The 141,742-nt window shown below is 38.4% G+C and overlaps 8 protein-coding genes across 11 annotated transcripts in view; 3 read left to right on the forward strand and 5 right to left on the reverse strand.

The window, feature by feature from the left end:
- Positions 1-1,000: 1,000 nt before the first annotated feature.
- On the forward strand, positions 1,001-16,205 carry ldb3b (LIM domain binding 3b). Of its 2 annotated transcripts, XM_041973054.1 has the most exons (9): positions 1,001-1,337; positions 4,538-4,689; positions 4,993-5,068; positions 8,495-8,517; positions 10,503-10,700; positions 12,194-12,217; positions 13,479-13,648; positions 13,772-13,808; positions 15,570-16,205. In XM_041973054.1, the coding sequence occupies exons 1-9, from the start codon at positions 1,242-1,244 to the stop codon at positions 15,664-15,666; spliced, it is 873 nt and encodes a 290-aa protein (XP_041828988.1). In that variant the 5' UTR covers positions 1,001-1,241; the 3' UTR covers positions 15,667-16,205. The 2 variants fall into 2 exon arrangements, with proteins under 2 accessions (XP_041828988.1, XP_041828990.1); XM_041973056.1 differs by lacking the exon at positions 12,194-12,217.
- A 1,469-nt stretch (positions 16,206-17,674) lies between these two features.
- On the forward strand, positions 17,675-27,941 carry sncgb (synuclein, gamma b (breast cancer-specific protein 1)). Of its 2 annotated transcripts, XM_041974885.1 has the most exons (6): positions 17,675-18,011; positions 21,230-21,271; positions 22,098-22,225; positions 23,362-23,379; positions 24,213-24,251; positions 25,880-27,941. In XM_041974885.1, the coding sequence occupies exons 1-6, from the start codon at positions 17,891-17,893 to the stop codon at positions 25,886-25,888; spliced, it is 357 nt and encodes a 118-aa protein (XP_041830819.1). In that variant the 5' UTR covers positions 17,675-17,890; the 3' UTR covers positions 25,889-27,941. The 2 variants fall into 2 exon arrangements, with proteins under 2 accessions (XP_041830819.1, XP_041830820.1); XM_041974886.1 differs by lacking the exon at positions 23,362-23,379 and having other exon boundaries at positions 17,680-18,011.
- Positions 27,942-30,043: 2,102 nt separating this feature from the next.
- Positions 30,044-47,836, reverse strand: glud1b (glutamate dehydrogenase 1b). Its single transcript, XM_041973314.1, has 13 exons — positions 47,284-47,836; positions 43,121-43,201; positions 42,847-42,902; positions 42,221-42,284; positions 41,034-41,128; positions 39,995-40,174; positions 37,669-37,806; positions 37,348-37,485; positions 37,147-37,227; positions 35,484-35,607; positions 32,835-32,926; positions 32,277-32,339; positions 30,044-31,060 (listed from the first exon to the last, which is right to left on the reverse strand). The coding sequence occupies exons 1-13, from the start codon at positions 47,678-47,680 to the stop codon at positions 30,941-30,943; spliced, it is 1,629 nt and encodes a 542-aa protein (XP_041829248.1). The 5' UTR covers positions 47,681-47,836; the 3' UTR covers positions 30,044-30,940.
- On the forward strand, positions 33,276-36,722 carry LOC121632125 (enolase-phosphatase E1-like). The gene is made up of 2 exons (XM_041973315.1): positions 33,276-33,649; positions 34,673-36,722. The coding sequence occupies exons 1-2, from the start codon at positions 33,428-33,430 to the stop codon at positions 35,231-35,233; spliced, it is 783 nt and encodes a 260-aa protein (XP_041829249.1). The 5' UTR covers positions 33,276-33,427; the 3' UTR covers positions 35,234-36,722.
- Positions 47,837-58,471: 10,635 nt separating the features above from the next.
- On the reverse strand, positions 58,472-65,540 carry LOC121632695 (endothelial PAS domain-containing protein 1-like). Its single transcript, XM_041974370.1, has 10 exons — positions 65,494-65,540; positions 65,236-65,377; positions 64,407-64,573; positions 63,452-63,693; positions 63,289-63,373; positions 63,070-63,170; positions 62,826-62,989; positions 60,402-60,508; positions 60,159-60,327; positions 58,472-58,576 (listed from the first exon to the last, which is right to left on the reverse strand). Exons 2-10 carry the CDS (start codon positions 65,262-65,264, stop codon positions 58,513-58,515), a joined length of 1,128 nt encoding a protein of 375 aa, XP_041830304.1. The 5' UTR covers positions 65,265-65,377; positions 65,494-65,540; the 3' UTR covers positions 58,472-58,512.
- A 98-nt stretch (positions 65,541-65,638) lies between these two features.
- On the reverse strand, positions 65,639-109,851 carry prkcea (protein kinase C, epsilon a). The gene is made up of 15 exons (XM_041974369.1): positions 108,664-109,851; positions 87,120-87,183; positions 80,444-80,609; positions 80,317-80,351; positions 77,168-77,256; positions 76,823-76,952; positions 74,720-74,862; positions 74,245-74,347; positions 73,494-73,693; positions 72,043-72,216; positions 71,799-71,953; positions 71,565-71,703; positions 69,920-70,108; positions 69,037-69,183; positions 65,639-67,402 (listed from the first exon to the last, which is right to left on the reverse strand). The coding sequence occupies exons 1-15, from the start codon at positions 109,006-109,008 to the stop codon at positions 67,253-67,255; spliced, it is 2,229 nt and encodes a 742-aa protein (XP_041830303.1). The 5' UTR covers positions 109,009-109,851; the 3' UTR covers positions 65,639-67,252.
- Positions 109,852-112,916: 3,065 nt separating this feature from the next.
- Positions 112,917-115,055, reverse strand: six3b (SIX homeobox 3b). Its single transcript, XM_041974252.1, has 2 exons — positions 114,332-115,055; positions 112,917-113,750 (listed from the first exon to the last, which is right to left on the reverse strand). Exons 1-2 carry the CDS (start codon positions 115,024-115,026, stop codon positions 113,612-113,614), a joined length of 834 nt encoding a protein of 277 aa, XP_041830186.1. The 5' UTR covers positions 115,027-115,055; the 3' UTR covers positions 112,917-113,611.
- Positions 115,056-127,786: 12,731 nt separating this feature from the next.
- Positions 127,787-141,742, reverse strand: part of ppm1bb (protein phosphatase, Mg2+/Mn2+ dependent, 1Bb) — a 22,474-nt gene continuing 8,518 nt past the window's right edge. Inside the window, exons 2-6 of one of the 2 annotated variants that reach the window (XM_041973785.1) lie at positions 138,383-139,225; positions 135,703-135,820; positions 135,128-135,239; positions 134,360-134,417; positions 127,787-129,071 (exon numbers count right to left, since the gene is read on the reverse strand). In XM_041973785.1, the coding sequence (XP_041829719.1) occupies positions 129,042-129,071; positions 134,360-134,417; positions 135,128-135,239; positions 135,703-135,820; positions 138,383-139,213 (1,149 nt within the window). In that variant the 5' untranslated portion in view covers positions 139,214-139,225 and the 3' untranslated portion in view covers positions 127,787-129,041. Of the gene's footprint in view, positions 129,072-129,743; positions 132,572-134,359; positions 134,418-135,127; positions 135,240-135,702; positions 135,821-138,382; positions 139,226-141,742 lie in introns of those variants that run through there. The other variant, XM_041973786.1, reaches the window with a different exon arrangement.

Genomic DNA, 141,742 nt, shown 5'->3' on the forward strand with positions numbered 1-141,742 from the left:
AGTCCATGGAGCTGAACGTGTGACTGACAAATGAGCAGAAATGATGTGATATCATGCGACTATCCAGTCATAGAGTAGAATCGGAAAGATACGCTTAAAAAAACCTATTGGCGTGTATGTGATGAAGAAGTGAGAAGAGGGAAGTACACAGTTTTAATGAAGTATAGTGTGAGTGTGTGTAGTTTTGTATTCACTTAAATGATTGCAATCACACCTGTGCACAGCTTTTTAGTTTGTATGTGTGTGGGACTGATAACCAAAAATATCAGTATGAGTTTTTTTTTTTTTTTTTTTTTTTTTTAATGCCATCTGCAACCACCCATTAAACAATCTCTGTTGTTTGCATTCATTTAACCTTAACAGCTGTGGCTGACTGCTAATTAAATTGCTCCATATGACATGCACAGAAGACTGGCAGTGTTATCAGCTTAGTAGTTGTGTTTCCAGGGAATCGGCACTGGGTAATTTGTTGTTTCCTTTCTTGAGCAGAACGAAACACTGGACGACAGAGAAGCAAACCACATCAACACACAAAGACTGATTACAGATAACAGGGTGCTGGCAGCATGCACTGATAATGCTAAGAGAGGGACTGAGAGAGAAAGAATGTGTTGCAGTAAGAGAGGTCTATATTGGCGATGTGAATCGGCAGTGAAGCATTCTGGGGCTTCGTGTTACAGGCCTTATACGGGGCCAGGGCCCCTGTATCTCTGCTAGTCTCTGCTATTCTTAGCCTGTCTGTCCCTCAACCTCAGCAACCCTACAGGCAAGAAATTCTTCTCCACCTTGATTTTAAGATAAATGTTGACTTGTGAGATTTTGCACTCTCAGAGACCTGAGGTTTCTTGATAGTTTTTTATTTCAGGGTCAGACTCTGAGAGAGTTTGCTGTTTTTCTGAAGTAGCTCATCCTTGCTCTGCACTCTCTTTCTGTGTGTGTATTTGCACATGTGTATTTGTGTGCACGAATGCATGCCTGTGTGTTCATTTGTGTGTCTCAGAGGTTCCACAGCACCTGACCCACCCACTCACCAGCACCACCACCGCCCCAGGGTGTTTGTCCTGAGAGCTGGGAGCAGACAAGGAGACACGGTTGTGAAGCCAGGACTGACGGAGGAGGAGCGACCGCCGAGGCACTGTGTGGGACAAAAGGATAGCAGAACAAAGGCAAACCGAACAGGAGGAGGAAACGCACAGCCAGAAGGAGCTGTTAGCAGGTGGAGTGCTGACATTTAACTGAAGATGAGTACGTACACAGTGACTCTGAATGGTCCTGCTCCATGGGGCTTCAGACTACAGGGAGGAAAGGACTTCAATATGCCGCTCACTATCTCCAGGGTAAGGACAGAGACACCCTCACAGGCTCAGATTTGTTGTGACAAAGCCCAAAAACAGAGAGAAAGCCACAAGCAGTGTTGTTAATATAAAGTGTTTCAATGAATGACAAACTGATCATCCGTCATGAAACTAAATACGTTCTCTCAAGCTCTTTGGCAGAATTAGCAATTCAAATATTGCAGTCCACAATATTGTAAACACAGAGATCTGTTCCCCTGGTAGCCATCTTAACTGAAAAAATGTGAACTTTATCAAATTTTCCTGTTTGAATATCTTGTTAAGTATCACTTTAGTTATATTATTTTAAGTATATCTAAAAATAAATGTCATCTTTCTGATGAGTTATATTCAACAGTGGTTTTAAGTGACAGCAGGTATGCCAGGTTTTTTCAAAGGCTCAAATTATACTGTACTGTTGAGTCTTTAATAGTTAAATATATCATGGATGTCTTTAAAAGCACAAACTAAATCAGATCCTTTTTATCTCTTTCTTTACATTTGCATACTGTAAATGCATGTGATACTTGTGTGCACAGGTGTGATTTGTGTATTTGTGAGCAGTGGCAAAGCAACAGTTATGTAATGTTGCTGTACGTGATGATGACAGGGAGGCTCTGCTGTAATCTCCACGGAGGTCTCTAGAATGGACTGAAATAGTTTTACTGGAGCAGAAGTGCCGCTTGCAGTTGCTAACTTTTACAGTTGGTTTTCTTTGACATTGCAAATTAAAAAACAATTTAAAAAACAACACAGTAAGATTAATATGTGATTAATAAAGCAAATATCGTGATTTAATGATATCAATATGAGCTGTTTAGTGAAATATTCAAACCAAATTCACAAGTCCTTACAACACATAATACAAATAACTTCTGTTTTGTCATTTTTACATTTAAAAGTTTCTCAGCTATCAGTTCACATGACAAGAAGTACTGTCACTGTACAAATGAAGACAACAAATCACTGCTCAGTACAGACTGGGTCTCTCTTTGGCAGGACTGCTGGTGTATTCACAGCCTCAGCTTTAAATAGCGCTGGAAGAGAGCTGGATGGATGTAGACGGGTGGGAATGGGATGGGAAAGCGATGAGGACACTGAGGAAGCTAATGACAGCTTGTGTTACCTTTAGTAAGCTTAATTCCTCGCTGTTGGTCAGTTTCATTTTCAGTGTCTGGAGCTGCGCCTATAGCAGGAACAGATGGATGAAGGCTTGGTCCAGAAAATGAGAGAACGAAGGTGTGGCTTACCTGAGTGGAATGTTAACTCTGCTTCCTCTCTGATTGATGTTGTTGTGTTGACTGCCAGCTCCTGACATTTGCTGGTTTATTGTCTTCTGATCCCAGTTTAAGACTGCAAAAGAAGAGTCGAGGGGTCTTTGATCTGTGGCCATAAAACATTGTATCATTAGATTTACTCTCATCCCCTGGTTGTGATGGATCCTGGCAGGTTAAAATAAAACACTGCAGCTTGACGTGACGGCTCAGGATGGCATTACAGTTTGACGTAACACTGCTGCGGTTTGGATTTCAGCTTACTTTTAACAAGAACTAAGAAAAGAACGAGGAATGAAGACAGTAGATTCCTTACATGCTGCAGTCCGAAGCACAGGACACTGTACTCTGATTTTAAGTTATCATCAGTGGGCTCATCATATTATAGGAGATTTCATATAAGGCAGTACTGCACCAAATCTTGACCTTCTGACCAAACGCCATGTATAGAACTATGTTTATGCTGTGCTGAGGCCAAGATATTTCTAAATGAAGGAAAAGAGCTCTCTAGTTTCTGATTGGCTGCTGATTTGAGTGACTGCATGATGAAACTAAATGACTACAACATAATATATCATAAATAATCTGTGTCCAGCTGATTGTTTGCAGCCATTTCCCCTTTAAAACAAGCATGGATTGGTTTATTCCATACAAATGTTGCTTTTAACATTCATATCTAATTTTCTAAGAATCATGGTTCCCATCTCCTGTTTGTCGTCTGATAAGCTTTGATGCAAATAGAAAATATGCATGAAATGATCAGACAGGCTACGAGTGTGTGAATACACAGAGATGCAGCTGTGCAGAAATCATTTCCCAATACCAACCACCATTTACTGTAGCTCCACTTCCTATCATGTGCATACCCATGTAAATATGAGTTTAACGCAAAACACAAAAGGATGAAAGAGGAGTTTGGAAAACATATAAAAGGCGTGAGGGGAGGGTGAGAGGTCAAACAAAGGCATCAGTAATAGTATGTATGGAATAACAAGGTTTATGAAGTGTGGATTATAGTGAGGAAGACAATAATTAATGCAAATACTGATAAAGAAACAGGGATGTTTTAAATGAATGTCACTAGCAGGTGTGTTTATGTGTATGAGTCTGTGTATGAGTGTGTGTGTGTGTGTCAGGCAATCGAGGGGGGCTCAGTAGGGTCAATCACAGTGAAGTCGCAGGCATCAACAGTGTTGCTTATTTTTAACTCTTTAACGAGTTGACTGTAAGTCTAGACCGAACACTGTATTCCTCAGAGCTCACTTTAACCTTCTTTTTGTGTCATTTAGCTGCTAAAATCAAGCTTGTAGCACAACCAGGGAGTGCTGATGAAAGAATAACAGAAAATAAAAATTAGGAACTGTTTTGTGAAGAATTAAAACATTTAGTTTAACTAACAGGAAGTCCCTTTTCTAAGCCTCTAATACAGGAATCATACAGAAATCATGTCTGCTCCAGTAGCAAACATGAAAATATGAATCATTCTCTACATCTAATGACTCTAAAACTCTTTCTGCTTAGAGATTAAACGCTTTGTTTTTCACATAGCAAACACATTTTTATGCATCCCTTATCAGCAGAGAGGAAGGATTAGTTTATTTTTGCTCATTTAAATCTTATTTATGGGGCCACAAAACATATTGTAAATATCTACACAGTGTGGGGCTATTCCTCACATTACAGCTCAACTGCAATGACCTGGCTGGCAATGAATGAACAAATCATTTTAATCTAATTTTACATCATAGAAACGTCTTTACAGGCATCAGGGCTCTTGGTTTCTAATTTCACGCCCATCCTTGCAAGTCAATTTTACATTCATAGATATTGCCAAAATTTCCATATGAGCAGATTTTTTCATTTGTCGAAGAATACTTTCCCAGTGTTCCCAGTCTGATGTCTTCTGTCAACCCTCCCCGCCTCCCACAGATAACTCCGGGCAGTAAGGCAGCAGGCGGCAGCCTGGCCCAGGGTGACATCATCTCAGCCATCGATGGAGCCAACACCGATGGGATGACACACCTGGAGGCCCAGAACAAGATTAAGTCTGCCATCCACAAACTGTCACTCACAATGCAGAAGTAATCAACCACCACACTCATACACCCCAGCAAACTTATGCCAATGAGTTGCAGAAGCAACTTTTAAAGCACCAGAGTCATAAACTTGTAAACAGCATAGAAATGAATCAGTGTAAATATTTAAGAAGGAAGTCAAAGTGATAAAAATAGCTGTGAGCATTTTTGTTGAAGGTGAGCGGAGAAGCATTCGTCCTTTAACATTCATCCTTTAACAGATGAATGCCAAAACATGCAGCTTCAGCATCTAAAATTCTAAACAAAGTTAGCATATTTTAAAGATTTATTTTATTTTTCAATCTATAGATCAAGGCGTCCTGCTCCAGTTCCCACAGCAACTCCAAGAATGGACTCACCCATGCCAGTTATCCCACACCAGAAGGTATAATCAAACCCGCTATGTCTTCAATGAAAGAAATAGATTATCAGCACACACAACAAAAATGCTTTTACATCTCTTAAAATTTGTGTTTGTGTATGTTTGTGATGTATTATTGTTTAGTTCATGTGTGTAAATATATCAGAGTATTGTTTTGTGCCATCAGACAGAGTCCTGCTGCCCTCTAGTGTAAAACATTCACAGTGCAGGGAGTTCTGCAGGGAGGTCAGAGGTCAGACCTAGAAATTCATCTATCATGACATTTTCCTATTGTTTTAGGGAGGCTAAGGAGGAGCATTTTGCAGGAAAAGCTCAAAAGGAGGACCAGTCTTTTGTTAAATCCCCTAGAATAAAAGATGCTGCAAAAGAACACCCCTCCCCAAAGCATAAAAAACAAGCCTCCAGCAACCCTGCAGGGGCAGTATAGTTCTTCAGCTCTAGAAATATAGAAATTATTTCAGGGCAATTTAGGCTAGGAATCACCAGCAACTGAGAGTGTTGCATCACTTGGGAAGGTTAGCACATTTTAACCCCCCATTATGCATTACAGAGAAGATTGAACTCTTTTGGGTGATCATCAAAAACAGGCACCAAGTTGGTACCAAAGAAAATATCAGGAAAATATTGCTTTTCACTTAACAAGCAATGAAGTCACGTCACCCTTGTTTGACCACACATTAACCAGGCTCTGAGTAGAAAGTGTACTTTGAACTTTCCAATCGTGTCCCACAGCTTCTACGTCTCCTGTGTGGCACTATTTTAGGATCGTATACACAAACGTGTCTGGCCTGTATCCAAGTAACAGAATAGCAGCGGATCGGAGTACAGCGTCATTTTATGGTCTTTATACCAGCATATCTCAAACTCCTTGCTAAAGGTCAAGTGGTCTCAGAATCACATTCCGTTGTTTCTGGAGAGGTTATGAAGATGATATGGATGAGTTTTTGTGTTCTGTTTGAGCTTTTTTTTTTTATCTTCAAGCAAATGTACCCACTTCTCTCTTTCGTCATTTTGTTCATCTTTTAAGATACTTGCAAACCCACAGTCAGAAGTTGTAGTGTGGTAATTTGAAAAAGTTTTTCTTTTCTTTTTTTACTTTGTGAAAGCTCCAATTTTTATCCCCTTTCTAACTAATGAATCATGGATTTCTGTAACGTTGGCATTATTTAATTGAGCATTCAGCATTTTTCTTTATGCTAATCCTTGGAGAAGTGGAGTGACATACTCGGCGCTCCACATGGTAATTCCACTAGCATGGAGCTCAGACATGAGGGCATTGCTGGTGTGAAGGGACACTTAGAAAACAATGGCCGTTTTTGATGCGCTTTGCAGTTAACATAATCTTAAGAGCAAATTCATAGTCCCAGCATAGTTTGCTTCCCCCCCCCCCCCCCCCCCCCCTTTTTTTATCTTTGGTGAACAAAACAAAAACAAGGTGATGTTAAGAAGATTTTTTTTTTAAATAAACTGTCATGTTTTTCTCCTGGTACTTTACCAGAATACTTAAGAATACTTCACTGGTTTACTGTTTATGGGCTTTTCTTAAATTAAATTTATTCATATTAAGAAATAACTAATTAGCACCAAATTCCTTAAAACTGTCAACAAACACCAGAGTGAGCAACATTTTACACAAAATATTGGGACGGCATATTCATAGGTGAAACCTCGGCTTCAGAATAGATTTAGAGGTTAATTACAGTGTGACCTGTTAGACCTCTGACATATCTCATCCAGGTATCAGTCTCCGCTAATGTGTTTCCCCTCTGGAGCCAAGCTGCTTTACTTTAACAGCCAGCAGTAAGTCAGGTGTACGAAAACGTGCTCCAGGCAGAGCACAGCACGATGATGCCAGCATCATGCCACAGGCCCCACCTCACAGAGAACATGGAGACACACACATGGGAGAGAGCAGCTGTTGCACATGGCCATGGAATGTTCCGCTCTGGTTACACACCATCATCCCGAATCCCCTGAATGCCAGACCTGAGATAGGATACCCCCATCTATAGGGAAATGTCCCATGTGTGGGATGCTTCACTTAAAATATCATATCCAGAACACATTTGTGTGTTTCACTGACCATAGTCGAGTGAAATGAAGCAAATTAATATAGACGGTGAATTCAGGGATGTTAGTTTTCTTCATACCTCATAGTTATCACTGCCATGTCAATAGTGGTATCAATTATAGCTTCTGTAATCTAACAGGAATTACCTGTGAGGATAAGATTTTGACAGTGTGAACAGCACAAATCCGAATTTTTCAAATCCAGCTCAGGCCACGTTCATATGTGGTACTAAATGGGATACATATCCAATGTTTTTCAAAGCAGCCTCTGTCTGAATGTTTATGTTGCATTTCATTTTACTTCAAAGTCACTGAAGATATATTGCAATTATATGCCGGAGGAGGCAGGATTTAGGAATGTAAACGCTGCCTCAAAATATTTTATATCATAATTATTTAACTTCTGATTGCACAACTTCTAAATTGATTCACACACAATGACATGTGTAGCATCCATGTTTACATCCATTTTTTTACTCCTTTTCCTTTTTCCATCTCTTTCCGGCTCCACCAGAATTTTCCATTTTTAACTGAATAAAACAAAACTTGAGAGATCCTTTTATGGCCTCACCCTTCTAGCACACAACATGGCTGGATGTACCTTTATGGGCTCTGTCATGGGTGTGTTCTTTAAATGAGATCACATGAATGGTCATCACTATATTTTACAGGACAAAACCTTTAAAACCTTGGACATGACTTCTAAGTTGTATCAGTGATGAAGACAGAACCTCCCACAATCCAATTTCTACAGCAGCTATCTTTTGTTGAAAGTAACATGGATGTTTGAACACCCTCAAATGTGACTGAAACATAAAGATTTTATATAATGCAGGAACAATTGAAAAGTTTATTGTTGGACCAACAGTCAACTCCAAAATCCAAAAACTATCAAACTGTTAAACTTTCACTCAGAAAATAACCAGTAATTACAGGATATCATGTTGGTTTAAAAAAACCAAACTTTTCTTCTGTTACATTCCTTTGTGAAAGTAAGAGGAATTGGTTGTTGTTGTAATATAGCTCCAGTTCTCACACAGGTGCATCTGGTGGTTTGTGCTGTGTTTGTGTATATTTCTGTCTGTTCTGTGCTAAATGCGTCTTTGCAACCCTCCTGTCATGTGACTAAAACACTCCTGCTCTTGTCAGTCATTCCTAGGGATGAAGAGGAAGCAGGGAACTATCCCAGTGATGATAAACTACTGCTATTCTAATGTGTACATTAGGGATTACACTGTAGTTGGATTGTTTCCTACAACAAATGCAGGGCTATTGTTGTCACCCAATACCTCTAGTGATTAAATACATTCTCCCCTTCTTTGTCTCCATTTGTCTGTCCATTCCTCTCGTGTGTTTTAGGTCATCGCAAACACAGCTGCAAAGTCAGTACTATCACATTTCTCAGCATTTACTGTGCATGAAGTAAATCTCAGTGGATCATAGTATTAAGTGTGTAGAGATTTGCCACTGTTTTGCTCTAACTCTAACCTTAGAAGTGTGTGTCATCTGGGGTGTGTCTGTTTGGTCTGTTGCGTTACTTTAACATTAGCATGTTGGGTTTTCTTTGGACTTGCATGTTAGCTTTAATCATGTTTGTGTTTTGTCATTATATTGTACGTAAGCTTCTAAATTTCAGGGGTTCTGCTGTGTCCCAATTCCATATAAAAAAAAACAAACCTGTAGATTAAGAAAATGTACATGCTTTGAACAAGGGACATTTTTGTAAATGACGTGAATCCAGCATTGAACAATTTATCTGTTCATGCCTCTTTTCAATGCAATGTCTTTTAGCGACAGAACATGCTTTATCAGCTTAGGAAAGTGTCAAACTTTGTTCCTTTCTGAAAAGCATGTCATGCACTAACAAACAGTACAAATAATATATATGAAATATGACAAAGTGATCAAAGGACCATTACGTTACTATATCTTCACGTACCAGTCACCTTTAGCTGTATTAAGGTTCATTGTATTGTATATTCCAGCAATAAGTAGGAAACTGGAAAAGGCAGCCGGCTTTAATAGTAGCCTATCCTCAGCTGCTATGGAAAATGTACAGAATCTAATTTGAGGCTGATGCAATGAAGTTTGTTCCATCTTGCAAAGTTTTAAAACACTGTTTCATAAATTGCTGCATTAGTTATACAGCTATCTTTTTAATAAGAGTATCATCTGTTTTATGAGTTGCTAGGCAGTGATGGTCATTCTTGCTAACGCTGACATGCTACAGACAGCCAATCAGCCTTCCCAGAAGGCTTGAAACTGTTATAGCTGCAAATGTGGGCCAACAACATATTAACACATTTGAATAATAATGGGATGTCTATTAAATTCATACGACAATCAAGGCAGGTGAGCCAATACGTTTGGCAATATATCCATTCATTAGCTGTACCACTTCGTCCAATGAAGTTCATGGGGCAGTTGGAGCCTAACCCAGCATTTAGCAGGTGAGAGACAGGGTACACCCTGGACAGGTCATCAGTCTGTGGACTGGGGCCAACATAGAGGCCAGTCATTCACGCTCACACTCACTCCTAGGGAGAATTTAGAGTGACCAGTTGACCTAATGCATGTCTTTGGATGGTGGGAGGAAGCCGGAGCGCTCGGAGAGAAGCCAAGCATACATGGGGAGAACATGCAAACTCGAAAGGCCACTGTTCAAACCTCCCCCCAAGGCTCAAACCAGTGACCTTCTTGCTGTGAGGCTGCGGTGCTAACCACCACACCACCGTGTAGCCAGGATAAACAAGTGTCATTGTGAATTCATTTTTTTTTTTTTTTTTTTCCATTATCACCTAATCAGTGAAATTGGTCTTAATGTCCACACATTGTCCCTATTTTAAGAAAAAAATAAAGTAAGGTTATATATTGTTCATTTACATTTGGCTTTATCGAAGGACAGGACTACATTATTTATGTTTTTATTTTAGTTTTTGTATAAAGGGGTCCCCAATGAAAATAGGTTGGGAATAACTGTAGTAGATGATGATAAACTTTAGTCCGCATACTGAAATATTTGAGTGATTTTGACTCTTCCACATTTGCTTAAAATTAGTATGTTGCACTGAGTTGGGACACAGCAATGGTATAGTGTGTGTGTTTACTTGGCTCTGTGTGGCTGAAGATCCATACTGTGCATGGTGGGTACATTATGGATCTCTATGACCTAAGAATGATAAATACAGCTCACCCAATTTGTTATTTACATTACCACAATATGACCTGGTTTCCTTTTTTTCACTGTGATGCTTTTTCTGTTGTTTCCTCTTTCCTCTGTAAACGTCTCATGTTCAAACTCTTCACCCCTGAAACCCCTCTCTCTGACCGACTGACCTCTGACTCATCCCCACGCTGGCTCTGACAGTGTGGAGTATACTCCCAGCTTTAACCCCATAGCTTTGAAGGACTCAGCCCTGTCCACCCACAAGCCCATAGAGGTGAGGGGTCCAGGAGGAAAGGCCACTATCGTTCACGCTCAGTACAACACACCAATCAGCATGTACTCACAGGACGCCATCATGGACGCCATTGCAGGACAGTCACAGGCCAAGGGACACGACAGGTGAGATCACACAACTAAACTAATCCCGTCTATAGACTTTTATTCTCCCCTCTTCAGGTGTGCACCTGATATCATATTTGGTCAGTTCACCCAGATTACAAAGTAGGCTGACTTGTTTCAAGTTTGGAGATCCTAACCTGCATTTCTACCTTTAAAAGAATGGGCCTGGAATATAATGTTTTAAATTATGTAATATGTGTTTGTGATGGCTACCTCACACACCCCTTGTTCATTTGAAGCATCATATTTGCATATAATCTGATTAATGCACAATTAAGAAAAAAGCCAAATGCACGCGACCAGCAGAGGTGTTGTAGAGATAAATATTATCAGATATCTAAACAGGCTTTAAATTTATCATTGCTGAATCTGTTATTTTTCTGCCTTAACTTACCTTCAACCAAATGCCTACTTAATTTATTGTCTTCATTTTTAGTCTGTTCTTCCAATTAAGAAGTTCTGTCTGAGCTTACTGGTGCGCTTCCTTGTGGTTTCCTCTGAGAGCAAGTACATCCACCCAAATACAACAGTGAATAATGTCACTGTTAATAGAGCCTGTAGCCTGTGTGAGCATATGGTTAAAACAAACGTATTCTTGGCTTTAGTGTACATTTCAATTAACACACGGGGTTAATTTGTTATGTGTGTGTGATCTAAGTCAAACTCCAATCTTTTCCTAAGCCTAACCATGTAGTTCTGGTTCCAAAACCTAACTATTATTATTATTATTATTATTATTATTGTTATTGTTATATTTTATCATTAGTTTTTTTTTTTGTTTTTGTTTTTGTTTTTTTTGCTCTAACCAAACCCACAAAACGTAAGAGAAATGAAAAGTAAACTGATTTCCTTTCCAGAATTTGGGTGAACTGGCCCTTTAAGATTCAAAACGCAAATAAAGCAGAGCTTTTGAGCATATGTCAAAGAGCCCATATTATGCTCATGTTGATGGAGTTTATGAGAATAGGTTTCTTGTTTTCAACTGTGAAAAAGAAATGATTTCCTCAGGTATTACAGCAGCATTCTCTTTTTTCTGAAAAAGATGCATTTTTAACTGCAGTCTCTTGAAGGCTGTTGTCCCTAAAGGCTGAGTTAGCTCTGATGGGCCAGATGATTGGTCAAAAATGAAGAAGTGGGAGAGAGCTTCCCATTCTTGTATAAGGTGAATTAAATTACCAGACAGGTAATATGCAAATTTGTTACAGAGTGACATCAGTAATTAACTAAAGCAAAGCCTAGACTGCAAACATGGTGTTTAGGCATTTTCTGTGAAAAAGACATGTTAGATATCAAAGGAGAGGAAAACATAGAAGTATAATATGGCCTCTTAAAGCCTCTGCTTCTAGAATAGGATGTCTATAGTAGTGTATGGCTTTTCTTTGTTGTGCGTGTGTGTGCTTTTCACCCACTTTCCTATGCTCATTCCATCCAACCAACCACACTTGTGCTGTGCTCCATCCCTCCCCATCTTTCCTTCCTGATTGTGACCTCAGTGAGGAGGCGGGCTCTCCCTTGGCGTAAGTACAGCAGTGTGGCTTTTCCATCCCGACTCTTAAAATGCTCTTTTGTCCCATTACTTAATAACAACTTGTGCATTGCTCCATCCATCTCATTAACTAATCTCCCAATGAAAATGATTGAAAGTCTCTCTGCATCTCTATGTTCACTTTATTTATTTTTTTTATTATTATGTTTGTGTGTTGATTTATGTTTCTGAAGTGTACCACAGAGTTTTGTTTGGTAAAACTTGCTAACAATCCATGGACTGGTTTTCATATATGGAAGTACCTACTTCCAGGTACTTCGGCCAAAGTGTGAGAATGCAAATCATGTCCAGGGATTTAAGTATCACAGCACTGTAAATCTGATGGAATTTTATCTAACAGGATTTAATGGCATGAAAATTTTCTGGCAATCTATTTGCAGGTTTTCAAACAACTACTGACGGTCACATTGACTCATTTTCTAACACTCATTAAATATTGTTGGAGGAGCACTTTGCTACATTGCTTTTAAGTTACTTCAGTATATAATATCAAAAAACATGTGAGAAAATCATTGCATTAATAATGTGCTCCAACCCAAATCTAAAACAATCATCCAGACCTGTCCCTAATAAAGAATGTGTTTCGAAAAGAAAAATGTAACAACAAACTTATTCTGTTATAAGACTGGAAAGATTGTCATTGTTAAGGTGTTGTGAGAAATGACACACACACACACACACACACACACACATATATATATATATATATATATATAATGACAAATTAACGCTGACAAAGCTAAACACAGCATATCTTGGTTTTATAAAATAATATCTGGACTTTTGCAATAAAAAAGTCAAACTAATTATTACTGCATTTCTAATGTTGCCACAATGTTCTCTGATTTGGTTTGTATCAGAGTACAGCTGTGCCACCTCTGGTGAGAGCCACAAGTCTTGATGGGTTAAGCAGGACTAGTTTAAGATTTTAAAGTGTCTCATTGGTGTCCTCTGGTGGTAGTACCAAAAGCGTACCATAAACAAGCACTGCACAACAAATAGGTTGCAACCGTTCTTCCAAAGAGCACACCTTGATACCAGGGGAAATTATTAACATGGATAAAAAGATTTAGGCTTCTTATGATGTTTGCTGTCAGGTGTTGAATTACTAAAAGTACTTCCAAAATTGTGCATCATGGAAATTTAAGACTTAAAGAAGATTCATTTTGCATCAAGTTTTCATAAAGTTATAATACCAAGTGTAAGATCTGTGGATATCGTTTACCTTGCAGTGGAGCTCTGCCCATTAAGGAGCCTGTGGTAGACTGTGCGTCTCCGGTGTACCAAGCCGTGATCAGGCCAGGAGAGACAACCCAGGACATGTCCGAGTGGGCTCGCCGTGCTGCTAATTTACAGTCTAAAAGCTTCAGGATCCTGGCCCACATCACTGGCACTGAATACCGTAAGTATTCTGACCCCCATTTCCTTCCTCTATGATTGTATCCACTTCTTTTTCACTCATAAATCAGTCATCTCATTCTCATATGTCAGTACTGAATCCTTTTGTGTATTTCTACCTTTGCAGTGCAAGATCCAGATGAGGAAGCGTTGCAGAAAGCAAGGTAAGAGTCTTTTTCCTCTTCTACTTAAATTTTGTTATCATATTCAGTCAGGAACAATCACAAGGTGCAGCTTTAAAAATCAGTCCCAGAGAGTATCCACGTATCTCAAAAGAATAGTTTGACATTTTGGAAAATAAACCTACTTGCGTTAGATATAGTTTCATATGAGGACTGGTTTCTCCTACCACTGCTATGCAGATGACACTCAGCTTTTCCTTTCTTTCCCACCTGATGACACAACCGTCTCAATGCGAATATCAGTATGCCTTGCTGATATCTCTGCATGGATGAAGGATCGCCACCTTCAGCTAAATCTGTCCAAGACTGAGCTTATTGTCTTTGCAGCCAGTCCTTCTTTACCGCTACAGATAAGTGTGCAGCTTGACTCAATCACACTAGTGCCTACATCTTCTACCAGGAATCTTGGTGTCATGGTAAACAACCAGCTGACCTTTAAGGACCATGTTGCCTCGGTTTCCCGGTCTTGCCGATTTGCTCTCTACAACATAAGGAGGATCAGACTCTACCTGACTGAACACACGACCCAGCTTCTGGTCCAGGCTCTGGTCATTTCACGCATTGACTACTGCAACTCCTTACTGGCTGGCCTGCCTGCATGCTCAGCTAAACCTCTGCAAATGATCCAGAAAGCAGCAGCACGTCTGGTCTTCAACCAGCCTAAAAGAGCTCATGTCACTCCGCTGCTAATTGCTCTTCACTGGCTTCCAGTTGCAGCACTCATCAAATTCAAAGCTCTGCTTCTGGCTTACAAAACAATAACCCAAACGGCTCCGGTCTACCTTCACTCCTTAATCCAGCAGAGTCCGTATCCACTTTTAAGACCAAGCTAAAGACTCAGTTGTTTAAGGAGCATTTCCACATTTAGCTTAACTAAATGAGTTAGAAAGATTTGTCCAGCTTTTTGGATCAACCAAGTACTGAAGAAGCTGTGTGCACTTATGCCCAAGATGATATTGTGTTATGAAATCGCGATCTTGTATTTAAATAAAATGACAAAAAAAAAAAAAAAAAAAATAATAATTATATGCACTGCACTAGCACTACATGACAGCACCTGGGTCCAACTGGACTCAAAAGCAGTCTGACTATCACTTAATTATGACGTCCCATCTTGTTTGAATTCATGCTTGTGTTGTTCTTACTCTCAAATGTAAGTCGCTTTGGATAAAAGCGTCTGCTAAATGAGTGTAGAATAGAATAGAATAGGACTGATACCTCTTGTGTCTGTATGTCAGCTGGTTATAAATAGGACACAGAAGGTTTAGTTAAGCATAAAGATGTGAAGCAAGAGGTTAGTCTCTGAGAAGAACAAAACTGGCTTGATCAGCTCCTCTGAAGCTTATTAAAGCCATCCGTCTTTGAAAGTGATGGTGCGTGCAAGTTACTGTGTATTTGCCACAAGCACAAGACTGAACATAACAGCTACCCCAAAGAGCTTATTTTTTGTACAAAGGGGTAACAGTTCCTTGATCTCTATCTTAGACCAGTTTTTAGACTTTTTCTGCATTTTCCTTAGTTTAAAAGTACACCATAAACTAGCACAATCACAGTTTCTGAGGCCTTTACAAGCAGAGTTACAGAGCTAGGTTAGCTGTTTCTCCCTGTTTCCAAACTTTAGGATAACCTAGTCTTCATTATAGGCATAAGTGTGGTATAAATCCTATCATTTAACTCAAGTAAAATTTTGTATAAAAACCAGATGTATGCACTAAGATCTAACAGTTATTGTTTTTATCGCAGAGAGAAGTTCGAGTCAGAGGTAAAAGGTCCCCGCTTTGCCAAGCTGAAGAACTGGCACCACGGATTGTCTGCGCAGATCCTCAATGTCCAGGAATAAAGAGGCAAAGAAAATACAAAGAGAGCAAGAGTGGAGGAGGACATATAAACATGGTCAAAAACATATGAGTTAACAGGAAGAGGGAATAAATTATGGAGAGAAAAATGAGCAGGAGGAGGACGACACTCCTCAGGAATGTGAGATAGTTGTAGCCTACAATAGTAGAATGTGAGATACAAGTTAGTGTGAGAATGCTATGTGTTTATAAGCTCAAATGTTAAATATATCTGTCCGCTGCTAAAACCTGATCTCACATTTGGGTTCTTTTGTTTTTGTTTTTTTTTCTGATTATGTGTTCAGTGTCTCTTAAATGAAAGGGAAGTTGTACAAAAAATAAGTATACAAGTGAAATTATGTTTCTTTTATGCCCCAGAACATGACCTGCATACACAAATATATGGATTTCAACACAATGCGCATGTTTGTCAGATGCAAAAGTGTTAGAAATACACACAAAGATACATGAATAAGAGCAGTATGTAAAGAATGCACTCAAAAATGTACTGATATCAATGTGAATAAATGTTTTCTTAAATCTCTATGGCTGGGTGACCTCTTATGAACTTAACATGTTTATTGAGTGTGTGATGTCCCTGTGTGGTGTTAGGATTGATAAAGACATCTCTCGGTCAAAGTGTAACACTTCCTGTCATTTTGATTGCTGATGGAAAGGCAAAAAGAAGTGGTCTGACTTTGCAAAGCTAGACTTTGATCAGAAAATGTAGCTAATAGCTTATGACAGATTGATATGATAGTTTAATGGCTGGTGGCAACATGGATGGTGACAGAGCTGATTTCACAGGTTGTTAAAGCCTCAAATACCCTGCACGGGGGAAAAATTAAATTTTGGTTTATCTAAGTTTCCAGGTGAAAGATTAAGTTAATTTGACATGAGAGCAACACTAATGGCTTTAAACAATTTAAGATAAACTATTGACCTTAGCAGAACTAACTATAGTTGAGGGATACTTGTGTGAAACAATGCGAAAAAGCTTTTTCAGATCCTCTGATTTACAGTTCTGTTTGCATCGTTTGCTCCCTCTGAAGAACTGAGTCTTGACCTCAAGGTTAAAGTGGCATGTGGAAACTTGAAAGACTTGCTTTTTGACTTTTATGTGCAAAGGGAGGACTGACATTTGACTTCACAAAATTCCAAAGTCTGAAGAAATTCCTCCACTTTAGCCACAGTGTTGTGTCTTATTGCCATATGACCACCAGAAGGCAGTGCAATTTTCTTTGTTTTATCGAACTTATAAGCCAGTGCAGAGAGGAGAATGACTCAGCAACAGAATTCCCTTTGGTTCCTGTTTTTTTCTATTTTCCTTGTCAACATTCTAAATCAAATATTGATTAAATTTTACAAAATGGGCCAATAACAAATCAATATCATCAGACAATCGCTGTGCTGCTGAGTTGACACATCAGGGAAAAACAGATGGATCCGGAGGAAAGTGTGACTCATTCAGGTGGAGATGACGAAGCATTTTCTCTCCTCTCACAATAGCAAAAATGCTGCAGATGCTTGTTTGTCTTTCCTAATTTGATGCAAATCAACACAGTGAGTTTGATATCACATGACATCTCAGTCAAAAGATATAATTTAGTAAGACTTAATCTGCCTTATATAGAGAATATATATTATTATGAAGTTTAAAAATACTCCAAAATAGAAGTATTTCAGCAGAGCAGAGGAAACTGCATCACTGGGGCAAGCTAACTGATGAATTATAGATTGTAACGGAAAATGTCACCAGTTGTTTGATGTGAAAAAAATCTCTTGCCTCTTGCTGTGCTGATTACGTAACAACATCAAAACAGGTGTGCTCAGAGCTGTCAAAATATGCAAACGGAACAACAGGCTGAGCTGAGTGAGTGAAAAATGATGGATGACAGTAGAGGGATGGTTGAGGGGCGGGGTTGCTGCATGGCTTGAAAAATGCTGCAGCATCCGGCCATTGCTTCTCCTCCTCCTCCTTTTCTCTCCATCTCGTGGAAAAAGGCTGTTACCTCCCCCCTCTGCGTGCAGTCTGTGTGCTGTAGCCCTGCTGTGCATTGCTCTCAGCCCTCTGTTGGAGCATCAAAAGGAGGAGGAGCCAAAACAGCAGACACACATACTCAGGCACTCACACTCTGACATCTAGCATCATCTCTTCTGCACACTCACTGTAAGCACCAGCAAGCCAGGCCCGTTTGGAACAGGGGATCCCAGCCGTCTTGTCCCGCAATGGATGTACTGATGAAGGGGTTCTCCATGGCCAAGGAGGGGGTGGTGGCCGCTGCAGAGAAGACCAAAGCAGGCATGGAAGAGGCAGCAGCTAAGACTAAAGAAGGGGTGATGTATGTAGGTAAGTAATACTTACTGTGAACTGCAGCGGGGAAAAAAACAAAAAAAAAACAAAGATTTTTTGTGCAACATGGATTTGCCTAATTTGTGCATTGTTTGAGGTTGTGTCCTATGGTTGTCCATGTTCAGAACACCAGAGAGAAATAGAGGGAGGGGAAAGATGAAGGAGTGCGGAGCACTGGCAGGACACTGCTGCAGGACTGCTGCAGGGCAGAGGGTGTGGGTTCTGTTAGAGTGATGGATGGATGGATGGATGGATGGATAAGTGAGAGGGTAGATGGGAAAAGTTGTATCTCAATAATAATAGGTAGCAGACTGGTTTAAATTGGGAACAAAAAAAATGAGAGAATGTAGGATATAAAGAAAGAGGGACACTGCAAAATCCTGCGATGGCGTCACTTGGGGGTTTTATTACCTGTCCAGCATTATTTACAATCAGTGCTTTATGAAGCAGATTACAGGGACATCCAGAGATTGATTCAATGCAGCAAAGTCCCCAGAGTGTCAGCTACTTGCCTGACCTACTTTAACATGTGTGGATCATGCATAATTGCACAGGCTGCCTATTTTTATAACACATCAAAGTGCAAAAAGACGCAGAAATCTACTGCTTGATGCCTTTTGAAGAGGCTTCAGGTGCTGTTTTGTTCATCTGCGTTCATGTCCTATGATTTTATTTTAGCTCAAGCAGCAACTGCGTCACATCTCAAGGTTACCTCGAGTATCAAGATGCTAGTCCACCAGAAAGGGAGAGAGGGGAGGGGGTATAAGAGGAAGTCCTGGTCATCGCCTTCAGTCGATCCCTTCAGTGTTGTCTCTGATGTCACACCGTGGCTTCAAAATCTTCATCACGACGGCGGGGAAAAGGAAAAAAATGTGCTTGCAGGAGTCAATGCCAAAAGCTGAAAAAATAAGGATAGGGTGGGGGGTGTACAGTAAACATGTTAAGCACTGCAGCAACTTGCTTTCCTACCCTACCCTCTCCCATTCTTCTGCTAGTGCAAGAATATGTGTAATTAGTGTTAGGCACTTTTCTGATGTTGCAGCAGCTGGATTTTATTTTTATTTATTTATTTTTACCAGTGAGTGTTACTTGATGACAAACCACCATCCTCCATCCACTGCTCCTACAACAAACCCCCACCACAAGGAAAGATGGAGAGATGCAGTAAAAATTAACCGTAAAGAGAGGGAAGGGGTGTTATGTCACAAAAAGCTTTGAGCCGATTGTCTCGTGGCTCCTGGATGATCACATGCAGGAACAGGAAGAGGAAAAGCGGTGACATATCGGGATAATGGAGGTGGAAATGACACCTAGAGAGTAGAGATGGGTGGCAAGCTCTGGTGAGACCGAAAAGAGGTTTGATGAGCTAAAAGTGAATTGAGAAACAAAAAAAAAAAAGGAAAAAGAAGCAAAGAAAAGAACAAAGTAGATCTCAGGAGCAGGAAGAGAGGAGACGTGGTCGGTGAGGCATTGAGAGTCGATGGCTCTGATAAAACCACTGTATCTGCCTGCAAGTGCGCAAACAGTAACAAAGTTTACACACCTGTTTTCAATTAATGAGTTCCTAGGCATGCAGCCATGAACATTTTTCAATGATGATTTTATTTTCATTTTATAATATTAATATGGGATGAATATTATCTACACCTTTATTTCATGAATTTTTATTTCTTGTGTTTTCACTAATCAGCGATGGCCTGTTAGGGCTGTGTATTTTTATGGATTGATAAATTATAAGCTTAAAAGGTATAAATTAATTTAGAAAACACAGAGAAAATGGCTTGTTTTCTTCTGCAATGATATAAAATCAATGTAAATCTCTTTATAACAGTAACTGGATGTTATGAAGAAGGTGTGACCTCTGTTGGGCATGTGTGTGAGTGTATAGGTAGCATGTGTCCATATGTTGTGTCAGAGCTTTCATCTCATCAGCACTGCTAAAGAAGAAATCTTATCCAACAAAAGAACGAATAGAGCCATATTTTAGCATGTTAATATCAATACTTCATAACAGGAAAAAGCATTCAAACCTGTTACACCATGCAATCTTCATTCATTCAGGCATGCTTTCTATTGGGATTATCATTTATGTTGAGGATTATTTCAGCAGGAGCTTTTTTTGTAATGGTCAGCATTGTCCTCTGTGTCACCAGCTGCTAGAATCTCTATTTTTAGTGTGATTTTTCCAATAAAAGGGATCTAAAAGTTCCCTTCACAGGTGAAATGTTACTTTTTAAAGATTTAGTTTGGTTGAAGGGTGAAATATAGAAATGTACGGTGTGCCGTGATCATCATGGGGCTTCCTCTGTGGATTAAAGAAAAGAAGCTGTGTCACTGCAGTGTGTGGATATGTGTGTGGCTGGGTGGGTGGTTGCGTGTGCTGTCCTGCAGTACTGCTCAGTACTCAGGCACGTGGCTTATGTACCACAGAGAGCGTGCAGAGGGACAGAGGGGAGCAGGAGGCAGCGATGACGGGTGGGTGCAGGAAACTGTAAATGGCAGAATCTGCATCTGTGTGATGGTCCAAAACGAGCACGCTCAGTTTGCTCCAACCAGCGCTGTTCTGCAGACATGTCTCCCTTCCTCCCACTGCTTCTCATTTTTTAGAGCAGAGATTTCCCTCCTTCGACCCCTCACTGTGGTACTTTATATAACCAACAGTTTAATCTGCTCAGGATCAGGCTGTAACGGGCAAAGAGATGGAGAGCAGACATAGAGAGGTGCTGATATAGTTCAATACAAAATGTTGTCAGGTTATTAAGTGCTATTAAAACCTTCAAATTCAGAGATCTCATGGTTAAAAAGAAAGATAACAGAAAATGAACACATCTAAGACAGATGGGAACTGCTGACACTTTGTTGTGTTATGTCAGGGTCTTAAGGGCGTTTGCAGATGAGAAATGTCCAAAATTACAGATTGAATACATCCTGTGGTGCAGCTTCTACTGTTATTGTGTTTCTCTGACGCTGGCATTATAACATTAGATGGTTAAAACTCTGAAGCAGAGATGCATCTCAAATTATGTGGTAGTTATGTTGCTCAGGACTTCACATCATGAGGTTGTTAAAACATCTTACATTAGGTGAGAGTCATGATTTCATTCACTGATAAATGATGTTCTTTAAAAAAAGAGAGAGGGGCACATCCCTCATGAATCATTCTCTCAGAGTACATGAGTCACTGGATGAATGTAATCTTTTACTTTGGTCTGCAGGCAGCAAGACAAAGGAGGGAGTTGTGTCATCAGTAAACACAGGTAAGAAAATTTTTGGAAGGTATGAAAGCTATTTGTAATCACAAATTGACAGTCTCTGCAACATCTGCACAAAGGCATGTGATCTTCAGATAAACATAGAAAACGCTGTGATTTAATCAAAATGTTACACTAAACTACACTATTAGAAAATAATATTTTCATTAACTATGAAACAATGTTAGATGTAAGTTTATTATTTGGTTGGTCTTGTCCAAATATTCACAGAGAACACAGAGAAATATAGATTAAATATAAAACAGTTTCCCCGTCTCCTCATCCTTAGAGATTTTCCTTTCATCAAAATAAAAAAAATATATTTGAAAACATTTCTGATGCAGAAAAAATAAAATAAAAAAAAACATTAAGTATTGAGGTTTATTAGAATAAGTACCTCTTTTGGTAGAGACAAAACTTATAAGTATACCTGAAATGATTATTCATTCAGCAGGTTGGAATTTGTACATTTATGTACATGAACGCCTCATCAGTGATGTAGCAGGAGGGGTTTCAGGTCTATCAACATCAAAGATAATAATACAAAAATTCCAAGTAAATTTAATAGCTTAGGTAATGTTTTCAAATTTGCTGCCTTTAACAATTAAATCTAGCATGTAGAAGCAATAATATGTTTATATTAAAAATATATTGGCTGCAAGATATATATATATATATATATATATATATATATATATATATATATATATATATATATATATATATATATATATATATTGCACAGATTCTCCAACAAGAGGTTTTAATGCAGTTGACACAGACCATCAAAGTGTGTTTAACCACCATCCTTCCTCCTCTCTCACCATGTCAGTGGCCAACAGGACTGTGGATCAGGCCAACATCGTTGGAGACACAGCGGTTGCCGGGGCCAACGAGGTATCACAGGCGTCCGTGGAGGGCGTGGAGAACATCGCTGCCTCAACCGGAATGGTCAGCCAGGTCAGTTAAATGTTGAGTAATGTGACCTGCTTCAGCAGCTTTTAGTTTCTGAACTAGAGCATGTACTAGAGACAAAAATAAATAAATAAATAAATAAAAATAATAATAATAATAACCAAAAAATAAAAACTAAATTTAGATAAAAACGTGATCAAGAGGTCTATTCTGCCTGAGTGAGATATTTTTACACCAGCCACTAGATAGAGCCATTCCATCCTAAAGAATATGCCTGGAAAGCCACAGTCTGCAGAATAAACCAGATTTCCAACTGCAGGGAACAATGAGCATGCTGGTATAATCAGATTATTTACCAACTAATTTATAGGCATTTTGTTGGATATCTAAATCTCTACTCCATGTAAACTAGCTTGATTTAGGCTGCAACTAATGATTGGTATGTACATTATAATACCAATCTATGAATATCCATGGGTCATGAGTATCCTTGAATACTGCATAATTTGTGGCATTCAGGTCCTTTTTTCTTTTAGAAAGAAAACATCTTTAAATAAAATTAAAATAAAATATATAATTTTATTATAAAATCTCTGGATACATATTTGTTAAGTTTGAACCATAGATTTCTTGTTATTTTTAACATCAATAATAATTAAATTTAAAGATGTATTATCATAATAGTTTCGAATGATTAAAGCTAACACTTTGCTGCATCATTAAATCTACATGGGCACTTGCAGAAGGCAGCGCTCCTTCAGTTCCTCAACAATTTTAAACAAAGTTTATTCACTCTGGACCAAAAATCAAATGGTTCTTCTGCTAATGCACCATAACTTCACCAAGTTTAATGAATCCCAGCTCTTTACATTGTACTATTTCTTTCAAACACAAACTTCCATCTTTGGCAAATATATTTGCACTTTGTTTGACATTAATTGCACCAAAAAGTATAACAAAAAGTTGATCTGATCTTTCCTCTTTTGTTCTTATTAAGTTGACTTCTCTGTCAAATGTTAAATGTCCCAACATTTAGCATTTTCCTCTTGCATGTCTGTGAGATTTTTTTTTCTTGTGTTGTTTCTCGTGGCTTCTGTCTTGTGTATCTTTGCTGTGTTGTGCTGCTCTTCTCACCTTTTGTTGTTTATGTTGTTTGTATCTTGTTTGTGTTTTCCTGATAGGAGGAGCCTGTATACGAGGTGCCTATTGGACAGAACAGTGTGTGTGGGGGTCATAGGTCATCCTGGGGTGGGATAGGGTGAAGGAGATACAGGGAGGGGACACTCTGCATGCTGATAGAGAGTTTGGTAGCTGCACATGTGCAATATAATTCAGTACACCTGCAATACACCTGCAGAATCATCGTGTTTAAAGGTAGGTAGGGCGTATTGCAGTTGTATTGCATTGCATTGGTGTGCATTTGCTACAGTAATAGTGCACATAAAGTGAGCATCGGGAGGGAAAATGAGAAACAAGCAGCTGTGATGCTCTGAAATTAAAGCAGTTAAACTTCAGATAGACTTAAAAGGAACACTTACATCAGGACACCATATTGACTTTTGGAAACATTTTCCTACTTGATGCTCACTAACTTGTGTGGTTTGAGCAAAAATGATACTAAAATTCTCATTTCTAACCATGTAGCTCCTCTGTGGTTATAAAACCACATCTCCAGTTCATCAGATAAGGCGGTGACTATATTACAAATGTGTTTTGTAAGCTCAGGCTAAATGATGCCAGTGCGTCTTAAGCCTTTTTAGGATTTTACTCAAACAAGCTCAAAAGTTATAACCAACTAACTGACTTCCTGTGTAGTCTTAAGCATGTAAATAAGAGTTGATTAACTCATAGAGCATGTTTAGTTAACTCTTTCGTCAAAACTATTATATTATAAGGCACATGGACAAAAAAAGAGGCATTGGTGTTTAAATCGTCCACCCTACCATCACCTCATTCTTTCACCCTGGCAGAACTTTCCACTCCACCTCTCTGATATGTCATTTATTCTGCTTCCTGTCTTCTCGTCCTTCAGGGAGAGTATGGAATGGAACAGGGTGGGGAAGGAGGAGAGGTAAGAAAACAAATTTGACAACATTTTTTATTAGCAGCGGATCGATCTTAGTTATACAGTAAAGGTTCCCAGAGGTGATTAAAGTAATTCTGATCCTTCCATCCTGACGTGTAAAGGTTCACTGTTTGGAATTTGGTGATATCTCAGGGGAAGAACTGCATCAAGTGGATATCCACAAGATAAGAGTATATTCTCCCAAAAATGACTTTCCTCCCTTTTAAATCTGACAGTTTTAGGGTCTAAATCTAATTAACTGCAACTGAAAAATGAATATAAGATTGATATAAAATAATAAGCTTAAAAGTAACAAGCTGACATTGACTTTTGGTTTCATGTTGAATAAACACCACCCTCTGAAGGGTGAAAGCCTGTGGTTGATGAAAGACATTTAGAACCCTCAAGTTCAACATTTGCCATCACATTGGCATGTAAATGTTTATGTTATTGGTCAAACCATTAATTATGTAGTGGAAGTTAAATATTTAAAAGTGATTTTGGATCCAACCCTTGAGTTTAAAAACATATTTTAAAAAAAAGATTAATAATACAATAAAATATAATTAGCTATTTTTCAAAATATCAGAAATTTATTTATGGTGGAGCATCAAGAGTGTTTTTAAATGCAATTATACACATTAACTTCTGTTTCACTTACTGGTCTCAAGCAAGTCAGACAACCTTGAAAGCAACTAGATCACTCAATAACCACCTTAAAAGTATTGGACAGGAAACCAGGTCGACTGCTCAAGGAGAGTGCAGAATTCCCAAAAGAAGCTCTACTTTTGTTCACTCTGCTTTTTCATAAAGAAGTGGAATAAACTTCCTGGTACCTTAAAATCGTGATGACTTTCAGAATTTTTCGCTTGGTACTAAAGAAAGAATTTTGATGAACATGGGTATTCTATGTGTTGTAATTTTTACATGGCTGTTTTTGTAGTTATGAGTTTTATTGTAATGGGATGTTGTTTGTTAAATGGCATTACTATTGTTTTAATTTGGCTGTATTTATTTGTTTACGAGCCCTGGGCCCTGCCCAGATGGAAATTAGCTAGTGGCTAAATCAAGTACAATATCATCTGATACCCAAAGGACAGAGATCAAAATTAAATTACACTCACATTTTTGAGCTTGTAAACTGATGTTCACAAATGGTTCCCCAAAGAAATACACTCTCTAGATAATCTCATAAACTCCACAAATATAAACAGATGAGGTGGACGTGTGACTAAAAAGACCATTGTCAGCATGAATGCAGCAGAGAAAGTTTCTAAATCACATACTTGCCCATAAGAGCTTCTCCTCCTTTAACAAATGACAGAAAATAGCCCTGCAAAATTAAACTGCACATACAGCGTATTTGTATTCACTCTATAGATCAAGCATCCAAGTATACAAGTTGCAGTGGAGACATAAAGGAGGGTCAACTCTTTTTGATCCAATAGAGAACCAGCATATTTCCAAGAAAATGTTTAAATGTGACTAATTTCAGGGGCATAAAAGGGAATATTGAAAAACCTCAAAACTATTTAAAACTTTATCTGTAGAGAGCCACTTTAACCACTGGATCCACTGTATCTCCTTCCCTTAATGATGGGCTTCTTTCTTTTCTATTCCTTCTTCTCTTCCAGGGATATTAGTCATTTTCAGGACCCTCCAGCAGCCCCTCGCCTTCCTCGCCTCGCTGTACCAGACTCCAGATGTCCAACATATTTTTTTGTGACTTTATGGAACCAAAATCAACTAAAACAGACTCTTCCGGATGCTGCACCTCAGCCCCTTCTCCCTGATGCCTCCCCCCCTACTCCCAGTTACATCCAGCCTGCCACCTGCCTCAGCTTCTTTCCTCTAATTTTCTGCAGCTTGCAGCTTTCCCTCCACTGCCGCTGTTCCCGCTCCTCACCTGTGTGTTATTGTCTTCCCTGCTATGAACCCCGGTGTTGTTGCCACCCCACGCCTGCCAACTCATAGAGAAATCTCACACACAAACAAACACGCTCACACAAATAAAAAGACAAACCTTACTTAACCGCAGGCATGAAACACCCACATACAGTACATACTATAAATGCCAGCACCGACCACACAATGGGCAACTGAGTGACAACTTGCGATTTAAGTCTTGAGGTGTACAGAGAACCTGCTCTTCATGAAAAACAAGAAGTCATTGTATGCTTGAGGAGGGCTTGACAAGGTGTGTCCATGTTAGCTTGTGTGCATGTGTAGCTGCTGGCGTTCAGAATAAACCTCCAGGAGCTCGTGCAGGGAATCGTGAACGGGGACAGATATCAATCTGTTAAATGTGCAGTAGTTAGTTACAGTAGACTGCATGAGCAGATGTTCTGTGTTGTTAACCATAGAGTAGCAGCTGTTCTGTGTCGCTTTGTATGGCTTAGTGTGTTCTGTGCCTCAGCATTTAGAAACAGTAGAAGTGATACACGCTGCTCATTTATTTTAGCTGTCAGATGGAAAACGTGATGTGATGCATGAAAAAGTAAAGGGACACTTTTAAATCTTCATAATGTTAAACATTTGTGGCTGGAAAGTTTGGCAGAAGCGTTTAACAATCAATGGTTTAATGAGATTTAGGTGAGAGGGGAGCTTTCCTGAAAACACCCAGATTCTGATCATTAAATAAGTAGATTTGGAGTTTCTGATAATGAATTTCTGATTTGCACCAACCAGCCATCTTTTGTTCTGTTTTTGCTAAATATAATGGTTAAAGGTTAAAGTTGACCTTTTAAATATTAAATATCACCTCACTGAATTATCTTACACTCACGTGAGGAATTTTGTCACCCAAAAACTTTTATTGCTTTGCTTTTTTTTTTATTATTGTAATGTCAAGGTTACTTGTAAGCACCAACCTTGACTCACTTTGACTTAAAGTCCAAGTTACTGTTGAGTCAAAGGATGAAGAAGTTACCCCAAAGTCACCCTGAATGCAATGTTGCCAGATAAAAATTAGCTGGCATATTTGATAGGCACCTTTGTCTCCAAACACAGATAACTTTATTTTAGTCTCTACTGGAGATCACAAAGTTTAAATATTCTATGCAAACTATTAAGTGGAGCTTTCACAAAAAGAGAGAACATGATCAGCATTTATGGTTTGCATGTCAAGCAGAGACACAATCAGAAGAGACATTTTTCTGTTAATCAGAATTATTTGATTAAATAGTCATTTACTCCTCAGTGTGATGAGTTTAAGGGAATGTGAAAGCAGCATATGTGGGTGTTTTAAGGATACATGAAGTCTGTCTTAGCCAATCAGACGCCTCCTTTCTCTTGTCACTCAGTGTCATGCCACTTTTCAGTGCTATTCTGCCCAGCACCAGGGTGTGTGTCCGTATGTGCCGTGTATGTGCGTGCTTGTGTGTGTTATCGTAAAACAGGTTCAGCCAGCAAAGTGTGCGTGTGTGTTTGTCTTGAACAAGTTTGTGTGTTTTTATTTTTTGAGGCCAATGGAAACTGATGACTGCATGTTGCCTTATCAAGCAATGTCACATTCGCTCACACAGACAACACACTACACCAAACACACATACTTAACATAAACGCAGCGCTCGCTCTAAACACACAAACACAAATGCACCAACACAAATCACGCACCGTGTTTAAGTTGGCATCAAATCAGACTCGCTGATTTTATAAACTGTACTAGTGAAAATAAAGAGGTTTTGTTGAAATCCAGCAGCTGTGTTGAGAGTTTGTTTGACAAAGTACAATGGAGCTCCACCCAGTATTAAAGCCAGTAAATGTTCTCTCTCAAAAATTCCTTTGCAGCAGCTCTTTTAATTCCTGTAAGGTGGAAAGGTTGGGCCTCATAGATCTGACTGGTTTTTCAGGCAGAATCAGGTTGCACATAGCAAAGAATACTTTGCACATTACTGAGATAAATAATGAGATTACTCGATACTTGAATTACTCTTGAGTACTCAAGGTTTTCCAACAGAACATTGTACAGAGCATCACATCACATGGATCCTCTACCAGATAACCTATTTACCCAACTAGACATTTAACTAGACATAATATGTAAAAGAAAATGTGATTCATCAGGCAAGATCAGCCTGTTTACAAAAGTTTAAAAAGGTTTACCAAATTGTTTTAAGTACTTTTGGTGAGTAAAAAGGCTTGGCATGGCCATTCTTAAAGCCTGACACCTAGCAGGCTCTGACACAGTGTTGTGATGTTTTTTCTGTCGCAGAAAGCATTACGAGTGAAATTGAAGTTTATAGCTTTCTTGTGGTGTCAGACCACACACATCAGGCCAAACACATGCCAGACTTCACTGTAATAATTATCAGTGATCTTTGGAAGCCTTGATCCTGTCATCAGCTCACTGTTTGTCCGTAGAGAAGTTTGTCAGATATAAATCATCTCAATAAGCTTTGTTTTTTTATGTTCTGCCCCAGTACTTCAAACATCACACTTTGTCTCACCAATCACCTTTCCCTCAACTTCAGATACTGTTTACTTCCTGCCTCGTTTATCTTACTACTGGAAGGTATAAATGGAATTGATTAAATTTTGTTATCTCTTCAGTAAACAAGTAAATGTTGTGGCTGATCAGTGGATCCTTACAGGGAGCCTAAATTTCCATCCAGTTTTGCACCTGTACAGGATCAAAGACAAGACCACACACTGACTCATAGAATCAATATAGAATCAATGATCAAATTGACCTGCATGTTTTTAGACTGTGTATCCAATGAGAATACACACATGAATGTGGGGAACATGCTAACTCCACAGAGAAAGGCCCCAGCTATGATCCGAACCAGGAACTTCCTTACTGAGAGAACGGCCGAAACAACCACAACATCATGTGTTAAAGCTTTAAAGACCACTGTGTTTTTAACACACACAAATAGGGGCGCCGTGGCTCAGTGGTAGAGTGGTCATCTTGTAGCCTGAGGGTTGCCAGTTTGATCCTCGGCCTGTCAAGCTCATGTCGAGGTGTCCCCGAGCAAGACTCCGAATCCCAGATTGCTCTTAATGGGTTGTTGTTGAGCGCCTTGCATGGCAGCTTCCGCCATCATTGAATGTGTGTGTGAATGGATGAATGTGATGTATAATGTAAAACACTTTGGGTATCATTCCAGGTACAGTAAAGCGCTATATAAATACAAACCATTTACCATAAAAGATACAAAGATGAAAATCAGTGTTTTCCAGGTGGGTAGATGCATGTTATAGCAATGAAAACTTGATATTCTGTTTCTCTGATGGTTGCATGACAACTTCACCCTAACGACTGATTTCAACACTAGCAGGTCTGTATCTCAGTCAGAAGTTCTAATCTCCAGCGCTTTCACATTTCAAACAGTTACTCCTAGTACACTTACTATACTTACTACTATATTACTTCCACTATCACATTTAGTGTGTGATAGTGAAAAAAAAAATCCTGTATATTTATAGAGAAAACATCCATAATAAGACACTGTGGGGGAATGGCAAAACAAGGTCAAAAGGTGCTAAATATGAGCAAAGATCACGTACAATATAGACCCTTAGGCATTAGGTAAAGATTCAAGAGATTCTTCCAGTCCCCAGTGTCCAAAGTGTGTCTTCTAGTGGGCTTCACCACTCAAACGGGCAATAAAACATACAAAATGCTGCCCCCCGACCAAAAGAGTATAATGTCCTATTAAAAACCAATAACTGTGTCTATACATAGACTTTTCCACAAATTAGTGAGACAATATATTCTTCTTAGGGGGTAACCTGGTGAAGCTGCAGAGCATGGAAATCAGGATCAGTATGAAAAGAAACAAACAAGTGTCTGCGTTTTTCTGAACATTTTATTGGTTTCCAAAACAAGGAATAAAATAAAAATAAAAAGTAATTTCCTCCAAAATCTTTTCAATGCTGAAGAACAGGACGGTTTAAACTGAGGAAACTGCAAACAGGGACTGGCTGGTCACAGTGACAAATCGCACCATCCCTGCTCCCCCTTTATTTTTTTGGCCATCAGCAGAGGAGTCAGAGGGAAGCTGCGTTGAAGATTAAGCAACCAATGAAAAAGGCAGATATGAAGATGACGAGGGGGGAAGAGAGCATCTACTGAGTGATGACAGATATAACACCTGCTATGAAACAATAAGTCCTAAAACTTCAGGGATAACGTTTACACAGTAAGAGAGAGGATGAACTCATATTATAATTCTCTTTTATTCACAAGAAGTTAAATCTAAATTCCTTTTTAAAAGCATTACACTGAAGTGGCCATGTCTCTTTAAGAGCACACCTCTTCCTGAAATAAGGCATCTGTAGTGCTGTCAGCTGAAACAGCTGCAACAGGAGGGTCACACATGCAGTCAGCGACACCGTAAGAGCGCTGTGAACATGGCTGCCATACAACAATATCAAATATTTATATAATGGCTGAGGGAAGGAGAGGGTCCTTCATTCTCTCTGTGGATTTAGCTCTGTTTTATCTCAGACAGGCGAAAATAAGAACAGGGCGGCATTTAAACAGTCGCAAAAATCTAACAGCGGCACAGATTACAGGATAAATACCGGGCTAGCCAACGTATCGCTGCATGTGTATGAAAGAGCCAACGAGCAGTGAAAAACAGTGATATGTTCTGAAGGCTGTTTGAGGAGGTAGAGGGAAGCGAGAGAGAGGGATGAATAGCTGGAAGATGGAGGAAGGGAGAGTAGTGCAGGTCCTGATGGGTCATTTATGTGAAGGTGAGCCCGGCCTCATTGTAGACCTTGAAGACCTTCTCGATGGCGTTGACGTAGGCAGCCGTTCGCAGGTCCAGACCAAGGTTGTATTTGCTGGCTGTGCGCATGATTTGCTGCAACGGCAGAAGATGTTACATGTTGGATTAAAGCTGGAGGATTAACCTTCTAAGACCCAACAGGTCTATAAAAACAGACCCTGTTTTTGTTGAAAAGACCTTTTACATTCACTTACTGGCTGTAATGTGATACTCTTTTCATGGGAATGAGGGTCAAACAAGGACAGAAACTGAATGAAGCAAATGTTCTTGAATAAAGTCATTTTTAACAGTTTTTAAGTAATGGCCTGCTTTATACAACAATCTCCCTGGCTAAATAACTGACCATTAAAAAAGGACATGGAAATGGATGACCTGTGCAGATGTTTTTGCTAAACGTGAAAGTCTTTTTTTCCTTTTGTATTCTAATTAATAGGTCAAGGTTCTTGTTTTTTACTGCAGCTGGAAGGTGACAGTGTTTGCAGCAGATATAAAGGCTCTAAATAAAACTGAATTAAAAACATATTTAATAATCTCCTGCAGCACAAACCGTTGGTGATCCTCACGAAGTTTTAGCATTTAGATATACGGGCTGATTTAGTCCATTAGCCAGCAGCCACATAGACAAAGTTAAATGTCAAATGTACAGCCCAGGGTCCAAAACAGCCCCACCAGAGGGTCCAATCTACTGTTAAAACTTAACATTTTTCTCAAGAAATTCAGGTTGTACAAAAAGGATAATTCATTAAATGTAAACATCTTGATAATGTATTTCTTTACACTAAAGCATAAAGAAAAATGCAGAGTGTCCATTATGTATAGGTTAGTATGCTGTTATTTTGCTGTTCCAGCCTCCTGGAGATCAAACTGCACTGTATGTGGCTTCTGAACTAAAATGAGTTTTTTGTCATAGTTTCCACTATAATGAAAACTATATTCACTAAGGGCTGATGATGCCATTTTATTTTACTTCCAGACCCTTAATTAAGTCATCCAACACTTTCAGTGTGGATGATTTAATCTGTGGTTTTCTTTAATAGTCAACACAAAGCAAAACATTCAGGTAAACATTTTAGTTAAATAAATAATAGTTTATTTTCTTAGCACCTTTCCAGCCATTTATAAAACGTTATTCCTCTACACTAAGAATGAAGTCTTGAGAGAAAATAAATTGGGTATTTCAAATTTTCCTCAGTACAAGCTGTACACCTAATTTGTGTTTATTTTAACTTATAATGTTTTAAGTTTTTACTGTAACAGGTTGGACTGTGTTGATTCATGTAGGGTTACTTACACGGGCAGATCTCTCCATAGTGTAGGCCAACCCAGAGTGAACGATGTCCTTCTCAGAAGCACCCTGAAAAGAAGGATTCACATCAATCTCTGACAGAGACTTCCAACTTGTGTCACCTGTGACAACTTTTTCTAAACACTAAACCAACTAAATCAATATTAATTCTGTCAGAAGTGTTTTTAGTTGCCACTGGAAATCCAAGAAGAGAAAAAAAAGTCCCAACACAGCTTTATAACAGCAAGGACCTGCATTATGAACATCTGGATTAATAGGTAAGATACACAGGAGGATTTAGAAACGCAGTAACTTCCATTGTCATGATCCTTTTTACTGCTGAGTAATCAAAATGAGTGAATAATAGAGTAAACGACATCCTAATGTTACTAAACCTTTTTAAAAATCTCCAGCAGAAACAAATTTAAGGAAAGAGGCATGAAGCAGAAACAAAGTGGATGAGATTTTTGTCTGTGTGGATATTAAACTGGGAACGTGGTGACATGGAGGCTGTGCTTACTGGTGTTTGGTGCCTGAGGTGTTTGATTTTTTTATGTTACTCACAGCAACTCTGGCCTGGAAGTCAGCAGTAGGTACGATGGGGATGGGTCCTCCCTGCTTGCCAAACTTCCTCTCTAAGCTCTCCTGCACAGACACTGGACAGAAAAACAGGGGAAAGGAAAGGGGGAGACATTGGGATGATAAAAAAAAAAATACTGGAAATAATTTATGATGGCTGATACACCTGTCCACATACTGATGTTCCATCCAGGATGCGTCCAGGGCAGAATTTTTTCCCAAGGACACATCCACAGAAAAAAAAGGTGAAAACTTTACGATAGAAACTAGGTTCCACTGACACCTGATTGTTAAACCTGCTTAACTAGCTTTCCCGGATAACCGAGAATCTAGACAAAAGAATACTGTACATACCGTAAAGGATTCTGCTGTTTTCTTACTGGCTGCATGTGAACATGAGAAAAAGTATAAAAACAGAGACTGTGAAGAGGTATAAACACTGCTCTATAAAACTTCATTGAAACTACCTGGCTGCATAAAAACTGATCTCCGGCGCTATCCTTGTATTTCCCCAGACTCGAGTTTCGTATTTCGAAATTTTTAAAAGGCAATCGTTACGTCATAACCCGGACCGTGAAATGGAAGAAGTCCTGGCTAACGAATCACCATCTGCGCAACATTGCGACCACATGGAAAGCGTGGACTTGATCTGCAAAGCTGTGGCCAAGATCATAAAGGGCGAGATGGCAAAGTTAGAAGATGAATTTATTAGTGCCTTGTGGCAATTTTGCTCTGGATTTGAAGATAAAAAGAGACAGACGGACGAATTCACTAAAGAAGTCGAAGACGATAACAAACAGGTAGAAACGTTGCTTAGATTTTCTCGGGTTAGATATTCATACAAGCAATGACTATGTAGCCCTGTCCTAATTCATATTCTATTAAGGGGCTAGTGCCTATAGACATGAAAGAGGGTCACCAAATATTTTTCAGACGTGCTTCTATTCTACTTTTTCTTTTTTTTTGTTTTTTTCTTATCTCCCGATGCTCGTCTTGGCGAGGGGCCCCACCTTGTGGCCAGTCCCCTCCCTACTGAAGGACAATTTTGTATCCTTCCTTGTGGAAGCCTTGTTTAGTGTTGTGTGGTTTAGGAGTTCATGTTCTGATGTTATTGTTTTGAGGTCTGGGATGGTATATTATGCTCACATGTTAAGTTATGTCCTATAAATTCTATAATATACTGTCACTAAACGTTAATGGGTTAAATAACCCTATAAAAAGGAGTAAAGTTGTCATAAAAATGAAGAAAGAGAAGGTAGATATAGCCTATTGGCAGGAAACTCATCTCTCTAACCCACAACACGTGAAACTGAGAAGGATGGGCTTTAAGAACACCTATTTTTCATCTCACCAAAGTGGTAAAAAACGAGGAGTGGCTATCCTAATTTCTAATAAAATCAAATTTGAATTCATATCTGAAATAAGTGATAAGGAAGGCAGATTCATTTTAGTAAAGGGTAAAATAGACCAAAAGGATGTAAAATTGTTAAATGTCTATGCACCCCCTGGGAGTAGTATAAGTTTTTTCAAGAAGGTGTTTGAGCTGATTACTACAGTTACTTACAGTTCTCTTATTTGTGCAGGAGACTTCAATCTACTCTTAAATATTAAATTGGACACAACTAACACCAGCAGAAAGCGCACTTCTACAGAGAAACTGCAGTTTTTCATGTCACATTGATAAATACACTACGTACATCCTCGCTAGGATCTAACGTATATTACAAGAGAACAAAAACAGAAAACTTTAGAAATCTAACCCTAATGTGATATACTACCTCAAAGTACAATTATAATGTATATTTCTTTTTGTTTCCTTCTAGGAACCTCAAAAATTTGAATGCAACAGCAAATCAAAGCGGGACCAGAAAAAGACAAGAAAAGAAACTAGAAAGAAGAATCCTAAGACTGTCTTTGTCACAAAATGCAAAAAATACTCGTTTCATACTGAATCAGTACAAGAATGGATGAAGAAAATAGAGGCTACTTATGGTCCCCAGAAAATCGAAGTAGTCAGTTATAAATCCAAAGAAGATCCAAATTCTGGCACCATTAGGGTGTATCTCACTACTGGAACGGTTATGATAAGTGGTTCAGACATTGCAAATATTATAAAGTGGTTTGAAGCTCAGACCAATAAAGCTCAGACCAATGAAGCTCAGACCGATGAAGCTCAGACCGATGAAGCTCAGACCGATGAAGCTCAGACCGATGAAGCTCAGACCAATGAATCTCAGACCAATGAATCTCAGACCAATGAAGCTCAGTCCGATGAAGCTCAGACCGATGAAGCTCAGACCAATGAAGCTCAGACCAATGAAGCTCAGACCAATGAAGCTCAGACCGATGAATCTCAGACCAATGATGCAGCAAATCAGGAATGAAACATTAGTTAACCCACAACCTCAAGTTCTGCCACGCACTACTTTTAAAAGGCAAACTGAAATTTAATCTTTACTGGCATTAATATCACACTTTAAGTACAACTTCAATAATCAATTTTTGTTGTTTTCTCAAGTTTTCTTTTTCTTCTGTGTGTTTGGTGGAATTCTTTAATAAAACGGTGGCATTTCTTAATGATTAAATGATGAGCTTTATGATCCTAAATATCTATGGGGTGTTTTGTGCACTCACTGAGCAGGTGGTAGTTTGAGTCCCTCTCATATTTGAAGGTCAGTCTTCCATAGCTGACATGGTTGAGATTCTTCAGCCACTCAAAATAAGATACAGTCACGCCACCAGCATTCAGGTACATGTCCTGCAAGAGAAGACCTCATGTAGTCAGACATCTGCCCCTCAGGAACATTTATTCCTCTGTATTTGGATTTATATGAATAAATTACGGTGTTTTGCAACAATATGTCTAAGATTTGATTGTCAAGGAAAAATGATTTGATGTGAAATAAAGATACTGGAATGAACTTGTTAAATTAATATTGTGACAAGGATAATCCATAACAATAAAAGAGCAAAAAGAAAGAAAACTTCTGCTTTTTATTGATGATTTTAGCAACTTTTCAGTAACAAATAACTACATAACTAGGTAAAAAAGCTAGAAAACATTACTGCACTTACAACGTTAATCAGCACAAGATTTCTGAATGTGAATGAAAAGAAAGCTGAAACTGTGATATTTAGTAAATCTGACCAACTAAAAGATGCAGACAGTGTTCTTGGTCTACTGCCTCATGCTAAAAGTCTTTAAATGATCATTGATAATTCTTTTGAATCGATCAGCAGATCAGCTCAGTGGTAAGAAGTGTTTTTTCATTTGAGGATGCTTAGAAAAGGTCAAGCCCTACCTGCCAAAAAATAAAAAAAAAGATCCTTAAAAATGATTGATTTACTCATTCTGTCTCGGTTAGACTACTGCAGCTACCTTTATAATGGCTTAGATCGGTCATCGCTTCACTACCTGCTGCTCGCTCAGAGTACAGCTGCTCATACGCTTGCTGGGAGGAAACCACGTGATCATATGACTCCTGTGCTTGCTGCTCTTCACTGGCTTCCCATTATGTTTAGGATACAGCTAAACCAGCATGCTCCAGTCAGAGTTCTGTGGTCTTCTACCCAGTTCGTCCTGGAGGATCCATTTTTCAAGCTTAAATCCAGGGGTGACAGATGTTTTGGTCTCCCTCCTTCACATCAGAACTGCTTGGAAACTTTCTGGTTTTAAGTCTTTGCTTATGACCCATTCTTGCACTGACTTTTAAACACAGTTGAGCTTACACTTATTTAACTTTTTATTCTTGCTTTATTGTGTTCATTGTTTTATTTGTTTTTTATTGTTTTATAGTTTTATTTTTATTGTACAGCACTTTGGGTGACTGGGGGTGTAAATGTGCTAAATATATAAACTTGAACATAACACAACTTCACAAACTTCAACTGCTTTTACTGGTGCTCAGAAATACAAGCTGTCACTTTTGGTCGATGGTACACACCAACATTAAACTAGCAAAAACGATTTGAAATAAAAAAAAAAAAAAAAAAAAAAACTAAACTAAAAGGAAAACCAAACAAGAAAAATAAACTAAATTAAATTAAATGTGTTAATGCAGAAAAGCTCAATAAAAGAAGATGTAACCAGTCACTGAAATGCTGCAAAGTGTTGCATACAAGGTTGAACAATTTTTATTGATATACTTTGTCATTGACAAAATCAAGCTAAAATAATAAAAACTAAACTTGAGAAATTACTTTTATTCAAATTTAATTTACTATTTCAATACAATTTTCTTTTTCTTCACTTAAATAAAAAAAGTGATTTCCCATGTGTGTGTACATGTGTACTTACAGGAATAACCATGACATTGTTCTCCAGGAAGATCTTGTCAGCGTCTGGGGTGGTGGGACCATTGGCACCCTCAGCAATGATCTGTCAGAAAATCAATACAAACAGCCTCATAGTTGATGACTGCCACCACCTTAACTGTTCCTTATTCATGTAAATCCTAGCAGAGACTTAGAAATTACAGAAGCTTTTGGAACTGTTTACCTTGGCCTTGATCTTGGGGGCGTTTTGGCGTGTGAGCTGCTTTTCTCCAGCAGCTGGAATCAGGATGTTGCAGTCAGCCTCCAAAATGTTGCCCTCATAAGGTTTGGCTCCCGGGAAGCCCACAATGGTGCCGTGTTGCTGCGGAAAATCACAAACACACAACAGGAGACAAATGTCATACACTTTTAGAATAATAATAAAAAAAAAAAGATCTGAGGAATTTTGGTAAAAAGTAAAACAAAGTAATAGAAAAGAAAAAGCATTTGCTTTAACAATAAAAAAAGAAAACTTAAAAAGACAAAAGCAAGCTTTTGCTGGTACCAGTTTGTAGTCCTCCAGCTGTTTAGGGTCAATACCATCTGGGTTGTAGATGGCTCCATCAATCTCACCGACACCCACACATTTGGCACCAAACCTGTGCAGGTACCTCATGGAGTGGAGACCCACATTACCAAAGCCCTGTGAAAAGATAGAAAGGTAAAAACCACCAAAGTCAAATAAATGATGATCTTTTTAAATCTTTTATTACAATGTAGCATCGAGAGTGAACATTTAAAAAATGTCCCATCCCACTTTCCTTCAGCACAAATTAATTCCATTTCATGCAACTACAGCAAGTACTTTGGTGCCACCATGTGGCCACAGTTAGTTACTACATTAATCATTAACTAAACACTGATCACTTTGTTAAACCCATGGACCCACTGTCCATGCTGACACCAAAGAACAACCCAGAAGTATCACATCCATCAACTGACAAACCAAAGCCAGTTTGGAAAAAAAAGAATGGTACTTAATGTATATAACGTTAAGTAGCTCATATTAGTGTCGCGGTTGATTGGCATATGCTTTACTCTGAATAAAATTAAGTACACGACACAAAAGCAATTCTAACAAGCCTAAAAAAATCGGTCAAAATGTGTTATGACCACTTTTATTCTTCATCACAGTCTGGACATTCTTGGACGAGTTTCTTGTAAGTTCATGAAGTAATCTTCAGTAATAGTTCTTTAGGGTTCTTGTAGCACAACTGAACAGTATTGTGTATATACAAAGTCTAATCATATCACACTTCTTTAGGTTAGGATTTTACATGAATGCAAAGGGATCCAATTCCTTACCAATCAACACAAGAAAACTACAGTGTGTTACCAAAGTAAAAACTTGCCCTTGAGGTGCAGTGTGAAACGAAATCAAAGGTCAATGACAGAAATTTTAATATCATTAAAAACTGTGTTTCTTTAATATCTAATAATTTGACTAAAATAACATGTTTTTATTCTCTTAGAAGGAGCCATTTCTATCTACTTGCTCTGGGTCCACATGCATGGCAGCTGTGCCACCATTTTTACTACGGTGTCTCTGAATAGACAAGCAACTCTGTGTGAAGTGAGAACCCTCTGAGCTTTAGATCTGCAGCACTGGCTTTGATTGATACAGTTTGTGATAAATAATACCTTTAAAAACGTACATAGAAGAAGACATTACACATGTACACAATGTTGAATTAGTTACTTGGTATGTCTTTACCACCAGATGTCAGTAATTCTTACTGTACCTTTAAGACTAAACAAGAGAGCTCTCTATTCTCACTAATGAATCTAGGGAAATCTAATCTCAGAGCAAAGTAATCCTCAAACACAAATACAGGGATTAACTTTTTGAAAATCCATGTCACGATTGAGCTGTTGTCACCACTGTTTGACCTCCTGAGTCATATTCTTAACCCATCATTGAGCACGCAAATACCCGCACCACAAATACCTTCTTAGCTCAAAATATCCAATAGCTTCTTTTATTTTCTGCTGGAAAAAGAATCTGTCTTTGCAACTCTACGAACTAAGGACATTATATTTCAACATATGATATACCACCCTGTAGGCAAACAAGTACAAAGCACATCGTATTTCACTTGTATGAATGCTACAGAACCACACCCACAGACATTTTACTGACTGAACTGCATCCAAACGTACAGTAAAGGGTCAGTCAAGATATCAGATTGCAACGTTGTCAAGAAAAGCAGTAATTATAGAAAGTATTCTGGGAAAATGAGGAGGCCCCTGCTGAGGGTTGTCCTACCCATCCATGTGTTAATATTTAAAGAGTGTGTGTGTGTGAGTGTGTCTGTGGCATGTGACTAATGGAAGTGAAACTCTTAGAGAGAACGCTGCTCTTTTACTTTTTGTTTCCACAGAAGCACTTCTCCTTTCACATGATCACTGTGCTGCCTGAGAGATGGCTGGTTTTAATGTTCAGTGTTAATAATTCTATCAAATTTATCATTTTCCACATTTCATAGATATTTAACCATGAGCACTAACCCAGAAAAAAATGTAGAAATTTCTTTTGACACTCCAATTCAGAAAGCTGCAGAAATTAGAGCAGAACAGCCAAGTTTTCCAGTTTAGTGGTTTCTCTCTCAATGAATCATCATTTTCCATGAACAAAGACAGGAAACTTCAGGCCACTTCTTTCTGCGTGGTAAGACGGGATCAGGGCCAGGCGAAACAGATGGCCCAGCTCTGATTGAGACACAGCTCTAAAACCCCTCATCATGACTGAATGAAACTAAACCCTGTGGGTATCAGTGAGAAACTAATTGCAGTGCCAATGGACCAAACCAAGAAAGGGCATGTTTGTGTACCTGGATGATAAAGGTCTTGTCCTGGAAGCCAGGAGTAAAACCCAGCATGCTCATGTAAGAAGCCTCATTTATGAAGTTCTCAATGCCGTGGAAAAGTCCGCGGCCGGTGGCTGAGATACGCCCATGGATTCCTCCCTGACTGATGGGCTTTCCTGTCACACAAGCATGGGCGTTGATGTCCTGCAACACATGCAAAGAAGCTCAGATCAAGAAGACAATAAAATACACACTTTTATGCATAAAGCACACTTGTAGTTCACATATCACTGAGGCCTCAATTAAAATTTACCCCTTGAAGACAGCCAATCACACTCAGCCACTATTTCTCATTTAAACAAAACAAACTGCTCAAACTGCTACTGATCTTTTAGGATCAGCATCAAGTGGCTATCTGTGGTGTTGTGCTTTGCCCTAAATGCCAATTTCAGCAAGGTTACTGACTGACTGGCATACTGTGCACGCAGTAAAATGTATGTAGTAACAGCTGACTGCTCTCTGATACCCAGTGTAGGAATGTGTCACCTAGCCCAAAGGAACCACAGTAGATAAGGTGAACTGAGACAACAGAGAAAAGTGGGTTTTAGGTTGTTTTTATCTACCCTAGTTTCACAGTTTTACCCCACAGAGTTGTCGCAAGATGATCATTTTATTTTTTTCATGAGCAGCAAATGCCACAACAATTTCTCTCCAGTTAGAAAATAAAAATGAAAGTCTAGCGAGAAGTTTGGTCCTCTAATTTTTAGCCACTTTGATGAAACATTTGTGCACAGAACACACTCAAACATTTTCCACGTTTAGTTAAATAAGCCTTGTTTAACATGGGCAATAATTAACTGATGGTATAACGAAAGTCAGGCTTGGTCTGAAAAGCTGCTTTGAAAGAAGAAGAATGCTGCCATGGTCGGCTGGGAAGGGAGAGGCAGGAAACCGTTGCTCATGGTTTACATATGACTCATTCCCTGTTTTTAATTTGGCCTATTTTAAAATTTATACCAAAATCCCAGCAAAGTCAGCCAGATTGTTTATACAGTGAACTCACAGTGTGTGCAATAGTGTTGGCATATGTGTCGGCAATCCAGGACATCTCCCTCTCTCCTGTGCTCATGTCTGGTGCAGGGACATCGATGCCAGGCCCTGGTGAGTAAAAGTGGAACGGAAAGGAAGGGAGAAAGAGGTGGGAGAGTTTAAGCAAACTGTGCAAGTCTGTGCAGTAAAAGTACATTCTTCACACAAGTGTTTTGATTATCATAAATCAGGCTTCATTCTTGACAACCAGGTATCCCTGGCTCTAAACGTTTGAATTAACAGAGCTGTGTTAAAAACACACACACAGAGGTGAATGGAAGAGGAAACGTGAGCACAAGGCTCGGTGTCCTTGTGTCATATATATGTGCTGTGAGGGGCCTCTGATCTAAAAACAGAAGCAGGCATGCAAAGAAGCCGGTGACATAGACAAGGGGGAAGGCCCTTGTAAACTACAAACTTTAAAGTAAAACCTAATTAAATGGCACAGTTGTTGCTGAATGCTACAAAGTAAAGCGTGTAATATCCCTCTTATGTGTTTGAACACATTACAAATATTTACATGCATCCAGGTACAGGTGAATGAACAAGCTGCATGCAGGTGGTTAACTTGCTGAACCAACGTAGAGTATATATGTGTCACTGCTAAACATACTTACCAGTATAAATATAAATATAGACCAGTATCTAATCAAATCTCTGCGTAACATCAAGCTAACCAGACAAATGAGTAATTATTTACTTTGAAGGCAAATTAATAGTAAACACTGCACATGTGCATGTTGCCTTTACTGACCTTTTCACCTCTTCATGTATTCCTTGAATTTGAGTAGGTGTCACGCAGCTGTGTGACTGCATACCAACTACGTGGCCAAGTTTTGAACTATACATGAGTACAACTTCTCCCACCAAGTTTTACTTTTAATTCACTATAATTTAAAGTCCCTTCACTTTGTACATGTATTTAATTCCCTTAAAACTAAAGAAACTGCTTGTTAATACAGATTAATAAAAGACGGCAGTTTGATTTTAAAATACAAACATTTATTTCTGGCAGAGCTACATCACACTAATACTTCTATTTTCTGAATAAATAGTGCTGGTAAAAGTAAATGTCTGCTTCTCCGACTAGCACTTTTGAGTAATGAGTTTGAAAGTCAGCCATTTAAGCAAGCGGTCACACAAACACTCACTGAAACTTACCAATGAAACCCTTCTTGGCAAGCTCAATAGTAAATCTCCTGGTAATCTTCTCCAGCTCATTGTCCTGCAACAACATGCATGTTTTAGGGAAAAGTTGTTGACAGCATGGTTACATTGTCTCCAGGAAACCATAACAGTGTATCCTACAACTAAAGCCACATCAGATATCAAAAGAGACAAGTCAGGCACTTGATAAAACTGAGACTTTCTTCTGTGATTTCTCCCAAACCAAACCTGAGCTTTGAAGCAGGAGCCATAGACCTTTAAATAATTTGTTTCAATGTAGCCTGTATAAACTGCCTAGAGATTATAGACTGGTTCCCAAAGCAGGACCTTTAAAGAATCAACGTAAACTAGAAAATAAGTGCAGCTTAAGGAACGAACATTTACTTAATGAAACATCCTGCTTTCTGCATTCTGGTGAAACTGAATCATTCTCTGTTTATAAGATAAAAGCAGAGGAACATTAGGAAACTTGAACTATTTCCAGCCTTGTGAATCTTTGCTACTCTTGTTGAATCTGCTGCTTCTTGATATGTATTACAGCACACATTTCAACACATCTGTGTATTTCTACACGTGTTTGTGAGTGTGGGGGATTGGAGGATTGATAGTGGACAGCTTACAGAGTAATTCCTGGGGTTGATCTTGACTCCAGCTTTGGCTCCTCCAAATGGCACATCTGGAAGAGGATAATACAGCTTAAAAACCACAGAAACATATAACCTACACAACTGGCATGTGTATACATTCACAATTATTATCAGTGGGGAATAAAACGGAAGAAAAGGAGCTCACTATTTAGTGGTTTTATCACATTTGGACAAAAGCAGTAATAAAACATACATGTGGTAATAATCTGTATGAGGTTTTTTGAAAGAACAAAACGTTCATACTAACCAACAACGGCACACTTGTAGGTCATCAAAGAGGCCAAAGCTTTCACCTCATCCACAGACACATCTGTACTGTAACGGATACCTGAGGGAAACACACAGCAGGGAGAAAAATTACACAAAGCAGCCACCATAAAAAATAAACCTCGAAGCAAGCTAGGACGTTAAGACATTATCAATCAGCTAGTTTAGTTCAAGTGATAATGAGTGCCAATCATGTGTTCTGATTCTGCAGAAAACCTTGTCTTATTCTGAAACTGCCTCCACTACATAAGTTGCACACAGAAAGAGAAAATCATAGATGGTGCTGTAAAAACTCACAATTTACTTTACACAACTCAACACCACATGCACTGTGGAGTTAAGCTACAGGCATTTGTTTTGGATCATTATATTAGGATGTAAGAAAACAATAACAGGAACAAATCAAACTATAAAGAACCCAACATGATAAGTTTTAAGAGTCTAGAAATGCAAGTCAATCCTGCAGGTATAAAGTTTCGTCCTGGATTTTACATGCCTAAATTCATACACAATGGAGATATTCACTTAGAGCAACCAATAAGAAAGAGTTGGTTACAAACTAATTACTACCTGACCTGTGTAATTGTCCACATGGTATAAAGTTTTGCTCCAGATGCAGAAGGCCCACAATGCTACACCTCTCAGCAATTAGTCAATAACTATAGAAATCTGACTGATGAGTTAAATGTATGAGGAGAAACAAAACATATATTTGCAAAACTGATTCTGTTTTCTTACTTGTACTTTCAGAATTACAGATTTGATCTGTACTTTTAAGTCACAAAATACATGGTGCAGGTTGTAAAACTTGCACCATATGCACGAGGCAGGAATCACCAACAGTGTCTGGCAGTTAATCTAAAAGTAATTGGCGGGTGGAGACTGAGTGAACCAATCCCAGCGCTCCACTCTAGCCCCAGCCCACCATCTGCAGCCATACCTTCCTGTTGTCTGGCGTTTATTACTGTTACCGTAGTAACATGTGCGCTGTAACATGAGATCATAAAAACTGGACTGGACTCACGTGTCAAACTGCTCCCATTGCATTGGCACAGTGCTTGTGTGAGTGAGATTGAACAGCAATACCAAAAATAGTCCATACAGTTAGCTTAAAGAGAAACTCAAGGGCATACAGCACAACGATTTCAGGTTGCTTATAGGGACAAAGTGCTGTGGGAGACTATTTATACATGTTTAATGACAAGAAAAGAAAAAAAAGAAAAACAGGAAACTGACTCCAACAAAGATGGAGTCATCTCCAAGTGCCTTGTAATGGCATAATTTTGCAAAGCCACTTGGCTAACTGCAGTCAGTGCTTTCCACCCCAGTGTATAATTAATGCAACACTAAATTACTGAACAAGATGGCCATGTGCAAGGAAAAGATCAAACATCCCAAGACAAAGCCCTGTCTTTCAGAGTTCTGCTGAGACTCTTTCGTCACTGCTATTCATCCAGAGATCAGCTGAGTTGACTCAGGCTCACAGAGCATAATTTCACTGATCAAATTAAAGAAGGGGAGGGAAAAGAGCCTGGTTGCGGTTGCTTTACCATCCCCCATCCAACTATCCATTCATCCACTCAACAAGCTTCCAACCACAGCAACAAGAACCAAAACAGATCTGTAAACACATTCCTCTAAAATGGAGGGCAAAATTTGTGGAAATAAAGTGAGGACCTGCATACGGAGCTGTTTAAATTCAAAGCAGGCCCAAAAGCCTGATCTGAAAAAGCCTCTTGGGACTAAAGCAAGCAGGCAATTATTCTACCCATAATCATTTTACAACACATTTAGGGGGGCTTACTTGAGTAAGTGAGTTAGACTTAAATAAAAAAGTGGATTACTGTGTTTATAATGCTTCTAATAAGCACTAAGTTTTTCCTCAGATTGCCTATAACTAAGTCTATTCAAAGTGTGGTCCTTAAATGATGTTATCAACTATTTCTAGTATGAATAACAACACTAATGTTTTAGTATTTCTTTCCCTCTAGAAGTGTAAAATTATGTTAAAATGTGTTAAAGGTTATCAAACAAAAGGATGAAATTGTTGAAATTTGATGGCTGTGACATGGTAATGAGATTAATAGTGTTCTATATGTGTAATAAATCAGAAATTGTATTTAGTGTTTTACATTAAAATCTATAATTTGATTTTACATTTGTCCAGAAAGGAGAAAAATATTAACCATTTAAAGGATCAGACTAAATTTGAGTGGGATTGTGCAAAAAAATAATTAGACCCATCTAGCATTTACAAGTCCAGTAAAAAGCAGTTTCGTCCACTCTGACAGCTGTCAGTCTGCATGGGCCTTAAAGGGAGGTGGATGAACCAATTCGCGCAAACATGCAAGCATAAAAACAGCCTTTGCACTTTGTAGTTTGATCTGAACACAGTCAAGGGTCTGCACACAATATTAATGATTAAAGAAACAAAGATAACAGCTCATATTCCTATCTCTACTATCCAGGATTTGGTAAAAGACCCTTCAAGCTTTATCATTTGGTAAATAAAAATGATAAATTGTCTACATCTGCTGTAACAACAGCCTGTTTTTCTATTTCTTGCTTGATTTTAAACCCGACACATCTCTTGGGTTACATGTAGGGTTAGTTCTAGTTTCTGCTTTAGGAAACCACTGCTATTCTGTAAAGCAAGAGACAGAATAATGACTCAGTGATCAGCTTGATCCTAGTTATATCTTTCAAACATCTTTGTAAATGAGAGGGTAACATATAATAACTTTCTTGACTTAACAAAAGTAATTATTATATATGAAAGAGGAAATTTTATGTTTGTTGCATCACAAAAAAATTACATTTAATGCATATTACTTTTAGTTTTAAATTAAGGAAATGCCAAGTTCACCTCAGACTTTTATCACACAAATAGATACAAAAGGCTGCTTCTTAATTGATTTTCCCTCTACGACTGAGAGGTCTAGATGGACAATCAGCATGCTATAAATTCAATAATGGGTGCCATTATTGCTGAGTGGTTTTGGGGTGAGCAGCATGTGTGGCATAAAGAATTTGACTGATAATTTGCTAGTCTATTGAAAAAACTTCTCTAAGGCACAAACTGTCTATGCACTATGTGCATTAAGAGTTTCACCTTGTCTATACCTATCTGTGTCTACTTCCTAAAACTACAAAGATATGGAACTGCCTAGTCAGCTAACCACAAGGCATATCTCTTCCTCTTGTGAAGGGTTCTTCTCCACAGAACACTCCCACACCTGCCACACTGCCGACAAATAGGAGTGCCTATAAACACACCCACCCCTCCCCATTTTTCCTGTCTCCTTGTACTACATCATATTCTCCCTTTCACAATTCATGCAGAGTGCACTGCAAACCTAGCCATAATACCTCTGCTTTGAACCTTGAACTTCAAGTAAGGAATCATTAGTTACAGTCGTCTCCATACATCTATAAGGCTGACATACATAGAAACCACACTGTGCATATTTGCCCTGCTCTTTAAGCTCGTCAGTATTTATCTTTATATGGCTCAATTGAAAAAGCAGTGCACATACAATAAGTACTTCATTTTCAGCCATGCGTTGTGTGTTACATCTGTGGGGATGCCCAGGCCTGAAATGCTCACTGACATGACACCTGATACCTTCTGCTATAGGCTACAGCTGACACAACTTCTAGAGTCATTATTTCTAAATGGTGCTGACAAGAAATATACCACTACATCATTTCAATTATGACTGATAAAAAACACCGAATCCAGTTAGTTACAACGTTAACATCGATTATTATTATTTTTTATTTTTTGCATTCGAAACAGACCACATGTGTACAACCTAACCTTTAACAGTACATTACTGTACCGCGCTGTTGCAGCTACAGGCGAGCAGGAAGGTCACTGTACATATACAAATAAACAAAACAAACAGGGTGCTAATATATATATAAAAAAATAATAAGAAGAAGAAGAATAAAAATAAAAAGGACTAGGTCCCTTGTTGTGGTGGTCAATGGTTAAATATGTGAAGTGAAGTAAAGTGGCATCTGTTGACAGCAACTGTCATGTACTTTTAACTAGCTAACGTCACTGCTAACTAATGCTAAATAGCCGGCTAAAGCTAGCTGTTTAATGGGCCAAAGGAGGTGGACTAACTCGATTCTTACCCCCTTTACATGGCGTTCTGTGCTGGCTGTGTTGGGCGCGGTACCCTTCCACCACCTCCCACTCCCCGTTATCCCTCTTGATCGGGAAAGAGACGCTCAGAACATGATTGCAGGGCTTGATGATGCGCAGGATGCCCCGCACACGGTGTCTCTTCTGTTCGGGGCTCTCTCTGGTCTTCAGATCCTCTACCAGCTTGTCCTCGACGATGGTAGCACCGCGATCGAAGAAGCCCTCGACCATCCGGAAGAAGTTGGGGTCATCGGGCTGATCTGCTGCATCGGCGTAGCGACGGACCCGCATCAGGGACGAGGACGCTGGCAGAGCGGAGTCCACGCATCCCGAGGCCAGGGCACTACCCGCAGAGCGACTCAACAGCTCCCCGAAATACCGATACATGACTGAAATAAGCTAACTGAGTAAACGAACTAATAAAAAGGCAACTAAACAACAAGGACAATGGGGATGACGATAGGAGAGGGGATAGAATGAGAGACACAGTAGCTCTTCACCGTGTCCCGTCCTCTGGCCGAGTGGGAAATGGCATGCTGTGTCAGTTTGCTTTAAAAGGCAGCACGAGCCAAGGAAAGCCTCAGGGGGCTTGTCGAAAGAGAAGCACGCGGAAGAGGAGGAAAAAGCTAAGGTACGCGCCGATTGGCAGTGCGCGCTCCCGAGCTTGCAAACGTACGAAACAAATTGTGTGTTCATATTAATGTCAAAAGCATGGATATTTCATTTATTAATTTATTTTAAAAAATTGAACATAGAAACCACAAATATTTTAATTTGACGGCAGCAACTTGTCTAAAAAAGTTGGGACAGGAACAATTAAGGATGGGAAAGTAAATGGTACTGAAATCAGACACCGGCAGTTAGCTCTGCTTAACATAAAGTCTTGGGGGGATATATACAAATATATATATATATATATATATATATATACATTTTTTTAAGGCAGATTTTCTCCAATTTTCTCATATGCTCTCATTAATCTTTCTTTTCATAGTGGGTCAAGCAAACAATTAACTGTGAAATGTTTTTATTGCCCAGAAGACAAGAATGTGGTGTTATTTTAAGATCAAATTACTAATCATTGATCCAATAAAATAAAAATATTTAGATTGATCATGTTACAAATATACAAAATATGAAGAGAAATTCTTCACATTATTGCAAGATTAAATATGTCAGTAGGGTATTATCCTTTTATCTATCCGAAACAACAGAGTGTGTTCAGTGGGAGGCTTGTTCAAGTCCGATGCAAGACAGAGAGATACAGAAGATCCTTCCTTCCAGCAGCTATCAGGCTGAAGAACAAAGCCCTTAATTAATGAATGTGATTGTTTAAAAAAAAAAAAAAAAAAAAAAAAAAAAAAAAAAAAAAAAATTACTACTACTACAATATTGAATTTCCCTTTGGGATTAATAAAGTATTTTTCATTTCATTTCATTTCATTTCATTTCATTTCATTTTCAGGAGCACACGTTTGCAGCAAGATGATGACTCCTTAGCTTTCTATAGCAACCAAAGCAAAACAGTTTTGTACTTTGTGGTTTGATCAAAGGGTTTCTCCAAGGCCTGCTGACATCAGTGACATTAGTTCCTGGTCCATTAGGTGAGGGACACAATTATAAGTGAGGAAAATGGGTAAGTCAGGTGGGAGGTGGTGAAAAGGCTCATTACTCTATTATCAGTCATTAACTTTCTTCATGCACACCAATGAGTAATGATTGAGCTTTGATGGCGCTTGTGTTGGCATACAGCAAGCTACCATTTTTTTTAATGTTAAGTATTTGTTACTTTGGTAATATTCACCCTGAAAGGATCATGAGTTCAATGGAGACATATAATGTCAATGTCAAATTTATTTATATAGCACATTTAAAAACAAAAGTTAGCCAATGTGCTCAACAATTGCCCCAGCGGTCATAAAATAGCAAACAGAATAAAAATGATAAATAAATAAAACAAAAATAAAAGTTAAGATGACTAAAAACTATTTAACATCTCACATTCAGTCAACGGAAGACCAGAGAGAATATATCAGTTCTTAACTATGCTTGTATGTTCTGAGCAGAGCGGATAAGAAGGTATTCCACAGTCTTGGGGCTGCCACAGCAAACGCTTGATTAGCTCTACGTTTTAACTTTAATCTCAGAACATTGAGGAGAAACTGTCTGGTTGACCTGAATGCTCTCATAGGTGTGTGTGGATGTTGAGGAGGTCACGTAGATAGGAAGAGGCAAAACCATTTAAAGCTTTAAAAGTAAGCAACAAAATTTTTAAATCAATGCAATGACAGACAGAGGGCCACTGGGGAGATTGTAAGACTGGAGTTATGTGCTCATGCTTCCTTTCGCCAGTCAAAAAACAAGCCGCAAAAGCTGATAAAACATACTTAACCGCTGATAAGACATTTGATTTTAAAAGACAGCCGTCAACAGAAAATCCAGACAATCTACAGAGATAGACTGTCTAGAAAATGTTGTAGCAAGTCCAATTGGTAAGTGATGAGTTATGCCACTAAGTGCAGTAGGTAGATCTGTTAGATGATCATCCATGTTTGTTTGAAATTGTACAAAACTAAGTTTTATTTATTTGTCCATTACATACTTAGATGTTTCAGCCTGAACCAAAAGGATATACTGCCACAGCTAAAAAAAAAACAAGCAAAAAAAACATTTACAACTAGAGGTTTGAGTGTAAAGAAAGTGGTTGTAGCTGCTATGAACTCATTACTTTTAACTGCATCCAATTTTTCCAGTTTTTCCTTTTGGTAACTTCCATCTTGTTCCTTAGAAACAAGATGTTGTAAGCTGAGGTAGATCTGACTGAGAACTAATTAATATGCCTGTCCTGACTTCTTAACAAAAGACAGTGATGCAGCCTGTATCACTGACAACAGGAGAAATCATGTAGATGTGTAAATGTGTCATGTAAATTGGACACCAATCCAATCTTAATGACTTCATGGATGCTTTCTTATTTCTTTTATTCTTGTCTGACTGTTTCCTTATGTTTAGGCACCTCAACTACACCGTTAAGATTAACACATATTCTTCTTTAGGTTGAGGAAATAATACTTGATAAGATTGAGGATTCAAAACTAATTATTTGAGTTTAGTAATCAATACCACTTGGCTATGTTAAGGAATAAAGGAATCACTACTTATTTAGGTACAGCAATAAAACCAGTCTGTTTGGGTTTAAGGAGTCAATATCACTTGTTTAGGTTTGTATTCTTCAAACTGAATGAAGCACATATTTGCTTAAATGCAAATTTATGTTGTTCTTTCATCAGATGACAGTCTATGTTCCTTCATATGGGAATATTGTTTATAAAATGAACATCACACTGTATTAAAAAAAGCTTGAATCCTGACTTTTGCACCATAATTTATGAGAAAAAAACCAAAGTCACAAACAGAGTAAATTAGGTAATTTCCAATTAAAATAATTTCTTCTTTTTAAACCAAAAGAGTCACAACCCCAGAGTCACTATTAGACAGAATGTAGATTTAAAAAAGATGTCTATTATTTTGGAGGTATTGCTTTTTTGTTTGTTTTTTTTTAAGACGGAATGACCACAAACATCTTTTACACACATGATATGGACTGTTGTCTGTTTTCTGTATGTGCACTGACCATTAAAAGTCATGCTGCATATTGGCAGCTGGAGTTTAATTATAAAACAGCCAAGGTCAGTGGAGATACAGCTAATGTCATTGAGCAGATAAAAAAGCCTACTTTTTATCTGTGTTCTGTCTTGATTAACTGAATGTGTAGTTTAATGAATGTGCATGAAATTTGTCTTACTGAGACAGCTGCAGGCAGAAACCATACTGCCATGCAATCACACTAGCAAACAGACAGGAATTCTCAGCCTTCATTTAGATGCCAAGTGCACATCTGTTAAGTTCAGTAACTGTTGACAGTGTTCCTTTAGGTTGACTTCTTCAGTAGCTTTTACACGTCTTCTTTTGAAAACACTAAAGCTTTGATGTTGCAGCTGGTATGAAGGCAGCAGGTGTGTGGTCTTTTAAGTAAAGCATGGCTTGTGTGTTTCACTGAGTTGTGATGACTACTGGCTTATTCAAGATTATTTTAATCACTGACTTCCTGACTCAGCACAAGGGCAAAATATCATGGGTACAGATATCAGAAGAGATTTCAGCATACGCGGCATAAGTGCAGCGATGTTGATCATTAAATTTTGATTTCACACACACTGGGATTTTAGACATTAGCGGTAAATCTCTGTCACTTAACAGCCACTAACATCTGGGTAATGATTTATATTTAAAAATGGTCTTCAGGATGAAACTGAACATGCAGCAAGGTTACATATTTATCTTTTCGCACTTCAAAGAACAGCAAAGATAGCAGGGCAGTGCGTAAATGTTGCTTAACTGTTATCATAATTTCACACATACACAAACATGCATGTGTATGTGTGCCTTTGTGCGCATATTTTCTAATGCTCAAGCCAACAGAGAGCCGAGCTCGTCTAAAACAGGCCATGACCTGGGCCTGCACCTGTGGACTCTGCACATGAGATAAGATTACATCTTTTTCCTGGGATGCAGGTACAAATATACATTCAAATAGGTAAAGGGTACAAATCACGATTGCACAAGACACAATGAAAAGCAAGTGGATCAATGGCTCAGGTGGGTGTGATTTAACAAACAGCACATGCAGTATTGGTGTGGCTTCGCATCTAAATGTTTTCAATATCCTGCATGATTAATACAATGTCAGTTGGACAAAATAATCAAGAGTAAGCATGTTAATCATCACAGCTCGCATACAATCAAAGCTTTAAATATACTAATGCAATAATGGCAGCGCATATCTCCCAATTGTTATGTTGTGTACTTCAGGGTCATATAGTACATTTATTGACTATTAAAGCTGATATCTGAACAGCAAGTGAAGAAACAACTGTACAATTTAGTTTTCTTATGACAGATAGAAACAGAAAGAAAGTATATGCTGCTTGAACATTCATATGGCTGTTTGTTCCCTGTTTTCTTTCATTTAGATAAGCAAATAACAGTAAAGATAAAGTCTCATACAGATGCTAGACAAAATCAGAATGCATAAGAAAAGGAAAGGTGGTCTATATTATGAGTTTCAAGCTGCAAAAATGTGAGAAGGTAACACAAATTATAGTACAGGAAAATGCCACAATATCAAGTCTGCAGCTGAAATGTGACAAACATGTGAAGCATTTTTGCAATGCACATTTCTTTACTTTACTTTTTGTCTTCACGAAAAATAAAAAAATATAATTTTGTATCAGTTAAGTTTATTATAAGAAACAAATTTGTATAAACTCATGTCTCCGTTAGATCACATACTATCTCAAATAGATACATTTTTAATCAACTATAGCTTGTTTTATGCCTTATTATGGTTGTTTTGTTCATCCCCTTTTATCATATCTGACATTTTGTGCCTCAGTGAACCATCCCGTCTCTGTGGTCACTTTATGTTTTACCATGGTCCTTTAATATTAAATCACTGATTTTCTCTAACCTATTTTCTGCCATTGTGTCTCACTTTAATAGTTTTACATCTCTTTTTTGCATGTCATTTTTAGTGTTTTTTTACAATATTTTGTATACTTTTTCAAGAGTGAAACAAAAATGTCTACATGCAAAAGTAGTATCAACAAAAATGTACTTGTAGAGTTATCTTTTAGCAATATTTATGTGTTGTTTGTCTTTGGTTTCCTATCTATGGTATTTAAAGAGTTCAGGAAACAAGAAACAAACATGTCTTTTTACATTATGTTAATCAGGTGAAGAACTTTGAACATTGATTTTTGAACATTGATTGGTTACAGCCATATCAGTGGTTTCTTGACAATATCAGAGTAAAGAAAAAGACCAATAAAACCTTTAAGAACTTCTTAGAAAGCTAGTACTTTTAAATTCCTTTCTTCTTTTTGGGATTATTAGAAAACAGCTGTTTTTAATCACAGCACCAGTTTCCTGCTCATTTACTATGGTTTATCTTTTATCACATCATTTCCCGCCCCCTCTGTTTTCCACATTGCACCGACACACTTTGATTTATCATCTTTATGTCAAAGGGTGAACGCTCTCATGTCATTGGCTGAAAGCCTGACAACTCCCACCCAACCAGAGGGGTGTGATGCAGGGAGGGTGAGGAGACGGTATGTGAGTTGGAGTAAACAGGGATCTGTTCAGCTGAGTCACGTGATGCTATGAGTGGAACACAAAGTCTCTGATGCGCGGTTAAAACTCTGTCTGAATTGGTTAATTTTCTTTCTCCTCCATTTAAATCCACTTTACAGTATGTTGCGCAGACTTGGTTGTGCTGAAATAATCAGGCCTCTAAAACAAAACACAAACTTCAATTTCCAGGGTCAACCTGGAAACCAGCTGAACTACTGTACAGTGCACAGTGAACTGGTGTGATTTATTATATTTCAAAGGGGTTTACATTTGCAAATAGAATTTCTGGTTAAGTTTTTAGTTTTTATTGTTTTGCAGAACATGTATAAAGCTGTTATTTAGAGTTTGGTAAAGAATGAATATTTTTTTTCTTTCATAATGTTTCCTCAACTAGAGGGTGAAAAATAAGTTTATTTTTCAACACTATGTCTACCGGACATTTCCATAAATAACTTTATATTTGCTTAGTCTTTTTTTTTTTTTTTTTTTTTTTTGTTAAAGATAAAAAACAAAAACTGTAAGAACAAGTGTAAATCAAGGATCAGTCAATAATATATAATTTTATAGTGGAAACAAGCGGTTGAGAAAGTTTCATGGTGATTTAATTTTGCAATTTTCTATTAGTAACTTATACAGTAGTTACAAGCAAACAAATGCATCAGAACAAAAGGAGTTTGTGACTTTATACCTCCAGATTTTGTAAAGGATTTTGTCCATTAAAACATATTGGATAAGAAAGAAAGAAAGAAAGAAAGAAAGAAAGAAAGACAGAAAGAAAGAAAGAAAGAAACCCTAAAGTTCACTAAACAACACAGATATGAGCTGCTGAATATTACTCAAAAACTAGGATTGGTACAGTAAATCATACATTTACAGATTGCCCTAAAATAACAATATTTTGTAAGACAGATAGGCAGGAAATATATTTTTACACTATAATTCTTAAAACAATAAACAATGTGCTGCAGCCACTAATATTGGACTTGCATTATATCTGAGCCATTAATATTCTCATGAAGTCCCTGTTGGCAGGTTTTTCTGACCACAAGCATGCAGTAAAGAGTCGTATACAATTTGCCTTATGTTCACTCCATCTATGCAGCCACTAAATCTGCTCTGAGGCTCATTTGCATGTGCATAAATGATGCAACATTGCATGTAAATATCTCCCTCATGGAGTCAAATGTTAAAAATATTATCATTTATTACAAACTTATATAAAAATAAGAAAATTCTTTTATAAATTTTTCTTTTCTTTGGTTCTGAAAATCAAGACAAAACTCTTGTTGGCAATATATTTGAGTTCACGTCCCCACTCCAAACATGGAGTGTAGGGTAAAAAGCAGAGTTACACAGACGAAAGACCATAACATAATCTACATAAATAATCTTATTCAATAAATAAAAGCTGAAAACTCTCAGCTTAGACACTAAGGGGATATGTTAAAAAATAGTCCAATTTTAGGTTCTATTTTATTTTATTTACCAAAAGGTTAATGATGGCACAGTGATATTTATTATGCACATTTTTTATAGCCATCGCTGCCCAGCGTTGTCTGCTATGAAAACGCACTTTACAACTTTGTCTTCTGGGACAGGAAGAGATAAGAGTCAAGATAAGAATGTCTTACTGGCTGGAGAGAGTTCACAGTACTGGTGTACATCCAAGATCTGAATTATTCTTATTAAACACTTTGTTCTTTACAGTTGAATGTGCTGAGAACAAAATCACACAAAAATTATCAATGGAAATCAAATTTATTAACCCATGGAGGTCTGGATTTGGACTCACACTCAAAATTAAAGTGGAAAAACACACGACAGGCTGATCCAACATTGATGTATTGCCCTTAAAACAAGTCAAAATGAGGCTCAGTAGTGTGTGTGGCCTCCACGTACCTGTATGACCTCCCTACACCGCCTGGGTATGCTCTTGACACACAGCTCTGGCATATGGTCTCCTGAGGGATCTCCTCCCAGACCTGGACTAAAGCATCCGCCGACTCCTGGACAATCTGTGGTGCAACGTGGTGTTGGTGGATGGAGCGAGACATGATGTCCCAAATGTGCTGGTGCAGGTCTGGGGCACGAGCGGTCCGGTCCATAGCATCAATGCCTTTGTCTTGCAGGAACTGCTGACACACTCCAGCCACATGAGGTCTAGCATTGTCTTGCATTAGGAGGAACCCAGGGCCAACCACACCAGTATATGGTCTCACAAGGGGTCTGAGGATCTCGTCACGGTACCTAATGGCAGTCAGGCTACCTCTGATGAGCACATGGAGGGCTGTGCACCCTCCCAAAGAAATGCTGGAGGATGCTGCAGGCAGCAGAACGGTCTCCACGGCGTCTCCAGACTCTGTCATGTCTGTCACATGTGCTCAGTGTAAACCTGTTTTCATCTGTGAAGAGCACAGGGCACCAGTGGCAAATTTGCCAATCTTGGTGTCCTCTGACAAATACTAAACGTCGTGCACGGTGTTGGGCTATAAGCACAACCCCCACCTGTGGACATCAGGCCCCCATACCACCCTCATGGAGTCTGTTTCTGACCATTTGAGCAGACACATTCAGTTTTATTTGTTTTTATTCTCTCTGTATTACTGTTATTTAGTGTTTTGTCTTATTGTTAAGCACTTTGTTATTTTTATCTTGAAAGGTGCTTTTTAAATAAACATTTACTTACTTACTCACATTCACATTTGTGGCCTGCTGGAGATAATTTTGCAGGGCTCTGGCAGTGCTCCTCCTGTTCCTCCTTGCACAAAGGCAGAGGTAGCGGTCCTACTGCTGGGTTGTTGCCCTCCTACGGCCTCCTCCACATCTCCAGATGTACTGGCCTCGCACTGATGTGCCGTCCTGGACGAGTTGCACTACCTGAGCCACTTGAGTCGGTTGTAGACTCCATCTCATGCTACCACTAGAGTGAAATGACCGCCAGCATTCGAAAGTGATCAAAACATCAGCCAGAAAGCATAGGAACTAAGAAGTGGTCTGTGGTCACCAAGTGTGATTGACTTGGAGTTACATTGTTTTCTTTAAGTGTTCCCTTTATTTTACAGAGCACTATATATATATATAAATGTACCAGAGTTGCTAAATTCTTCTCTCTAGACTCCCTCCATGCTTCTTCTCCGTGCTTCTTGGATGAGGTTGTGCTTAAAATTCCCACCTTACTTGAACATGTGGAGGAAGCTGCTTTTAATGACTGAAGTTAAACACTAGATGGTGCAACTAGCTCATTCCGACATTGGTTGACTGCATAGGCGTGAGGATCAGAATACAAATCCACAAATCCGCCAAGGCCATTGGCTTTCATGCCACATGAGCTACTTTAAATTCAAACAAAATATGACAACAAAGGAATGTGATTGAGCGTGACATTTCTTATAGAACCCATTATGGATTCAGTTCTACACACGAGAGTAAGAACTCTGAAAGCTGTTATTAAAAGTGCTCAGTAAATACATTTAACTCAGAGATGCACAAATATTTAGTTTGTTGACTGCAACTGGCCTATCGGCAAATGGAAAGCATCAGCTGATGGCAGGGGCTGATATTTATCTGATTTTCCACTGAAGCTGAAAAGATTTCACAAATGACCCTTCTCTGAGTAAGGCAATCAGTATCTGGTTTATCTCTAATTTGGTTTATTTTTATACATTTATATGGAAGAATTTGTACTCATTCACAGTGTTATGAGTGACTGAAATACTTTGAAATGGTTTAAAATGCATATTTAACTGAATCCCTGGTATTAAAGAAAAACTAAATAACACAAAGTAGTTGGTATTAAATTATCTTCATTACAAGTATTGGCCCTGCCAATGCTTGACAAATATTGCATTCATAATCTTTTTTTTCTCTATCAGCCTATTATCGTCAGAACTACATCTTCAAAAGAAAATGGATCTTTCTTTCATCCCTGTGGTGCTGGAAACCATGAGAGATTAATTAATGAACATGCAGAATCCAAGAGATGGAGACGCATCGAAAACAATTTCAGCAATTATTCCACCATTCAGCTCTCATCCCACTGGTTAACATTAGAAGTTCAAAACATTTAGAATAAATAAAAATGGTTAATGCTGTCATGTTTTCATTTACATGCATTATCGTTTTATCAATTAAAAGGTGGATGCTCCCGTTACGAAATGAAAATAGGAAGAAATTTAAGTATGAAGTGTAATAAATTTGGTGCTCAGTGCATTGCACTTCCCACTTTGTATAGTTATAGAAACCATGTGGAAATATTTATTTACATCATTTATAATCTAGTCGAGTGAAAGTGCTTTGACTTTTTATGAGGCTTGAACTTGTTACAGGCCGACTGCTTCAACAGTCAGATTTTTTTTTTCTTATTGTTTTTGTCATTAATATAAATTTTCAGTTGAACTGAAACTTGAAACGCTGCATGTGCGTCTGTGTGCATTTAGAGGCCGAAAGGTAAAAAGTTGACAAAGTTCCCACGAGAACTTTCCTATTGACTGTCTGTATTCAGGAAGCTGTGGCTTTGACTTGCGTCGACTCACATCTCCTCATCAGCACAGTGCACATCTCTCAGTACGCTCCCTTTATATACCCCACATGTCAGGTGGCCCGAGAAGGAAAACCCAGAGAGGTCATGAAAAAGTCATACAGCTTGCTTTTGTCAACATATTTCATCTGTCACTGCACCCCATCAACTGTCTGGCAACCACAGTTGATAGACAGTTGAAAAAGCTTCCAGTTTTCTCTTTGGAAGACAGAAGTCACGCTGCAATGCAACTGTGTGACAAAACTGAAAAGAGGAAAGCTGCTGTATCAACCTGAAATCTCACTAAACTAATATTACAACAGGTCTCTGATCTGTTGTCCAAGCATTCACAGGTGGGTCAAAACACTCAACACCAAGCCAGTTTTACAGAGAAAGTTCAGATTTAATAAAAGTATAATTGAGCAAAATTACAAGAATTCAAAGTGAGAGGAAGAGCAGATGGCTGTTCTTTGGTCGGGTTCTGTAGATTCCTCCTCAAACTCCGCTTTCAGTTCAAGTATCTGTGGATAGTCTGGTCCAAAGAGAGCTGGAGAGATGCCTCCTCCACTCCACTGCACATACACACATGCAGACAACATTAAATATTCACTATATTAACCATCTTTAAACAAGAATGCACTAAAAACAGCTAAAATCTGCTTCCTTTACAGGCTTTGTATTGTTCATTTCTAGCAGTTTTAAAAGAACCTTATCGCTGCTTTTGCATGCTCTTGTATATCAAGTGCATAAATACTTCCAACAATTATTAAAGCAGAGCCTCAACCAATTTCTAAATTCAGTTGTGTTTACAATAATTTCTGATGGGTATTCTCATACTCTCGGACAGCGCTAAACACCGTCTTTTCAAAGAGAATTTATGGATAATTTAAATCTGGAAGAGCAGAAATGCAAAGATCTTTATGGGCTGGAGGAAATCTGGCACTTTTGGTGTGTTAAGAGGGTTACGTGTTTTCCTCCCCACCGAACAAAACCTGTTTACAACTATGATTAAATAAAAAGTGTAGAAGCTGCAAACTAGCCTTTATTAGATTTAGCTAATGTCATTATGAAATATACTAATTTATCAAATTTAATCTTGTAGTAATTGTGATATTTCACTGAAAACCACAAATGTCAACATAATGGTGGTAGAGGGAAAGTAAAAGAATTTACAAATAAATAATTATTCCTTTCAGGGAATATTGAATGATAGTTATTTTTTCTATACTTCCACCTTAAAAAAATTTTAAAAATTGAACTTGATACATTCATTAAAGTCTAACATGTACTTACTATAATTAAATTTCATGTTTTGAAGATATACATGATTAAATTATGTCATATATGTGTACAATTGATCAAATCAATATTTACTTGGTGAAATCATGTTGAAAGAATGAAGCAAATCAGGTTTAAAATACTTTCAAAACATTATCTTTAAAGTAATACGCATAAGAAGCCGTAAAAGATGACACATCATGAGGGGAAAAGTGCCGATGACGGCAGTTAAATAACAAACATTAGGTGGAATCCAATGTTTTCCAACGACAAAAAGCAAGTATATTCTTGGCCTAAGTGTCGTAAGCTGTCATCAGTAACAGTTTCAGAAATATTTTGTCTGGAAAAACAAAAAAAAACATTACCATCAGTGGGGCTGATCATAGGTGGACAACAAACTACATGTATTCTTGTGACTCTAACAAATGTATGTTTAAAAGCTGTTTAAATTTCTGCAAGATCAAATGGCTTTCTCCCAGCAATTTGGTTATTTCAGCTTCGTATATGTGGGTTAAGATGACTTTATGTATCAGGGTTGATTCAAATGATTTACTGAGGCTGGATTTGATTCAGTTTTATTGGCCTAGTTGAACTGATTTTGTATTGACTAAACTGAACTCTTAAACAAAGCTGATCCTTCTCAAGTAAACTGAATTAGATTAATTTTGTGTAATAGTATTAATTGTATTTTCTGTTTATTTGTTTATATCAAATTAGTTCAATCAACTCAATTAAACTGAATCAGAACCCTACAACTAGTACATATACAGTACTAAAAATAAAAAAATAAACCATTTTTGTGACATCTGTTGTATCGGTGAAGGTTTACAAGAAGAAAAAAGCTTCTGTTACAACATTTGAATGAAATGCACACACCTGAGGACATAGGTAACACAAAGGATGCTGAGGGGCTGGTCGGCACTGGGTCTGGACCTGGAGGGTCGTGCTGTGGGGATGACGGCACTGTGACTCTCCACCCAGACGTAACCTCCACCTCTCACCAGCATCCTGTAGTGGCCGCTGACTGACTGGCTCTTCAAACACACTGCAGAGACAGATGACATTATCACAGGTGTGTACTGTATGAGTGTGAATGAGTGTGCATCCATTAGCGCTTACGGTTTACATGATTTTTGTTCAAACAGTTTGTATCCAGAGTGTGGCAGAGGTCATAGATGGAACGGCCCAGCAACTCCTCAGGCCTGTAACCTAAAAGAGATGTAACCCTGCAGAAACACAAACACACAGAAGAAGAATCATTTAAGCACTGAACAAGTGTCCTGCTATTTTCTGTGTTTTGATAAATGGAGAAGCAGACACCCAAAAGACATGTATGCTTCACTGGACTGGTGACAGGACTTTAAAAAAAAGAGGAAGATAAAAAGCAGCAGTCATAGTTGAGTGATTTTCTCTAAATCTTTGTCATGTAAAAGTAACACAGTTAAGTCCAGTTTTCTTATTTTGTTTAGCAAAATTCTTAAAGGTTCATGCATTGTTTTATTCACACTTTATATAAACCGTTAACGGACAGATATTAGTGGGTTTGGAAACCTTGGAGTTTCAGTTTGAATAACACGTGGGTGCACACAAAAAGCGTGGTAGAGGATGCTGTGCAGAGGTTTTAATTTCTAAATATATAGTATTGACTGCCCGACATCACACAGAGTTATTACTGACTTAGTTAACTATGAAACCACAGAAGGTAGATTCAGCATTTGTTATTTGCATATTTAAAAGTATCTAAATAATTTTCTTTAATACATGTGTTAAATGGCAACCTGCTCAAGATGTTCCCTGCTTCACATCTGATAGCAGCTGGGATGGGCTACAACACCCCGTCCTGGGGTACTGAAAATGGCTGGCTGGCTGGCTGGCTGGCTGGCTGGCTGGCTGGCTGGCTGGCTGGCTGGCTGGATGGATGGATGGATGGATGGATGGATGGATGGATGGATGGATGGATGGATGGCTGGCTGGCTGGATGGATGGATGGATGGATGGATGGATGGATGGCTGGCTGGATGGATGGATGGATGGATGGATGGATGGCTGGATGGATGGATGGATGGATGGATGGATGGATGGATGGATGGATGGATGGATGGATGTTTTAGTGCAGAACAGCTTATGAAATGTTTTTGCATATCATAATTACATGAGAATTATAAATGGGAAAACTTTGCATTAACCTGTAATTGCATTTCTTTTTCTATTTTTGCACTTAATAATTTAATTATTCGTTAAAATAGTTTAATTAATTAAGTGAAAACAGCAAATACAAATCCAGATGTCAGTTATTGTTTTCATAGATGGTGCCACACTATTAGCAGTCTCTCTCAGGGGTTCTCATTATGTCTTTCTTTGTGTGCAATATTTTCTAAAAACGAACAAAAAAAAAAAAACACATATTTTTGTTAAAAGTGTTTTTTTCCCCGCCTCAAAATTTTGCTATACTGCTCTGGATGCTGTGATGCTTAATCGATTTCTACTAGTAGTTTTTGCACTTATCAACATCTATCAAAGAAAGGGGAAATTTATTTACACATGGAAGCAGCTGATTGAGCAAAATGGTGGAATGGGGTAATGCCAGATCACTGGAGAATAACACAGACAAACTTGAAGTACTGATGAGGACACAACAGGGATATTCGGAATGCAGTATTGTGTGTTACAAGGAGACGTGGCTGCAGGACTTAAACACCTCTCTACATGGCTTTCAGAGACTATACAGGCAGACAGAGTGGTAAAAGTGGAGGGAATGTAGGGCCATTGGTCTGTGGCCTCCTCTTTCGAAACCTCAAGTTCATAATTAAAGCCTTACCTCCTTCGAAATTGAAGCTTATAAGAGAGTGTTTATTCTCAATAAGAACTGAAATAAATAAATAAATAAATAAATTGTATGCCGACTGAGCAGCAGCTTGTTAATCAATGTAAAAATTGCTCCTGATGGGTCGTGATTGAGCGCCTTGCATGGCAGCTTCCGCCATCAGTGTGTGAATGGGTGAATGTGACGTATATTGTAAAGCGCTTTGGGTAAAAGCACTATATAAATACAGACCATTTACCATGTAAGTACTGCATTTTGTTTATTTTGCTCAAAACTAAACTATTTGCGAAACAAAGATTATGCTCTGCAAAATAGGATGTATAAAAATTGTGACTGAGGCCAAAAACATTTACACAGTTAATAAATCTTGTGCAATGTCATTATGTCCATACAGCTTCTTCTACAGAAAATGACTTCTATTGGAAACCACGTGATTGATTTTGATCTTCATTTCAGAGATTGCATGATCAATTTATTTGTCCATCTTTTTTTAATACAATGTTCAGAAATATAAAAAGATAGATAAACTGGTGTATGAAGATGCTATGTTGTAAATGCAAGGCACTACTTTAATTTAATTATGTCTTTTTCCATGTCCAAAAGTTTTTGTCCTCTGTTTTACTTTCTATTACAAATTTTAGCATTTTCACCAGTACAAATAAAGCATTAATACCATATGGTTAATTATGAAACAAGATGTAGATTGCTTGCATATGCACCTTTGGTCGCAGTATGTGAACCTCATGTCCATGCTGTGCTGGCTTGTGAATGTGTGTGCACTCAGGAGTGTGTGTGAGAGGGGCAGGGGGCGGCAGGTCAGGAGCAGGCAGGTAACCGATGACGAGGCCACACACACCTTCGCTCTGCCCTGACAGTGCAGAACCTGCGGACACAGTTTTCAGAATTAAAACATAAAAAGGCAACAGAAAAGTTTCTTTCCCAAGTTGTGTTTTTCTCAGCAACCTTCCAAGTAGCTGACTTGAGGTTGGTGCTTCTTCCTCTGTGTGTCAGTGCACTTTTTATCCTTATGACAAAGTCCCTTTTCTGACTGCACCAAACTTCCTCTAAAAAAACAAGGGATTTAATGAGTTGCATGTATAAACCTGTTCAAATGTTTGGGTGCTCATAAACATAAGAGTCAGAATCTTTAAAACACATTGTCCTGAACATGAACACACACACCTGCAGTAAGACGTAGATTATGTCGGATCTCCTCTTGATCACCAGGGTGAGTATACTCAAAAATATTGTGCCCCATTAACTCAGTCTGTCATAAAACAAAGAGCAAATAAACACTTAAATCCTGAAACATAATTTCTGCAAGCGTACACGAGTGTTTGCTCACCTGCATCAAGCCCATGTACTTGCTGACATTGTCAGACAGGAAGATCATGTCTCCCTCAGTGGACAAGACCATCACAAATCCCTCCAGGGTCCTCAGGTACATGTTTGTCTCATTTGATGACAAGAGTTCCTCCTTCTCTTTCTCCTCTTCACCTTGTCCTCCACTGCAGTTCAGTTCCTCTCCTCCCCCCACTCTCTGCAGATATGTTGCTGTGTGCCTGGCTGCTGCATCTACAGAAGTTTCTGACACAGACGTAAAAAATGTCAGATTTTCTCCAATATACTGTAAAGAAAAATAGACAATTTTTTTCTCTACATTTAGAAAGTTCAGTATTTATATTATTTATTTAGTACTTTAAAATAATTTTTTTAAATAATAACAAATAAAAGAACAGCCTTTAAAATGCTGTATGATATAATGTAAATAACATGTGCATGGGAGAGGTAGAAGGCAAATAAGCTTAAAACAGCACCGCTCCCAAGAAAACTAAACAATTACATCTGAAACAATACATACAAATGAGAACTATAAACACAAGAGCACAAAGGATGTGGTTAATTTATGTAATCTCTGCTCACTTATGTGTGTTTGTGTCCCAGGTGTTATAAAAGACTTCCTGTGTCTGACACCTGAATGAAACCATTTAGGGCGTCAAACACAACCGTTTTCTTTCCTTAGAACTTTTTAAGTTTGAAAAGAAAACGTCAAGAGGCTACAGCACAAAACATGATTGTTTTTGAAGGAAAAAAACAATAGTACATTTTCATCATAGCGAGAACACCTTAAAACATTGAAAGAGCCACGATCTGTCTTTTCTACACCTTGGATCATTTGACAGATACTTAAACTGGACATAAATTAGTTTGTATAAACAACTGCAGACCAAGGGGTTATGCACAATCTTTGGCCATGGGTGCAGGTGTGCTGTTTTCTTCTTGAGCAAGTGCACCGGTACCTTTTATCAATGCATGCATGCGTATGTAGCTCAGGGTGAGGCGGATGATTGAGGGTTTGTCCAGGTGAGCTCGGACGGAGGGCTGCAGCGGCAGGAGGCGACATAAATCTCCAAACACATCAGACTCCACTCGCCGTCTCCGTCTGGCTGCCTCACGGCTGATGGCTCTGCATGCGAGCAGAGGGCAGGTAGAAAATTAAGAATCAGTGCTGACATTATTTAGATGGATTTTAAAAGAGTTAAATAAGCTAAAACAAATCACAAATTATTACATGTAAGTACAGTGGATAAAATATGGAAAGATATCGTTATAGATCCAATTTTGTGACAGGAGCGTAACAGTATTCATTAAATGTAGCTGGACTGTCGAATATGTCAGTCATTTTTAGCGTAAATACTGATGTACACAAATTTAAGAGGTTTAAAAATGTGTGTTTATTTGAAGACAGCATTAAAACCATCTATGAAAAATCAGTACCTTATGTGAATGCTCCAGGTTTGTCAGAATGTAGTTACTGCACTTTATTATTTAAAGATTTGGATTGGGGATATACTGAAAATGACATTAAACTGCAGAAACACATGTATCGCAAAGGGGGGGGGGGGGGGGGGGGACTTAACTGCTTTCTCTATTTTTTTTATGTTTCAGCTTGACAGCACAGTGACTTTTTGACCTCATACAAATGGGTTGCAACAAATTTCTCACTGAAAAAGGAAGCATGTAGCACTTCTTTTGTAGTATCAGTTTCAACTTATTTTTAAGCCTCTACCTTCTATTTGCACTGGTAATACCAGATTGCAAGGGATTGTACTTTAAAATGATTTTTACCTTCTTTTTTCCTTGTCAGCTGTCATCATGCCCTGCTGAAGTCTCCAACGGGTAGCATGGGGAGTTCTGGCACAGAAATGTCGAGATGGTTCACAGAACAAGCGGGAATCTCCCTGGTTCAATTTACACCATCACAGGTTGTCTAATTCATCAGAGAGGCAGTTAGTGGCGCCAAATGTCACAAGGCAAGTGCAGAACAGATGAATTGGGCTGACTCCAGTGAGTGTCTCCTCTCCCCTCTGCATGCAAATTACCCACAGGCTTCCAAATCTGACTGCACCAATAGGTCAGCTGGCCAGAGAAAGCATCACACATCTCCCTCCCTCCACTCCACCCTCTCCTCTCTGACAGAAACTTTTGAGCATCCAACAAATAAGAAAACAAGAAAAAGGAGACACAGGAATTGATGTAGACAGCTCAGTGTTTTATTGGAATCATACCAGACAGGACTAGCCTGGCTGTTGCACTACATTTTGGCACAGAGTAAGATAGTGTGACCAGGAACAGCCCTACCCCTGGGTGCACAAAGCTTCACTACACACCGACTCTACTGCACAGACAGCAACCAGCTCGTTTTCAGAGATCACTGTACATCAGTCCTTCCCAGTGTGTGCATGTATTTGTAAGAGAGACAATGAGGAGCAGGGGAAGGTCGCGAAGGGAAGAGAGTCTGTGTGTTGTGTTCAGCATGTGTGTTTGAAATGAGAGGTAATTCAGCTGCTGGTTCTCCACATTTCCTATCAACTGACTGTAACAGACCTATAATGGTATAGTTATAGCAATATACATAAATGATTCCTCCAGATACACTTTACAATAATAATAATAATAATAATAATAATAATAATAATCATTATAATGATAAAAAAGAGAGAGCCATAGAAAGAAAAGCCATTCTTGAAAAAAGCTAAAGAAAAGGAAGTGTTTTGGCAGAGAAAAAGAGACAGCTGTTTGAGGTGGAAAAGGGGAATTGGTGCTTTGGAGAGAAAAAGAAGAGGGGTAGAGGCTGAAAACACTGGTGGTAGTTATAGAAACAGAAATGCTGAAGACAAAAAAATAAAATAAAATAAAATAATAATAAAAAAAAACAAACAAAAAAAAACACATTACCAGGAGGAAAGACAAAAAAAAGAAAAGAAAAAATCACACTTTCAAGGGCCAGTACATTCGCACCGGTCGGATTGACATGGACTCTGACAATAAAAGATGGATGAAATATCTGGACATTGAGCCTCTCACTGCTACACAGAACGCCTGTAACTCTCTGCTCCACATAATTAGTTCAATAGCCTGTAACATTCACTTTATATACACTGGACAGGAGGACAGAGTGTGCAACAGTGAAAGCAATATTTCAATCCAAAAAGAAAAAAAAAATCATTTCAAAGAGAAAACACACAAAAATAACACATTGACAAACCAACCATAAAATATATAGATAGTCATGGTATTGCACAAAGGGAATTTGGCCCTAACTGGTCTACAATAAGGACAGTAATAACACAGGTAGGGTGCTTGTCCATGCGCCACAACGCTCCTTTACTAGCAGACAATACCAACACGATACAGCCACTCAACACAGGCTATATACAGGCCTCAGCACCCAGCACCCTCAGTCCACATGTGTGAAGGTGCCAGAAAGAGAAGCAATGTAGGTGTGAGTGTTTGGTTGTCTGAGCTTGTGAGTGTGTGAGAGCATGTAGAAGACTGTAGTGTTTGTGTGTAAATCTGCATTAAAAGTGTGCAGTTGAGTGAGAGCATGTGCAGCTGTGCATATTCATATTTATTTTCATAGTCATATTCATAACAAACCCAGGCAACAATAACAACACAATGCAAGTAAATAATAATCCAAAAGTAACAACAACCAATAGCTTCAAAGTAAAGGAGTGACTGAGTGTGTGTATGTGCGTTTGTAAATGGATTTATGATTCTACTGAGCGTAAGCATGTTTGCATACGAGCATGCCAGGTTTAGTGTTGTTGGATCTGTGTGTGTGTGTGTGTGTGTCTGTATGTTAGGTCTGCGTCTCCTCAGGGGCACAGTAGGAGAAGTCTTTAAACTCCTCCTGGTTGATCTGTCGGATGATTGCCTCATCTGTGGGTGTCAGCACCGGGTCCTCCTTGGTGAAGTCTTGGTCAAAGTTATTCACATCTCGCTTGGTTTTCTGCAAATGCACACACACACACATACAAACACACACAAACATGAGGGAAATGACTCAGAGGAAGTAACTTCGCAACAATATCAAGCTTTAGAAATGATGTTGCAGCGACACCGTCTGACCAGTAAGACTTACAGCATGCTTGTACGTGACTACGTGTGAAGATTGCACAGTTTTACTGGTAATTTCAATCCGCAGCAGCCTCATTAATAACAGAACTAGTGAATCTGCATTCTATATAATTACTGATCATGTAATCTGAAATGTCCGCCTTACATCTAGCCTCAGTATTTTAGGGTTCATTGTGTGGGTCTGACTGTAGGTACATTCATAAAAGCTGTCACTTTTTTTTTTAACCTTTCCTAAAAGCATTGAAGCTGACTTTAATATTTTTTTGCATGCACTGTAAGTCACCCCACTTCTTGTCATTTTGGGTGATTATCCTGTCGTGTGATGACTTGCATTTCCTACCAACCAATAGAAAGATGGCATGTAATGTGATGCTGATCATTGTAAAGCCAAATCAAACCTAAACAGTGTAATTGGAAGCCAAGCAAGCTAAACTTCACTTGTGGCATTCAAACAAGGATGAAACATCTGGTTGAGCTGTGGCAGCAGGAATCTTGTCTGCATGATGTGTTCTTCTGCTTATACCATGACTATGCCAAGAAAGACATACTAGAGAAAGAACTAGCAAAGAAATCACATCTTCTAACTGAGTGGCAAACCAGTGAACTTAACAGTGTTAATACACACTGTTGCAAACAAGAAAGTCGTTTTCAGCCAGCTGCCAGTGTTGGTCTTTACAGTCATAGTCTGCACACATCAATCCTAAAGTGTGCTGCACAGTGGGGTTTGCAGTGAACTTATAAGATGGCTGGAATGACATAGTGTGTAGCTGCCTTCACTGCAAACTTTAATTTCAAATGTATACAAGGTACATTCACTTAACTCAGAAATGTAGTTAGCAAGAATCAGAGCTGAAGCATCATCAGGCCCAGTGAGTCAGTTCAGTGTTACAATCACTTTTATAATCTTGTGCCTTAATGGTCCATTTTAATAGGTTAAGGTTCCTTTTCTTGTCCTCTGCAACAAATCTGATCATTCTGACCAATTTATTGAGCTTATCAGTCAACCATGGTGGCAGGCATAGAGAAAAAGAACATCTCAGCGTGCAGTCTGGCGTATTGAGCTCCACAATCATAAAGAGCATGAACAGAAGTGCACTTTAGTTCATTAAGCTATAGAATGAAAGTTAAACAATCTTTTAAACACTGCACAGAATGCAGGTGCTCTCACCATGACGGCATTTTGTAAAGCAAACTGGCTTTTAAGTGTCTGGAAAAAGTACAGTACTGTAAGTAACTGTGTTACCACAAGCTTCTCTGTATGAAATGCTACAGTGTATTTTAGTTAGTCACAATATTAGCATGGCTGTCCTCTAAAGATATTTGGCACAAACAAATTGCACATATAAATGAATGAAAGATAAAGTGAGTTTTCTTAAGAAGTTATATATATGTATTTACATGACTGGTTAGAACAAGACAAAAAGAACAAATCGAGACTCTGACATGCAGCCCTGCACACAGACATGCAACACAGGGGTGTTTTTATTTTTGGAGTGTGTTTCTTACAATGCGTGGTTTAAAGGGTGGTTTCACTTTTCTCTGCTCCAGCAGGACCCAATCGATCTCCCTGAAGAAGGGATGGGTTTTGATGGCCTCCTCGCAGCCCTGGCTCACCACGCAGCCCAGACGCTTGGCTGGGTTCTTTGTCATGAACTGCACACAACACAAACAAGTCTGGTTGAAATTACACTCTAAAAAAGATCAACCCCTGTAAGATACACTACTGCTGTTTCACCTGTAAAATGGTGAGGACAGAAACAGCACAGCGGAAAAAAAAAAAAAAACATTTATGTGCTAATAATAGAGCTGAAGCATTAATGGCTCTGTGGACGGGACAGACAGGAGGCGATGAAACAGGTCAGAAGATTACTGGTGTTACAGTCACTGAAAGCTGCCCCACTTCTGTTCGGTTGTCTGTTTGCTACTGTTAGAGCACTTTCTGTTGTAATGTGGTTACTTAAAACCTCTCTGACTGCTCTGGATGTAAAAACACCTTCACATCACCAGCAATGCATTTCTTTCAGTAAAGTTTTGGATGTAATTTCATGAAAAAGTCATCTAAAAGGTTAAAACTTGCTTAAAAGAGAGCTTTTCAAGCCTCTGCATTTCAACAGTATAATTTAACTCTTTTAGATTTTGCTAAATTATATGTAACCAAGTTGAAGCTGCATTTCTCCTGAAAGATTATTAGTCCGAACTCTTTTAGTCCCAATGTTTTTGTAACTAAGATCGAATTTAAGTGAAATTAAAGCAATTCTTCATTTGGCTTTACACCCGTTCAGGCTCCAGTAATCAGGAATGAGACATGAGGAGAATTTAACAGCTTTTCAACCAGTCGAATGGAGAGAAGTATTAAAACTTTTCGTCACACCAGAGAGATGACACGTACCGCTCGAAGGATGGAAACGGCCTCCTTACTGAGCCACACAGGATAGAGGACGTCATCATGGAGAATCGACTCAAACAGGTCATCTTCATTATCTGCTTCGAATGGAGGCTGTCCGGCCATCATCTCATACATCAGCACCCCTAGCGCCCACCAGTCCACAGAGGCCCCGTACTCCAGCTCCTGCAGAATCTGAATCCAACAACATGACACAGTTCAGCATCGGAGGCAGATTATTTGAGCGGTAACTTTAAAACATGTGACCATCTTGAATTATAAACCAACTAGAAGGTGTATAAAATAAAGATTAAGCAGTTAGATCAGCAGTGGAGGTGGAAGAAATAATTAAATGTATTTTCTAGACATTTTAGAAAATACATAAAACTGCTTGAACAACAGATTGTGTTCAAGCAAAAAAACTCTAAATGCAAAACAAAGATAAGAAAAAATCCTCCTGAATAGTTTAACTGCAGCACACAAGTTTTCTTCTGACACTTTTAGTCCATGTTTTTCTGCACACATACACACATTTGTATACTGAGGCACAGCTGGATACAAAGGCTTTGCTCATACGAACTTCTGAGGCTTTACAATGCAAGAGAGAAAATACAAATCCTTTATTTAGAAATTAAATAAAGAAATACAACAACAGTCATATGAAAGTAGCATACATTCCCAGCAGTATGATGTAATCAAGTGGTGCGTTGCTTAATTGTGTGGTAGATTAACATAATGGATATTCAAGTCTACAAACTAACTAGATTAATACTGGATTCATCCCTCTGTAAAATGCAGGCTTTCAGAAGCAAATGAACCAATTTTCCTACTTCTTTTCTAATATGTCTAACTTTTTCTCTCTATTGTTGATGGATTTACGCTGTGCCACTTCTGGACATGCTCATTCCCATAGTTTACTTTACATTATGTAATAACCTCTTTCATCCACCAGTGCTACCTTTGCAGGCGACCAGAAAAACTAAAGAGATGCCTGCATAAAACAGGATGTAACACAGAGATTTAGAGGAGGAATAAAGCAGTTGTGATCCAGTCTGACCAACAATGACTTAATGGAGAAAATCAGCAATAAGAAGCATCTCCTTTCTAGCATCAAATGAAAGAGTTAATGGTCCTTGTGAAGAATTTTAGGGTATCTTTGTGAGCATACTGTTATCCCATAAATAATGTCCTGATCCCATTATTATAAATAATGGCATTTAGATGGTTTGAACAAACAGGAATAAATTATTAATTTCTTAATAACAAACTGGGCCACTATGGGTGCATTATGGTTATCAAGTCCAGACACTTAACTGTTAACCGCGAGGTTGCATCAACCCTACATACAGAGGAGTTTTAACCTGCCATCTAGACCATTATTTAAATCTCTCCCTCACTAACTAATCAAAAACATGTCATGGCATCCTCTTTACTCTGGCATTACTGTTTTTCTTGTGCGATTGTTAATTTGGGAAAGTCAGTTTGCAAAGTTTGGAAGATTTCTGCTACAACTTAAGAGTTTTATTTTCTCAATATGGGCAAGGAAAAACACTGCTGAACACTGCTTTCTCTAAAATTCTTTTAAAATTCACCACAGTAAATTTGTGGCTGAGATAAATACAACAATTTTGAGGACATGTTTGCAGCTCACCTCAGGAGCGATGTAGTCAGGTGTGCCACAGAAGGTAGTGGTGGTCACCCCATTCATGATGCCTTCTTTGCACATACCGAAGTCTGCCAACTTACAGTGGCCTTCTGCGTCTAAGAGGATGTTATCCAGCTTCAGATCCCTGCAGACACAGATGAGGATGACGAGGGGTGAGTTAGTGCCATCTGCCTCCTACAAATGTTTGATTCATATAAAGGAGGCCTTGGGAGTATTTACCTGTATATGACTCCGTTACGGTGCAGGAACATGAGGGCTGAGGTGACTTCAGCGGCGTAAAAACGAGAGCGAGGCTCATCAAACTTCCTAGATCGCTGAATCTGGAACATCAGATCTCCTCCATTCACATATTCCATTACAAAGAATAAACGGTCCTGCATAGAGGAGGAACAATCGAAGATGTACAAGACATTAAAAACAGAGATGAACTATCGCAGCTGAATGCTTGTGTTTGTGGGCTTACTCGTGTCTGGAAGCAGCAGTAGAGCTGGGTGAGGTAGGGGTGGCGGCGGGCGAGGGCCAGGATGCGCTTCTCTGTCATGGTGCAGTCCACGTCATCGTCCTGAAGGATCACATCCTTCTTCAAAACTTTGACGGCGTAAACTTCCTCCGTCCCCTTTAGCTCTGCCAACATCACCTGGAGAAGTGGGCAGTGAAATCACATGTTTGTTTGTTTTTTTTTTTTATTACAGTTAGATTTTTAATATAAAGTCTGCATTATTTCTCAGCTGAAAGTTGAATATTTCCTCTTATGAACAATAGGGGACACTTCAGACAGATTATTTTATAAAGGCCCTAAAATGGTAACCCAAGGAAAACACTTCCATTAATATTAATTAGCACTAATTAGAGCTGTAGTTGTTTCTCAAAATCACACGAGGGACTAAATTTAACTCCTTGCTGCAGGACTTTAACAAAAATCTGAGTTTCTATGACCGCTCAGACAGTGTTCAATAATACCTGCTTGGTCTTTGGTACAAAAATACAGATTTAACCTTGCTAAAGAAAAAACAAAACCTAATGATTATTGTTAAAAAAAAAACAAACAAACAAGCAAAAAAAAAAAAACCACTGACATTTAGATGAGACCGACGTAAATGTTTTCAGCTCTGATGGGGTTCAATTTTAGCCTGACCAACACTACCACAACTATCTGAGCCGTAGCGTTTTAAATTATTTTACCTTCTAGTGATACCGCACTAGAAGGCAACCTTGCCTGTATAAGACATAAAAATGGAGCTTCAAGCTGAAAAACAATGTACTGCATCGTCACCTTTATATAGTTGCTATGGCAACATATCAGCCCTCATATTCCTAATTAAATTATCAAAAGCTATAACATGTCATTAACCTAAATATCTGAGCCTCTTTCTAGCTATATGACAATAATGAGACCAATATGCAAAGTGTTTTAAGTATGCTTTTGGTCCCTCCAAGCTCTTTAAAGAAATAATATCACTATTACCGTCACAGCTGTTGGAAGTTTTGCTGCCCGAATAAGAAAACTGTAGGTTGCTGGAGAGCTAAGCTGCGGATTAATGCTCTTCATGTACAGTGGCTGAAAGTCCCGTCTGGGTCCCTTCATTGCATTTAATTCTCTACCCTAACTTTTCCAACCTCTTAAGAAAAATAAATAAAAAACTGACAAAATAATGTAAAAAGAGCCAATCTACAGGCCAAGCAATGGGGACAACTAAAACCTCATAGGAGCCGAGGGGAAGTCAGTTTGGTGGGTTAGCTACTACAAACAATCCATTGTGAGCAGACACATCATATGCACAGAAAAGTTAAAACAGAAGCAGCTCTTCTATGATTATTCAGGGTTACCACTGTTAGTAAAAAGCCTTTAAGTTAGAAACATAATAAGCAGTAAGCAAATGAGCATCCCCCTCAAACGCCTCCGCACTGGCGCACCTTGCCAAAGCTGCCTTTGCCAAGAACTTTGATAAAGTTGAAGTCCTTGAGGCTCCTCCTCTGGCTCTGTCCATTCTCCCTGGCCGCTGAGGAGGAGGACGACGAGGAGTTGGTGGAGTTGGAGGAAGAGGAGGAGGAGTGCTGGGGTCCCTGCTGGTCAAGCGACAGCGCGTCCTGCAGGCGATCTAACTCTGCCAAGTCTGTGGGCGTGATCGGAAATCACATCAGTAAAAACGGGCTGGCTGCCTTTTTCTGCCCATGTATCACTGTTAAGCAAAAAGACTTTTTTTTTTTTTTTAGAAACATTACTCATTTGGTATTAATTCCACCTTAAAGTTTTAAAAATGCTTATCACATGCTCTGTGTGAAGCTGAGTGGATTCGGTGATGATATCTCAGAGCAGGGCGATTAAATAACATGATCAGCACCGTCATTGTTTGCCTCAATAAAAACTAAAATACTTCTACAAAGAGAAAGTTAACTTTCCATATCTCAGCTTGCAAAGTGTGATAACGTGATGACTAACTGTGACAACCAAATGGTGGTGGGCGGTGTGGGATAAATCAACTTTAGTCTTGTGTCCACAAAAACACATTTTTCTACTTATTTTACCAAAGGAGCCACAATATTGTAAAGAAATCAAATTACTTTGTCTCATTGGTTGAATTAACACATTTAAATCTCGTGCTTTTAAGAACCCATCTCAAAGAGCTTGGGAAAGTGTCTGTATGTGTTTTGTGTGTTGGGTTACCCTGCTGCGAGGGGGAGGTGGGGACAGCTGGCTGGCTGAAGCTGTTCTCCTCAGTCTGAGAGAACTCAGGAGGAGACTGAGGAGGGTCCTGCCCTGGAGTCAACTGGAAAGACAAAGACAGACAACATAATCCTTTCTTTGGGCTGAACACTTGAAAGCTTTTTGGAAAACTTGAATTGTGAATCAGCTAAAACGTAGCCTCTGTAGCTCAGACATTAACATGTCAAGTAAAAAGCTTATAATCTGGGTGGAGCCTGAACAGCTTTGCTAAGCTAAAGTTAAGGTCACACTACAACATTTTCGGTCTCTTGTAGTGAAATTTATATATGATGCAAACCCAAAATATTAAAGGAGCAATTTTAACAAAGTGCTCAAGTTTTGATTGTTTTGTTTGTTTTCAACAACACCTCAGATCTGAACAGGCCGAACTGTGGATGTGTTTGTACACGTTCAGTCCTCCATTAAAGTTGTTTACCTTCCTCCTGCGCTGTGCGGTGTTGGAGATCTTGTCGGGTGTGACTCCCAGGTCAGACAAGACCTTGGCGATTCCTCTGGCGTCTACACCACAGTTTGGGGCTACATTGGTCTCACACCGCCTGTGCACATTCATCTTACACACTGCAAAAGGAGAGAACATGAAAAAAATTCATTTAAATCCAAAAACAGCTTTACCACAAAAAAAAAAAAAAAAAAAAAAAAATAGGGTTGTGGGGCCGCAGGGCCAGATCAGTGTTACTTAAAGCTTTTCTTGCTTGTTCATGGTATGGTAACTCTGAACTATCTAGTAGGCCTGTCACGATAACAAATTTAGCTGTACGATAAATTTTCTCAGAAATTATCGCGATAAACGATAATATTGCGCAGAGCGCTAATGTGTCATTTTGAGACCATTCTCAACTAATATAGTGACATATGCCGTAATAATGCAAGTACACATTTTCAAAGGTCAATAAACTAAATAAATAAAAGCGCCTTTTTCACTGTTGCATCTTCAAATAAACTCCAGACAAGTAGACAAGCATGCCGGTTTTAATGACGAACCAAACTTCAGCACTTTACATCGAACAAAAACCCGTGTTCTTCTTCTGCTCTTCAAAATCTACTGCTTGTGAAACAAAGTCATTCTGCCCTCTGTTGGCCTTATAAGTAACTACAACCCAGCAGTTAGCTGGGATACCACATTCACATACGCCGGGACACCGGCCCAAAAGTTATGCGGCCCACTGGGAATCCTCCCAAACCTCTCGATTAGCCGGCATTGCTCTTAAAGTGTATTTTGTCATATACGGTAGTATATAGGCTGATTCTATTTGCGTAATGTGCCTGCGGATTACAGGGGTTATTACGGTAGACCAGGAAGTGGGGGCTTTGTACTGACGTCGTAAGCTAGAATGTGTGTGTTCTGCTTACATGTGGGAAGCAGCGAAACAATAAAAGAGGAGATGCTTGCATCTATTATTTACATATTTCAGCATGAGAATCGGAGGTTTAGCGCGAGAGCGTGAGAAGCCACTTAAATACGCAAGTCTCACGGCCATTGCGTGTTGGCAGCCGTGCAAAACAAATGCGGCTTACCGGCTCGTGCTGCAACATGCTGCAGTCAAGTATGACACCAGAGAGATCACTCCGCAAGAAACCAGAGCGTTTAGTCGAAATACTCCATAGTGAAACCTATTGTCATACACAGTCTATGGTAAAGGGGGGACGAAAAAAAATTATCGCGGCCGGCATACTTATCGTGCTCTTATTTTCTTATCGTTCAATTAATTGACTTATTGCTTATCGCGACAGGCCTACTATCTAGTCTGTAAAAAGTAAAATAAAAATCTATTTAGCTAGAAAAACACAGGTTTAGTAACTTCGGAAATTTTGGAAAAACCTTTGCACTCCTACAAACATTCAATTTTTAAAACCATTCAAACATAACGCTCGGTTTGTTCAGATGGGGGATGTGACTTATTGGTAAGTGTGGCTGTTACAGCTTTTTTAACGTATTAAGCATTTAAATAAAAAAAAAACTTTAAAGTCTTAATTTGTGGGCTGAGCAGCAAAGAGCTCAAGTTGTACCACGAGACAAGTAGCATGAATGATTATTGACTTTCACTGAAGTGTGTGTGTTTCACAGTTCGTGGAAACACAAATGCTTCATGTGATTCTTAACATTATTGGCTTGTATGACTGCAGTTACCCAAACGTATTTATTTCCATCACCAATATTTAACATTACCACATTTTGCATCTTCTTTACTTATAAACCTTTTGCAATGACTTTAAAACTTCCTGCCTTCAGCAGAAGTTTGAGCTTCATTTCTTACTTCTGCTAAGATGCTGCATCAGGTTGACAGAAATTTTAAGCAACATATCTGCTCTTAATTAAATTAATTAAAAATTTGTAAAATAAAAAAAAATGTTTTTGTGATACAGCTTTAATAAGTAATTAATAAACATCATTGTGGGTCAAAGTGTCTCAAACTAACATTTATTGAGACTTTGACTTAAAATATGTTAATATATCTAAAAACAACTGTTGTGTTCCTATGTAATCACAATGTAAATTCCCAGCTGTTTGTGAACTCACCTTTGCACTGCAGGCCCTGCCTCATGAGGCCCCACAGCAGGGAGCCACAGTGGTCACAGAAGGTGGGGACCTTGTAGTTGTGGATACTGAACTTATGGGGCATGTTAACACTAAAACGCTGCGAACCCACCTACAGAGGGAGACACACATACAAAGACATTAAAACACACACACAGAGGTCTTATCATGGCAGGTGGTTATCATAAGCAGTGGATTTATTCATGAAAAGTTTGAATGTGTTTTCAGTCCACCGTTAATGAACAAATAGAGAATATTAAACAGAACACATTCTTTTCAATCATTTCCCTTTAGTCTTTGTGTGTTTGGTAGTTCGTGCGTGTTTACCTCCTCAGCTGTGTCTTCCTGCTTCTTCATCCCGGCACACTTGGTGATGATGAGCTCATGGCAGCGCTTGTGGACGACACACGTACACACTGTAAGCACAAACGTCAAACAATCACAAATCTTCAGTTCAGTCACAGAGAAATTTGTCTGGATTTCTTTCTCAATGTTGGTTAATTCATCAACAAATTTGTTACATAAATGAATAAAATTTGATTGAAAAACATTTAAATCTATTACATTATAACTTCGGCTAATTTAAGTTTTGCAGCTTCAGCCAAACGATGTTTTATTAAAACAAAAATTGGCTTTATCTTAATTTTTACTGGCTGTTATGAAAAAGCCTAAAGAAATATTGCTGAATAAATCAGGATCATTTAGGATGAGGACTTTAAGTTCAAGGATTTCATACCAGCAAAATTTGAATGATTCTTGTGATATTTACATACAATAAAAATCAAATGATTGTTGACGCATTAACGTTTCCTGAAGTGTTGTGTATCTGCCGCCTCACATGCGTGAATGTGAAGGTTTGACGGGCAAATTGAGTGAGAAAGCAACCACTGATGCTTTGTTCTCGCTGGCAGTTCATGCTTATTTGTCAAACATTTTTGTTCAGAGATACAAAAAGGTGCACTTACAATTGAAGATTATTATAAAAACAAGTTGACATTTTATTATTTTTAAATTACTGGCTACTTTACAGTCATTACAGAGGCAGCAAAACCCACTAAAAGATATTAAAACTACATTATTCTCAAATTCTCAATACCAAATAGAACGGGTTATTTTCATATTAATAAGAAACTAGTACAAAGTGTCAGCAGGACAGATGCAAGAGCAGCTTTAACAACCTTTCTCAGTCTACACAGGATGCGTTCGGGTGCAGTTTTGGTGTTGCAAAATCAAAATTAGATTAATATTTTCCTTTTGTTGCTGAACCCAGACTTTCAGAACACTCTACACCCTTTAATTGTTGCTACACATGGATTTTAATCGGGATGACATTCAGCAATGGTCGCTCCTTATAATGAACTACTTCCATAAAATGACTAAAGTATTTTTATGATATTAGAAGACAAATGCTTCATCCAATCATCTCCTCTGTATTTAGTTGTTCTTAGGTGGATTGTGCAAGTACATTAGCAAACAAAAATAAACCAGAAGCATGAACCACCTGCTGTGAAGAAAAGCCTCTAAGACATAAAAAAGAACATGTTTTAACCAAATGTGCTAAAAACTTTAAGGCAGTGGAGCTTTTCTCAAGGACGTTTATAGATTATTAAAGTACTTCCTCTGTGGTTTAAGGTATAGAAAGCTACAGCCAAATGAAGCATGAAATGAATCTCCTCCCTGGAGTATCAGGGCTGCAGCGTTGGTAAGAGCAGCCTACACATTGCAATGAAACAGGGACGTCAGCTGCAGCTGTATTAACTTAAAATCTTTTTTTTTATGCACATCTCTACAAGGATGTGGGCGTTTTTATTTGAGCCCTTTGAACGTAACTGCTGTGAAACAAAGATTAATGTTTTATTGCTCTGATTAACAGCTTTTATGTCACAATCTCGACTCCTTTGCAACGTTGATTCTTCAGCTCATTCCAGTTTAAATGCTGTGTTAAAAAAGAGTAACTAGTTTTCATGCAGTACAACTTAAAATAAGCACATTTTACAAATTAGGATTAAGATTAGACCTGAGATGAATGAGACAGAAAGAAGAAAAAAAAAAAAACTATGCAAATAATGAACAAATCAGAAATGTTCAGAGCTGAAAGTGTCGACCAGACGGCTCTGAGTAATCTTCCCTACCAGGATGGTTTTTTTTTGGGAGGAAAGAAGGAACCCCCCCCCCTAGAAAATGTTCCTGTGGTAAAAATTTATTAAGATAAAAAATTTGCTTAATCATGGTTAAATATTTAAATAAATTAAAACCCAAGTTAAATACCATAAATAAATGTTGGTGCTAAAATACAATCCAGGAAGTTCAGTCAGAGTAACAGATGACTGAATAGAAAGGCTTGTCAAATGCCAATTCTTTCACCACATGGGGTTTATAATAATCACAAACAACGAGGACTGGATATGTCAGTATGTGAGTTAGGTTTGGCTTTGACTGACTGACTCAATTGTTCCACAGCCTCCTGCATGTGTTTTGAACATTTTAAACTCAGTAAAGAAAGTAAGGTAATTGTGTTTGATTGATTGTTTTTCTACTTTTGTTGGAAAAGCCTGATTAGTCACCTTTACAATGAGGTATAAACGTGTAAGGATTATGTTTTTGTGGAATGAGTAAAACAAACCAAATGTGTAAGTAGTGCCACGCAGAAATCTGCCACTAACCCCTGTAATATTATCTCTTGTTTTAAGATCTAAGTGCTGCTAGGTGTGTGTCAGTCACAGATGCCTGAGTGGCACCTAACTGGCAGACAACCATGTCCTAATGAGATTCTGGAGCCAGTGGTGATCACATATCTCCAGAATCTGTGACCTAACTCCATCCTCCAGGTTGACATTGCTCTCCACCACAGACCCAGTATCATCAAAAAAGACCTCCAGAATTTGAGAGTGAAGAGGATGGAACATCCTGCCACGAGTCCAGAGCTCAACACACTTGAACACTTGTGGAATCAGCTTGGTTGGCTGTATGTGCTTGAGTGGCCAGCACAACCACCCCTGGTTTAGATGTCTTGTTCATTCCACAGAAGAACAATACAACTTGTATCTCACTGTAAAGGTGACTAATCGGACTTTCCGATGCACAATACAAAAAATAATCAGTATTATTAAAGGGCAGACAAAAATCAATGAAACATGAATTTTCTTACTTTTTATGCTGAGTTTATTACCTGTACATGTTCTACAGAATTCTCCTGTGAGATAGGAAGTCCTTGAAGCTTGGGCTAAAAGGCAATAAAGCCTCCAAAAGACTTTTTAGGATGTTTCATGCATAGAGGAAAGAAGGCACCCTGAAATGGTGCTCGTAAAACTTTTAATACTATTATATTGTCCCGTGAATGCTCCGGGGGTTGGCTTGCAACCAAATCAGAGCCGTCACTCAGCAACATGTAATCCCTCCTGTGTTCTCGTGCTTGAATAATAAATGAAGTGCAATGTTACTTGAGAAATTGGAATGCGCCAGAGAAAAGTACTCACCCTGACACTGGTATCCCTGCTTTCCCAGCACACCCCTATCAGATAACACACAGGGGAGTCAGCATGTCAGCCAGGTTGGTTTAATGAAACTTTACTGCAGGTACTCTTAAATTGGGTTGTCACCTACCAGATAAAATCTCTGCAATGTGAGCAGTAGGTTGGTTGTCTCAGGTAGGTGGCCATAAACTTGTGCCCATTGACCTGATGGACACGTCTTCGGACGGCGCCTTGTCGCCGACGTGGACCGATCCTCTCACGAAACACTCGCTCTTCATTCTCGTTGGTTCCTGAAGCTGCAGGGAACAGATACAACAACAAAAATTAATCCAACTTTATTCTAGTGAAGTACAAATGTTATTTCCTGTCACAGTTTACACGAATAAGGATCATTTGCATCATGCTGCTCAAAGATGGTTAATCATTCAACGGCCTCTCATTTTCCTCCACCCCCTCCTTCTACCCCACACCTACTAGAGGCCTATACATACGTATGTGTGCAAGCTATTTATACTTCCATGTGTGGGCATTAAAACGAAGGACAGCATATTAAAATACTCCTCCTCAGTGAGCACCATCCAACCAGGCCTTCACTTCCTCTCTGCATCTCCCTGGAAAGATAAATGCTTTCTGAGGGTAACCTTAAGACAAGAGAACCACCTCCACTCTCACTCCCACACATGCTCCTTCTCTCTGTGCTCCTGTCCTACTTAGCCTTTCTTTCGTTCTCCCGGCATCTCTCTCCAGGGTGCCTTGTAGATGTGGTTACTGCTGAGCCCCTCCAGAGTTCGATTACAGACAGAATGTCTAGGGATTCTGTGTGTGTGTGTGTGTGTGTGTGTGTGTGTGTGTGTGTGTGTGTGTGTGTGTGTGTGTGTGTGTGTGTGTGTGTGTTGGTGGAAGTGTGAGTTTTTCATGCATCTGTGTATGCAAGATGGCTGCGTTGGTTGGAGGGGAGCAGCAGCTAAACAGGCCATTACAGCAATCATTTTGTTTTACATAATACATCATCCATCTGTCTAACACACACACACACACACACACGCACACACACACACACAGACACTGTGCTGACATGGAGAGCTGATGAGGCATAACAACAGTTAAGAGTTATTGTTGTGGAGACAGACGTACTCTGGACCGGACGAATGATCAAATGGGAGGAGGTCATCCAATAAACACATGTTCAGCTTTCACACATACACATGGAGGCCCAGTGGACAGAGCAGACATGTGCAGTTAAATGCGACAAAAATAAACAACAAACTGATAATAAATGTTACATATGACAAATAAAATAAATCAGGAACTGGGAAAAGATGCATTTTTAGCAAAACTTGTGTTGAAGAACTCAGAGAGAGCTCAACTGAAGCGGCTCCATAAATCTAAAATTAAATGTTGTCACTGAGTTGTTAAAAAGTTAACTCTATAACCTTTTCCTGTGCCTCTACTGCAGTAGTTTTCTCATACATCACATTATTCTACTGTTTTTGTAGTTTTTTTTTCTCATTTGTATATCATTAACGTATCTATGAATTAATCTAGTTATAGTTTATTCTGCATACCAGTTTTCTTTTGTGTATATTCATTTTGTATATTTTTAAGGATTCAGTTTCTGTAGCTGTTGCTCTAATGATGCAAATTCACCCCATGAAGGATTGTTCTGCTTATTTTAATCTTTAAAAAGCTATAGGAGTAGCTGAGGAGGAGCATCAAATGGTGAAAACTTGTGCAAGAAGCAGTTAACAGATAGATATGTGTTGATTCAACTCCTGATATATAAGTAAAAAATAATCATTGTGTAACTATCTTGTGTAATAGTCTTGCAGTCTGTTTTGCTTACACTCAATCTAGCATGTTTACTTTATGTCCTCACCTGCCGACCACCTGCATCTGCATTTGTGTCCTCCATTACTTTCAACCCCAACACGCAATAAGTATGCTCATTTCTGATTGACAACTTAATAAAACTAGTTCAAGTTCAAGTTTATTTGTATAGCACATTTTTTGCAACAGCAGTTGCCCAAAGTGCTGAACAATAGAACAAACACTCCACATGTTAAAAACTAAACAAACAAACACTTGTTTTTTTGGTTTTAGTTAGTTTAGTTAGTTTCAGTTTGTGAATTAACACACAACCCTGAATAAATTCACTAAAATTGCAAATATTATTTTATTCTCATTTTTTATATTTATTGAACTGCAATTTCTCTGTATTTAGTTTACAGAACCTAAAGATATTTTATTTTTAAATCAAGAAATTGTTAAACTGTTAAAAAACAGAGGTTTGTCTATTCGTTTTCGCTTTAATTAACAATGTGAACAAACCTTTAAAAGAAGCAAAAACGCACTGGAAAAGCCAGGAGCAAGGAATTCAGAAACAGAAGGAGAGACTGCAGATGGTCAGATTAGGTGAGATTATTTTTTATTCACTTCCTTAGACCAACAGATGCAGCAGGATGGAGAGGAGAGAAAAGGAGAGGAACATGTTCTTCCAGACTCTGAAGCTGCAGAGAACAGATTGCACAAAAGGAAGAAAAAGAAATTGCTAAAAATACCACTTCTTCCTCTAGTTCTCACCCTCCATTTCTCTAACCCTTCCTGCTCCCCATCCCTTCTATTAGCATACACACACACACACACACAGAGAAAAACACACCATTTGTTTTTATGAGAATACATTAACATGACAAGCTCTTGAGCCAGCTTAACTACAGGGAGGAAGTTCAGGAGTGGGCGGAGAGTGGGTCGTGAGGTCACAACAGAGTATCCAATCATTGATGAGAAGGGCAAGACATGGATGAGTCTGGTGTGTGTGTGTGTGTGTCAGTGAGTGTGCGTAAGCTGTAGCTCAATCTCACCTGCTATTATAAGAATCTACTCACTTTCTCTTCACTCTCTACTGCTCTCTTCATCCATCTGTGCACAGGGAAATATACTCTGCAGTGTTCTGCAGGGCTTTTTCTGATGCACTCTCCTCTAGTGAGGCTATTCCACCACGCACATACACAAATATACATACATTTATATGTGTGTGTGCACACTTTAACTGCAAGGCAAAGAAGTGTTTCTATTTATAACCAGGTGCGAAGCTGCACAGGTGCAACTGAAAAAATCTTGTCAGGCATCATGCGACTGAGTGAATATGGACGGAGAAGCTTACTGACAGATGTTCTGCATGTTTTCATTTTTAATTAACGCAAACAAACAGAGGAGATGGAAAAGAATACACAAGAGAGAAAGGTTGGAAAAATTTATGTCGCTGTCTAGGAAAACAGGAAAGCCTTGGCCTTCATGTTCTGTCTTTCAATCAGACCTTAAGGCTTCCAGTTTCAAGGAAGGGATACACTCCAAGTGTGTTTGTTAAACTTGTAATGTCCAGCCACTTGGGGGCACCGGAAACACTGCACTGGCTTATCATCCATCACCTTTTAATACCATTCTTTGCAGGTAACTTGCTTTTCTTGCTTATTCAGCAGTTACAAAACAACAGCAGCATTTATTTTGGGTTGTGTGTCTGAGCACCTGGTTGATCAAAGTAAGCTTTGTTTAGTGTCTACTAACTCCTGAGGGAAACTATGTTCATCTGGATGTTTCTAACTCTGTAAGATATCTGGTAGTGGGCAGGTTGTGTAAGACTGGTCTTATAAAAGTTTCCCCTAGACATGAGCCACATGCACAAAGATCAGAAAGACTCAAAGCTATGGACTGTTTAGCTAAGCAAGGAGCTGGTCAGGAAATAAAAACATCTAATTTAATGTCAATGATTAACTTTTTTATGATTTGCAACTTACTGACAGTATTTTGAGATAAAATGAGAAACAATGAACAAATTTAGATGTATAATTATCAATGATGGAGCACAGAATGAAACAAATGAAAATATGTTAAATTGACAGAAAAAGATCTGAAATAGGTGCAAACCAACAAATGAGACATAAATGTCAATAATGATTGTCATAGTACTACATGATATCCCCAAATCACCTGCAGATTGAGACAAAACTAGAATCCCTGCATGTTTGCTGTTTTATTCTCACTAGATATCTGAACCCTGTTTTCATGTGTATCTTATGACTAGTAGACTTTACAGTTCTTTCACTAGCAAACCTCATTAATACTGAAAAGTTATATAAAATAAAGGCAAACAATTATAACTGAAATGGGCTGTTGTCAACATTTGTCATTTTTCAGTTTCACGTGACATTTATCTGATTGATACGAGACTGATAAATTTAGCTAACAATTGCTAACAGGTCCAAAAAACAATACTTTAAAGTAAATATGTGCCAGAGTGAACCACGAACCGCTGGTTTCCTCCTTCTCAGCTGAACGATGAACAAACGCAACAAGAGAGACGATACTAGTGGCAGAAAAGCCAATTAGCTGATCACTGACAGCCGTCATGATTTACAACAGGAGAAGGAGGGGGAGAGGAGGCTGCCATGATGCGTTACAGCAGACAAAGACGACCGGAACAGTGACGTTTGTGCAACACTACATGAAAAGTTTTTTTTTTTTTTCGTTGTTTGTTTGTTAATGTGGGAAAAGTGCAGGTGATGAACCTTCTCACCAGGAAAAGTGTGGGTGTTAAAGCAGCTTCATTCCCCACGGGTGTGACACTCAAATCTATCCACAGAGCCAATCAGCTTGTTCCATGTTGCCTCTAGAGACCTCCATGTCTTGCCGTCATAAATGACGGATGCTGTGCATGGGTTAAAAATTTTAACGCATTTAATTACATAAACAAGTTACTGCCGTTAACGGGTTACTTTTGAAAGCCTTACAAAAAATTTAAAAAAATTCTTAAAAAGTCCATGAAGTGCTTCACCTAATGTATTCTAATAATTTTGTTTTGTAGAGGCTGGATCTCCGGGTAATTTTTGATCACATAGTGCCGCACAAAAGTTATTCTTTGTTTTTAGCTTCAAAGCAGTCAGACTCTCTCGTAATCTTTTAAAATGATCTTGAGCAACAAATTCTCTGGCTTTGCGAAACACTTTCAAACTCTTTCTTTGGATATTAGCTGCTTTTTAACTCATTTTCACTGCATGCCTTGTACCTGACATTGTTGACACTGATCTATTAGTTACTAAAGCATAAAAAACCACGCAACAGACAGTGTTTTGTCTATATATATATAAAAGAAAAACCTATTTTAAATAGTATCGTTAAGTACTTTACTAGCAACCTGTTGCAAAGACACAAAGTTTGTTCCCATTTATTTATTTATAATTAGGAAAAATGTCCACAATGACACAGTTTGACAGACATAAAATTGTATTGTTGCACTAACAAGGTAATGCCCATAGATTAGCTGAAAACTCAGCATATGTTAGCATGATTTGCAGAGTGTCCTTAAAAAAATCTAAAGGAAACTGGACAAGTTGAGGACAAAACAGGGAGTGTCAGGTCTGAAAATGATATACAACAGATCTACTATAATCTGAAACTGATGTCATTAAAAAATAGGGGAAAAAAATCAATTAAAGACCTTAAAGAAGAGACATTTGTCCGTGACAAGTAAAATGAGTTAAAATATTTGGATGTTGTTTTAAATTTTCTTTTAGATTTTAAGGCTCATTTTAGGAAAGCATCTAAAACCATGAAAATAAAACTGAACTGTTTCTGCTTGATAAGATCCTGTTTGCCTATAAAGGCTGCTCAGCTGCACATGCAATGATTCTATCACACTTCCCATATTGTGTAACAAACTGGGGTCAAGCAAATCAGTCAGCACCAACAACTCTTATGTCATCATACAAACAAGCTTTAAAAGCTTTAGACCAAAACCAAATGTAATATTAAAGAAATATAATTCATTAAACTTCAATTACATGATAACGTTTTAATTTCTAAACTTGGCTTTAAAACGTATTAATGGCCTTACTCCAGAGCATGTTAGTCAAATGATTTATAAATTTGTCAAAAGCCATAAGCATAATTAGTCATATCGTTGGTTAATATCAAAAGAAAGAAGCAAAAGCAAAAGCGACCACTGTCCCAGGCTCCTCACACTAACAATCCTCTCCTGTTTGAAATAATTAAATGTCACTTTTAATGCTGCAACCACAAGAAATTGTGGGAGAGAATTATCTTTGTTCCTTTAATAATTAAAGTCTAGCATCTTCAACGGGTGATAATAAAGAACTGAAGCTCCTTTCCTTTACATTTAAAGAATATGACCAGCCATCATCGTGATTGCCAGTTTGATGGAGTAGTTGTGCATCATTTTACTGATTCCTGACCAGAAAGGGACAAATCCTGATCCTGATGAAAAGGAGATAACTGTGATCGTATCTGTATTATTCTCATCATCATCATATTCAAACACCTGCATAAAAACTGCTGTGTAAAACATACAGGAAAGTCAAATTTGCATGTCTGTCATGCATTTTTGTTTAATTAGTCTAAAATAAAAAGAGGCTTTTTAAATTTATATTCATGTTTTCACTTCTGTTAAATGGTTTATGTGAATTATAGCAAGTTTATACTACAAAAGCACAAGAATGCAACTAATTGCAATTATCTGTAAGATTTGTAAGATTAATATTCATCAATAACCAGAAGCTTAAAGTTAAATAAACTGGTTCACAATATACTGGTAAAGGTATAATATGCACAGCACATTATTCCTAATTATTCCCATTTTCCAGACTCCTTGCTGGCAGCTTTGCACACATCATCGCTGTACAGCCTACCAGCAACACACAGTTAGAGAGTGGAGGTTTTTGTGTATGTATGGGCATATACTTTATCTCTTGCTTTGTTTGTACCAGTAAGGTGATCCTCTGTGCTGAGCTTACCTTCAGTGGAGGACCCGGAAAGATCAATGACCACGTACACCTTTCCCTCTGGTTCCAAGTCAATCTGCACAGACAAGGACGAAAAGATACTCAAATTAAATCGGTGCAGAATATCACAGCTGAGCAGTGAGTGCAGCATGGAGGCAGTCCTCCAGCGCAAACAAACACACCAGCGCACATACAAGAGGTCATTATCTTCACTAGAATTACCCTCCACACCAGCACTTGTATCATTATCACTGTTAGCATCCCTGTCTTTATCACTGTTATCCTAACATCATTATAGCACCCACTTGCTCCCAGTACTGGATGCAAATATGTCAGATAGGTTATCTGGACTCTTAGAACAAGTGATTGCATTCACATCTTTTGGTTGAAAGCTTTTTGTTACCTTGATTATGCTATCTGATAAGTAAAGCTGGATTTTTACAGGATGGGTTATAAAGTCGCATCGGCTAAACTTAAGCCACAAATGCACTGAAATTTCTGCAGACATCAGGAGGATATGGTTAAAAGTGCATCATCAGTTAAAAAAAAAAAGTGCAATTACATTCCTTTTGCCATTAATCACCTTGACCACCATAAGCACAATGTCATGATCATCTGCATCGCGGATAACACCATGTACTTCCGCCATTATTATGTCATTAGAGTCATCCTAGTGATGGACCATTTATGGTTTCATTATAGCTCACATTTGCTTGGCTTTCACTGCCAATTTCAACTAAACTGCATTAATTAATTGCCCATAATTTAAATTTTATTGACTTTACTATAATCAAATCTTTGCAATCATTTTTGTAAATGATTAAAAACAGCACTAAACTGAGAAGAAAACTGACTGTTTGAAGTGACAAAAAAAAGGAATCATAAAGTATTTGAAAGCAGCACAACATACACAACAAATGTAAATTAGGTGCCAATTACTATTCTGCAACATAAAATACTGCTATTTGGAACAGTACACAATTACAAATGGAAAGAAACTACTTCGCATGGCATACTGAGCTTGGCTAACTTAATCTTTAAATGTCCAATATAGCTACTTTTCATTTACTACTGTGGAATTACTGCAAAACCCATCAGAATAATACAAAAATGATTTAGCCTCATATGTCAATATTTGGTTTGACTACCTTTATTCTTCAACACAGTCCTCAGGAATAGCTCTCCAGGCTTCTTTAGAGGCTGGCTGCAAGTATTCTGATAGACTTTTAATTGTCTGGTTGAAGCTGGTCACTCAAAAGAAAAATATATGATGGTAATTCTCACTAAAAGATATTGTGGTGGAAGGAGGCCTTGCCGTATGTTTTTGGCTTGACTTTAGGAACAACTACAAGGCCGGTACCAGAATATCTCAGGGTCCGCGAGGGCTCATAATTTAAAAGAAGGTCAGATAAGTAAGGCCCAATACCATTAAGACATTTATAAATGACTAAAAGAACCTTAAAATCAATCCTGATATGCACAGGGAGCAAATACGATGATTTTAAAGCTTGATTGTGAGATTAATGATGTATATTAACTTTATGTATAATATCATAAAACAAATTGCTGTTATTAAACTAAGAATCACTACCACTGTTACTGGTTGAAAACAAAATATACTATCTCAGTAATTGGTAGTAGAGTACTTAAATTTGTCCTTAATAGAAAAGTCCAATGAACTCCATAACCCATTTTAAACCTTTCCTCCTTGATACATTTGGCTTGTAACTGTACTTTTATGTGCAAATATGTGAGGAGTCCTGTTAGGAAGTGCCATATTGGCTAGTATACCGCTGCCATGAAAACTAGGGCCAGAGTGTTGCATTCTGTGAAGTTAAATTGAAATTGTGGTATATAGATTTGACATTGCAAGACAAAAATAAACATTATAGTCGGACTCGGTGAAAATCTTCACCCTGGAAGTCATTTTCCAAAGTATTCGTCTTCAGTGCCTGAAAACTAGGCTAGCTAATGCTAACATTGCTAACAGGGCTTTTTAGATATTGGTGCCTGAGAAATCATGTTAGCCTCAAATTGGTCAAGTATTCTTGCTTGAAATGCTCATTGTCTTTACACTTAATACAAACTCCAGTCAGTGTAAATAAACTATTTAATCACACTCATAGCTGATTAAATCCCGTGTTAAGCATTAATTTATCATTGCTGTTTTATGTTAAAAGACATTTGCAAACTCATAAGTTTTATTCAGTTCTATCAAATCTGCTGTCACTTTTGAGATGGAGGCTATTGATATTGTTAAAATGTCTATGGCCATATACACACAGACTTATTCAACAAATAATGATACAATCCACAGACAATGTACATGCAATTACAGAGATTACAGACTGCAACAGAGAGCGCTAGAGGAACAGATGACCCGGGAAGAGAGAGTGCAGGAGAGAGTGAGAAAGAGAGGTTTAAATCCTCCGTTAAGCTCTGGGACAGCAGCAGATCCTCTTATGCAACAGTCAGACTCAAACACACACACATACACTCACTTCCATGCATTGCTGAGCATGAGACACAAAGAACACAAACAAATACAAAATGCACTCTATACCCCCCTCTCCCGAACCCATACCTCCCCAGTCCCTTGACGATCAGGCGCACCACATGCATCCCATGCAGCAAAGACACACAGTCATGTGGGGAGAATTTCACAGAACTCATATCTGAATTAGTTTCATACACAGGTTTGTCTGTTTCTGTCTTCAAATGAACACCTACAAAAATTCTCTCTTTTTTTCACCCCCATATTTTCCATTTTCTAGTTCCATTTTCTTTTGTGGCGCATATATTTAAAGCTTAAAGTTAGTTACCATTGTAAAGACCAATGGTGGATAAAAACAATCCTTTTCCGTTTATTTGCTGCCAAGCTTGTATCATCTAATGATCAAGAATAGGGCAAAATACTCTTATTCCAAATAGATGTTTGAAAGACAGAAAGTCTACATCTTTTCTTTGTTGTACCGTATAATTAACTACATATAATGTCAAGGAATCGGCCACAATGTCATACATACATCGAAAGGCACAAAAGATGTACATACAAGCAGATAAGTATCTTTTTGTTGTAAGTATAACACATAACAGCAGGAGATTTGTGACCTATAAATGCCATTAAATTCTTCGTGTCTACCCTTGAAAATGATGTGCTAATCCCCAAACGTAACCTCTTGCATAACAGCCCATCTCAACAGGGATTTCAGCTAAAAGATGGACCCAGACTGATTTGGAATGGAGTGGAGCAAATAGACAGCACCATCATTGATTTAGTGCTCGGGTTATGAGGTTGCATGCCAGTCAAAAACTGCACTGTTTCCATGTTACCAGTTACTGGCCACTTGAAAGTGTTTCCAATCATTAGGGGACTTTTAAAGCAAATTTCTTCATAGAAAAAAAAAACAGTTTTATCTAATGAAATGCAGTGCATGTTGATTATATTTACCTCCATTCTTAATTATCTTGTCTGTGTCAATTGTTAACATCTGCCATTATTAACTGTACAACATAGCATTGAGGAAAATAAGGTAGTTAGGGTATTAAAGCTTAATATTATGGCCATTTTTTAAGTGGAGCTATTGAGTCATACATTTTAAGCAATGGATCATATCATCAATATTGTCAAACCATTAACAAATGTCTCAGACCTGCAGTTCCAGAGCAGGATCAGACCTGTGTCTTATCTTGAACCAGCGGACAGCCAAAAAAGCGACTCTAAGCACAGAAAATTAGTTCTGGAGAGGAACCGACTTTTTCTTGGTCTAAAACCAAGAACAGCTTACGTCATGGACTGTAGGCAGGATTACTGTGACCACCAAAAGCAACTAAAATCTTGTAATTACAATCTTTAGTTTGAGTAATCCAAAGTAGTAATATAAAACATTACTTTAGTATAAGCTCAGATTGTTGAATTTGAAATTAAAACACAATTCTTCAATTGCTTTTCTGTTTTTATTTGTTGCTATTCTCTGTTTTTATTAATCTTCTTATCCTGTTTTATGTTGTGTACAGTAAGACTTTTTTCCAGAGTCAAAGAGAAAAATTTCTATTTTAAGTATAAAATGAGCAATAAAGTAGTCTGAGTTTCAGATATCACGGGGCAAAACTACTTTGGTTTAATTAATCTTTCAATACAGTCCAAATGTTCTGCAGAGAGATTGAGCCCATAAAGAAAATTTATTTTCTTTATTTACTTTTTTATTTTCTGTAGAAAATATATTTTCTACAGAAATTGCAGATTTTCTCAGTGATGCATCCCTTATTGACAGCTAATTTAGCATCCATCTTGCACCCTAACTGTACTGTGGGTGAATAAATGTCACTGTGCAATCAAAAAGTCAGAAATGTAGTTTTAAGGTTGGAAAGTTACATAGTACGTCTTTAATACCACCAAATAATTTACACATAAATACAAATACATATACATATAATTAACAAATAATAACACACCGCAAACCCCAGTCTGTAACTTTTTTTTGTGATTGTTGTGACCTAAAATCCCAGATTCTGATTTTGTAAAAGGCTTTTTTTTTGTTACAAAACACCATTTTAATTATCATTTATTAAATGTAGGTCTATTATAATATTAATTAATTAAAATTCCAATTCAGATATAACATTTTTTAGAGTAATAAGCACTCTGTGAGAGTTTCTCACTACTCTGTGTCATGCATGGTACTTGCCAGTGATTTTAGACATCAGATGCTTCACATTTATCTTCTTCTTTAGATGCATTTCTGGCATAATGTTTTCATCTACAATATTATCAAGGTCACATTTCTCTCGCACATGTCTGCAGGTTCATGATCAGAATCACAGAAATAAAGTCGATGACCTACTGTATGTATATCTGGTGATGTACAGGAGTACTATGATTTGCTAATAGTTGGGATCGCAACAATCGTATTTCCTGGAGGGACTGGATCAAGCTTTGTATGAGAAGTTACATGTATCTGAACAGACAAACTGTAAATAAAGTAATGATAGCAGCTTTTTTCAGCTCAGTACCCTCTGACCAGGTCAAAATAGTTTTTTAGAAAAAATGATCATGCCAAACATGATGTGAGAAACACTAAAATATTCATATATGTGATTTATTTTGTACTTTTCTGTTGATTTTATTGTTGATTTTTTATTATTTTACGACTCAAAGTTTTTATTCTGTTATGTTCTTTATGTCCTGCAGTACTCCATAGTATCCCAGTATTTTGAGCAATTTAATGTTAGAAATTTCATTGTGTTTTTTTGTTGAACTCTGGTGGAAGGACAGAGAGACAGAACAAGTTGAGAGTAAAGGAAAAGTGGAAGTAGCAGTCAGGTGAGAAAGAAAGAAGGGAAAGCAACAAGGGCAGGTGAAGAGAGATGAACTTAACTCCATTAAGTTTCTTTTTTCTTACCTTAAATGTAACCGAAACAAATAAAAAACATTAAATATTAGATCTAAAATTAGATGTAACGTCATCATCATGCATTAGATGTAACACTGCAGTTTTAACATGAACCATCCGGACATTAAATTATAATTTAGGTGCTCTACAGTCGACTGCTATGTATACTAATGTCTATTGTCTACTATAACATACCATAGTGTTGTAAAAGAAAAAAAAATTGAATCTCAGATACTAATAGATTAAAAAATTATTATCTAGTTAGATATTAATTAGCACGGGTGTTGATATTTAAATGCCACTTTGGCATCTGCTGGTTCATGGAAATAACCAGCCGCCTTAACCCATTTTTAGCAGGCACTGCAGCGGGCAGCCCTACAGCATCTCCCTGGAGGACCTATTGTTTACAATTTTGCCAACTTAGCAACTTCTCGCTATGCATAGTAAGACCTCTGTAGCAGCACTTTTTTTTTAATTAAAAGTTAAAAAGTTTCAACTATGTGAGCTAGCTTTAAAAGTAAATAATCTTAACTAGTTTGTTTGTTCTATTGTTTACTTGATCTCGTCAAGTATTGTGAAGAAAAGGACACTTATGTAAATAAGCACACTAACTAGTGGTTGTTTTTTTTTTTAGTTTTGTATTTCTTGCATCACAGTGAGCAAAAAGTCTGGGAACACAGGCATTTATTTTACACTTTTAATGTCTTTTGTTATATTTATTAAGATATTTTATTGTTTTGTTTGGATTATGTTGTTATTTTTGTGGTTTTCTGACATTGATTGAAGAATAGACGATAGTAGACTATCAAAAATAGTATCAAGGACCATTCTTAGTATCGATATCAAGTTAGAAATTTTAGTATCGTGACATTAAATTACATTCATCTGAGTGACTTATAGGTTAGGCAGTAGTATTAAGGTTCTTGCCTAAGGACCCAACTAGTAGGTGTTAATATTTGTCCCCTGGGGAATTCGAACCCTGGTCGCCGAGATGCTCTGCCAACTGAGCTCAACAGCCAACAACCATAAAGTACTATAAAATACCTTTTATATGTCTGGAGGAAAAAATAAATAAATAAAAAAAACTCCTTGGCACATCTTTGAATTTACAGCCCAGGGTGTCCTAAAAGGCTGCAGAAAAGCCCTTGATTTATAAATGAAGGAATTAGGAGTTTTCCTCAAGAGTGCAGACCAAAATCAATAGGTGACCATATGTCAAGGGCTATTAGTTGAGCTTTTATGCCTTAAAATTCATCAATATGGTTTTAGATTATTAACTGTAATATTTTTTGCACTTGTTCATTTCAGGCAAAATTGCTAATTAGTGAATAGATCGGTATTTATGATTGTCTAGGTGCATAATACATATGATTAGCCAAAGCCTAATGTTTTTATTAGCAAATTTTGTGAGTTAAGGTTAGGATTAGAAATTATTTTGCTGGTTACATCATTAACTGTTCAGTCTCAGCATGGAAAAAGCAGGCTGATGACATCTGTTGTTCATTAAATTTCAGTCACTAATTAATCTGCAAACCGTTTCAGCACCAATCAAATGACATGTACCGTAATAGACGATTGCACCCACCTCACCACCTTGTTAAATGGATTGTAACGTGACTTGGATTTAACTTGCTGTGTGTGCAGTCACACACATACGTTGAGGTTCCCGCCCTGACAACAAAAGATGGGAGGAGGGAAAGCAGGAGAATCTAGTTTGCTTCATTTATCTTGTTAGTCCAATTAGGACACTGATACAGCCAGGGAGACTTCAGAAACCCTCTGTCTGAATCACACACACACACAGGAAGCAGAATGTGTGTGGCTGAGCACTTATAGCATTCAGAGATTTTAAAATAGGTTTCAGAGGAAGGTTAATGTTGAACACACATACAAGCTTAACTGTCTTACATTCATTTTATCTGATCACTCGACACACACATGACTGACAGAAATAAATACACGCATACACACGCCATATGCAGCAGCACAGAGAGCACTCAACCAGGCAGACAGGCCACTCAAAGCTTGCATTATATCAATACTGTGGAGCTAACCCCCTCCCACTCTCCGTCCATCTAGCTTGCTATCGTCCAACCAGACAGCTCTCTCTGTCTCTCTCAGCGGCGTTTAGTCTCGGTGACAGCCTCCCACATACATCTGTCAAATGACAAATTTTGGCTTTGAGAGCTTGACCGCATTCACAGGATAATGTCTGTGTGTGTGTTTGTCCCTCTTTCTATCAAGCAGCAACTCGAGCGCACACAGGAGGCCCATGCTGAGTGAGACAGCGTGAGAGTCATGCATCTTTAATGTAACATCACAGACGGCTAATAATGTAAGAAGAGCTGAGCCGTGTGCTGGTGGGGGAGACAAAGGGAGGGGACAAATCCTCATTTGGTGTTTAACTGCAATAATAATTTTACCCCCATCACCATGAGAGATGGCCCCAACAATCCTGTAGTGTCTACCGGACACTAATTACTGTACATTAATAATTAGAATTAGATTTAGGGGAATGGACATTCTCAATCAACTCATTAAGCCCCTGTTCAGTCATCGCAGAGCTCACAAACACTGAAGATGAGTGTGTGATATACAGATGGAGTGGCAGACGGTCTGATTAGGAGTCTCTGAAGATCAGACTGTCATCACTGTCAGATGAAAACACCCTTCACCGGGACTCTGTAGAAGGAAGCCCTGTCTGGTACTGTGTGATTGGTGGAAAATATCTAATTAAATATTAGATATATTTCTATAACCACTGTTATGTACTCCTGTATTGGCACACCACATATTAAAGCACACACATTGAGTGTTTACCACTCAATGTGGTTTAACCATCTTGTGTAATGAAAACATCAGACAAAGATGCAGTTGTTTCGACACTGAGGTCATTTTCTTCAAAATCGGCTACAGAGAAATCAAAAGTTTCTCTTGCTTGCATTTCCAGTGAAATGGAATAAAATAGCTACTGCACAACTGCTTCATACTCAACTGCTTAATTATAATGAAGAACAAGGCAACCCACGTCACAGCAACAAAACCGTGATGTCTCAGTATTTAACATTTACAGGAAGTCTGACATTGTTTCTTTTCTTGTTTGAAGATCAATGAGAAGCTGGATGTCACTTTTTTCTGTCTTTTAAACAGAAGCAAGTGTTTCTGGCACAACACAACTTTCAAAAAGAAAGAAGTTTGAAGAGATCAAAATTTCTATAAAAATTATAGTGTTAGACCCACTTAACTATTACACCAACAAGTTTAAACTTATCACTTTCAGCAGGGTAACCTTCTTTTGTTATTTATTTATTTATTTATTTATTTTTACCAGGAAAACCAATTGAGAGTAAGAAAGTCTTTTTCGCAGGAGTCCTGGCCATGATAGGAAGCAGCAAATACTTAGAAAACTACACATTTAAAACACAAATAAGAGACAAAAAAAGTCCATTTCAAACTCAAAAATTCTAAATTTGGATTAAAAACTGTATGCAGAAGGTGCAGAACGGACAAAAGCCTTTTACCCAAGTCTGTGCAAGCATATGGAACAAATAACAACAAAAGGTCTTGTAATCAGAGAAAGTAAAAATCCGCACTAAGGAACACAAGTAGGTGGAGAGAAACCAAGTTTTGTCTTATTAGTGAAAAATGTGGCTTCTCTCAGCCCAAAACAGAAAAAGACAGAATCTAAATTTGCGAATGTGTGCTCAAATGAAGCGGTCCAACAGAAACCGTGAGCGCAGTGTTGCTGCACACTGAAGCTCAGTTGCAACTGTTAGTTTGGTTCATTATGGATCCCCATTTTTTTAAACATAAGAAAACATAATACAAAATATTCAAACATAACATTTAAACAAATACAGTTAAATACAATAAAATACAACAATACTAACAGAACAATAATAAAAAAAGTAAAATAATGTACGTATCTATAATGTACCATGTATCTATCCTTCCAATATGAATATTAAAGAGAAATGTCACCAGACTGTAGGCCAGTTTGATCAACTGTCAACCAAGACAGCGTTCCATGCATCTATTCCATACTAGACCTACCAGAACCGCGCAGGACTAGCCGCCCTGTTCTGCATGATCTGTAGTTTATACAAGTCTTTCTTTGAAGTGCAAGCCCATACTATTGGGCAGTGGTCTAGGCAAGATAGTACCAAAGATTCCACAATAAGGCAGATAACAGATGTGTTTTTCTCTGTATCATTGAGATACTTTTACACATTTTAGTCACCATTTTATGTGTAATGACAAGACAGTGTTTCATCAATAATCACGCCCAATAATCTGGTTTGTCTAACCTGCTCAACAGTGCTACCCTGTACAGCCAGATGAAGTTCAGGTTTAGGTCTTATCATATAACCCGAGCCAAATATAATACGCTGTTGAGTGGATGAAAGATGGAAGAAGACATGATGTATGCAGTGACCTTAGAGACCACCACTATCTACTGTACTGTCTCTTTTTTACATCTTTCTCTGAGAATGTGCATTATTACGATCTCCTCCACTTCTGCCATGTTTGCTTGATGTCAGAACTCAGAGGTGAACTCTGAATGCCGCACTGACCTGTAGCGGATGTACTACCCGACAACCGGGTTAGTATAAAGCATGCATGGAAATATATGGGCAGTTGTGTGTGTTAATGTTTGACACAGATGTGCCTATTTTTTATTTATTTATTTATTTACATAAAGGTAGCATAAATGAGGCTTAAGGGCTCATTCATGCTGAGTATTAAATATATATGTGCATACTCTGGCGCTACATGGTGAAGCGTTTATCCTCTGCTCTCTGTATCGTGAACAGTAGAGCTCCGCCTCGATGCTGATAGATAAAGGCCCATTTATGCTCCCTTACAGCGATGTTTCTAACGTTCTCATACGTTGTGATGATATTGGAAACACTCACTCTCCTGTCAGTAGCAGCTGGATTAGTTCTTGACTAAAATAAAAATATCCACAATGTTTCCATACGGACATGCAAAAGAGGGACAAAAAGTATTCATTTCACCTGCAATCCCTGAGTTCTCAAATGACCTCCCATCTTTTCTCTTTGACTGAGAACATGCATTAAACACCCTGCAGCATGCTCACACACACACACACACACCAAGGTTTGACCTGCTTTGGCATCAGTGGACAGAGCACCGTGCTTGTCTTTGTGTGTGTGTGAGCGAGTTTTGTCACTGTGACAACAGCATATCTTAAATCCAGCCTGTCCTACTTAACCAGTAGGTCACTAAAAGGGTGGGGCCAACGATGTAATTGTCCGGTGACTTGGCTTGGCAAGGGAATGGGGTCTTGGGGTCAGGAATAAAGTGAGGGATGAGGGAAATATAGCTATGACCACAAGGATAATCAAAACCATGAAAGAGAGAAGAGGGAGGGCGGGGCAGAGGGTGACAATGGCTTCATGCCGCCCCTCATATAAAAGTATTATGATGCTAATGGTTGATATTTTTAACTTGACCTAATTGCTTTTCATGCAGGGCTGCACAGGAAGACAAGCTCACAATAACAAAATAGGTATGTTAATATCAAGGATTCATCCTTGGTTTTCCAAACTGTTAAATTATATTTTTGTAGAGCACTTCTTACTTTGGTAGAGCAATAAAAGTGGTTAATTTAACACAGCAAAGATGTTAACTTCCACTATTTTTGACTCTTTGGCTCTCAGTTCCCTCAAAGGTCAGCAGTGTCAGTGGCACTAGCTCTTAACCTTTCCAATAACCGTGACCCTTTAGGATAAAAATATTTTTGAACCCACCCATCTCACCTCGAGCAGGGCAAAGTTTAGATGTGACTAATGCTGCAGTCAAATCTGCATGTCAAAGTTCATCAAATGTAACTTGAAACAACCAGTTTCACATCACCCTTGCAGGCAAGTGCACTGGCGCTGTCGTTGATTAAAGGAATTCGTTTAACAAAATATAACTGCCTGATTGTGAGAGCAGAATTCAATGACTAGTGGTTACCTATCCATTTTAGAATTGACTTTAAGGTGGTTTTAAATTTCAAAAGACCAAGATTTCATTTCATTTCTGTTATCTTGTAGTTTTCAAGTCTGGAGTTCTAGCATTTTATTATATTATTTCAGAATATTTTGAGTATATACTGTATGTGTTTACATATAAATATGTGTATTTCTTTACATGAAAATAGAAAAAGATCTTTATAAATTCATATTATCATCTTAGTCTGACAAAAATAATATGAAACTAAAACTCTTCAAACTGAACCAACACCCAGATAATGTAGTAGTTAGGGATCAAATTACTCCATAACTGTATGTACATGATCAACTGCACTCAGATGAGCAGTAAAGTTTAACTGTATATTAATGCAGCCAAATTCCCAATAAAGCTGCTGTTTCTGTTGTCGGACAGCAGTCTATCTGATAAAAAGTGAATTTTGTTATATTTCCTGATCTCCCACAGAAACAGCATCACAGCTAGATTTCCAGAACATCCCAGATCTAGATCCAGATTGGCACCAAAAGTTCATATCTTTCATCTTTAGACTTCCTATGGTAAAATTTTCATGTGAACTCATCTATGACCTTTTGAGTAATCCTGCTAACACACACACACACACACACACACACACACAAACAAAAAAAAAAAACTCAGAGGTAAAAAATAAAATCAGTCAATCAATAAATAAATTTATACATTAATAAATCCAATAATTATACTTACATTTAGAGACTAATAGTAAAAAAAATAATATGCAAATTATACAGTAAAACTAATCAGTTAAATATATACTTTAGTTTTAGCCTGATTGAGACAACATATTTGAATTCATACAAAAAAACTAAACTGGTTGAACAACTTGCTTTAAAGGATGGTGGATGGTAGCTAATCATAACCCTTCAGTCATCACTCCTAGTGTTTGAGCATGTGTGTGTGTTGAAGTATCAAACAGTGGCTGTCTGACATCTGACGTGGTTTGAGTCCTTGTGAGGAAACGTTATACTGACTGGTCATCGTGAGACAGGCTGCCAGAAGTTTCTAGCAGGCTTGGGGCTCTTAACCCCCAGCCTGACGTATTTACATGTACACAGAGCCGTCCTCTACACCTCATCAGCTGCTCTTTATCTCCCTCATCACTTTTTCTCTCCTCTCCTCAGCCTTCGCCTCTTTTTCATCTCCTACAACCTCCATTTATTTTCACTGCTGCCATTGTCTCTCTGTGGACAGGACAGACCATTTGCCTTCAGTGCAGACATTTTACTTCATAAAACCCTAATTAAAATAGTTTTAAAATTATTGAACAAAAAACAACAATGATTCATTGACGATTTGATAGAAGTTAGAACTGCAGACTATGATGTAGCCAGCATATTGTGTTGACTGTAAAACTTGAGTAGGTTCCATGATGAAACAAATATATGTCCATTTATTATTATAATACAGAAGCTGCTAAAAATAAGATAAATGAATATATGTTATATGAATCATGATATGATAAATGTTTCCATATCAACAGTCCATCAGTAAGACTTGCTGACCAAAAAAGCAAACAGATGTGTCAGAAAGTTGTTTTAATTTAGTTGTGAGATCATATTTAAAAAGGTTTGGAGGGGAAGAAAGTAAAAAATCCCAATCTAATGTCATCTGGTAATACAAATCTTTTCCTGATTTTTAGGCAACACTTTTCAAAGTTGGGGCAGGTTAAATTTATGCCTTGCAAAGAGTTATTAAATAAACAAATAGGTGAAATCAACAGGTGACTAATCACAGTTTAATAGGAAAAAAAGTGTCCATGAAAGGCAGAATTTTTAAGGACAATAAATTTAGAAAAGTTAATTGAGATTTTAGGGCAACGTATGGTACCATTAGCGGGGACATAAAAACATTTTCCAACAAGGCAATGAAAAACCACATTCTGCACACTTTAGAACTAAGAGGGTGTAGACCTGTACTGGACTTGCTCCATCCTGTCCTAAACTGTCCCCACACTCCCAGGAGAACATTTCTGTCCCCTAGGGTACAATCTGGACTTATGTACCCACTAAAGGCTTTACACTGAAAGCTCAGTTATATACGGGCGGCATCTGTGTCAGTTCGGTTATGCCGTCACCGCCGTAGGCTCTGCGTAGGTCTGCAGAGGCTCAACGTGGAAGTAATCCATTGTGATTGGTCAGTTTGTGATTACGTGTTTCAGTGTTTTTGGATCTTCTCGCTGAACCACTGTGGAACGTCGCCTTCTTCTTCTCATTTGTTTGCGCTATAAAATGTTCAACAGATAGATCATTTCTTTGTCTGCTTCCACAATCTCTCGAAGACACTACACCATGTCGGCCGCCATTGTGGTTCTAAAATAGGAAATACTTGCCGGAACTGAGGAGAACCATTGAAGAAACTCCACCCTGTGGATTTACCAGCTGATACCTGCCTTACTACCACCTGCAGATCCAGAAAAGAAACTACAACATGACACTGTTATCCTGTGCTAGAATATATGCACATTTTATCTGGGTCATCTACGCAGACCCGACCTGACGCAGACGCCGCACAAGCTTAACTCCAGCTTAAAGCTTGTGAATGTGTAGAGCAACGTAGCAAACAAAGCAGTCTTGGGTAAGACACTGAACCCAACGTTGCTTCCGATGCATTCACTGGCATGTAAACATGTATGTGATAGAGAAAAAGCATCGTCTTCCTTTTGCACTGTGATGGGAGACATTTGGGCTGCAAGATGGCCACCAGAGGTACAATACTGGTCCATATAAAGTACAAGTTCAAAGATACAAATAAGTACCCACAGCAGAAGCTTTGAGGGTACCACCCCAGTGACAGTCATTTGTATACAATTAGGTACATTTTTCCCCTCAGAGAGTGTAACAAAGACTGCTCCTCTTTCTTTTAACCTGATACTGAGCTGCTGCATTGAGATGATGTTTTGTAGTCCACAGTACACCAAGCAAAAATGTGACAATTACAAAGTGGTGGGAAAATGATGCAAGATAAAATAGCTAAATGCCTCTGCTGCTGTTTGAAAATACAAATAACATTCTCACAGGTGATGCAATTTGTCCTCTACTTGCTTCTAGCCAGTTCCACACATAGTAATAGATCAATAAATTCATGAATAGCCTATAAAAAAGCCTAAAACATAAATTATGATGATCCTAAATCAATATTTTGGAGAATACATGTATGCAGAATGTGAGGGATTTGTGAAAATATTTTGCTGGCAGTTTTCCATGGCAGGAAAACAGAAGTCTTAAAAGATAGCTCAGTGCATTAATGTAAACGGATACCCTTTTCAGCCAGGTACAGGGCTTATCTAGAAGCAGATGTGTCAGAAAGTTGTTTTAATTTACTTGTGAGATCAGATTTAAAAAGGTTTGGAGGGGTGCTTATATGGATGACCTGCAGTGCAAGGAGACAAATTATTTAGTGTTTGTTTCATTTTAACTGCATACTGATGTCTTTATCCTTACAACTCAGCTCACCATATTCACTTTTGATATTGACCAGGTTTGCTTAGATAAAGGTATTTTATATCCAGGGTTTTACATTTATTTATACTATCATAATTCTACATCTTACTGTGTGTATTGTAGATTTCTGCTCAACAATCTGTAAGCAAACATACACAAACAAAAGAAGTCACACAGCACCATCACAGCACATATCCACTGTGGTCTTGTGTCATTGGAATGATGGAATATGCCCTTTCCATTAGGAAAGAAACAAATCTACTAAAAGTTTTGTCCTTCATGTAATGAGTTGGCTTTGTTTTCTGGGCACATGATGTTGCTGATCCTAAACCTGACCAACTGATGCAACTATAGATCATAGCGTTGCTTGAACAGTATCCACTGGGCATGAAGGGTGCAGCACGTCATTCACCACTTTATTTGCCCTAATGTGCCTGTCACTCTGGAACGGGGTAAATCTGGACTCACCAGAACACATAACCTTTTTCCATCACTCCAGAGTCTAATCTTCATGCTCCCTAACCAACTGAAGCTTTATTATTTTTTAATTAGCCTCACTGGTATGTGGTTTTCTTTACGCTTACATGATGGTTCGTCACTATCCTTCATGGTTTTAACAAATTAATTGGCCAGTTTTATCCAGTTTTTGTAGTTTCAGCTACATCCTAATTTTTTTTTACCCTCCTGAGAAAGATTAGCATCTTTCCCAAACCACATGATGTCTTCTGAAGGTTTGTTCAAGGAATGAGAACCTGCTTGCTGCATCAATTTGTGTTAAATAAGTTGTCCCCAGCTACAACATAATTTAATATAAACTTCTTTTGTTTTGACAGCATATGAACAGTAGCCAAATATAACTAATGCATCCAAAAGGGTTTTTTAGAAAAAAATGAAAAGATGTAACCTGGGACTTTCAGACCGCTGACACACTATAGCTGCCACAGGAATGTACAGACGGCTGTGTTTACCAAGGTGCGAGGCTCACCTCCATAAAGGCAAAACTATTCTATTTATAATCACATTTAATTAAAAGCACACTGCTTCTACTTTAGGATAAAACTTACATGACAGGTTAGGTGAACAGAAAACATGAATATAAACAGTACTGTGTGGCAAAAGGATTTAGATTATTGTGATGGCTTAAAAATAAACAAAACCGAACATTAATAAAAGACCTGTTGTGTTAGTGTTTATCTTTAAACTGTGACAGATGATTATAGAGGACATCTGAGGGTACACTGGTTTAAATAACAAAATATAACTTGTTTAAATATGTCCAAAACTTGGATTTGGGAACCTAGTGGATGATGCAGTGATGCTATATTTAGGTGAGTACCTGTGTACATCATCTCTGCTATTATTCTGGTAAAAAAAAAAAAAGGTGGGGGATTTTGCTGTAAGTGTGCCACACAAAGAAACCCCTTACATGTCTCTGCGTTTAAGGCTTTGAATTATTTTGACTTCATAAAGAAAAACACCAGTTTAGCTTTTTAACCCCCCCCCCCCCCCCCCCAACTCTCACCTACCCATCCCTCCCTCTGGTGTATCTGTGAGTGAGAGGCTGTCACCAAGGGGACAAACTGTTGCTGTCACCATGGGGATGGGCTCCGCCGAGCATCTCAATTACTGAGTGGGACAATTAATAAGCATCAAAGCCTGGTTAATATTTCACCAGCAGCGCAGAGAGGGAACCTGTGCTTGGCTCCATGGGAGAGGGAGAGATGGTGGGAGACAAAAGAGAACAGGAAGCAGAGAGGATGGGGACGACAGGGCTTAGACTAAAGAGATGGAGAGAAATGACGAGATGAGAAGCGAGAGGCAGCAGATGGGTGGAGGAAGTGAGAAAGCTTCAGTGTTCATCTGAACAGCAGGAAGTGTACCATTTGATTGGACTCTGGGTCTCACTGTGGGTCCGTTCCTGATTCTTACATTTCAGTCCTTGACAAAAAAATCTACATACTATTTTCACTCTTTAGTTAATTATTTTATTTGTTAATTATGGCAAAGGCACTTTTGAATGTCAGTTTTTACAAAAGTTTAATCAACAAAAAAAGTGGTGTTCAATCATCCTGAGAGAGGCCTGAATGCTAATCCATCCATCATGTTGAGATATATCACTTATGTTCGTAAAATTTTAATCAGATTCAGCAGGAGTCCATGAAACTTTTAAAGCTTATAATCAGAGCTTTAACAAATAGATGATTTGGCAATTTGTTGATCTAAGAAGAACTGAAGCATAAACAACAAAACGAACCATGTGTCCACCTTTTAAAGTTCTACAGTCTACTAGAGTGCAAGTGTGGTAAATTTCATCACCAAAAAGTGTACTGTAGGAGAGACCATCAGGTCCCAGAGTCAGAACCAGACATGGAGAAACTAAATTTAGCTTCTATGCTCCTCATGTCTTGAACAAATTTCCAGAAAGCCTCAGGTCAGCTGAAACAATCCAGGTTAAAGACCCATCTGCTCTCTGCTGCATTTTTCTGCACAGTTTCTTTTAAGCTTGAATTTTAAAACTGATCATGTTTCAAATATTGTCATTAGCTAATGATCTTTCTTCTTCCTTTATCATTGTTTTTAATTGTAAATTATGCTTCTTATTTTCTGGTGTTTTAATGTCTCTAACCACCCTGTCACTGAATTGTATTATACAAATAAACTTGCCTAGACATCAGTTCTTGTTGTAGAGCCTGAATGATACTTGATTTAAAGGGTGTGAAAAATGGTTTTATCAATATAACGGGGGAAATAATTCGGTCAGCCTTTATCAAGTCTGAACAACAAACAACAATTTGACGCCACACCACTATTTATCCAGATGTGATGATTCTCTATGTGCTGCAGATGGTTAGAGCAGCTCTGACCAGATTCTTAGATGCCTGCATATCTGTGAATATCTGCCAGAAATATCGGTCGAATATTGACTATTTTGCCTAAATATTACACACCTGTATTATTAGACAGATTAATACCACATCAGTATCTTCTATTCATATCTGTTTGTGCCACTGTAACTTTCTGTTATCATATACTGCATTTTAGTAAAATCAAACTCCTAAAAAAGGGGCAAATGTTTTCTTAATAGACAAATATGACAATACGAGTCAGAAAGACTGACTGAAATACATCCGATTAAAGCAACACGACAGAGGTGTGTGAAGCTTGAAGGCATCACATGCCAACAAATAGTCAACATATTTTTACTGAGTAAAATAAAGTTTGAGGGGAAAAAAATGCCAATTTAGCCTTGTTGTTGAATTTAAACTGGTAAGTAATAACTGATTAGCTCACTTGTTCTGCATTGTGTTGCTTTTGCTTTGCTTGGCTCTGCTGGAAAATTGTCAGTGTGGCTTCATAATCGTGAGGATTTGTTTCTCTGCTCGGGATGTGAATCACAGGAGGCTGAAGCCGTAATTGATTCTTATCATAAAAGCACTGAATAAACTTTGTAAACGACAAATATATGCCGCTGTTTAAGGATTACAGCACTTCTATGCAAATGCAGCGTTGCAACATCTTTACACGCCTGAAACATTTACTTAGCACCCTGTGTCACGGCTAACAGGAAATGCACAGTGTTAAACACAGCGCGTACATCCCTGGTATGTTATTTATCAGTGAATGAAAAACAAGATATAACTTCATTCTTGTTATCTGTTCATCGTGGATAAAGTCTTGGTTAGTTGCCTCAATCTATTGGAACAAATGATTTAGATTAAAAATTCCACACGCTACCTAACCTTAGGTTGGGCTGTAACTTGTTGTAACTGTACACCCAACATGCAACAAGGATGGAGCAAGGCATGTACTAGAAAACCAAACTAGACACAGACCGTGTGTTGAGGTCCACTGCTACCTGAATGTGGCCTAGTTGCACAAAAAAACATAAAATATTTCACCTTCTTCTGCTCTGGCAAACAGAAACGCATGTTATTCATTATGTCTGAGTGAATAAATAAGTGACATATAAATGCATTGAAAAATTATGACTTGGTTAAAAGTTTTCGCCTTCAGTCGCTCCACTTTAGTTGGATACTCTGCTCTGCATCCACCCTGGATATTTTTGGTGAAATCAAACCAAGGCAAAACTAAAGGCAGCAACAAAGCTAGAGTTTATTCACTCCGCATTGCATCAAATGGACTTGCATGCTTGAACATACATTGACAGCTGGACCCACTTCAACAACACAAAATAGAAAAGCACAGATGATGACACACACAGAGGGAGCATGGCTGGTTAGAAAATATTCACATGTCGATCCCTTCTATTAGTGTTCTACATAAAACATCCTGCAGGAAGGCTGCTGTGCAAAAACATATTGAACAATATTTCAAACCAAAACTCTTTTTAACTTGGCAAAAGAGTCTTCTTTACCTTGAAAATTTTATTTAGATGTTATTTCAGCCTGAGAAAGAAAAAAAAAGTCTGATCGGACTCATACAACATGATATTCCTGGTCAAGTTGAAAATTCACAACCATTCCTCTGGATTGGAGAGGGAAACGTGAAAGAAGGTAAGAGCATCAGGAGGAAGCAGATAGAGGAGAATTTTAAGGCACACAAGAGTGGCAGGAAGGGGAAGATGATGGTTAAACGATGAGGGGGGGGGGGGTGAAGTCTTTGTAAGATGAGAGAGGAATTCGCTGTTGGGGAGGGGAGGATGAGGGAGACACAGGAGGCATGAGTGGTGAGTAATGGAGTAGTAGGGAGGTGGACCAAGGGGAAGAGGGAGGGACTGCGTCGCTCTGAGGCAGATGTATTGATGCGCCGCCTAGCTGATCAATAGGATGTAGTCAATCAACAGAGTGATCCATATTCTCTGACCTTACTTTAGATGGCTGGCTGAGTTGTGTGTGTCTCTGTTTATCTATTTATATATGCTTACGCATGCAGATATAGTATATTGTTATATAACTGTACGCTAATTAAAAACCTGCTAACATCAGTTGTTTGTCTGTGACATGAAACACACCTTTACATCACATTAAAAAGCTCACAATTACATTTTTACACTACTGCAATATTAAAACAAGTTCCCAGGACTTTAGATTTGAGATTAATTCACCACAATGAACATTTTGTTGCTTCCTTTTTTTTTTTTTAACATTACATCACGGTCATATGTTAATCCAGCTGAGAGCAAGGTCTGTATTAAATACTCTGACATTTAGGAGTCTTATCATGCAACAAAAATACCATCTGACAGAATAATCTTATAATAAGTGCAGTAGCTGCAGTGATTAAAGTGGATTTTTCTATGTTTATAATGTCTGACAGTTGATTTTTATTGTATAGTGGCTTAAAATGTAAAAGCAGCCTGAAAGGTAGAAAATTTAAACCACTATACGCGGTGGAAAATAGTTCCCTTTAATGTCAAATACATGTTGAATGCATGTAATGGGCTACATGTAGAGCTAACCGTGTGCTTTCTTTAATTGCATGTCATTATATAACATTAAACAATCAGCTTTTTATCTCCATGCATACAAATCTATATTTGACCACCGATTCTTAAAGACACTTATCAACAACTGCATTACTGTTTTTGCTGTACAAATTAAATTTTATGGTCGTAAATGCATGGGCTTCTCCTATTAGTTCCAGTAATGAGAGGCAAGAGGAATGTGAAGAATTGAAAACAACAGACCAGATCTGTGATGCCCAAATCAGAGGCTATACAAGGCCAAACAACTTCAAGTCTCAAATATAGAGTAGTGGAAAGCAGCAAAAACCCTAAACTGGATAAAAGTAACATGTTCTCACCCCTTATTCATCACATACTGATGTTCTGTGTTGTTTCACAGCTGCATCTTGCTTTTAATAACTGAGTTTAAAGGTTGGAAGGGAAGTAGAGGGGAAAAGTAGCAGGACTTCTAGCCACCCAACTCAAGTGCTACTCCAGTTGAAATGTTTGTTATAGTTGAACTTTCATTTTATATCTGTTTTTATGTTTGGTTTAGAAGAAGTCCATTTCCCCCTTCTGTAACAAGCTTCTCCTCCATTTTCCTGGTTAACATGGTGATGCAGTAACCTCTCAAGCAAAGAAGATTTAACTACAGTTTCATGTTGTCCATTTTAGTCAATGAAAGACTTTTATTAAAGCCTGTCTGACTATTCCGGACAACACAAAAACCACACCCTGAACTGGTACCTGGTTTTGACAAGTTAAAAGGTGGAAGTAGAAGAAGTAGCTCCCCAAGGGATTCACAGAAGAAGAAAATCATAATTTCCTGACACCACAGAACCTAACTAGACCAAACTGAACAATAAGACAATTATGTCAGCAGAGCCTGACTACATGTACCTGCTGCTATGACAGAAGGTGATGAAGGTGATGATAGGAGCACAAAATTAAAGAAAAAAAAGTCATGAATATGACTATAAATCATATATATATATATATGATCATTCAAACCATTATAACACTTAACCAATTCATTAATGCATTTAAAGATTCCCTCCCTCTGATTATTAAGTCTTCCTCAGTTAAAGCACCCCCATTCTGGACAAAAGCATGAACGCTTAGTCAAATAAATCAAGGCTTAACTGCAGGTTTGTTCCAGGGTCTTCAGCAAACTGCAAACCCTGTTTGTCTCTTTTGTTTGTTTTTGTGGTTAAATCTTTCTAGATCATGCTTACTATCAGCTTGCACATGCAAACCCGTGGCTTTCATGGCCCACAGACAGCAACAGTTCAAACACATACCCAGTCTTCATAGTGCCTGGTTCCGTTCTGCAGCAGGTCCTCCAGCTGGATGGTGCAGTTGGCTACAAAGTCATCATACCCAATGGGAGCATCGTGGAAAACTGACAGCTCCAGGCTCCTTCCCTCACGGACCTCTGTGCAGAACTCCTGGTGCCAGGCTGGACTGTTGGTTTTGGTTCTGGTGGCGGTCTGGCCTAGTCGAGTCTGGTCAAGGTTCAGGGCCAGGTAGGGGTCCAGCAAGAAAGAGCCGCTCTTCCCCACAGCGTGACGCAAGGCCCATGGGGTGGGCTTTAGGTCCACAGCCTCACACACTCTCACCTTCAACAGGCCACTGAACACAGGCATGGCTGCAGTCTGCTGGGATGTGTGTATGTGTGTGTGTCAAAGGATGAGGGTGTGTACGTGTGTGTTTAGGCTAGTCTGGCTGTTCCTGCTCCTGTACACAGAGCGTTTCCTTCCAATGAGCGGGGTCACTGCACAGTCCTGCTACATCCCATAATGCCGCTGGCTCCGCAGACTCTCAGTCTAATACAGCCATATCAGAACACCGTGTTATCCACTCATGCACATACACGCGCACACAGGCGCTAACAGTAAAGCTAATTGAGCTCTAACAGGCTGAAAAACGCTCTTATAACGCAGTTTCACAGCCCTCAGAGGCTGCTTGCCGAACTCTCCGACTCGCGCGGCTGTCTTGTTTGTTTATGCTCGGTCCTGTGTGCCACGCAAAAATTCCCGTTTCAGCGAGAACAGGCCGGGGTATAAACGGTGGTGGTGGGGGGGAATCAGGATAAGTGGCTCACACTGAAGTCCCAGAGCTTCGCCACGGTCCTTATGTGTCACTCCCGGGTCAGGGTGGGAGAAAGCGCGAGCAGCCGCGCCTAGCCATTCGGGATTGGTGCTCTGTTTCCAGCCCGTCGCGGCTCGCTCGCTCCTCTCCGGGATAATCTCCTTGCTACGACCTCACACCACCGCGATATTTGCGTGTACTCTCGGAAAAGCAACACTTTTCTTCCTCCCTATTGTGCCTTTTTTGGGGCTCACGAGCACCCCGAACACATCACAGTGTTTGTCGTTGACTCCTCTCTCCCCATTCGGTCCTTGCGCGCGCCCCTCGATTCACGTCCCCTTCTCTCCTGAATCCGTCAGTGAGCGCGAGCTGCAGGAAATGCGCAAAACGCGTCACACGCGCTGCTGGGCTCTTGCGCCGGATGAGAGAAAGAGAGTCTGTGTTTGTGTGTGTATGTGGGCGTGTGTGTTCAGATGTAAGAGGTATTTTCAAGAGACGTAGAGGGCGGATGGAATTCACCCGCAGGCATGGAGTGTGTGTGCGTGCGTGGCGTATTTTTGTGTGAGCGCGCGCGTCATGGTCACACAGCCAACAGAGCCAGTCAATCAGTCAGTCCTTATGCATGGTCACAGACAGCCTCAGCCTCACAAACAGAAGAACGGAGCCTATCTATCTATCTATCTATCTATCTATCTATCTATCTATCTATCTATCTATCTATCTATCTATCTATCTATCTATCTATCTATCTATCTATCTATCTATCTATCTATCTATCTATCTATTCTTTTAAAGTGGTTTTAGTTCTCCAGTCTAGTCCCTGTAGCTGACCATTTCAGAGGCGTTTTTCTCTTAGTTAAGCCACTTAACAAATCATTCAGGAAGAAAAAACAGCCCTTAATGCGAGGTTTTGTTTTGTTTTGTTTTGTTTTGTTGACACATATCAGAGAGAGAAAAAAACATGCTATCTTTAGGCCTGTAGAAAGATAGAAAATAGTGCAGCAACAAGATGATTCTCAAACTGCCATCAAGAGATAGAAAACTGGACAAGTGGAAACTGTATCTGAAAGTGATGACCTTAAGATATATATAATAACTAAATAAATTTATAACAATAGCCTGAGAGATACATCTGGCCCTCAGTTGATGTATTTACTGTTCAATGAAGCCTCAATGGGAGATATGCTTGTCAAGAATCCTTTTTTAAAGGAAATGAAACAGGAAGAGAGGGTTGCATGCCAAACACACCAGAACAGCACTGAAACTTAGTAGAAACATGTTTTATGGAGAGAGGCATCCTTCTCTGAATCTCGACCACCACATTACTGAAGCCGTGATAGATCATCTGGACAGAGAACGGAACAAAAGGCAACCAACAATCAAAGAAGAACTTTTGTAGAAAAGTCTCTGTTCTTTAGAAAAACCTCCAAGAAGCCTGGAGAACTACTCCTGAATACTACTTAAAGAAATAATTTTTTAAAAAAGCTTCTCAAAGAGGGTTAAGATAAAAAAAAAGGTGGTCAAACCAAATATTGATGTTCAAGCTTGTTAGAATTTTCTTCTTGTCTTTTGTGCTGTGTTTACACATGTTTCCACATGTTTCATTACATTGCAGCATATATTTCTTGTTTCTGTTGCAATTTATGAAGAAATATGTTGTGGTTCTATGTTCAGCACTTTGTTGCAACACACTCACACTAAGCTTTTGGAAAGCAAAATGTTTTATCATAATTGCTTTATATAGGGATCTCTGTTGCCAAACATTTCACTGCCTTTTTTCCCTCATATTTTCATTTTAAAGATGCCACAAATAGAGTGACAGGCCTGGCACACAAGTTTAAGACCTGGACTTATTAGCTGTAATACATGCAGAATGTGGTGTGGCATTTTTTTGTTGAAATTGTTTTGCAGCAAGGCTGTCTCTGAAAAGATGTGTGGATGGTAGCATACAGTATGTTGCTCTGAAACCTGGTGGTGTCACAACATGTTGCCAGTAAGCTAATAACCTAAAAGAATTTTCCACCAGCGTTACACTATCATGAGTAGCTGGAGGTGGAAAATGTAGTCAGATAATTGTTTTAATTTAAAATTACTACAACAGTTTAAATACAGTTTTTAATCTAAAAATAAAGTTTTACCCAAGTAAAATTATTTATATAAGTAGACTAAAACAGGTCATAATGAAGACCCCTCCATTTTGTAATAATATTACAAAGAACCTATTGTAGAATTGAATTAAATGTTATATTTGTGTTAAGTATAACTAAAAAAAATTCAAACTAAATAATTGAAAAATGACCCATTTGAATCATTAAACAACATTTTCCTAACCTCAGTAAAGTGTTTTGTAAAGTCAAGAATTGTTTCTGATTATTTGCTATCCATACACTATCAGCTATTAATCTAAACCTTTAGAGTCTGTGAGATTTCCTGGTAAAGCAGTGGGGAAAAAAAGGGGAAAGGCACAATCTATCCGCTGAATGGCAAAACTTGGTCTTCTTTTCTGGTCAATTGCGCCTCCTGCTGGGTCGAAGGACGCATCGCTAGCGTGATGACGCCATCAGGTTGTGATGTCAATCAATGTGACGTTCAAATACTCTTCGGAAATCAGAGAAACTTGACAGTCCTGTAGCGGAGCGGGGGGGATAAATCGGCAATGCATCCATTAACTCGAGATTTATATTAACACTGTTAATGACAGTTAAAAAAAAAGAATAAGTGAACATTGGAAGCAGATGAATATGTTCTTCAATGTATTAAAACAGCTGAAATTATTTAAACTAGTTTGGTTGATTTACATTGAACTTTTAAACTGAGCAATATTCATTATAAATGATTATGAAAGGTTATGAACAAAACTGGCTGAATATTACTATTTTATTTTATTTTATTTTATTTTATTTTATTTTATTTTATTTTATTTTATTTTATTTTATTTTATTTTATTTTATTTTGACCACTGGGTGGTGCTGCCGGGTTTTCTTCCCTCACTGAGCTCTTTCAGATGGAACCAGAGTCTATTTAACATTAGAATGGGCATCGAGAGTAAACATTAAACATGTATTTGATAAAGCCTTTTAACTCAATAAATGTGTAAATCCACACTTAAATCACTTGTAAAGGCGTTAATGGTTAATTACTTTTTTATAAGACACTGCAAGTCTTGTTATGATGCATTACATCAATGAATGACTCATTCATTTTTAGTCACAGATGCCATTATAAAAGTTTGCTCATGTTCACTGGATCATTTGAAGAATTTAACACAAACAGCAACTAAGTTCAAGCTGGAATGATTCAACAGTCATAATAACAAAGTTCCTTCTTAGTATTTAAAATTACACACACAGAGACATTTACACATAGCCAACCACTGTTCTTAAAGAATAGTTCAGCTTCCAGTCTTATATTAAATAACTTTATTTATGTAAAATACCAAAACATTTATTCAGCATCCAATTGATCATGGGTATTACACTGTTTGACACAAACTGCACAATGAACTTTGAATAAAGTTGAGATGAAGGCAAAGACAAAAAGTAAAAACAAGACCATTTAAAAACATACAAACAGGTAAGGAGGTAGGTGTTGATGGTATTGATTGTCTAAGGTAGAGTACATCCAAGGGTCCTCCAGGGGCCTCTAAAGGAACAACTAGCTTCAATATTTTTTAATGACTCATAACTTAAGGAGATTAGTGTGATTCGCTCCCTGGCAGGTTTCAGTCTGTGAAGGTCATGCGCTGTGGGGATCCCTGGGTCAAAGTTCAACAGGAATCCACATTTTCTGTTCCAGTTTTACTAGGTTGATGGTGTAGGCTGGCTCAACAGATAATCACACCACCTGCCAGTGATGTGGTTAAATAAAAAAGGTGGTCAAAGTTTAAAGTCATGATTTGCACTTCGAGAATACCAGAGGGCAGAAAACCAGCATCACAGTGTCAGGAAGCGAAGGGGAAAGCGAGATAAAACCTTGATGTAACCTGCGTTTATTTAATCTGCTTTTGGATTGGCGTAATATTCAGAAATAACTCTTTTTATGCCTCAAAGTTTTCTTGCAACATAAACACTGACCAGTTTTTCCCCCCACCCTTTCTCTCTGTGAACCCACGACAGACCATCACGGGCCTCTAATGGTCCATTTCGTTGACCAAAAGTTTCAGACGTCCAAGTCCGAATCACTGTCTGTTACTGAGAGGAAAGTTTCCCCATCGGCGCGCTCTGCGCTGCCATCTGGACTGCAGTCTCCTCCGCTTAGAGCGCGGGCACCATCCGGACAAGTGCGGTGGTGCTGCAACCTGTAAATGAAGGGAAAACACGTTATAAGAGAGAGAAGGTACCAAAGAAAGACAGAAAATGTAAAAAAATAAAATTAATTAAAATTAAAATTAAAATTAAAATTAAAATTAAATAAATAAATAAATAAACAAATAAATTCAAACTGAGAAATAAAATATTATAAAATAAACAAACACAATAATCTCTGTCGAATTACGTTTGACTTTCACGCGTACGCTCACTCCGAAGCAAATTACCGAGGAATAGGAGGCCAGACCAGACTGACCATTTCAAACACACAGAAAGAAAACAAAAACCTACAAGCTGAGTGCCTGTGCGCTTTTACGCATGAATGACCCTTTTACGCACAGCCCCGCTGACTGAATCACTTAATAAAAAGAAAGTGAGTGGCTCATAGTCTAAAGAAAAGCCATATTTGAATCAAAATATTTGCAATGATTTCATAGATCCACCAAAAAAGTCGACATGTCTTGCAGACATTTATTTAAAAAATCAAATAAAAAGGAACAAAGAATGGCTTCTGTTGATTATAATAAGTGACAAGTTAAAATACAGCAAATTTCAAGTCATATCTGCTGACCTGTTTTTAGCTGCTGCCGCTCGGTCCCTTTGTCTCCGGTTTTTGAACCAGTTCCCAACTTGTGTTGGTGTAAGTCCTGTGGCGTGTGCCAGCTCCCGCTTCTTTCCCGGGTTAGGATAGGGGTCCTGCAAGTACCACTCTCTAAGCAGCCCCCGAGTGCGCTCTTTGAAACAGTGTGTCTTCTGTTCTCCATCCCATATGGTCCTGGGTAAGGGGAACTTCTTCCTAACGCGGTACTTATCCACGGGTCCGAGCGGCCTCCCCCGGAGCTTTTCTGCATCCCGGTAGTGAGCCTCGAGCCACATCGCCTGCAGTTTACCATGCGAGGCGCGCGTAAAGCGATGCGTCTCCAGGATGCGATAAAGCTCACGGAAACTTCCCGTATGGTAGGCGACCACAGCGCGAGCCCGTAGCACAGACTCGTGCTCAGAGATGGAGTCGCGGCCATCGGCGGTCACCGGGAGTGACCAGAGGAAGCGGGCCAGCCGCTCGATGTCTCCGGTCTCCTCCAAAGTTTCGCACACGCTGGCGATCTGCGCTGCGGAGAAGCACAGTCCCGGGAGAGCCAGGGAAGGGCAAGCGCTGGGAGGGTCCTCCGGTGACCGGGAACGAGGCATGGCAGGGGGGGCATCGGCAAAGTGGGGCAAGAGAAGGCGGGAGGCCGAAAAAAAGTCGAGGGGCGACCTGAAAACCATCTGGATTTTAGAGTGAAACCAAAGTCGACACGAACAGCGTTTCTAGAACAGACTGGCAGAAATTTGTCGAAGTCTGACTTTTTAGCTCACCTGGGAGTCAGGGAGGGATCCTGGATTTGATTCCTCATTGGACCCCCTTAGCCGATGCAGGGTTGTCATGGCAGCGCTGTCAATCAAACATAGCGGATTTATCTCCCTCCTTATGCACAAGCTGGACACATGAAGTACCCCTCTGAAGTGGTTCTCTACTGTCAGATGTTTACTTTGTTTGCTTTGCTTTTTTGATATGTCACAGATTTGGGCTTCTTCATCTTTGTTTCAATGAGTAAAAACTGTCTACAAACAGGATCACCCACACAAAATCCAGAAGTGGAGAAGACACCTTTTAGATAACAGATTTCTCTGCAAGCAGCCTTCCAAATTACTTACAAGATGATTTCTGTTGAAAGGAAGTAAAACATTTATTGTCTTTAACTAAATGAAGACTGACATTGTTAATTTAGGAACAAAACTGTGCAAAAAAATCTTGGGTCACAACCGCTACAAGAAAAAGTCAGAATTACATTTTTATTCTTTTGGGCTTAAGCATTTGGTCATTGTGATTTCTGAAGATCTTTCCAAGTTTTCTTTTGGACATTGGTCACATTTCTACTCATTTTCAACTTTGGATAACAAACATGATAAAGGTTTCTTTAAGCAGATGAGGGTAAGATGATTATAAGACATTTTAAGAAGAATTAGAAGTAAACTGAACTGAGTGAACTCACATTGCAATCTGCTATCAGCTAAATCTCATAACCTTTCTGGTCCTGCCAGTAAGCTGCTTGCATCATTAATAGCAGTAATGCTGACCGCACCGGTGTGATCGGAAATCTCATCTAGACCTCAAAGCGTATGTTTCTCTAAGTGGTCTCCCATCACTCTAATCACTTTCTAATCACTTTTCTATTCTCTAATATCTGTAAGTTCAGGTTATAATTCAGGATTAGCATTGGGGTATTCAGCCTGCTAACATTAGTGTAATGGAGCAGCATATTCAATCAACATTAACATTTGGCTGCCCTAGACCATATGCTTTGGATTGTGGCACACTTCACACTGCTGTCTGTGTGTGTATATGTGTGTGTAGCCGTGTTCCCCATGTTATGAGAACACAAATCTGTTTATATAGTCACTTTGTGAGAACACAGCTCCTAAAAAGGGAAAAAAATAACTTCCCCCTAATGTTAATCATGACATAGCTGCTTGAATACTCAGTTTCAGGTTAAACAAGTTGGTATTCTAATTAAATTTAGTAATGGAAACACAACTGTGTCTGAACAGAAGTGGGATTTATCAAACAGCATTCAAACCTAATCAGCAAAAAACTCTTTTTACACACAATTTCACCCCATGAAGTTGTACACACACACATGATTTCAAATGCCCCAATGTTGGGCGTGAAAAAGGGGGTCACCCGGTTTAAAGGGTTAATGCCAATTACCAACAGACAGCTGTCCCTGCATGGTGGTTTGAGGAGTGTTGTGCCAGTTTTACCTACCAAATTAATTAATTTAATTAAATTTGGAATAAAAAAATTAATATGTCCAAATTATATTAAGATCAAGAATTTTATTGTGTTTTATGTGTTCAAATTTTAGATAACAAAGACACCATTAGTAAAAGGTTATTAAACACATGCATATTTGAATAGACCGTTTAAGAAACTGTATGTGATAGTTTGCTAAAGGAAGGTTTTTATATTGATTTTGCTGCATTCATTGCACATCATCTGTCACATGGAGCTGAGTCAGCAAAAGTTCTGCCCTATTTAGTCTGAAACTAAAACAATCTGGAGAACTCTGCAGGTAAAATACTTAACATTTAAGCATTTGGGGATGTTTTGGTATAATAATAAGTTATTAATAATTCACTTAACTTGCCTTGCCTTTGTGTTTGGGCCTCTTTGGGTCAACATTTAATGGAACCCTTCAGTTAGCTCTATATCATGTGATATTTTGCATATTATGCAAAACAAACTTGTTTTGTTTTTAACTAACCTGGAGGTAATGACGAAGGTAAAAGCAGAATCACCATCTCAACATGTGATAGAATTTACATTTTTCATGTTCTGTTTTGCTCAACAATCCAGTGTCACACTTGCTGTTGAGACAACTTGATTTCATGACAGAGCATGAAATACAGAATAAATTGGCACAATATCACAATAAAGACTCAAAGTTTTGTACAGTTAATCTAACTTCTTTATTCTGTTTTCTAAACATTTTTATACCATTTACAAGACCATAAATGCTTATAAGGATGAATGAATGGATGACAGGTGGATAAACTAGGAGCCAAACAAAAGCAATCATTGGGTCCTTCAAAATATTTGCAGCACCCTGCTGCACTCTTACAGTTCAGCAGATAGGGATTAAAGGTAACATTAATAAGGCAATGCATATGTTGCTATTTCACAGTTTACTAGCATGGACGTTAGAACCAATGGATTTTGAACAAGATAGAAAAAAACAAGTTGTACTTGTACTGGTGAAACTGGGGTAGTCAGGTTATTTTGCAGCCACAAAAGCTCATTTAATGTCACTTCACTGTGTTTCTCCCCTTTAAACATTGCATCATTCAGTCTGCTCTACTCAAGATGTCTCCAGACAAATGCAGCATGTTTCTCTGGATGTTGTTACAACAGAACAATTGAAAAAAAAAACATATACGTTCAGAGCTCCTCCATATTGAAAAGACATTCTTCTGATTAAAGCAGGAAGGACATGTCAGACATACTTGAGGAAAGATACTTGAAACACGTATGTTGGGGTTGATTGTTGTAACGATTCTAAGTCAATGCATCCACATCTCTATTTAGCAATGGGACAATTATCAGGGTGGAGGAGGGAATGCAGAGCTAGTTAAAAGTGGATGGAAGACACCACCAGGATGGCTGGAGGAGCACAGTGAAGAGACAAAGTGAATCATCGTTGCGTCTCCTTATCCCTTGTAAACAAAAGCCTAGCTCCTAATTAACCTCGTCGGTGACCTCTACAACTTAACACTAACCTCTTAAGCCCTGAAACTTTAACCCCCTTACCAGCCTCTTGGAAAAGGCCACACATCCCCTAACTCCCTCCCCAAAGCCTCCTCCTCGTTAAGCCACTAATCACTTCCTGAGTCTTTGCTGTGCTTTTGTGCTCTTACAGGACTCCAGGAGAATCTGGTGGACAATGGTACCCAAACAAAGGAAGGAGGAGGGAAAATTGTAGCGGACTGAGACGGAAAAAATAAGGATGGGAGAGAGAGTAGAAGGACAATACTTTTCTATGCTATGCTAACTTGATGCTAAGCGCTCGGTGTATGCTAACCACATGTCACCTCAAACTATTAGAGCATTTCTTTTTATTACTCTGTGATGTTTTGAGCTGACAGGATTAATCAATTAATTGAGGAAAATAAAATAAATTGTCAGGCCTCTTCTTAAAGAAATAAAGCTAACAGCACATGTAGACAGATGGATGTAGCATTGCATTATGACGTGTGTGTGGTCACTATTTGACCATGTCTTGACCTATGTCAAGCAAAGCTGAGGATAGCAGGTACTCAGGTAACTGTACCTGAGCAACTAATCCCGTCTCTGGATTGGCTTGTAACTCAATACCACATACAGAGCTAATCCTGCCGTTTTAGTGGGGGAGGTGTTGGTCCAGCAAATACTGAAGGAACTGGAAAGGTCACAAACACCTAACCAGGTCTGTGACATGCAAATCCACAGATGCTCACAAATATGTATCCAGATGGTGACACAAACATTAAACATAAACACCTTACTGATAGACGAACAAACAAAATAATCAATTAATTGACTAATAATTCCTCAGATGTGCTGCTCTCTGGGCTGCTTTAAGACTATAGATTAGGACAAGTGGGCCAGATGTAAAGGCTTTAATAACATAATTATTCTGTGTTTTGTTAGTGTCATCTCACCACTCAGCGTGTTTTTAATTAATAGCTTGGGTGAGATAAACACAACGAGCAGCCTGACTAATAAACACCAGCGGCCAAATATATAAACAGCTGGAGCCTGAGCAAACAACTGGCTGTCAGGTTTTCCAAGGCAGAGACCCGTGGTCATACAGATTTAATAACTGCAAACGCAGCTAATACATTAACACCCTTGGGTTTCACATGTTCACCTCAGTGGGTGAAGGAAATGAAACTGCGTCACAGCAAAGGAAATGAGGAGAAGAAGATGAAAATTCTTGTTTTTCATACATACATTGCTGGATACATTGCTGTCAAAAACCCTGATGAGAGCTGAAATTTCAAATTGTTAAAAGGGATGGAGGTAATGATTCACCTCCTAATTTTATTTGATACTTTTCAGACTTTTACCTGGGGCATGTGTAACAAACCTGGAAAAATAGAAGACTAATAAAACCTTTTAGAGCATCATGGATGGGTTTAGATGCTAAGTTGCTGCAAAGATATTAGTGAATTAGTGAATAAATGAGTGATGATAGCCTCTCAGGATTAAAGTAGTAATCATAAAAAATAATTGGTTAAAAAATCTTTTTACAGATATATGTTCACAAGCAGAAATAAATGTACATTTTCTCTTTAAAAGAGCAAAAAAAAAAAAAAGCTGATTTCTGCCCATTTTACACATCAATCTGCAGCTAAATTGTATGCTGGACAAACTGAATTGTGGGTAATGTAGGCACAGGCAAAAATGATAGTTTAGTTTTCTTTGTGGATATGTTGAAAATATAAATAGCCACCCGTGTAAAATGGCAGGTGGAGGATCTTGATGCTTTTGATGTCCAATTTATTTTAATTCCTACCAGGTTAATATGCCCAAATCTTTCAGTGTTGATAGTTACAAGAGTTAGTAATTATTATTTTCATCTCTAATAACATCTATGAACAGACAATAATCTAATTGGTGTTTTGATGTTGAAACCAGGATGTATCTATGTTGATTTATGGGTAAAAATGTGAGTAGAAATCATTCTTTTTTATATATGTACAGTTTCACAATGTTTGTATATATAAACATGTTTACATAGTAAAGTTTCCTACATATGGACATTTTTGCCTTTGTCTACAGAGTTTTATGCACATCATCCCTGGTGTATATCAGCAACAAAAAGTGTGGATATTTCTTTTAAACTGCACATTGTGAACTGGACGATTGCAAAGGATTAAAAAGGTAATTAGTTGGGTATTCCTTTATTGTTGCACCTTGGATTGTTCTTGCTAGAATTTATGCTCATTCTTCAAAGCAAAGCTGCTCCAGCTCCTTTTAGTTGGATGAGTCCTGCTGGTGTACAGCAATCTGTAAGTCAGGCAATTGGATTGAGCTCCGAGCTTTGACTAGGCCAGTGCAAAACATTTAAACATTTCCCCTTAAACCACTTCAATGCAGCTTAAGCAGTTTGTTTAAGGTAAATTGATGTATTGAAAGGTGAACTTTATCCCAGTCTTCAATCTCCTGAAGATGAGGAAGTGTCCCCCCCAACAGTTTCTCAGTGTTTTGCACCATCCACCTCAGTTTTGATCAGTTTTCCAATCCTTTTTGATAAAAAAAAAACAAAAAAAACATTCCTAAAACATGATGCTGCCGCCACTGTGCTTAACAATAGAATGGCTATCCTTGGGGCTATGAGAGGTGTTTGGTTTGCACCAGACACAGTTTGCCTTGATGACAAATTTCAGTTGTAATCTCATTTGACCAGAGGGTGTTTGTTAATATGCTGGAAGAGTCTCCTTTTCAGAAAGCTTTTCCCTAAGCAATGGCTTTTTTCTGGTCACTCATCTATAAACACACCAGCTCTGTGGTGCATAGTAATTCTGTGCTGTAAAACTTTCCACCTACGTCAGGGTTACCTTTGGTCTCTTTGTTTCCTCCCTGATTAATACCCATCTCAACACATCTGTGAGTTTTGGTAGATAGCCCTCTCCAGGCAAGTGTGCCGTAATTTTTCCATTTTGTGATGATGGATTTAATGCTGCTCTGTGGCATTTACAAAGTTTCTAATAATTATTATTTTTTATTGAATTTCTCCACAGATTTGTCCCTGACTTGTTTGCTGAGCACCTTGGTCACTGAAGACCAACCTAATTTGTTATGGGAAGATGTCAATCTGGAACCCAGTTTGCCTGACTCTCTCAGTCGGCACCTATAGCTCCCATACAAAGCTACAATGATAAAGCATGTTCCTAATTTTATGTATGTATGTCTGAGAAAACCCAAGATCTATCTACAATTAAAAGTTTTATGTCATTAATTTTTAAACAGATTTTCAAGCAATTTGTTGTTGACATTTGTTTTTGTGATTTTAGCTTTTCTTTTTCTCCTTTTGTCTGATAGTCTTAAAGTGACTGTTGTCTCACATTTATTAGCTTAAAAAGTTGGTATTTGAAAGATTCAAGTGAGTTAAAAGATGGCGCTATACACGCCGACAATTGGAAGAGCTGAAATCAAGTTCTGTCTGTTCAAATGAGTACTTTTTTCTTTTATTCACTGTTTTCTTACATTTCAAGTTTAATTATTTGTTTTTGTTTCAGATATCACAAACTGCTTTGTTCAGGTTGGACATCAGATGGTCAAAGGTAGGAAAATATAGCTTGCATTAAAACAGTATAATACATTTTTTCCCCTGATTGGCTGCCAAGTCTCACACTGCTGAGCAAATAGAATTTGTTAGACACATGAAACAGACTTTTTAATAACATGTATTTCCAACTTGCACAAAAGAAAATAGTTAAATTTGTGTCTTAGCTTTGAATGAGTTAAGGAGCATTGCCATATAGAACTTTAATCTAGTAGGCGCAGGTTTATCTGGGAATAATACATGACACAGTTTTTCTTTCTGTTCCTATCCGGTCAGGTTAAAGGAACAAGAATGTATTTAACTTTGACAAGATAAATGAGAAAAAGTTAAACATATGCAAATGTAAACAAATTTCAACTTCTAAAAGGTGTCCACAAAATTTGGAGGTTTGAAGTCCAAAAAAAAAGGAAGAAAACAGGTTTTTTTTCCTGATCCCCAATTAGAAACCAGTATCAGCACAGAAAAACTGAAAGTAAGCTGATATCCGACAGAACCGCAAACCGTTATACTGTATTAATCTACCACATGGAGTGAAATAAAACCAGGTTTAAAGTCTAAAACCAGGCAGCTTCAAAGGAATTTAGCTCCTAAGATTACAGGCAAGTGGATGTCAAACCTGACGGCATTTCACAAGAGCAAAGGTTTTTATGCTTTTTTATATATTTTTTAATATATTATACGTGTAGTATTTAGTATACAGTTTTTTTAGAAATTTATTATTATATTGTTGCTTTTAACACATCCTTCATTATTGCAATGTGCTTTTATTTTAATCAACTCTTAATTTTAATTGTTTCTTTTACCTGTTTTGTTTTTACTGGTTTTATTGTTCTGTTCTTTTATAGATTTCATTCTGTAAAGGATTTTCGGTTGCTCACATGCTTAAGAAAGTATTTAAATAAAGATGGGCTGAACTTTAACAGAACAAATAATCTAACAATAGTAATGACAATCAAATTAAGTTATCCGTTTAACTTTTAATATTTACTTTTCATTATAGTTAACATATCATGAGCATTAACGTGGGTATTTACTAACATTAAAAAAGGAATAAATTGTTAGTAGATGATAGTAATAGATGTTAGAAATTGAAGCTGATGAGGCATCTGAAAAGTAGGACATGGGTTTTTGAAAAAAAAAAAAAAGTCCAACAGGATGGAATAAAATTAAGTTGGGGTCAGAATGAATGAAACAGAGAAGAAAGACAAAGAGGGGAGGGTTGGCGAGATGAGGGAGGTAAAAAGAGGGAGGCAGAGGGGGAGGAGGCTTGCTCCTGTCGTGTCTGGTGTGGTTGGGGGTAATCTGGTCTAATCTGCTGGATGTTAACCTATCTGAGCAGCAAGAGCCAGATTATCCCTCTAACAATGGCCAGCCGCTCATCGGCTAAATTACTCCACTCAAAATCATATGCTTAGACACACAAGCACGCACACATCATTGTGGCTCAGACATGCACCAACACAGATTTCAGAGAGCTGTCAGTATATTATACACGGCAGAGTGTTCTCATTTACTGAATTAATTTTAGTTTCAAAGGAGAGGTGTTTACTTTGCAAAATGATGCCATCACAGAATCACTTGGTCACCACTACAGTCACCCCATGTTACACCCAGAAACACAAAATTGCTTACAGTCAAAAGACAAGAGTGGGTTGATGAGAAAGGGGTGCATGAGAAAGAATAAAAGAGCTAGAGATAAAGTACAAAGAGATAGAAAAACACCACTTGCATTGCCATCGCAGAGGATGAAGTAATACAGATTTTTTTCAATCAGCACAAGTTGTTCAGAGGGTCAGGGTCAACTGAGTCACAGGATCTTGAAAAGAGGTATGCACAAAAACTATTGAGACAGAACATCTTCAAAGGAAAAGAAGAAATAAACACAATTCTTTGGCAATATTATGGTGAAATATACAATACAAAGGCTGTAACACGAAGGAGGTTACGAGTGGATATATCTTGTAGAGTGTCTGAAGTAGCTCAAGCTTTGTAATAAATACAAAAGGTTAAAGTTTGCAGAAGCTGCTTTCAAATTAAATAAGAAGAGAAGGAAAGCTGTGAGGAAAGGAATGGAAGAATCTTTAGTTAGAATTAGCAACACAATATACTATTACATGCACTGCCTGGCCAAAAAAAAAAAAAAAGTCATCACCTGGATTAAACTAGGCAGATAGGTACTTTCAGCTTGCAGCAAATTATTTAACCCCAACTGATGCAGCTTCTCATTTCAACCATGTGGAAAGACACATCCTGTGGTCGTGGAAAAGATGTTAGTCTGTTTAAGAAGGGTCAAATGATTCGCATGCATCAAGCAGAGAAAACATCTAAAGAGATTGCAGAAAATACTAAAAGTGGGTTAAGAACTTTCCAGTGCATTACTAAAAACTGGAAAGATGGTGGGGAACTATCACCTTTGAGGAAGAAATGTGGTGGGGGAAAAAAAACCCTGAATGATGGGTGATCCTTAAACATTTGGTGAAATCAAATTGAAGAAAAGTAGAACTCAGGGATATGTTTAATAGTGAAAGTAAGAGCATTTCCACATGAACCATGCGAAGGGAACTCAAGGTACAGCTGTGCAGCCATAAGAAAGCCACTAATCAGTGAGGCTAACTGGAGAAAAAAAGGCTTCAGTTTGCTAGAGAGCATAAAGATTGGACTCTGGAACAATGGAAGAAGATGGTGTAATCTGATGAATCCACCTTTACCCTGTTACAGAGTGATGGGAGCATCAAGGTAAAAAGAGAAGCAGATGAAATAATGCAGCCTATAGTGTCTAACGTACAAGTCTGTGCAAGCAACCCCAGTTTGGAGCTGCAAAAACTATTTTCATCAGTTCCAAACAATTAAACTGTTAAAATCAGAGGTATATATATATATATATATATATATATATATATATATATATATATATATATATGTCAGTGGTTTCCATTCCCAGTAGAATCATTAAATGATGCAACCCAGATAGAGAAAAGCTTTGGGTTTGGATGTTGTATTAGGTACATTAAAAATTGAAAGTATGGATTTTTTTAAAAGGAATATTTACCACTTTGCCTTGTCACCTCTGATTTTAACAAAGTTTCTTAAGTGTTTGAAACTAATGAAAACAGTTTTTGCATCTTTCTGCATTCTGGCTTGATACAGGATATCAGCTGACAGGTTAGCTGGGGGTATTTTCAGTTTTATAATGAGTCAAATGGCGGGCGACAAGTCTAGACTGCAGGCTGATCTGTTTTTATGCATGAACTATTCTCCTTTGACGTCATGCTGTATTGATGCAGAATATACTTTAGTTTAGCATTGTGTTAGTACAATCTGAAAAACAGGCCATGTTAAATTAACTTGACCCAGTGTAATGGCCAGCCACACATGGTAATATCCACATCACACCACCAATGTGTGTATACATACTTTAATTTAAAATACTTTGCTACCATAAGTCTACAAAGCTACACATTCCAGTTTACATTATTTCTTTACTCAATCACTTAATTTCCAGCTAAACTGGTATTTAAGTTCACCTGTTTGATTGTTCAGGTCAGCTTGTTTGTTACGTACATTCATTCATCCGTCTGCTTGCTAAAAGGCTAAATAATTAGGATATTTTTCATGCCTATGATTGTATGCAGTGCCTCCTGAAGGCCTGAGGATCACAGCTGTGTAATACTGTATTTTTCTTTGTCCCATGTGAACAGACATTTCCTCAAATTCTCAGAATCCTTTATAGATATTATATAAGACTGATTAACGAGTGATAAATCCCCTTACTTCTGAAAAACTCAGATCCTCTGTTTTGGATGTTCATGTTATTAATATGCTTATTGATCTGATATTGTTCTTTTTAATGATGCTGCTCCTTGTGCTTTTTAAATTGCCCCTCATGGATAAATAAAGTGTTACATTTAGGTGAATTGACCTTGTGAGCAAAACATTTTTAAATAAACATATAATTAATCAGATTCAACATTTAATATGCTGCATTGGTCCTATTTTAACTACAAGGAGTTAAATGAGTTAAGCAAGTTCTAACTTCTTCAGTAAAGCTACCACCTTTCTGGCAACTTTTTATTTCTTTTTGTTTTTTACATTGCTGAATGAGAGCTTATAAAACATGATCAGCTTGTCATTTATGATGCCTCTCTTTGAATTAAAGGCTTGTGACCGATTACTGAGGACAGATCCCTATAAATGTTCACTTGTGTGTGATGAACGCTGAACATAAGCAGGAAAACCCTGAATTTTCCTCTTGTTAAAGATCATTATCCTGCATATTGAAGTTATTATAGACAAGAATAAAAAAAATGTACTTATGTTGCTGTCCTATTATCTATTATAAATCTCTAAATGATGTATGGAAAATGTCCATAGCATTTGTTGTGGTGGGGCTACATCGTCATCCACTGTGGGATGCTGCTGACACGTGCTCAGGCATTGATGGGGTTGATCCGTACCTCTTAGACTGATCTTGCTGCCTTTTGTCATGTAGTTCTGCAAAAACAAATTAAAGTGACAGAGATTAAAGATGAACTAAACGGGGTTGCCTATACACAGTTTTACCAGGTCAGTGTCTGTCTATTGTTTTGTAATATGAGGCTTAAAATGGATTCAATGGGCGCATTCAGCGGGAGCATTTTGTACCCCACCCACCATCAACAAATTAAATTTACCCCTCACAATATATTTGGATCATTCATTCACACTAACACACACATGCCCTGCAATCTCATAATCCCACACCAGATTGAGAACACCTTTAAGATACGATGTGATTATGATTAGGGATTATGATTAAATTATGACAGTGACAGATTAGACAGGAGTAATATGTGTTTGTGTGTGGAGGGGAGGTATGGTGGAGTCAAAGCTGACATTTTCTAGAAAAGAGCAAATGGATTTGCAAAGTTTCTTAACGTGCAGGTCATCTTACCTCCTCTGCAAAACAGTGGTAGGGAAAATAGAAGGGATTTGGATTGGGATGTAAACCAATGAGTATTAGTTTTAGTGATGTTAATGGATTCACCTGTGGACGTATTATTGGTCTGTCAGCCTGTGAGTTGTTCCACCGCTTTGGTGTGGAGTGACATATTGCAATAAGTACAAGATGATGTGATAAATCTTTGCTGACATTCAAGAGTGTATCTGAGTAACTTATTTTATGTACCATTTTACACAATACCCCATAGCTAAAGCTGAAAGAAAGCTGATTCATTTATTTGGTCTTACTGTTAGAATTGCACAAAAAGCCTGAAAAAAATCAAAACACTTGGCAGAGATGCAAAGAAACAGCTGATGAAGTTTCTGACCTACATCATTTTAAAGTGAAAAATAGGGCCCTGTCTGTGGGAGTACGTCCACTGAGGACCCTTCTGATTTACTTTGCTTAGTATTCTAGTTTATAATTAACTATCTAGTTAACATACATCACACTGAGGTGCGTTTAATGGTTAGGAGCAATTACAGAACATTAGCATTTCTAATTAGCATATACACACACACACACATACATATTATATATATATATATATAAATATATATAAAATGCATGTTTGTGTGTGTGCGCACACCTCAGCAGACTGCAGACTACCTTTGCATGTTCCTTCACGTTGTTGCTATCCACTCCGCTGCTGTAAAAATATAGCTAAAAACCGTTTAAGGGAGTGACATGTTGAATGAATCCATAATAAAGATGTCAATCAAACTGCTATAATTTTTATGAAAGTTGTTTCTGATGGTGAAAAACTTCTATGACCGTCTTTCAACCAACAAGAGGTTTGACTCACCTGTCAGGATTCACCAGTCTTTTACTTTTTGTGCTAATTTTTTAGTTTTAGTCAGTTTGCTTCTCTTAAGCTTTCTTTTATAATAATTTCAACTATTAATCCCTTTCATAATCAACTACTGCATCAACCTAAAGAAGAAGTGGAAGAATGGAGATGTCAAAGCTGGCTAGAGACAAGGATAAAACACAGGAGAAAACAGACAAAACAGGCTTTCTGATGGTAAAACGTGGAAATTATGTAGGCTTCAGTTTCAGGAAGACTTCATATTTGTTTTTACATTCGTACTGAAGTGAAACTTAGTCTCATCATCAATTTGCACACAAAAAAAACAAAAAAAAGTAATCTTTAACATTAAAATATTCAGTCAACACTGGGTCCTTGGCAGGTATTTTATTTCATATATAGACGCTTTTTCTGTAATCAAATGTGAGTGCAATCAAACAACAGCAATACAAACATTACCAATGCAGTCTGAGAACCAGGAACAGGGTTAAAACAGGAAGTTCACTCACTCTACACAGCGAGCAGCTAGTAACCTCATGGACAACATTTAAAAAAGAAAACCTTTTCTCTGTCAGGACAGTCTGCTGTCACGTGCACCTCCAGCTGCAATGTTATTGAGGTTTACACTCTTCATACAGGAAGTCCAACCAGTGATACAACGACCATTGCCCCTACCCCCCCCACCCCACCCAACCCACCACCCCAAAGCCATGAGTCCAAACTTGCACTTGGCTCTTCAGTGACGACCCCTCCCCCCTCCCCATCATGATTATCATCATTATCATCCAAATAGAATCAACAAAAATAAAAACCAAAATCATTTCCACTTCTCACACAGCAGGAGCCAATCAAGAGTCCAGAGGTCCTCCAGGTTCAGTCAGGCTCAACCAATGGCTGTCCATCCAGAATGATTTAGAAAACCACATAGCTGTACATGTAGAACCAAAGTCCTCATGCAGTGCCCTGCGAAGGTGGCACATCACATACGTGCACAGGTGGAAGTGGGGGTGGGTATTTATGGTTTTGTGTCTGTGTGTGGAAGAGTGTTTGTGTGTGTGTGTGCATTAAAGAGGGAAGAAGCAAGGGTGTTAGGCAATTATCAGATCCAGGAGCAAAAAAAAAAAAGTCTAGGAGAAGAAGAATTACATATAAAGTCTTTATCACCATATGTGTCCTCTTGGCCCTCATTTTAACACTCACACACACAAACCCTCTCACACACGCAAACCCATGCGCACAATAGGTCCTCATGTCATTGTGAAGTCATGTGTTCAATGTCAACATTCAAGAAAAGAAAAGAAAATAAGAAAAGAAAAAACACCTCAATGGTAAAAGCCATCTCTACCATCACAATGCTTCAGTTCATAAAATCTTTACATTTCTGAGAAGTGATTCAGCTTTTCCTCCGGGTTTAAAGCAGTATGCGTGTGTTTACTTGTTGAAGTCTTTTGTCCCACTGCCGAGAGCACACACACACATATGCACAACCAACATACGCACACTCACGCACTCCAGCATACATCACATGTCCTCTTTTAGTGGAGAAAGACATGGCGCAATGGAGAGACACTCCTCCTCCGGGTGGATGCACGAATCACCAGGAGGAGACTGAGGGTTGTTGCCACGGTTACCAGGGGTCATCCAGCTCACCAGCACTCTAGAGGGATAAAGGGACATTGATAGAGATGTGGGTTAGCTGTGATGTTGCTGAAACTTTTGTTACACGCAATCAGTTACTTTTAGTTTAAACCTCACTCTTTTCAATCTACTCATATTGTGTTGATGCCATTGGAAGGTGATGTTCCTTCTGCCCAGCCTGTTTGCTCACAAAACCAGAACCTCTGATGACTCACCTTGCAGAGAATCATGAGGCCAACTGTCAGACTGAAAAAGGGGAGGATTGGAGAGAAAAGAGTCCCTAATATACATGCAGCTTTCCTCTTGCTCCTCTCTGCCAGCTCACACAATGCAGCAGCAAGCATTTATGTTGAGCATTCACACACAAGAGCTGATATTGTTTTAAGGGGGACAACTGATAAGTCTACAATTGAGCTGCCAGCAGACAGAGCAGAGGTGGGAAGGTGAGGGGTTCATACTGTACTTGAACTGTTGCTAGAAAACTTCACAGGCTATAGAGATACACCACATTGGATGGATGGCCCTGTAACAAATGTCACCATATTAATCATCCACTGATTATCATAAAATCGATTTCAATATTTTTTTTCAGCTTTTTAATATCCTTCTATCCCTGATGACAGGACTGAAGGATAAGAAATACAGCAATACAGTGTATGGTGTAAAATACTCATACAATTGACACAAATCATTGCATTGTACCTCAAATCTCATTTATTTGTCACTTGTAGGACTGATTTGACCCAAATAACCACATACAAATGCAACTCATACATACACATGCGTGCGCACACACATACACACAGTTTATCATAACCTCACCTCTTATTATTAAGTGCTTTAGATTTTGAAAAGATAAGTGCAGAGCACGCATTACAAGAGTCACTGAGTAAAAGGCTGGTTCATACAATAGCTATAGCTGCTTTTAAAGAAGAGTAAGCACTAGAAGTCAAGCGGCCAGTTTCAATCAGAGCTTGATGAGGAGATTTAAAATTGTGTTGTTCTGAGCAGGTGTGGTCATGACCTAAGAGGAGTGAAATATGCTTTATATGGGCTTTTATTAAACTCAGCCACAGCTTATACCATCAGCTTTGGGATATGCATTCAGCAGCATCCGCTCCATGTGTAGCTGTACAGATTCTAAACATGGTGATCAAGCCTTGACTAAGTATCACTGCTTAAATGTTGACAGCGCAGTTTGATAGCATGACTTCAGCAGTGTAATCTCAAATAGAGATCTACATTTTGATCAATAGTGGCTTGTGAACAATGGAGGGATTTCCACAGCTGTCTTTCACAGGAATGCCAGCATGTCAACATATTAGAAACAAAAATACTGCATAGTAATATAGTTATGCAGAACCGCTACATATTAAACATCTGGATGTTTATATTCAAGAGTTTATATCAACTGGAGGTATGTTTACGGGGGAGAAAATCATTAAGCAAAGAACATTTTAGCTTTTTTTCTTCAATTAGATCAGAAGGCAAAACAAAACAAGTTGTTTGGTTCAGCTTTACTTAGCTTAACTTTCATCTGTTCATATACTTTGGCAGAACTGCCAACTTTTACTTCATTTTTCATCCATCCAATTATTTAATTTGTTTTGTTTATTGGAGTATTAGAACTTTGTTTGGCTCCAGGCTTAACTGACACTTTGACATCCACCTCAATAGCAAGATCCAGGAACATATTCTACTATTTATAGGAGTTTTTCCACTAAAGTGATTCCAGTGTAGGTTCAAAGGAAGTGCCTAACTCAAAAACTGTTTTTTCTTTGACTGCTTAAGCGCTGACTTCAGCCCTGAAAAAGCTGATGCTACAGCAGCAAAGAAGAGCTCACGAGAGGCTGAGGATGGGTTTATGTATGTAGATCAACAAAATAGACTGAAATATTGTGATTACAATGTTTACTAATCCTGAGCCGGTGTTAGGTCTAGTCTGTCTCATTCAAACAGAACAATAAACAGAAGAGCTTCATGAGCTCAGAATTGCCAAAAGAGCCACACAGGGCATATTTCATCATTTCTGTTTTCAGCAAAATGTTTAAAATGTATTTGCAGCTACATTTACAAACATAAACATGGAGTTTTAAAGATATTGTTCCAAACAAAGTATATAAATCTCTTTTGTTGCAATATTCATATTCAGACGTGTTGAAAACAGCATTTATAAAATAATCTGGTAGAAGGAAGACTTAGGTTTGTAGGGAAAGTTAGACAAATAGTGTGATCTATTAAAATAAACTATGTCCCTGCACTGTGGTACAAGGAGAATTAGAAAATAATTTGGAAGAGATTTTAAGGTGCTGCACCACATAGCTCTGTAGCTGGCTGTGGAAAAGCAAAAATGAACCAGTTGGTGCCCCGAACTAGCACTGCAACCACTGTGGTTGAAAAGCAGTGTAGCAGTGTTTTTGAGGCCACTTTCTGAAGCACAATGCAGAAGCATTGATATTTTTCAGTACCCAGACTGTTTTAATCAACCCTACATCAGATAAATGAACTACCAGACCATAATCAAAAGAGAAAACTGGTCCGTTGTGCAGTTACTTAAACTCATGAAGACACATGTACATACATACATATATACATAAACGAGTGTGTTCTGGGTCCATAGATGGAGTAGGCCTGGAGACAGTGCAGTATGTTGCACAGCTGCAGTTCAGAGTGTCTCCACTCTTGTTCTTTGTCAGCTCGTCCACTGTAAGCAGGTGTGGGGTGAGGCTAGCAGCCGAGAGAAGGAAGGCGAGGGGGGGGGGGTCAGCCATTAGCAAATACAGGAGCATGTAGACTATGGAGTGTCTGGTCCACATTGGCTTCACCAACCATTTCTATATGTGATAATCAATGGTTATTAAATCTTTTTTTTATTGTAAAAGCCACTGACAAATCAAGAATTCAAGCCAAGGTGGGGGGGGGCGAAAAAAAAAAAAAGAAAGAAGAAAAGATAAGAGTCCTGATTACGTGAAGGATATGATAGAGTATGAGTCTTAAAGACAGAATTTGAATACACACAAAAGCCATTTTTTGTTTTTACTGAATTGTCAAAAACCATAATGGCAAGTAATGGCCAGTGTGTCAACTCAAGTTCTGTGAAAAGAAAAAGAGGAGGAGAGGTCATAGCACTCCGACATAGCTCGGGGTAGGATGGATCACAGGGTGGGTGTGTGCTTATTCAGAGGAGATATCAGACCCAGAGGCAGGCGCATCTGGGCTGGCCTTCGGTTCTGCAGTAGTGGGTAAGGACAGGGGGGATGGGGGAGAGGGAGGGGAGGTGGGCTGCTCCTCCTGGTCATCGTCGTCACCGGTTCTCTGGCTCTCCTCTGCTACCTCCACCTCGACAGCACTCTCCCCATGCAGGCGGTAAGCAGCCAGGGAGTCCTCTAGCACCGCTCGGTACTGCCCCCGGTGGTGCAGGCGGAACTGCCGCAGAGCCTCCAACAGATGAGCTGCCGTGCTGCCACCTCCCTCCTCACTCTCCTCCTCCTCCTCCTCCTCATCTCCCCCCGCACAGGCCTGAGGTGACACGCCAGGGTCAGACTCTGCAGACAGGCTCCATGTTCAAACACACGAGCACACATCCAACAAGCAGCCGCACATTAAGTTCACTGCCACACTAATATCTACCACAGAGTACCGTGACCATGTCACAGGCATTCTTACACCACTCAGACGGGCCCATACAAATGCTACCTTTGATCCTATGACAAACTACCCTTTGTGATACATGTTGTGTTGTGTGAGGGTAGAAGTTGCTCTGTACCCTCACAGTCCTGAGAAAACCCCCTGCAAGTAAGCACTCAACTATCATCATTTTGACGCAGTGCTCCTGTAAATTTTCACATAAATACTCATATTCACTTTTCATCCTTCCAGGTCGTTTAAGACCCAATACTGATCTGTTCTTCAGAATTAAGAAATATATACAAAACACCTACAGACTTTATTACCATTTATAAAATGCTGGATGTCAGATTACCTCCCTCCTATAGTTCCTAATGAATTTTCAGAATCCGAAGATGACGTAAAAATTTTGTTTAATTCTTTATGTGTAACTGTAACGCTTTCGGAAGCAAGATCAATAGTAAAAGTTTAAATTAATTTCAATAGCGTCCAAGCAAATATGTCTAAACATTGAAGCATTTATGTTTTTATCTGTCTGCTCTTAAAAAAATTGTATAATTTGAATGACCTATATTAAAAATCTGACTGAAAACAGGTAATTTCATAATTCAAAATTACCTCTCAAGGGTAAAATTTGCTATGTTCTGACAACCAAATCTATAAATTAACACAAAACTGGCAAAAAGGCTTCCAAGACAGGGTCAGTAATAAAATCCATCACAAGTGCAAATCTTTTGTAAGTGCCTTAACGTCTTGAGGCAATTTAATAAGTGTATTAAGCCCCCACGTCCCCTGCTGTGTCTCCCCATGTTGCCTGCTTTTGCAAAACAAGTAGCAGTTTAACACTGCAAGAAGTGAGAGAGGCTATGTGTAATGTTCAATAACTGAAACTGGAAAATGACGTAGATAAAAAAAAAAAGATGAGTTTCACTTCACATTTCACCACACAGTTATGAGTTATTTTGTTAATGTATGCTTCTCTTAAATTTTTAATCTAGATGCATTGAAAATGACAGTCACTGTTAACGCATCTGAGCTCATTCGCTCGGCTGAACAGCCAATCAGCTATCGTTCTTTCTTACTGTCAGACCACAAGAACATTGACACTGAGTCCGGCAGTGCCGACGAAGATGGACGTTCACAGATGCTGCTGACAGCTGATTGACGCCGTAGTGTGTTGGCTCAGTAAATCTTAGCTACTCAGTTTATCAGCCACATGAACTAAATATCATCTATCATCAATCAATCATCAATCATCTTTTATCAGGTTTATTCAGCTGAATCATCGCTGGCAGCTTTCTGGTGGTGAAGAATCCAATTTGGACCCTTTACAAACCAAGTTCATGAAGCACTCTCTTAAATGGCTGGTCTAAAGTACAAGTACTCATTACTGAGGAGTTCACAGATGTCATACTTTAACTCCTGGCTGTGATGAACATGAAATTGACAGAGAATCAGTACATTACAAGATAAGACCGCTACACTGAACTTTTTTGAGCTTGACGAGATAATTATTTTTTGTTTATTTTCCACCCTCTTTCTCGTGTCTACTAAATTATCTTCTCTCACTTCCACGCACAAACAGATGTTCTTGTCAGGGTGAGTGTGTGTTTTTGAGGTCATGTTGAGGTAAGGTGAAAAGGTGGAAGAGGTGAGGGGTTTAGAAAGAGTTCAACTCACCCCTTCTTCTTCTCTGTGAGGATTCAGCCTGTTGTACACCGCCTCGATCACACTCCGTCTGCAAATATACAGTTTGCTGCTTAGAGCAACTCCAACTATAGAAGTCTCTGTTCATTCTAATAAAATAATGCTGACTAAGATTACGCTGGAGCTAAATATATTAGTTGAGAATCCTTGCATTAAAATACAACAGCATCTCTTTATTCATTCAGGCACTTAAAGTGTTGTAATGACTACTGGGGTCATTATTAGTAAATATGCAGATTATTTTCATATATAATCAACTGAAAACTGGAAAAATACTGATGAAAAAAGAACAGCGGGGGCAGAAGTTGATTCATAGCTAAATCTGACTTCTTTAAATAGCCTCTGCAACCGATCTGGATTAAAAAAAATCCCATCTGATAAGAAACAAAAAAGAAAAAGAAAGGAAAATAATTCTGACATTTTTGAGGCTTAAACTAGATTACGTTGTAGATTCTTCTTTTATGGTTTAAATTAAGATAAAATTCCTATTTAGAGGATCAATGGAATATCTGATTCAGTGCATTATAATATTCCTGATCCTCAAATAAACATAGTACTTTTGTAGTTTCTTTAAAGGACAGTTTAAAAGCACATTGTCATAAAACTGGCTTCTAGTAAATTGTATGATTTAAAAACTCCTGGGCAAAATTACATTGCTTTACATGTATTCTCATGATAATCCTGGTATATTTCATGTGTATTTAATTAATGAATAATAAATGCAGTTATTGTCATATTTACTTGCTGGCCAGGCCTCCACCAGGTGGAAGGTTGGGGATGTTCTCTGAGGCAATGCTCCTTAAGACAGACACCAGGTCAGGGACTCCAGCTTCCCCACAGTTTCCCAGAAGCTCTGTAAAGAAAGAAGAAAAATTATTTCCATTGAGGTTTGGAAATCACCAATAATAATCAGGGGGGGGGGGGGGGGGGGGGGGGGGAAGCATCAGATATGGCTTCTTGAATGCAAATGCAGGACCTTGTAGCAGGCCGAGTTTAAATAATTATAATATAAGAATAATTAGGACGCACCCATTGATTAGCTGCTAGATTAAAAAATGATAGTCATGTGTATATATATATATATATATATATATATATATATATTTTTTTTTTTTTTTTTAAGAAAAATGGAAAATGATTAAGGACCTCTAATCTGGTACAGCAAACAGAATATACTGTAATTTTTTCAACAAATATCTCTATTTAATGTGATTATAGTTCTTAAAAAATAACCAGAATTAGCAGACCAGATCTTTAATGACAATACTGAGTGACAGTTTATGTATGAAGGTGTATGATTTGTTTAAAATGCTGACCTTCAACACGAGTTTCTAGGTATTTATCCAACTCTTCTTCCTTCTTCACGGCCTCCTCAGAGATCTTGGGAGCTCCAGGTAAACACACCAACACCACGCTCATATTGTCCCTGCTCCCCTGCAGATAGACAACACAGACAGACCACAATTCAACTGATGTACTATAAAAAAAAAAAAAACACTATGCAACTGCATTCAAAAAATAACTGACGACTGGGTGTGATTTTTTTTCTTCTAAATTAAGGTTTAAAGTTAGTCTACTTTTTGACAGCTTTAAAATTTGAGACTTTTTCCCCCCCATATAATAAAGACAACGTTCACTGCTCAGAAACTATTGTGTGAAAAAGTAATGGCTCTCTTAAGCTGTTAGCCATGTTTTTCCACCGAGTAGGTCTTTAATTTGTCTGTGCCTGTGGGTGTTACAATATAGTCTAGGGCGGTGTACCTAATCCAATCTTTCAGCTGCGTATTTGGCATTTCATGGGTTATGAAAAGATAATCGGGTAAATGGTTGTAATGTTCTTGTTTTGTCTTGTTTTTATAAATCCAGCGCATCCCTTTTCTTCACAGTGGCACTTTCTTGCCCCTCCCTAAAAGCCTAAACTCCATCACTGCCAGGCAGTGGCACGTTTTAAGTTGTTCACACTAAGGTAATGACTAAAATTAAGCTGGTAACACTACCTGTCAGGAGACACTTTGATTTAAAGGAGTCAAGTAACAACCACAAACAAGTTGAATACCCAAAGTTAAGGCGTAATCATGTCAAATTTTTGGACATGACCAAGCAGCCCTACTATAGTCTGCCATTCTGCTATTGGTTTTACATTGTTCCAAAAGAGGCATGGGTGTCTGGTTATAAGTTATACCAGTTTTTAATGTTATGATGGTTTCATACCCCCAAAATTTTCCCATCAATGTTTCTGATATGAGCTATTTTTATAACTCATCAAAGCCTGAGGGTGTAACACTCTCCTCCCACGTCCTGTTGAAATTAACAGAATAAATATCAAACCAAGAAGACTTTCATTCTTAGTTGTTGTACCAGTAGTAGTGGTAATATGTGTTTTTACTTAAAAATAAATAAATGATTAATGTATATTTATTAATATTCCAAATAGTCCACACTGTGTTGAAATAAATGTTTGCATTTAATGGACAAAAGTTGTTTTTCCTTCAAGATAAATGTATCAGTGATATTTTTGCTGATATTATACAAATATATTTTTTATTTTTGTTTACAGAATCTCCTAAAGGGCTCTGAAATTTGTAGAGATTTGTGGTCAAGTTTTAACAATGACAAAGAAAGTTTGGACTCAGGTTGTTTGTTAGGCCCTAAGAATATGCACAACGAGCTGAGCCATTTTTTATCATTCCACAGGGTGTAGATGAAGATGGTAGTAGATAATAATAAAAAAAAGCTCTTCTTTATGAAACACAACACGCTGAAACAAACTATCGGTAAACCTTTACTGGAAAATCATTTCAATTTATAAAGTACTGGATTTTTCTTCTTAAATCTTTGGGCTATCAGCTATTATTGTCACTACTGAGAGCTTGCTCAAGCAGGAAATATCGGGTTTCCTTCTGTGCAAAGTGCCCTGAAATAATGCAAATTAGTGCTATGTAAACAAAACTAAAATGAAATATTCCACTAGAAATAATTTTCTGGATTAATGGGCCAATCATTTACTGAGGGAGGAGCAGGCCATCAGTTTGATCTCCACGTCAAAGTGTGCTTTAGCAACACACCCTACATTGCAATATGTGTGCTCCCTAATGTCTGATTTGAGTTTGTGTACAATAGAAAAAAATATGTTGCATATATGTAAAGAAAAGTGCTGGATAAGTGCGTAAATGACACCATTAAAAACACATTGTAAAGTACTTTCAATTGCATAGCCAAGGTAAAAAAAAACACACTATAAAAGTGCAATTCACTTTATAATGAGGACTGTCTACAGAGTTAGACCACAAGGTTCTTGTGATTTCCCTAAAATATATAGTAAGCTCAAAATTTTTATTTGATGAGCTAGTATCTAAATACTTAAATGACTTTTCAGCTGATTCATCAGCTATTTACTTTAGCTCTTAATGCTAAATATATATCCTACCTGCTAGCATCACGTTTGTTACCTGCTCAGTCTCCACTGTACAACACTGGACATAATTGTTGTTTTATAAGATGTACGGAGAGAAAACAGAGCCCTCTCCTCCAATCTGTCACCTTGTCATTACCTTGTAAGAGTCACTGTGGTCACAGTTACCTTCTGTAAGCATACAGTGTCACATTCATTACAAATGGCAGTGGCAGCAGAGGAGATTTATGGTCGCGTGTGGCTGTTACTTGAGATTACCCATCCAGTAAGGTAAAAATAACTTCTCTGATGTGTGCTCACTGTTTTCTTTCGTTCTTTTTTTTTTTTTTTTTAGCACACAGCAGAGAAAATAGGTGATGCCAGGGTGACAAAAGTCTAAGATGTGGACCTGTGAATGATGTCAGAATGATTCTTGTTTCATTTAAATGGACTGCTAAGAAAGCCACTGGAAAAGATGTTAAGTTTTTTAAAACAAATGTAGGACTTTACACATTACACTGTCAAGCAGTTACGCATTTGATAGATTTATATTTTGTCAATACATAATATCAGGAAGTAAAATACAGACAGCTTTGTCTGCTTACCTTGTGAAGACAGGTGTCCACCACTGAGTTACAGACTTTCTCCAGGTCATCACAAACCAGCAGTCGTGAGCGGACAAACTCGCACAGCTCCTCGTTGGACATGACGTCCCAGATTCCATCACATGCCAGCACTACAAACTCATCTCCTTCGGCCACCCGCTCCAACACGCACACCTCAGGCTCAGGGCTCACCAGCTGCTCTGTGGGGCCCTTACCATCCACACATTTGTAGTCGTAGTCCCCCAAGGCCCGGGACACGGCCAGTGATCCATTTACCCTTTGGATCATAACTGAGCCGCCAGCATTCTGGATGCGCTCCTTTTCACGTGGGTTACAGGGTTTGTGGTCCTGTGTGGAGAAGCCCACCTTGCTGTCTCGACTCAGCACGGCCCGCGAGTCACCGCAGTTAATGAAGTAGAGGTGCGTCGGGCTGAGCAACACGCACACAGCTGTTGATCCACTGCGGTCCAGACCCTGACGCAGGTCAGAGAAGTTGCGCATGTACTCATCAATGTTCAGGAAGCCCGAGCGGATGCCATCCTTCACCCCCTCCACGGAGCCTGGTCCTGCACCAAATTCAGCACCTCCTGACAAGATGTGTTCCAGCAGGTGGCCAGAACAGTAGTTGGCCACCCGGGACCCGGCATGGCCATCGTAGACAGCAAAGAAGGACCAGTCAGTGAGTCCATGGGGAAGGCCCACCACAGCTGTGTGGGCATCCTCCATTTCCACTCGCCAGCCCTGCATGGAGCTCAGGCCATAGCGTAGCCCATTGCCTTCACCATGGGCACTGTGTTTCTCCGTCTTCGGCTTGTCCAGGAACGCACCCATTGCTGCCTATAGCTGAGGATTGAATGAGGAAAGAGGAGATAGAAGGCAACTTAAGTTTAGACGACAACGATAAAAACCTGAGTTTTGCTAAGTCAGCCAATTTCATTAAGCTGCACAAAAAAACAGACGTAGAATCCCAGCTGGACTGATAAAGTGGTTTTTTGTTAATCTGAGCCTTTTACACGTGAATTTGTGAATGATGACCACGAAGTAACAAACATGGAATATACTTTACCATTTCTACACTTTGAGCTAAGTTGAAAATAGGGTAATGCTACATTACATAGTAATATCAACATGACTGTCAACAAGATTTTTAATAATATACCGAATGCCGGTATTTATAGAACAATTTTTACAGTTTTGCCTCAACTTAAAGATATCAGCATTGCATTTGTAAATATCAAAGACTGAGCAATGAGTTGACTTTTCTCATCGGTTGTGTCTCCCGTCCCCAAATTGATTCAATTTCCAGGTCTGCCTTTGAGGTGAAATCAGATTTGTTTTTAGAAAATACATAAACGCAGACACATTCATAATAAGGAGGAGAATGCAGCAATTTCCCTCTGGGATTAATAAAATATTCATTCAATTTATTAACTAAATGTTCAAAGTTGTGCTCTCTGTCCAGTTGGATACAGTGATCTTGGGTCAATCTTACATTTATGTTAATCTGGACTAAATTCACCTATGGCCACAATTGCAAGCATGGCCCAAAAATTGGAAAAGACTGAGCAGCAAGTCTTCTATGGCTATAACTATAGCTGCCTTTAGAAACAGTTTTCTTATTTATACATTCATTTGCCTTTTCTGTGTGTATCAGTTTGTTGATGAGGGACTTCGACTTCTTCCACACAATGTGAGATTTATGAAATATACAGTAATAAACATGACTGAAATGACAAAAACCTGAAAACTAGCAGACACCGTTATGTAACTCTGCAACAGATCCAAACTATGTGTTAAGCCTGCAAAAATGAAGGGGAAGATGTCTGTTAGATTCTTCTGAGAAAACAACAGACTGATCAAAGACAGAGAACCGGAGATGAGAAACATATTTCCAGTGGTGCTAAAAAATCTTTCCTGGTGTGTGTTGAAAAGAAAAATATATAGTGGTTCTAGTGGCTCTTTATTATTGCTGGCTTTTCAACAGTGTAATACTTCATTAATAAAACACAGTTATACACAACCAGTGTATGAAAAAATATCTAAATGTCATCTTGAAATAATGAGTTAAAGACATCAATATCTTGGGGGAACAAGCAGTGATTTCTCTGATTGATTAATTTTGATAATAAGCTCTTGTAAAGTTTGTTTACCTGTCAGCACAAATAGTGAGATGGCCTGCAGAACAAAAACTGGCTGCAGCAGAGCTAAGTTGGTCAAACTATTATTTATGCTCACAGGTGCCACTGTCTTTGTTCAGAAACAAACATTTATTGAGTATAAAGAATAGATTTAGATGTTAATACAGGAACTACTCATTTAACATAATGGCAGAACACATTGGAAAAAAAACTCAATAAACTTCACATATGACATCTGTACTATGAAGATTTGTAAGTAAAAAAAAAAAAAGAAAGACGATAAATCTACCTTTTATCCTTTTTTTTTTTAAATTTTCCTCTAGACTAGTGACAATATACTGGTGGAAGGAGCAGTGCATCTACAAGTATGTCTGACTGCAGCCAATGTCTGGATCTCCCCACTCCTCAAACAACCACTTTGAATAGATAGTGTAAATTGGCAGGGTTAGGGGTTAGTGGGTGTGGCTTCTAATGTAACAAAATAAACAACTTAAATGTGGGTGGAGATGGATGGCCTGGCTCCACTTTCCCACGAGTCGCAGTGAGAAACTACTCTAAAAACACTTGCTTGGTGCCACTGGGGCTAAATGTCAGACTGGCTTTGGAGGCTTCAACATGGCGTGTGCGTTGCATGTGCTGTCCTGAACTGCTGCGTCGCAGCTGCGTGTTTGTATTCCCACCAACCTTTCTGCTGCAGCTCAGTGACTGCCCATCACTGACAACTCATCATTTACAACACAGCACGTTTCTGTGAAAGGCAGAATTTTTTAAAGACCGTGGAAAACATAAAAGCTGCCCAGTTTTAACTTATTAAGTATATTTAGTTGCTGAAATGAACTGAAAATCCTTCATTATCATACTCAAACATCATAACAGCTAAAATTTATTTTTAATGGTTGTAACATATGGTATGCACACTATAAATATGGTGGAAGGTGTTTTGTTGCTGATATGAGGTTAATATGATTACCAATGAATTATTTTTACTGAGTTCTTTCCTGAATGATCACTTCTATAACTCACCTCATGCAGTAAAAACTGGCACTACACCCAAACTGTAGAAGGCACATAGCTACATCACTGATCGGCGTAGGTCTAATACAGCCTGTGTGAACAGTCTTATCAGCTAAGACATGACCAGAACTGAAAATAATCCAGTTCCAGACTAGCCAGTTTTCCTGTGTGAAGCCAGCGTTACGCACTTTATCTAAAGTAATCTGAA

This window comes from Melanotaenia boesemani, chromosome 21 (assembly GCF_017639745.1).
Source record: "Melanotaenia boesemani isolate fMelBoe1 chromosome 21, fMelBoe1.pri, whole genome shotgun sequence".
NCBI lineage: Eukaryota > Metazoa > Chordata > Actinopteri > Atheriniformes > Melanotaeniidae > Melanotaenia > Melanotaenia boesemani.

Bases quoted from the DNA above. Each gene is read 5' to 3' on its own strand.
- ldb3b (XM_041973054.1), top strand. From the start codon at position 1,242: ATGAGTACGTACACAGTGACTCTGAATGGTCCTGCTCCATGGGGCTTC. The intron at 1,338-4,537 runs GTAAGGACAGAG...CGCCTCCCACAG, and splicing joins TGCCGCTCACTATCTCCAGG to ATAACTCCGGGCAGTAAGGC. The intron at 12,218-13,478 runs GTAAGTACAGCA...TTTACCTTGCAG, and splicing joins GAGGCGGGCTCTCCCTTGGC to TGGAGCTCTGCCCATTAAGG.
- sncgb (XM_041974885.1), top strand. From the start codon at position 17,891: ATGGATGTACTGATGAAGGGGTTCTCCATGGCCAAGGAGGGGGTGGTG. The intron at 18,012-21,229 runs GTAAGTAATACT...TTTGGTCTGCAG, and splicing joins AGAAGGGGTGATGTATGTAG to GCAGCAAGACAAAGGAGGGA. The intron at 21,272-22,097 runs GTAAGAAAATTT...TCACCATGTCAG, and splicing joins TGTGTCATCAGTAAACACAG to TGGCCAACAGGACTGTGGAT.
- LOC121632125 (XM_041973315.1), top strand. From the start codon at position 33,428: ATGGAAGAAGTCCTGGCTAACGAATCACCATCTGCGCAACATTGCGAC. The intron at 33,650-34,672 runs GTAGAAACGTTG...GTTTCCTTCTAG, and splicing joins TCGAAGACGATAACAAACAG to GAACCTCAAAAATTTGAATG.
- glud1b (XM_041973314.1), bottom strand. From the start codon at position 47,680: ATGTATCGGTATTTCGGGGAGCTGTTGAGTCGCTCTGCGGGTAGTGCC. The intron at 42,285-42,846 runs GTAAGCTGTCCA...ATGTTGTTGCAG, and splicing joins TCAACCCCAGGAATTACTCT to GACAATGAGCTGGAGAAGAT. The intron at 37,807-39,994 runs GTACACAAACAT...ATCTTTTCACAG, and splicing joins ACAAGACCTTTATCATCCAG to GGCTTTGGTAATGTGGGTCT.
- LOC121632695 (XM_041974370.1), bottom strand. From the start codon at position 65,264: ATGATGACAGCTGACAAGGAAAAAAGAAG. The intron at 63,694-64,406 runs GTACCGGTGCAC...CGTCTGTGTCAG, and splicing joins CATGCATGCATTGATAAAAG to AAACTTCTGTAGATGCAGCA. The intron at 62,990-63,069 runs GTTGCTGAGAAA...CTGTGTCCGCAG, and splicing joins TCAAGTCAGCTACTTGGAAG to GTTCTGCACTGTCAGGGCAG.
- prkcea (XM_041974369.1), bottom strand. From the start codon at position 109,008: ATGCCTGTGTTCAGTGGCCTGTTGAAGGTGAGAGTGTGTGAGGCTGTG. The intron at 77,257-80,316 runs GTGAGTACTTTT...TTGTGCTTACAG, and splicing joins GCAGGGATACCAGTGTCAGG to TGTGTACGTGTGTCGTCCAC. The intron at 71,704-71,798 runs GTAAATACTCCC...CTGTGTCTGCAG, and splicing joins CGTAACGGAGTCATATACAG to GGATCTGAAGCTGGATAACA.
- six3b (XM_041974252.1), bottom strand. From the start codon at position 115,026: ATGGTTTTCAGGTCGCCCCTCGACTTTTTTTCGGCCTCCCGCCTTCTC. The intron at 113,751-114,331 runs GTCAGCAGATAT...CTTCATTTACAG, and splicing joins GCGGCAGCAGCTAAAAACAG to GTTGCAGCACCACCGCACTT.